This window comes from Corticium candelabrum, chromosome 22 (genome assembly GCF_963422355.1).
Source record: "Corticium candelabrum chromosome 22, ooCorCand1.1, whole genome shotgun sequence".
NCBI lineage: Eukaryota > Metazoa > Porifera > Homoscleromorpha > Homosclerophorida > Plakinidae > Corticium > Corticium candelabrum.
In genome coordinates this window covers 5,570,630-5,713,953 of record NC_085106.1, presented here as the reverse complement: position 1 = coordinate 5,713,953, position 143,324 = coordinate 5,570,630, and the positions used below count along the sequence as shown (strand labels likewise).

Sequence of the window (143,324 nt, the reverse complement as noted above, 5' to 3'; positions counted from 1 at the left end):
CACAAACGAGTCCATTTTAATTGACGTTATGAAGAAGTGCACGCCTTCCTGTCCACGTTCAAACTGGAGCACCTCTTTCTGAACCAGAAGCAACAACGGAGTTCAGACAACGATTGAGGGAGAACAAAGCTCTCACAAAAAAATTCGTAGAGACGCAAATCGTGTCAGCACAACGTCGTCAGAAAGAGAACTACAACCAGAAGACATCTCCGCATAATCATTACACGGCAGGTGATCTAGTTTGGTTGTTTACTCCAGTTGTAAATATAGGAATGTCCAGCAAACTAGCCAAACCTTGGAAATATCCGTTCCGCGTATTGGCAGTTGTACAGGGACTATTTGGTTCTGTGGACTATTTGGTCGCAGGCAATTATCTCGCTCCTATTTGGTTCCAGAAACCGTTTAACTAGGGCTTATTTGGTTTCGGCCACCTGCAGGAATAATTTGGTCGCGTGGACTATTTGGTTTCGCATTTATTGCGCCTCGAATCGGCACTCTCCAACTCTTACAGCTGTACGAGACGGATGCGAATGACGTGACGATGGCCATGATAATTTTCACGCCTCTCCAAGACGTTTCGATGAGCCGAAATCGAGTGCGACCTGCTTCTTCTTATTTGTATTTGGCTTAATGTAAATACCGAAGTCATCACGACATTGTCGATCGCAATTTCGCGTGTCTGACGTTTTCTTTTGAAGCGAATCTTGGCTCGTCTGGTAACGGGCGTGTTGAAAGTAGGCGGAGTAAGAATGTTTTGTGCGTTACAAGGTAAACAAACATGATCCGATTACCGAGTGTAAAGATGTGCCGCGGTTAGCTAATTAGTTGTCTGGTCTGTTGTCTGCATGCTGTACTCGGCTTCCTGCGATGATGGATATGCAATCTGCAAAACAGCCTGTCTGTCTGTCTGTCTGTCTGTCTGTCTAATTGTTATTAATAGAGTAAGAGTTCAAATATAATCTGTCGATCAAATGCTAGAGTGATTGACAGAAAAATAAAGAAGATTGTTTCAAGAGACAGCAACATAAACATAAATGGTTGTAGGTAAAACCAAGCTCTATTAGCTTGGGTAGTATTTAGTTGTTTTGCTTAGATGGTGTATAATAGTTCAATGTTTGAAAATATGTGTATTGACAGACAGACAGACAGACAAACAGACAGACAGACAAACAGACAGACAGACAGACAGACAAACAGACAAACAGACAGACAGATAGACAGACAAACAGATAGATAGACAGACAGACAGACAGACAAACAGATAGATAGACAGACAGACAGACAGTCAGACAGACAGACAGTCAGACAGACAGACAGTCAGACAAACAGTCAGACAAACAGACAGTCAGACAAACAGACAGACAGACTTAGACACTTTTCCACTGATCACTCTTGCATTGCATCTCATACACACTCATATTTGCATTCATGCGCATAGCTGAATGCTGATTAGTATAGTTCTTGTCTTCATTTTCTTGTCTGCATATCCTGATTATACTGCAGCACATTTGCTGTGTCACAATTCAAAGAAAAAATAGACAGACGGACAGACTAAATGGCAGAAAGACACACAATGCATGTATACAAAAAAAAAGATTTCACTAAACAAACGGATAGTTTTATAGTGTACAACAACGCAGACAAACAACCATCAATACCCATCTGAGAGACCAAGTGCAAATAAGTGATTTTACATCAGATACATTTAATTAGTTGTTTCTCGAACTACATATATTTACATATTTTCTCTTCTGTTCTGAAAGTCATCACCGATCTTTCGTCGTGCGCAACCAATTTCAGAGACGTTGATCGTCTTCCTTGCGTAAACAGTAGGTATACGTCACTGTGCACCTAAGTATCGATCAATGCCATGCAGGATCGATGCATAAATCTGCAGCTAACCGCAGCATTCTACGCACTAAAACATTCTTAGGCACATCACCATGTCTCTACACTCGGTGATCGGATCATGTTTGTTTACCTTGTAACGCACAAGACATTCTTACTCCGCCTACTTTCAACACGCCCGCTACCAGACGAGCCGAGATTCGCCTCAAAAGAAAACGTCAGACACGCGAAATTGCGATCGACAATGTCGTGATGACTTCGGTATTCACATTAAGCCAAATACAAACGAAGAAGAAGCAGGTCGCACTCGATTTCGGCTCATCGAGACGTCTGGGAGAGGCATAAAAATTATCATGGCCATCGTCACGTCATTCGCATCCGTCTCGTACAGCTGTAAGAGTTGGAGAGTGCCGATTCGAGGCGCAATAAATGCGAAACCAAATAGTCCACGCGACCAAATAGTCCCTGTAGGAAGCCGAAACCAGATAAGCCCTAGTTAAACGGTTTCGAGAACCAAATAGGAGCGAGATAATTGCACGCGACCAAATAGTCCACGGAACCAAATAGTCCCTGTACAGCAGTGTACGACAATGGCACCATGGACGTCATTCCTGCAGAATGTAGAAGACGACGACGGAAGCGAGTACACTATAACCGAGTGAAGCCATGTTACAGACATCCTGTACATGACAGCTGTCAGGAAGATCGAGAACAACAAGTGATGAAACCAAGTGAAGAGAACGAGCAACAAGCAGAGAAGGCCAGTCCAACAGAGCGCGTCACAAGTACGAAAGTGTGTGAGAGCTGGACTGCGAGAACTGCCGGCTCTAGAAGGACTCCGTTGACGGGATCGTGCAGTGAGAGAGGCGACCAGGTCAGCTAGACGCGTTACCTCCTCGTGGAGTTGTTTGACTTCAGATGCCGAATCATGATCAGAACAGGTGCTAGACAGGGCTGAGACAGTGGGCGGAGCTACCTCCATAATTTTGTCTGCCATGTCTGCGAGTTTGTTGATGTCCATGGTAGTGTCTGCAGATGCAAGAACAACTCTGACGTTGGCGGGGAGCCGTTGGAGAAAGAGCTCATGAAGGAAGGAGCCGGCAGTGTCATCCGACGATCCGAGTTTGTCACCTAGCAGCTGTTGCATGCGGCGGAGTAGCTGCGTAGGCTTTCGATCGCCGAGTTCTTCCCCGCAGATTAGCTGTTGGAGTTTCCGTTGCTCTGACGCAGTAGTACGTTTGATGAGTTCGGCCTTGAGAATGTCGTAAGGATTCTCAGTAGGCGGCTTCAAAAGAAGGTCTCTCACCTCCATTGCGAACTCCGGGCTCAAAGACGTGATGACATAGTCGAATTTAGTCCGTTGAGCTGTAATGTTCAGGATGGTAAATTGTGCTTCCACCTGTGCAAACCATACTTCTGGGTTGGTAGACCAAAAAAGAAAGTTTCACGCTCACAGCGGCAAGAGTTGTAGCAGCAGTAGTGGTGAGAGCAGTTGCAGCTGCGTCGGCCATGTATCACGTCAGGTTCACCAAATGTCGTGTGCCTATATCGTTAGCAGACGCGAGGATGATGAACAAGCGGCCGAGAGAGACGTCGTGATAGACAGGACAACGTGACGTCCAGAACTCAACGTGTTACTACTAAAAGAATCTGGCTTCCCCAATTGTTATCAATCATGCAGCTAACATGCAACATGCGTACAGTATGTAGAACCTGTACAGTTTACTACACGTTCAATTATCTGATTCAGGCAATCAATTATCCGAATTGGGTGTTCAGTTATCCAATTCGGGCATTCAATTATCCGACTAAGACATTCTATTATTCGATGTTTTGTCTTAGAAGTATCAAATTTATAGAAATAATTGTTTCAGTGTGATACGTAAAGTCAAAAAGGCGCACAGTTCTCTCATGACGTCTTTCTAGGATGCTCACTCACGTTGCAGTTGAGCAATAAATGATTGATTCAAGAAAGGTGGGAAGGCGAAGTAGTGAAATTCGAGCTCTTCATTAGCTATAAAACAGCTACGACGCATGATGGACTGTTGCATGGTATCACGCAAGACGCGCGATTTACAAAGTATGCGGACTAAACCACGATTGAGGGAGCAAGGCGTTGTTGTAGGCTTCCTAGATATGTAGATTTAGTTCGCTGACAACAGCTTAGTTAGACCGCCGTGGAAAAGTGGGCTATCAAGATTAGTGCAAAGGAAATTATCCTGCAACACACACGCTAAAAATTCACGCTAAAGTCAATATTAATTACAAATTATTAAGTCTAGACAGCTGATGAATGATGATGTTCGAGCAGCTGCCCAACCGCAGACTATGTAAGTTATTGTAATGTATGTCGTAGTGTACATGTAGCGCGCGTTACGGCATACGCGCAGACTCGATTTAGTGTAGAGTAGACGCGCCAGCTTGTGTTCTTAGTTCGCTCTATCTGGTAGCCAATACATATCGTTGAGTTGTTGCTGCACGTAACCAAGTACATTACATGGTGTCAGGCGAGACAGGACCTATCAAACGCTCGGATACACAGTGAAAACGATGTCAACAGGAGGATTCACGTTCGATCATCCATCCATGGACTGGAATGCCACAGACACATACCAAGAGTTCAAACGCTTCAAGGAACACGTGTCGTTTGTCTTCGCTGGCCCTCTTAGCAAAGCCACGAACGCGGAAAGAGCCGGGTGGCTAGGAATGTGGGTCGGTCAACAAGGCAGAGAACTGCACAAGACCTTCAGCTGGGCTGAAGGAGAAAAGGAGGACCCCGGAAAGGTTCTAGGGAAGTACGAGGAGTACGTAAGCCCTAGGAAGAACAAGAGAGTATCACGCTTCCGATTTCACCAACGCATACAAAAGGAGGACGAAAGTTTCGACACGTTCCTCAAAGACCTACGCCTTCTAGCCATGGACTGTCAGTTCCACGACACAGAAGACATCCTAATTGATGGCATCATCAATGGCTCACGTCACAAGAAAGTACAGGAACGCCTACTCTATGAGGGCCAAGAACTTACACTTGCCAAGTCCATACAAATAGCTCGACAGTTCGAGCTGTCACAACAGCAACTGCGAGAAATGAGAGGCGAAGACTCTGGAATAGCCGCTGTCAAACCACAGAAGGCGATCTACAAGCCAAAGAAAGCACAACTCTATCCAGCTGTTGAACAGCAGGCACGCGACAAACCGCAGAATTTGCACACATGTGGCAGATGCGGCAACGACCAGACACACAAAAAGACAAGAGGAAAATGCCCAGCACTAGGATCAACCTGCACATACTGCAAGAAGAGAAACCACTGGCAGACCGTATGTCGAGCTAGAAAGACCAACAGGGTCTACGCAATGGAGCCTCGGAGTCCAGAGGTCAGCTATACAGCACAAGACAGCGACTCTACAGAGGACGAGGAAGACAGATCCTACATAAACGCTGTGGAACCCTCACATCGAGCCAAGCAAGACAGATGGTTAGTACGACTGGAAGTAGGAAGAAGCACCAAAACGTTCCGTATTGACACTGGAGCAAAGTGTAATGTCATAGTTGCCAGCAAATACAAGAAACTACGCAATAAGGGTGTCCTGAGGAGGTCACGGATAAATCTCTACTCTTACAGCAACCACAAGATCAACTCCCTTGGCGTGGCAACAATTCCCATCAGATACAATAGCATTGACCTGGAAACTGACTTCGAAATAGTTGACCTAGAGCAAGACAACATCATATCAGGCGATCTAGCAGAACAGCTAGGCCTCATACAGAGAGTGAGCAAAGTGAACACGCGCGTGGAAACACAGACCCAACTTCCACCCATAGAAACACAGACACAACTTCCACACGAATTTCAGGATTTCCCTGACTTGGCAAATGTAACTGGAACGTTGCCCGGCACCTACACCATCAAAATCGACCCCAGTGCCAAAGGAGTAGTGCATCCAACAAGAAGACAACCTGTCATGCTACGGGACAAGGTCATAGAGAAATTGAAAGAAATGGAGAACGATGGCTTTATCACCAGAGTAGAAGAACCCACAGAGTGGGTTAGCTCCATGGTAGTGTCCCTCAGGAAGGACAAAGTGAGGATCTGTATCGATCCTCGAGACCTAAACAAGGCAATTAGGCGGGAACATCATCCCATGAAGACAATTGAGGAAATCGTCAGCAACATTCCAAACGCAAAAGTCTTCTCAGTCCTAGACGCGAAGTCTGGATTCCTGCAAATCAAATTGGACCACGAGTCATCAATGCTAACTACATTCAACACCCCCATGGGGAGGTACCGGTGGCTACGTTTGCCTTTTGGACTAAAGTGTGCTCCCGAAATTTACCAGAGAATCATGGACCAGATGCTGGAAGGTATCGCAGGGGCAACCGCCATCATGGATGACATATTGATAGCTGGCCGGGATATGAAACATCATGACCAGATACTCCACCAAGTAATCGAACGAGCCACCAGCTACAATTTACGCCTCAACTACGAGAAATGTCACATACGACAACCATCAGTTCGATACATCGGACATCTCATCACAGCCGAAGGGCTAAAGCCAGATCCAGAAAAGATAAAGGCAGTAGCTGAGATGCCGGATCCCCAGGATCAAAGTGACGTCAAAAGGTTTCTAGGCTTCGTCACTTACTTGGCAAAATTCATTCCAAAGCTAAGCGATGTGGACAAGCCGCTGAGATTACTTCTGAAGACAGATGTGAAGTTCGAATGGCAACATGAACACAAAGCAAGCTTTCAGAAGCTGAAGGAGCTGTGTACCCATGCACCAGTGTTAGCTTACTATGATACTCGGAAAGCAGTAGAGATACAATGCGATGCGAGCAGCACAGGCGTAGGGGGGGTATTACTCCAAGACGGCAGGCCAGTAGCTTACTCATCAAGATCAATGACGGCTACTGAGTCGAGGTATGCTCAAATTGAGAAGGAAATGCTCTCGATTGTCCATGCAACCACAAAGTTTCATCACTATGTCTTCGGAAGACACGTACAAGTATACAATGATCACAAACCTCTGGAAAGCATTTTCCTGAAGCCCATACTGTCGGCACCAATGAGACTGCAGAGGATGATGCTCAAGCTTCAATGGTATGACTTGACTGTCACCTACCGAAAAGGGAAAGACATGCAACTAGCAGACACCCTCTCGAGAGCTTACATCCCAGGTGAAGAACCCGGAAACAATGACGACCTCGAATACATCAACACACTCAAATTTGTGCCAATCACGGGTACCAAACATTCGGAGATCCAACAAGCGACGTCTACAGAACTGAAGAACCTCCACTTTGTTATCCTCTCAGGCTGGCCAGAACGGCGGGAGGACGTCCACATTACAGCACGGCCGTACTGGGACTCACGAGACCAATTAGTAGTACAAGATGGCATCATCTTCAAGGGTACAAGGATAGTAATCCCGCCGAGCCTTCGTTCCCAAATGCTGAAACTACTTCATGAGTCACACCTTGGAGTAGTAAAATGCAAACAACGCGCCAGAGAGGTAATGTACTGGCCAGCCATGAACGCCCAGATAGAAGACACTGTACGGAGATGTGACCGCTGCGCGGAGTACCAAAACAGACTACCACCAGAACCTCTCATGCCAACACCAGTCCCAGACCTGCCATTTATTGAAGTGGGAATTGACCTTTTCCATTTTGAGTCCAAACACTATCTCATACTGGTAGATTACTACTCAAAATTCATTGAAGTGGATGAGCTGCAAGACCAGACCACGTCCTCCACAATCCAAGCGCTGAAGAACCAGTTTTGTAGACACGGCATTCCAGAGAAATGCAGGAGTGACAATGGTCCGCAATTCAGCTCATCAGACTTCCAACAATTCTGCAAGGAATACGGTGTCGACCACATAACTAGCAGTCCTCACTTCCCGCAGAGCAATGGTGAGGCGGAGAGAGGAATACAGACAGTGAAACGCCTCTGGAAGAAAGTCAAAGACAAGCAGAAAGCCCTTTTGGACTATAGAACAACCCCGTTAGAAGGCATCAACCTGTCACCTGCTCAACTGCTCATGGGAAGACGTCCTCGTAACACACTTCCCTCATCCAGAAAGCTACTAGAACATACCTCCTACAACAGAGAGTCTGTTCAGAGACACTTCCAGATGGAGAAGGTGAAACAAAAGCATTACTATGATTCCAGACCAGGAGTGAAACCATTACCATCTCTACGACCCGAAGACGCAGTAAGGATGGCACCACTGCCGGAATCAAACGCTTGGCTCCCAGCCAAGGTCGACCAACAACACAAGTCACCACGATCTTTTGTTGTAGAATGTCCGAAGAGTGGAAGAAAGTACAGACGGAATCGAAGACATCTTCGACCGTACCCAGAAGCCAGTTCTCTTGTCAATGACACGTCCATGCTCGATTTTACAACCGGATACAACAGTCTAAACTCGGACAATATAGCCTCACCTCTACCGGATACACCCAAAGCAGCAGTCAGCGAAATGGAGGAGAGCTCTGACCGAAATACAACTCCAGTGACTCGTTCTGGCAGAAATATCCGAAAGCCTAAGAAGCTGGACCTGTGACTGTACAACTCTAGTAAAGGAAGAGAGATGTAATGTATGTCGTAGTGTACATGTAGCGCGCGTTACGGCATACGCGCAGACTCGATTTAGTGTAGAGTAGACGCGCCAGCTTGTGTTCTTAGTTCGCTCTATCTGGTAGCCAATACATATCGTTGAGTTGTTGCTGCACGTAACCAAGTACATTACAGTTATCTAGTTGCACAACAGTCGTAAGCAACGGATAATTGAACGCCTGAATCGGATAATTGAACGCAAAATACTAGAGAAGAGCAACTGAAAGTCTATTTCCGGAGTTCTCACGTTTGTTTGACAGAAGCTATTGCTACGTAACGCAACCATTGTTACGTGAATAGGCAAAGACAGAACACCATCGCTCGCCAAACACAATGCTCACCGAGCATTTACTAGTTACAAATTATTGCGTCTAGACAGCTGATGAATGATGCTATTTGAGCGGCTGCCCAAACGCAGACTTTGTAAGTTATTCAGTTTTCTATGATATTGCAGAACAGTCGTAAGCAACGGATATTTAAACACCGAGTTCGAATAATTGATCGCAAAATACTGTAGAAGAGCAACTGAAAGTCTGTTTGCTGAGTTCCCGCGTTTGTTTGACAAAAACTATTGCTACGTAGTGCAACCATTGTTATGTGAATGGGTAAAGACAGAACACTATCGCTCGCCAAAAACAATGCTAACCGAGCATTTACTACTTACATAATGTAGTCTTCCCAGTCCCATACAGTTGTGTAGTAGCTGCATGCGTAATCTGCGTTAATCTCATATTGATGCAGTCTCATATTGCAATCTCATATTACAGTCTTATATTACAGTCTCCTCGCCTCATCGCCTCATCGCACGGTCTCATCGCACGGTCTCATCGCACGGTCTCATTGTCTCATCGCATGATCTCATCGCCTCATCTCATTGTCTAATTTTGACACAAATGGCACGCCACACAATAGTCTCACAAAAATCATTTCTAAAATGACTCTAAGACTAAGGCTGTGTCTCCACTTGTTGCCCTTTAAACATGTTTAACATTAAACATGTTTAAACTCTAAACATGTTTAGTAGACAGCGTCTCCACTTGTCCATTTATTCCGGGCTATTAAAAGAATTATCCGGGCCTTTGTTGTACCGCGCGAATTCGTTTCTTGTGCACCAGACAGTCGGAGATCGTCTTCTTGTCGTCTGAAGAACAATGACAGACACAAGTCTCTGTCTTCGCCAAAATGGCTCTCTCCTGACACTCTGCATCAGTCTAAGCACTCTGACATTGCCTAGTTTTGTCTTCTTCCAATAGTCTCCAAAGAAAGAGAAAGAACAGCGTGAAAGAACTAACATCCACCGTTTTGGAACGCGCGTTTATATCACGTGACTGTTAAACCTAAACCACTTTCGTTAAACTACCTCTGAAACATGTTTAGCAAAAGCTGTTTAGGTTTAGAGTTAAACAGGTTTAACGCCAGTGGAGACGCATTATTCTTAAACATGTTTAGACTTAAACAGGTTGTAAACATGTTTAAGCCCTAGTGGAGACGCGCCCTAACACTATTTGAATTCTCTTGTCAAAGTTCACTTTTGGATCACAAAGGCAAAGGTGTTTTTGCGAGACTTCCCCTCCAAACACCAATATAATATACAAGCTTCAATGCCAAATTTTGCCTCGGGGAACAACACATGCCAGGTGCTTCTCCTTTCCACTTCATAGAGCCACAGTTTCTTCAAATTCATTTCAAATTCATTTTCAAATTCATTCAAATTCATTCCGCCGCAAATGTCTTTCGCTTCCAATCGTCGCCCGCAATAAACAACACGCTCAGCGCGTACCGTCCGACGTCGGGAACGGGCAGTCAAAATTCGGTGAAAATACGATACGCCGTTCCAGAGATATTCGCGCGCGAGCGGAAGCGAGTGCGATCGGCAGAAGATCGCGTCGTCGTGGGAGAAGTCAAGAAGACGACCACAATGTCACTTTTGAGCGGAATGAATTCGACGTACGCAATTCAAATTCGAGCGAGATCAGACTCGCCATTTTTGAGAAACGCTTCAACAGACGGACACACAGACACACGGACACTTCTCCTTTATATATCTATTATAGGTAACTAACCTTTCATAAATTTGATGTAATCGTGTAGAAAAATATTTTAATTAGATAAATTTTCAGTTGTTATACTATAAATTTTTTTCGACTACTATTGTTTCAATCTACAATTTTATAAATAAAGCAATTAGCCATGTAATGTTTTTACATTAATGTCATTATTTGTGGTACATTTAGAATCTTGTGATGTTTTCCTTAACTGCTTTAGTTGTTATTGAAATGACTTGAGCCTTCAAATTTAATTTTTGCATATAAATAGTTTTTTGCATATAAATAGTTTTTTGCATATAAATAATATAACAAGACTTCTGTTCAGTACACATCAAATAATTCTTTGCTTTATCTTGACGTAGAACCGATTTCAAGTGGCTTCTTTTCACATAGATATACTCAATCTGTCACTAATCTATATTTCAATTTTGTAACAATGGCGTTCGAGTTATTGAATAACGTATTTATGTTACATATAATATATTATATTGCATTTTAATGTACTTATACTAAATGATTAAAAATAGATGGAAAGCGATCTGTAGAGGAGAACATGTCGGATCCCATTTGCAAGAAATTTCGTGCAAACGGGATCCTTTCTGTAGTAAAGCGAGGAAACAACACAGCGACTCCAAACTTGTTCTGTTGTCTTCTTTTATTTTTTAGAGTTTGCAAAATAGTTGGAAAGAGATCTGTGACATGTTTTGGTGCATTTGGCACAGTAAAAGACATTATGCAAATGGTGACCACTGTATCCCCGTAAAGAGCGCTGCCGTACACAACTGCTAGAGTAAGCGTAGAGCCGTTGCTTTGTTATCAATGAAGAGGTTGAAGCGGTCGGTATCAGCAGGCGGCTCGGATCCCATTTGCAAAAAATCTTTCGGATTCCGTTTGCACGAAGGATCCAGAATAGATGCACAGGTCCTCCTTCCGTTGTTGCAGAAGCACTAGTTCCCTTGCCTTGCTCACCGTCTCATCTTAACCAGCTGGAGAAAGCAGACAGAGTTGATCTCCATTAGACTCTGGCAGTCCAGCAATAAAGCAATCGATCAACTGCTGCTGACGCAACTCCCGTGTCAGACCTGGCTGTGCGGTATCCAACAGTCGCTCCAAATCGCGAAAAAACACGTCCAGATCTTCTCCGGCTGCAGTATGCGACTGGTCAATTGACGAGTAGCTAATCGGCGCCGTTCCTCTGTTCTGGGTTCAAATGCTGCAGGCAGCGCGGCAACCAAATGGGCGTATGTGTCCTTCTGATGATCTTCAAGGCACTCGTATACAGCAAATGCCCTACAGCGCAGCAACGTCGAGAGACGAAGTAGTTTGTCATCAGCTGCCCAACGGTTGGCCTCCGCACACAAGTTAAACCGTCGGAGCCAGGTTTCTACATCGCCATCACCAAACGGCTCTGGGAGACACAGTTGAAAATAGGTTGCTGCTGTACCTGTTCCTGGTTTTGAGCCATGACGCACTTTTGACACCAGAATGTAACAAGACCGAGCGGGTACGTTACTACAGGTTATTGAGCAAGAAGCAACTACTAGCCAACGCAACACCGTAACCGCTACTCAAAGCAAAGAGTGTCTACTTTACACTATCCAATAGGGAAGTAGGCGTATCTACGGCATAATTAACTTATCTACTGCATGTGCACGCTAAGCAACACGCTACACTGTTCACAGACAAACTCGTGCAACTTCTCACCTTCCAAGTTCATCTTTTCTCCTAATTCAATCAGTCGTTCCATCACGTCTCACTTACAATCAATCAACCGTCTTGATTCTGCACTTCAGCTAACTTTCCCGCCTGACCGATGTTGCGCGCGAATGGAAAGTTAGAGACATTTTCCGATTGCACCTTAGAGAATCGTGCGGCGGTCTGACACTCGAAAGAGACAGTGAGAACACAATCTAATCGTCGCTACGCTAGAGAACAGCTTAAAATTTCAGCGCACCTGTAGCGCAAGTAATTAGATGCATGTTTATGTTAGCACTGCGTTAATGCACGTTAGTATGACATCATGACTGTTGCCTATTTAGACCATTGCACTTGCTAGATTATTTAGTCTGCCTTCAGTACAGCTACGCGTTATAGCAATAAGATAGAGTTGTTCTACTGCTGTGTCTGACAACTGCATCTGCTGCAAGCACTAACAGTGACAACTGCTACATTTGGTGACAGGAGTGGGATCCAGATAAATGGCAGAAGCGCCAGACCAGCAGAATGCGGAGCAGGCAGTGCGCGCCCGAGGCAGTAGAATAGTGTCTCTTCTTGATTCGTTCAGTGATGGCGATGTATAGCAATGGCTCAAGAAGTTTACCCTTTGTGATGATGCAAATGGGTGAGAAGACGATGAGAGAAAAAAGAAGATTCTTCCGACATATCTACATGGGAAAACTTGGATTGTTTATGATCGGTTGCCAGAAGACCAGAAGGACACGCATGATCGTTTGTGTACGTCACTTAAGAATGTCTTTTCCCCTGTTACGGCAGAGAGACGCCGTCTGACAACGAGGCAGTTCAGGGAAAGAAAATGAAATACTTATGAACCATTGGAGGTTTATGCAGGAGAGCTAGAACGTCTCTTGTACAAAGCTTACCCAGCACTAGGAGCCGATGATCGGCAACAGCAGCTAGTAGACCAGTTCACTGAAGGAATGCCACCAGCTGTACGTCGGGAATAAGAACTTCATGCACAAGCAACATTCGAGGATACCATACTGCGAGCAACAAAGCTAATGCTCTTGGAAGACAGAAAGAAGGTACGAGCTCAGACTGTCGAAGCTGTCAACGTGGTGAGGCAGATGTTACCCATTCTGATTACACAACTGAGCTGGAACGACGAGTGCAACATCTAGAGGCACAATTGCAGCAACCAACACCCACATGGTCTAAAGAGAAATACTCACAATTACCTCACACACCACGAGGATTGAACAAAAGGGATCTGATTTGCTTTCAATGCAGTCAGCCTGGGCACCTACGCCGCAATTGTCCCTTGTTCTCTGGTCCAAAACAGATTGGGCCTTGCTATCTTTGTGGCCAAATGGGTCATCACCAACGTCATTGTGGACAAAGGCCCATTCAACCCCAAGGTCGTCAAGGAAACAATCAGCCTTTGCACAGTCCAATTAATGGTGGTGCTTATGCAAGACAAGAATTTCATAGTAATAGTAATAGAACATCCAAGCAGTCGAGCAAGCCAACTGATCGCTTCTATCAAAGCAAGCCAACCGATCGCTTTTATCAAATCAACGGGTTGATGCACTCTCTAACAGTAGAGGAAACTGTGGATGGAGTTCCATCCTAGTGTCTTATCGACACAAGAGCATCTGTTTCATTAGTCTCGCCCTCATTTGGGAGTGGCAAGACTGTACATCCTTGTTCTGAATATATTATGTTACGTGCTGTCAATGGCACCCCATTGAAAGTACTGGGCAAGATTGACCTAATTGTGGCTCTAGGTTCTTGGGAGGCCCCACACCGCTTCCTGGTTGTGGAAACCCAGACAGGACCTATCTTGGGGTCATACTTCCTGGCTAGTCATGGGATGATCGTAAATTTGAAAGACAGTAGAATGAACTGGATTGGAGGATCAGTGGAATTAGTTAGGTCTGTGATAGGGGATCAATCTTGCAGTCTTGTTCTAGAAAAACAAGTTTCGACCACAAAAATGGAGTGTGTGGTTGTCATGGCCAAGGTGGTAAATAACAATGGCACTCACCTCACAGGAGCTGCCATGTTAGAACCTGATGAGGAATTGGTGACTAACACAGAAACACTGGTGGCCAGAGTACTAGTAGATGCCTCAAAAGACAGGGTACCAGTACAGTTGATGTTCTCCAAGGCCCCAAGTGTCTCGAAAAGGGAACAGTGTTAGGAGAGTTGAAATGCATAGAACATTCTAATACACCATTAGCATCTAGTGGATGCCCAGTCTATGCAGTAAGACATGAGCAGTCACACTCGGCTTTTCTCAGCCAGTTCAACTGGACAGAAACCAGACTTAGCCCACAGGAGAAAGCAATACAGGAGCAGATGCTTTTGCAAAACAGGCAGTTGTTTTCGAAAGGTCCCAGTGATATGGGCCGAGCAACTATTGTGAAGCATCACATACCTACACCAGGAGGACGCCCTTTCAAGTATCAGCCACATCGAATACATCACCACCTAAAATCTGTGACGGAGAATCAGATTGATGAAATGTTACAAAACAATATAATCAGCCCATCAGCCAGTCCTTGGTCATCACCAATAGTCCTAGTCAAAAAGAAAGACGGAAGTCATCGCTTTTGTGTTGACTACAGAGGCCTGAATGCAATTACAACAAAGGATGCATACCCACTTCCAAGAGTGGATGAGACCGTGCATTCCTTGGGTGGAGCAACATACTTTTCAACATTGGATTTGGCAAGTGGCTATTGGCAGGTAGAGGTCCGTGAAGAGGACAAGGAGAAGACTGCCTTCACGTCTCCGCAGGGTCATTTTGAATTTCAGGTCATGCCCTTCGGACTCTGTAATGCACCGGCCACTTTCCAACGATAAATGGAATATGTTCTTGCCGGTTTACAGTGGGAACACTGCCTTATTTATCTGGATGATATCATTGTGTTTTCCTCTACATTCGAAGAGCACATCGAGAAATTGACAAAAGTCTTTCAGAGACTGAGAGAAGAAGGGCTAAAGCTGAAACCAAAGAAATGCTTCTTTGCTAAATCATCGGTAAAGTACTTGGGACATATTGTGTCTCAAAGAGGATTGGAACCTGACCCTGAGAAGATAAAGGCAGTAACAGAGTACCCAAGACCACAGTCAGCATCCGCTTTACGCAGTTTCCTGGGATTGGCTGGCTATTACCGTCGATTTATATCAGGATTTTCATCTGTAGCAGCCCCATTATTTCAGCTGCAGCAACAAAGCCAGAAGAAGCCCTTCATCTGGACAGAGGACAGTCACCATTCGTTTTGCACACTTCAGCAGAAGTTCATATCAGCACCTATTTTGGCATTTCCTCAGTTTGAGGTCGAATTCATTCTGGCAACAGACGTAAGTGATACAGAGCTGGGAGCAGTTCTCTCCCAAATTCAACACGGCAAAGGCAGAGTGATAGCCTATGCTAGTCGAGTCCTACACAAGAGTGAGAAAAATTATTCTACCATCGAAAAGGAGACACTGGCCGTAGTTTGGGCAGTCAATAATTTCAGGCCATATTTGTATGGACGGCTCTTTACACTCATCACTGACCATTGTCCACTGACATGGCTGAAGTCCATTCGAGAGCCTAGAGGTCGCTTGGCACGTTGGATACTTCTTCTAAGCGAGTATGAGTGGTCTATTTGCCACCGACCTGGCAAACAACACACCAATGCTGATGCATTGTTCAGACATCAACCGCCTTCTGTCAACATGGCCGGTCATCATGCGACACTTGATGAATCCTTTGAAGAGATCATGGCGCCTGTTGGAGCTGTTCAGGACGTCTTAGGTGCTGTGGGAATGACCCCTACTTGGTCATATCGTGAACTGTGTAACATGCAAGCGGCGAACCCAATAATGTCACAAGTATTGGCTCAATTTCCAGAACGTTCCTCCGCTACAAGGCGATGGAGATCTTATCCCAAGTTGATTGTTTATCGCAGGATTTGGCACCAGCTGGCCCTCGATGATGACATTCTATATTGTTTTTGCCCTGCCACCCTTGCTGATGGTGGAGAGGATAAGCAGCTGCTTGTTTTACCAACTTGTCTAATTCCTCCGTTCTAGATCAGCTACATGACAATGAAGGTCATTTTGGAGCCGATAAAACGTTAGGTAGTGTTTCTGACACATGCTGGTGGCCAGGCTATACTAAAGATATACATGAATACATCCAATCTTGCGAAATGTGCAGCCGAAGGAAGCCCATGTCCAAGGCCAAAGCAATGCTACAGAATGTACCTGTAGGAGGTCCTATGGAAATGATAGGGCTAGACTTTATTGGGCCTTTGCCTAGTACTGAAGCAGGCAACAAACATGTCCTAGTGGTGGTGGACTATTTCACTAAATGAGTCGAGGCTTGCCAAACGTTGTTTCTAGACATGGAGTTCCAGTCGTCATACATAGCGACAAGGGAGCAAACTTCGAGGGCAATGTCATGAAGCAGTTGTGTCAATTACTCGGTATAAAGAAGACTAGGACAACTGCTTACCATTTCCAGAGTGATGGATTAGTTGAAAGAATGAATAAGACCCTCATGGAAGCCATCTCAAAGTACGTTTCCAACAACCAGCGTGACTGGGATATGTGGCTGCCTCTTGTATTGTTTGGCTATCGAACTTCAAAACATGCGTCCACTGGAGAGACACCGCACCGACTCATGTTTGGCAGAAAGGCCCCTCTACCTATAGATGTGGAGCTACAGAATCCCCTTCCACAACCTCAACCAACGACTGATTTTAGCAAGCAGTTGAGAAACAGTTACAGATGACGAGAGAATTTGCAGACAATGAGATACTGCAAGCTCAACACAGACACAAAAACTACGACGACCGTAGCCGTGGTCCTGCGTACAAGGTAGATGATTATGTTTGGCTGTATAACCCAGCAGTACCTAAAGGATTATCTCCAAAGCTTGCTAAGCGATAAACTGGACCATTCAAGGTTATAAAGGTTCATGGTAGCACCAATGTCTCTATCAGACGACCCAAAGGAGGACGTGTTCAGCGAATTCATGTCAACAGAGTGAGTCCATGTTACCGGAGAATGCCGAGCCAGACACCAGAATGTTCTGCAAGAAATAACCATGCAACCGGACGAGCTTCTCATAATCAACGTCATCCGTCACCTACATTGCATGAGTTGGATATCCATCATCACATCGAGGAGGAGGAAGCAGGGATCAATGGTACAATACGCAACTCCAGCTAAATGGGGTGCGTATTCTTCTAGCCTCTATGATACAATACGCACCCTAGCTAGCTAGCAAGCGATTTACATACCAGCAAACAAAAGTGATATACAATATATCCTGTACACGCCTACTTTATGAAACATTACACCCTTATCCGAGATAATAAGCAATTCTGCAGATTGTCGCGCAAAATTGCAGGTTGATCAGTAGTCCCTTCAGGTTTATGTAGTAGATCAGCAGTCCAACGAGTTTATGTGGAGGGAGAGGTATGGCAAAACAAGGCAGCAAGCTTTACAAAACAACGTTGCTGACTTAGCAGCGCGATACCCGATACCGCAGTAACCTCACTGACATTCCTAGCATTGTCTCACTTCTTGACTCAGTAGAGGTAGGTAGAGTTTGTAGTTTAGTTGAACCGTTCCAGCATAGCCTAGCTACTTTGTAATTCTGTAAACTTTGCACAACAAGAAATATTCTCATACTCTAGACTCTGCGCGCGGACAAGAGTGTAATGTTTTATAAAGTAGACGTGTGCAGGATATATTGTATATCACTTTTTTTTGCTCGTATGTAAATAGTAGGGCGCTCGTTGTATCATAGAGGCTAGAAGAATACGCACACCATTTAGCTGGGGGGGGGGGGTGTATTGTACCATTGATCCGGAAGCAGTCTTGGTAAGAGCCAACGGCAATGCGGTTAATGTTCAACCTGTTCAAGTCCCTCCAGCACAACCGATGGTTCCACCTGCACCTCCGTCTGTTAGTCGTGTTGGTCGCCAACTCGTTCAGCCTGCCTGGATGAGAGCCGGGGATTACAACGTTGGATATTACTGACTCGAGTGTTGTGATCGATCTACCTGTTCGTCGTACTGATCTTAGAAGACGTGAGGACCCGTTTCATTACAAGAGAGGGAGGAATGTAGCGCGAGTAATTAGATGCATGTTTACGTTAGCACTGCGTTAAAGCACGTTAGTATGACATCATGACTGTTGCCTATTTAGACCATTGCACTTGCTAGATTATTTAGTCTGCCTTCAGTACAGCTACGCGTTATAGCAATAGGATAGAGTTGTTCTACTGCTGTGTCTGACAACTGCATCTGCTGCAAGCACTAACAGTGACAAGTGCTACACACCTATGCGCCTCTACACATCTCACAAAGAATGACTCAAAGCCGTCTGATGACTACGTTTTATATACTACCGGTAAATCGCAATCCAGTCTTTACGTATTGACTCAGTTCGCCAAACGCCGATACAGCTCCTCGACTGACCATATTCGTAACACGACTACTAATAGCACGTGGATTGTGACAATAACACACGCAATGATTACCTCTTTTGACTTGTAAATAAAAATTGAGGCAAACGTCAGTCAACTTACTGCACGATTCTTGTAAGAGGTACAATATCATCTTTTACCGAATCACTCAAATGAACGAAATGGTTGTAACGACTTCCAAATACTGATTGAAGTACATTCGCAGTCATCTGTTGTAAGAGAATATAAACTGAACTGATACAACAACAAAGAAAAGCTGCGTCATCATTAAAAGTATAGAAACAATTACTTGGCAATGTTCTTCCATTTTCGACAACAGAATTTCTAGGAACTCCGTGCAATCACTAAGCTCTCCTATTTGTCTCTGAGGGTTTTTCCAACCGACGCCTACTAACAGCTTGACAAGAGCTCTTCTAGTATTGCACCAGGTAGAAGCTGTACGATGCTTTCGTAACTCAAAAATTTTGAAAAGAGCCGTCATGGTTAAACATTCTCTATTCTCTTCAATTAAACTGACGACCGGTTTTACACACTGTAAAACTGATAATACAGCATTTACTATTTCCAACGTTGATTAAGCCCCCCAGCAGAGCGTTCCATGATTGTGCTGTCTTCTTACTTTGTGCACAAAGAAGAACAAGAGTTGCCATATATCCGTCGCCCAATGCATGGGCATTGAATTACTGCAATACTAACCAGAAATACTGGACCCTTCCTCGCCTATAGTTGATAAATATGCAGCAAACAATAAAGCACATGCAATCGTATAACTTTCTTCAAATAGAAGACACTTACTCGATGTACTGCTTCTGGCTTGCGTGTTCTCTTGGCAGTTTCTTGGAAAGGCATCGATGTCTTCGAAACGCCGAAAGATGCCGCTGCAAACGTTGGTGTAAGGAAAGCAACATTATTCCTTCTTTTCACAATCAATTATCAAGTGGTCATTACAGATTTTTCTTTTGGATCTTGGCTGTATTTTCGTAAAACGCGGTGTTGAATTTAATATCTAAGAACAATCAAGCCCTTTAGATTTGACGTCGATTAGACACACTAGCTCTACAGCATTTGCATGCATTCGTACTAGAGGAATGTACAACACGACTTACCTGTTTTTCAATTGGTTTCTTTGCTCTTGTATTATAACAAAGTCCTAATTTTGAAAAACATTTGCATTGTGCATTGCACGAAACTCTCTTTTTCTGCATCCACAAGTGGAAGCGATACACGGACGAGCTCTGCTACAGTTACACTTGTTTCTAGATGCCGCCATCAACTGTTGCTGTTTGCGTCGGACTTTGCCATAAGATCTCCTTTGTTTTCCGGTAACTTTACGCAGAGCGCCTAACAAGGTAATTTGAACTGTCTATATATCACAAACAAAGACTACATGTTACTAAACTCTCAATATATCATATACAGAACCGCCTCTAGCCAAACACGTTTACTTTCTACTAAATATTTATACAACATTGAATTTGTGAATGTTTCCAAATTTGACATTCTCATTTTCAAATGCCTATTTTAGATGTTGGTTTTTAAATTTCGTATACATAACAAATCTGTCCTTTTATTGTCTAGAATGCATTGTCATTTTATTTCTGTTATGGCTTAAACGCCATATTGCGCCTAGCCCCTTGAGCAACATCTTATGTAACAACCTGCTGCTCAGCTCCTTAGTCGATATTCCTAATTCTTCACGTACGTTTGTAACATGAAAAGCTACAGGCATACTTTTCTGCTAGAAGCTAAAGTCTTTTGTCATCCAAATGCAGGCTACTTTCAATTATAAAACAGAATCATTAGAACAAAAGACATAAACAGACTTTGAAAGCTGGACTAGCCACTTTGGTTCTGATTCTTTCGCGTTATGTACCCTATGAAATGAGCAGTTTAAAGAAGGACCGATAGAATTTTTATTAACATCAGCGTCACTAACTTTTTTCTTCGAAATGTACATGATGTGGACGGCTCGTGGGATGCCGTAGGAAATGGCAAGTAACAAGAGTATAACATTCAAAACACAGAGACTGTCGACAAGAATTTTCCTTGCATTTCCCACTGCAACGATCATTTGTTGCTGGCAGCAGTCGCAATGTGCTGTCAATTTACTATCTAAGACAAACATACAAACTAATTTACTATATTTGCAACTTAGGATCAAACACACACTTCACGACGTCAGAAAACAGTTTAACAACTTTCTTGCACTCCTGAGACGTGAAGACCATCGTGCATAAAAATTCTCGCATTCCAAGTGCCAGTGACGCACGATCCAAGGTCTCCGTCAGTATTTGAACATAATTTGTAAATCGGATTACCAGATCTGTAGTCGATGAGGCCAGATTTGCAAGGAGATGATCGGTCTCCAAGATATCTTTGGAACCTTGCCTTCTTCATTTTGGTCACTCAAGACATACTTAGCTAATAGGTATGCGGCGGCAAGGCAAGCCTCGAGTGCAATGTTAGAGGGTTGCTGGCTCGTGGCATTAATCTAAGATTGGTACAGACTCTCACACAGTAAATTATTTTCGCCAAACAATCTACCTGTTGTAGTACGTGTCAGTTGGCTGATAGTTCCGTTTAATAAAAATAAGATTAATGGGCCGACAGAAACATGTAACCAATTAATTAATTAGCATGCAGTAGTTGCAAACATACACCTTTGTAAAAGAGCAGTGTTTGTCCGCAGTGAATCGGCCAATCAGGTCACCGCAAAACAACCTTGCTTTTACATTCTCTTCTTTCCACTGAGTGATTTAAAGTTGCCGTTTACTTCCACCATCTATTTCACCATCTCTCTCGACCGTTTGATAATTTGTTTTAGATGTATCAAGATTTTAGAGTCGACTGAATTCGGTGCCACTATAGCATTTCCTAAAATTATAATTGGTTTAGCATGAGGAACAGTACTGTGTGTCACCTAACGTAAATATACAGTATATCTAGCTGTTCTTATAGCTTGTAGTCTTTCAATTGTTGGATACCATTGGTCCAATCGATAAACTTTTCCTTCACGTTTGGTATCTTGATGACGGTACCTTTGTTGGGACCAGAGACGCTGTTTCTTCGTTCTTGAATTCATTGATTAACAATGGACCGTCTTTGGCTTAAAACTCAACCTGAAGAAGTGCGAAGTCTGTTGGCCGTCAGGTGATCAATCATTTCCTAAGTTTCCATCACAAATCCGCCGCATCTGCATTGAAGATACTGGAGTTGAGCTGCTTGGGTCACCCGTCTGTGGAACGGATGATTTTTACAGTGAGATTGTAGGCAAAAGGATTGACAGTGTGCTTGAAAATCAAAGGTTTCTGCCAGAATTGAACAACCCCAAAGTCGAGCTTCATCTACTTCGCAGTTGCCTCAGCCTCTGCAAGATCAATAATCTTCTCAGAACAGTTCCTCCGGGCACAACTGATCACCACTGGATACGCTTTGACACCGGGACACGACGTTCTCTAGAACTTATAACTAAGACTTCTCTGCCTGATGCTTCTTGGCAGCAAGCTACTCTACCAATGCGCATGGGAGGCCTGGGGTTGAGACAGGCAGCTACAACTTCGGCTGCCGCTTTCCTTGGTAGCTGTCAAGCTTCTCGGGAGCTTTCAACACGCCTTCTAGTCCAGAACAAGAAGTTGCCTACACATGTGTTAGTTCCAACGTCACCAATGTTTGTCGAATCACCTTCTACGCCGATATCCATCCCAGGTGAAGAAAACGCCCTTGTCCGCTATAGACAAGTTCTGGCTAGTTACGGCGCGGACGGTCATCCTAATAACTCGTCTGGTGAGTCTCAACGTGTATTACAGAAGCAGCTGGATGACGCACTGCTCTCCACCCTTAAAGACACAAGCAGTCTTCGAGACAAGGCACGTCTCAACACAGAGTCGTCAGTTCATGCTGCAGCATGGTTACGGGCCATTCCAAACGTTAAGTTAGGCCTCTCCATGGCTCAGCATGAATTTACAGTTGCTCTGAAGCTATGGCTTGGAATTCCGATTATTTCTCCTTCACAATCAATACGTTGTTCCTGTGGGCGTGTAATTGATTGCTTTGGCGACCATCTTGGATGTGGTCACGGTTCTTTACGTTCTAAACGCCACGATGCACTGAGGGACATCATATATCACGCATTACTGGTGGATAACGAAGACGCTCAGCTCGAGCAACGTTGTGGTCCAGACAGCAATAGCCACCCTGGAGATATCTTTCATCCAGATTTCGCTGATGGACGACCAGGTTATTTCAACGTTTCGATAAGAAACACCATGCATCCGGCCTACTTCGCTAAATCCGCCATTTCTGCTGGAGCCGCTGCAATGGCTGGTGAAGAAGAGAAAGACCATCGACACGACAGCGAAGTCAATGCGGCAGGAGGTTACTTCTACCCAATAATAGTGGAGTCTTTTGGTTTGTGGACGTCTTCCAGTCTTGCCACTTTAAAGGTTATCGCGTCCAAGACCACAGCAAAGAGCAGAATAAGTTTCAGTAGGGCAGTCAGTAACTTACTGCAACAGCTTTCAGTTCGCTTATTTCAGTTTAACGCACGTATGATTTGCACTAGTTTGCGATTTGACACTGAGTTTGACTTTTGGGATTTGCCAACTTTGGCAGGGGACGGGTAGTTGTTATCTGCAATAAGAATATATATATATATATATATATATATATATATATATATATATATACACACATGTATATATGACTTACCTTTTCTCTAAGCAAGTGCGACAGCTTGCTACGTATTGTCGAACGCGGTGAAATTGATGTGCCTTGTGTCGTGTCTTCGTAGCTGTAGAAGTATGTATACGGTATGCATTTCGCTTAAAACTTGTAGTACACATGCATCTCGTGCGCAGTTCCTACTCGCTGTACGTGCCAGCGACACCCGGACGACCACCATCATCGTGATAGTGACGTAGGACTGTCAAAACTCACTCTCTTTGAGCACAATCTTTGTTGTCATACAGGTACCAGTCTCGTCAGTACCTTTCTCACTCATTCCCAAGACATCCTTTTCTATCAGTGGGCACTTGGTAATGTAAAACTTCTGTGCCCTCCGGCTAACAGCGTCTCTAGAGATTGGATCTTGCCAAGATTTTCCCCCTTGAAGGTGACCGCAGGACGATATTCACGGAGATAGGTAACAAATACGTCATCGTCAAACTTTAATAGACTAGATCGGCTATTAAATAGTTTGACTGTAACAGCCACTGCAAGATTGCGGCGTAGGACACGTTGTCGAGCAACATTATGCACGAACTACCCAGTACGCAGCACAGTTACAATCTCCAACCTGCAAATGCAGTCTATCAGGGTACGTTCGAATACTAGTTCTAGTTCTGGAATTGTAGGGGGGAGAGAAAAGTTCTATAGCGTTCGATTGGTAGTTCTGACAGTTCTAGCAGTTCTGCCTAGCGAGCTGAAATTGTTGGAACTGTCACGCCCTACACGCAAAATTCCCGGTGGTTGACTAATCTCGCGTAGCCAGTCTCTACCCTCTTCTATTTTCGGTAGGCGGGGAGGGTCTAGTGCAGTTGTTTTGATGTTGCCGCTTCGCTTGTACGAGAAACGTTCAACTAAAGACCGGATGTGCCTGGCACTGAGTGGGTACTTATCTCCTATGCAAACTGGCTGGAATTTCCTTCTCTTCGTCTTCTTGCGAATTGTGTTGTCATGTGAACGACGCAGTCATGTCTCTGCGAATGTGTAACTTCTATGTGTACTTACACAGCACTCAGGGCGTCGACGACAGCCTAGACGTAACTTACCAGTGTTGATCAGTCGCCCTGTCTCCGTCACCAACCTTTGTATGTACGTATATGTGCCTGAATACTGACGTAACAGTGACAGCAAGAATCGAACGTCTTCACACTGCAACGTCCATTGTTTCCTTTGCCACCGACTACGCAGTGAGCGCGCTCTGCGTGACAAAACATGAGCATAGGAACACATACAACAGCTCGGGCAGACAGGGCAAACAGGGCAACTGAACGGAGACAGGGCGACTGATACACATTCGCAGAGACATGACTCCGTCGCTCACATGACAACACATTCGCAAGAAGACGAAGAGAAGGAAATTCCAGCCAGTTTGCATAAGAGATAAGTACCCACTCAGTGCCAGGCACATCCGGTCTTTACATTAATGTTTATCGTAAAAGCGGCAACACGAAGACATCAAAGCAACTGCACCAGACCCTCCCCGCCTACCAAAAATAGAAAAGGGGAGAAGCTGGCTACGCGAGACTAGAGGTTGACGAAGTGAAATCACGGGTACAGACGCTGAGGCCGTTGTGGACCTTCTTGTTGGTTATAGTGAACATTTGTGGCGACCATGGCCATCGGCTTGTCAAACACCAGAAGAACGACATTTGGGACTGATTACAGTGCCCTTCTTGGCGCAAGCAGCCCCAAAAAACCGAAAGCGAAAGTACTGCTGATGTTCGAACAGACTACAACAAGTGAAGTAGAAACGTCATGCTACTTCGTATTGACACTTACCGGAAGTATGAGCCTTTGCGCATGCTCAACTTGCTGACAGTTCTAAGCGTTCGTTAGGCTCGAGTGTCCAGCCGCTCATCTCCCCCCGCGACGGAAAAAGACCGGCTGGAGACATTCGCCACTCAAACAAACCGCCGACTCTCTATCCTCCAATCAGAGTGCCGTTCAATGTTTGTGCATCCTCGATAGGGACGCACGTCTCTATTGGCTCTTTGCTAATGTAATTTCGCTCTGACGCAAGTACGTGTACTGTCTGTTCTCCGTAAGCGTGAACCCGGAAGTGAGTAATGAAGTAGAGGTCACACCAGGTGTACTCATTAGAGCACTAAGAGCTGCTCCAGTTGGACCATGTTATACCAATTATCTTAAATGGTTCCAGTTGCTGGTCCGTTGGTCTTACAAGATAATTGGATAATAGCCATTGCTCCACCCGTTTGTGTTTGATATGCACAAGTACTATCCTTCCGTTTCGTTTGTAGGAAAGGCTTAGATAATTTGATAAGCAGAAATGCCAGACCTAGCGGTTTCTAACGATACCGAGATCATCCCGAAAGTCCAAAAAACAGCAGAGATATTGATGATTTTCAAAGTTCACACTTATGGTGAACAGACAGTAGTCTCGACACGTGCCATCCAAGTCTACAAACAACAGGTCGGCTCTCTCCAGCTCTTCTCGTTGTCTGTCTCTCGTTGTAAGAGCGTTAGACTCAAAGTTTACCACAGATGCCAACCAAAGGTCGACCGCAATGTACGCAAATCATAGCTCTGCACGTCGCCCTGCGTTGAGTGCAAATACCACGCTTTGTAGATGGTCTACTCGTTCAATGCATGCAACGTACGACACCCTAAGCTACTAGAAGTTGTTTTGCATGCGTTGTCTATTCCTTCAAGTACGAAACGGAAGACAAAAGAAAAGACGACATGCAGGTGTAGCTCACGTGCTAACGAAATGTGATATTAGACGGTAAAAGCAATTGACTACTTAGTTACAAAGCCATTAGTAGAGAGCCAATAGCGACGGGCATTGCTATCAGCAGTTATCGTGAATACACGTGCATGCACAAACACTAACCAAACGTGTAAAATTCTGATTGGAGGATAGAGAAACAGCGGTTTCCTTTAAGTGGCGAATGTCTCCAGCCGGTCTTTCTCCGCCGCGGGGGAGATGACTGGCTGAACACTCGAGCCTAAGCGTTCGTTTGCTAGCAAGAGTTCCAACAGTTCTGACAGTTCTGGCAGTTCCAGTTCTAGAACTGGAACCAGTATTCGAACGTACCCTCAGATAGAGGCAACAGTAGAAGCAACTAAAGAAATGTATAAAAGTTTGCATACGCATGCGTACGCGGATACAAATCAAGTTCTATAGCACGGTAACCATCTGATACAAAACCAGTAATCAGCGTACAGACACGCATCATCCGTCGCTTACTTTTTATCGTAGAAGAAATCTAAGCATAATAGAAATGGTCTAGAGTCTAGTGAGGTGTTGATTCTAAACGAAGCGGCGCAACGCGTTCAAACAAAGCTTTGCTCGTGTTTCAGTGCGCTTCCTAAGCTTCCTAAGGTTTCAGAAGAAGAAAAATTATGCAGCCTGCGTGTGCGTGCAAGACACAATGGAGGCCTAGGATGTCTGCAACTCCTCTTACCTATACTTCGACGCAAACAAAAATTGAAATAGAGAATAAACAAGGTAAAAAGTGCAAACCTTTTATTTGTCACAAAACAGAGCACAATCGTCAAGAATCAGATGCAGTGTTGAATTAGCGTGCGATAGTCCGTCTATATTCCGGCACAACCGTCAAGATAGTGTTGAACTGACGTTGAATACAGTCAAACTGCTCTTTTTTAATTCATATGAATTAATACTATTCGAACAAATTTGTTGCAGATTATAGTCATTTTTCTTTACGTCAGCCTAGAAAGGTTTTATCTAGTACGTAGCGATACCCATAGACGAACTATTTTGAAAAGTTAGAAAGACCTTATTTATGGCGTTCAGATAGAAAACCTACCGTCTTATATCGTAGGGGAAACGAGAATTGTGGTTGTCTCGGAATCTGCCAGAATACAACTAGCTATAACCTTCGTTAGAACGCATAAAATCTGTTTCCTGATCTCGTTTTTATGTTTCGACCACCCCTATCCATAATAGAATTTAATTAAATATTGATGATAGAGCCGTGCATACCCAGTGGCGTGCGCGAGGTGGTATCATTTTGACACTACTGAAGTCGTCAGTTCTATTCCACTAATCACTAACCACCTACAACATGAAAAGCATACCCATCTCGATACACTTTGCTACACCTATTACCTGTCTGTCTACAAAAGTTCCAACTATACAGTATGTAAACCAACTTTAGAAGTTAGAACTTGCTTGTTCCCATAAACAATGTTTCTATCTCCATAGAATAAATGTGAGAAAAATACATGTAACTTATTGCTAGCAATCTACGAAGCTCAACAAGCCGAAAAATTGTAAAGTTTGACAGTCTTGTCATAAGATCCAGAAACAATCATCCAATCATTGAACTGTAGACATGTTACACCATCTGTGTGGCATCGTAGAGTGAGAAAGCGTTGACCTGTTTCTACCGACCATACCTACAAATTAAAATTGCACGACTGCTTACATGCAAACACATACAATTTCCATCATACACACCTTCAAGGTTTTATCATCAGCCGCACTAACAATCCGCCACTTATCTGCTTGTAAGTGTCTGAAACACAGTTAAATAATAATAATAACTAATTACATCAATTCTGGTCTGGAAGATCTCCATATTGCAGATGTTCCAGACAATTGGCAGCACAAAGCGACAGTTCTAACAACTTCAATTTTACTGTGGAGGGCGCAATGCAAGAAAAGAATCTGTTCCATTATAAGTTTTTCACTACCTTCTCTGAACCAACTTTCTAATCTCTCACAAACTGAATCACGAGATTTCATACCCAAACCCTTGCGAATTGCCTTTCTCCATGCAGTATCTAAAGTACGTCTAATCGTTGCTTTGCAAAGATTCCACAGATGAGCCCCGTAAAACCACACTGGAAAAAGTTGTCTATCTAAGATTGTTCAGTAGTCCAGACTATCTCTTCATTGCAAACTCGCCCCAATTTTCCTGCAACTGCATTCACAGCTGCATAAAATTTTCTAGACCAACTGAGGTCCTCATTGTCCCTGATGTTACTCAAATTACACCCTAGATGACACAGACGCCTTGACGGGGAGCATACTCCCCACCACTGTGAATTCAGGATTAAAAGGCTTGGAAGTTTGTTGTCTTCTAAAGACACAAATTGCACTTTTATGTTGAACCTTAGCTGGTTTTGATGAGCAAATTTTCTCACTAGTAATGTCCAATATGGTTTGCAGACCCTTGACCGTTAGGGAAATCAAAGTGAGATCATCTGCGTGTGCTCTACAGCCAACTGGCATTCCACCCAGTTTTGCACCAAATCCAGTAAGTACAATTCACTATGAATTCATTAAATTACTACTCTTAGCACGCACTTCAAGGGTATTGTTGCTTTGCCAGTCTGTCTGTCTGCCATTCTGTCTCATGCTGTTTGAGTTGCTTCACGACTAACAATCTCGATTTATAGCAAAAAATAAATGGTGCACTTCTTTACCTCCTCTGGCTCTTCTGGAAGAGTCTTCTAAGAAAATACAAAACAAACTGGCAGAGCCAAAGGTGTCAGAAGAGATGTTTTCACTGAAACACTCAGAAGAGATCAGAAGAGATCGCGCTTGCGCAGTGAAGTTGCTAGATCGGATGATTGCAAACAGAATAGAAGTTGTTGTATACGAGCCAAATGCTTGTTACTTGAGTGTGCACTACATGCAGACTCTCGATCGTGATCATCCCTTGTCTAATGCGACATAAGAAATTGTCCTAGTGTCTTCCAAATCTAGCTGCATGTTTACGCACCATTGACTTCAGAGTGCGATTAAACCGCTCGAGCATGCCCTCACACTAGGGGTGGTATGCGGTAGAGTTTAGCTTCTTTACCCCCAGCAGCATGTCACAAAGATCACGCATGAGATCTGTACCGCAGTCTGAAAGAAGACTTTCCGAAACTCCAAGGAACAGAGTGATCTCTTCAGTCAGCAGCTTTGCTAGTCGGATCATGTCTGATCGAGGATGGTGTATACCATCGACCACTCAGTAAACATATCATATCTTGAAACACTACCATATGCCTGTTTCCCTGCTCTGCACACGGGAGGTCCATGACATCCACACCTACAATTTGAAAAGGACGTTGCACAGGTATGAGGTGGAAAGTATCGGTCATTGCCTACTACTGCCCATTTCAGTCACACACTCGGCACAACCCTTAGTAAAGTACAATCCATGTACATGCCTTCCCACCACCACCTGAGAGCAAGTGCATTGTAAAGCCGCTGCCCAGAGAAGTGTCCTCCAAATGCGCCATAATGGGCTTACTCCATTATTCATCGTCTAAGATGCTGAGGAACAACAACTCTTTTTCGTCTTCCCTTCTTGTGATCGACAAGTACAGAATACCTCCTAACAGAGCGAAGAGCGGACCTTGTGCTGCTATCTTGCGGGCAACAATCAGATCCTCTGAAAGTATTGTCACTCAGTTAACCCATCAACAACTTGACATTGGGATCACTCTTCTGCTCATCAGCCGTAGCGAATAGTCAAAAAGTTGGTACTCATGCTTGCAAGCTGCATCTCCTGCGCAGGAGCAGGCAGGACCATGGGGACTCCTTGACAGAGCATCGGCATTGAAGATCTCCTTCCCTTCTTGGTACTTGATCTTGATATCTTTCACTCCTCTCCCATAGACTCGCATCCACCACCGTGCGTGTTTTCCTGTAGGATTTGGTGCTTCTAGGACTGCCTATACTGCAGTGTAGTCTGTGTACACCATAAGACTGTTCCGTACACGTAATGATGAAAGTGAGATATACCCCAGACCACGGCAAGAGTTTCAAGCTGATTGAGTAATTCTTTACCTGTTGACTCAATGCTCTGCTGGTGAAGCGACCGGGTGTAGCTTCCCATCACTCTGTTCTTAAAAAGAATGGCTCCCAATCCCTGAATTGACACGTCTGTCTCAAGCCCAAATTCCTTGGTAAACGCTGGATACACCAACACCAGCATGGTAACAAGCTGCACCTTCAGCTCCTCAAACGGTGCTTTGCAATCCTCCAACCTTGAAAAACAGAATCCTAGCAAGTCAGCTGGTGCAGGGGTTGTGCAATTTTTGCAAGTTGCAAATGAAGTTCCTGTAGTAGGATGAGACCATAAAATCGTCGTAATTCAGTCATGTTCTTAGGGATGGGAAACTCTTTGACAGATTCCACTAGCCTGGGATTAACCTTCAGTCCTTTCCGCCCGATAATGTGTCCCAAGTCAATTTCCTTCTGGGCAAATTTGCACTTTGACGGCTTCAGCTTCAAGCCTACCTCTGTCAGACGTCTAATTACTTGTCATAGATGTTGCAGATACTCACCCGTTTTGGAGTAAATTAGGATATCGTCAATGTATGATGCCGCAAAGTCCGGCCTTTCCTCGAGGTTCAGACTTGTCAAGACTTGTGGGTTTTAAACGCTGGAAAACTCCCAGAGCATTAGTAAGGCCAAAAGGCATTACCGTAAATTGGCAAAGCCCTTGCAGTGTTATGAATGCTGTCTTTTCTTTAGCTCATGGTTGCATACGAATTTGCCAGAAACCTGAGGCCAAACCCAAAGTAGAGAAATATCTTGCATCTCCAAGTTGATGCAATAGGTCTTCTATCCAAGGGAGAGGAGATGCGTCCGCCTTTGTAACCTTGTTGAGTCTGCTGCAATCAATGTAGAACCTGTGTGACCTCCCGCGTTTTCTCACGAGCACCACACTGAGCTTGCCCATGGCGACTTTGGTGGTTCAATTACTTTGTTGTCCTGCATTTCACGAAGCTGACGGGCAACTTCCTGTCTGACACTGAAAGGCATCCTGCGTACGATTGGCAAGAAATCCCCAGTGTTGATGTCCATCTCTACCAATTCCGTCTCTCCTCGTTCTCCATCCTCAACACTGAAAACCTCATGATGGTTTGTCAGAAACTGAAAGAGCTTTGTCCTTTCTGATTCTGGCAAGTCTGGGTCACCAAGCAAAGTACTCAGCTTCTTTCCGCGCAATATTGGTAAAATCTCGCTCACATTGGCTGTGGGACCCATAAACTTGAACATTGTCCTCCCGTGGAAACCCGTCTCTTCCACTTCCACCTCGATGGCCTTTCCTAACTCTAAGCCTTCCGTTGCAGCACATGTGAATCCAAGTGGATTAGTACTAACAAGTGTGCCAATCTTCCGCTAGATGATTGCAACAGTGCGTCGTTCACCTTGAGCCTTGTGTCCTTTTCCACTTCAAGATCATTTTCCACACGTACGGTCTCTCCGGTTTGCTTGCTGATAACCGTGACTTAAACCATCGTACTCTCCAGAGGAACAAATGTACAGATTGAGTTAGCTGAACTCTAATCGTTGGCACAGTAGCCCTTTCTCCAATAGATTTGTTCAGTCACTGTGAGTCGGCATTCCTCCTGAAAGTGACATCCAGATGGTACGACAAAATCCTAACTGTCTACAACCTCCTTCAGATAACAGCAAGTCTTGCGTGAGTCCATCTTCAGCTAGACGGGTGTGAGCATGGTCTTTCCACAAAAAGTACCATCCAAATCAAGTCTTCCATTAAGGAAGAAAGGCTTCCAATCAAATGTTCAAGCATTCTTGTCTGGTTTCTTCAGCTCTTTTCTTGAGCTTGGCAACTGCTGCTACCTTCTTGCATAGCTCTTTCCCGTAATGCTGATGTCAGCACCACCGTCCACAATCCCTTGAGCTAGCACTCCTTGGATAAAGACATTAGCTTACTGTGAACGACTTCCCTTGTCACTCACTCTGACTTGGCGTACCTCTTCCTTATCTGGACTAGAGAACATGAATGAAAGTGGGTCGTCCTCATCCTGATCCTTTTCTAGCCGACTTGTGCAGGGCTCCAGAGATTAGAAAGGTTTTGTCGAACCTGGCAACTACGCGAAACATTTTGGTCGCCAGGTCGTGTATGATGCCTAAGAGTGCCAGACCAAAGTTGGCCTTAGAATGCCCAACCACCATTTATTAATAGCTAAGCACATGGTAATGGTGGGGTGGTGATAATTCATTATTGTACAACCTACATCTTTGCGTACGCGTAAACGGTCTAACCTGTAAAAAATTGCGAAATGGTTTTGTGTGCCAAATAATTAGTTATGTGTATTGGAATGTGATCCTGTCTTGTCTGTCTATTTTAATCCCTAAACAATAGATATGACATAAAGTTCTGTTGATGCCCTCTATCAATAACACATCTGATGGAACAACTTACAGTCTTAGTGGCCATAGTTACTAAGCAACAAGTCAGTGAGTTTCTAGTCATCTTTTGCAGATGTTGCCAGAACTATGTCTTCTTACCACAGTTTGTAAAATGGTTTCCGGCTGTTTCCTTTACCTTTCCATCTAGCAACTGCAATTGTTGGGTCAGGACCTTCAGTAGAAATAAGTACCAGGTCAGACTATCTCTTGGTCGAAAGACTGTTTCGAGTCGCAGATTATATTCTCTTCTGGACGCTGAAGGCTCTTTCGCAGTTTGCGGAACTGATGGGCAAAACAAGAAGGACTTCTACAAGATGCAAGATATTTTCAAAGTCACTTCGGTAGGGCTCCTTTTGTAAGAGAATTTCATTAAGCTCAAAGTAAGACTTGCCTATGAAACAATTGGTTACAACTGTCTTCAGTTTCCTCCATTCTGATGGTATTGCTTCAACACGGCAATTTGTTCTACTCTGGACTGGTTAGTACCACAGAATCAGCTCTTTCAGTTGAGAATTTCCATGCAACAGAAGCGTGGCGCGGACTTGCCATTGTGTGGCTACTGGTCGTGATGGAGTATGGAAAATGCATTTACTGCTGCCTGGGCGTCGTCCATTTTGTTTGCGCCGAGAAGGTTGTCAAAGCGCTTGTGTATTTCTGCCTCAGCTATGACCAAGACATCATTGATGACATTGTCTAGTCGTTTCAGAACAGTATTTGCGTCTCCAATCATGTCTAGACCTTGGAATTTCAGAGTGTAAGCAGCTCCTTGCTTTAGCAAGCATTCGTTGATCATTTTCTCTAGCATCGAGCAGTGGCTCTGATTTTATGACCTCTATGCTATACAACATTCTTCAATGGCATTTATAGCGATGGGTAAAATGAGGTCATCCTTCTGAAGCTTGAGGCTTAAGTTTTCCACTACTTTAATAAATTTGCTAAGAAATAAGAAAACACAGCAAAATCAATGTTCTTCATCATTCTTGCTACTTCTTGACCTCTAGCTGCCACGTCAATGTTCCTGCTGCTCTCAGCCAAGCTTTACATAAGCATAGCAACTGCTGAGTACAGTATTGTTCAAAGCCACGCACAAGGTCAGAGCAGCTGCTTCAATTAAAGGGGCCTAGGGCTTGACAAAGATGTGAAATCCATCTGAATCCCTTGACAGGTGCTGGATTCTCAAGCCTTGTTTCCAACTTCTCACAAATCGCTTTGAGCTCCCGCTTACTCTTCGAACTGAAATGATACGTCTTCCATGTTTGATGAAGTATGTCACTAACTCTGTCAACCATAACGACTTTCTTTTGGACTTGAAAGACCAACAGTTCAAGCCTGTGTGCCATGCAATGCACATCAATCAACTGTGCAATATCATTTCTGAGCTTTGCCGCTACACCATTTCGTTGGCCTAGATTGACTGAAGCACCATCCGCACAGAATCCAACTACCTTCTGCTTCCAATCAGGTAACCCAAAATCCTTGAATAAGGTCTCAAGGCACACTAACAAACCATCAGAATGGCCATGGTTAACTGCAGCAATTGACATCATGTGGTTCTTAGGCTTGCCCTGATTAAGTAGTCTAATATAGATGGTCTCCTTCTCAGCGACAGATTGGTCAGTTGCACCATCAATCATCAATGACAAATACCGGCATCTTTGCATGTCAATCAGAGCCAAATGCTGTAGATATGCAGCTATTACTGAAATGAGCTCAGCACATCTAGTATCATTGTTATGCATATGTGGGGGTCACGTCTAGGCCATTCTTTTTTTGCAGACGCATCGAAGGTTTCATCTTGGTAAAACTGAGCTCTTCTTTCACTATAAAATATGCGATATTGATCTTCACTGCAAGTTCATGTGCTTCTCTTTCTTCAGATTGTTTACTCTGTTTCTGGAATCCTTTTGCTACAGCAGAAGTTTCAGCCACATTGACCTTCAGACAAGAGTCGCGACACAGTAAGTGCCGTCTACTTTTCAAATGTAGTACTAGGGTCTTTCGTTTGCAAGAATAACTTCCTGTAACAAAGCCTGTATAGCCAGCAAAGTGAGGGCATAATTGGCAGAACTTGCAAGTGATCTTTTCCTGCAGCGCATCATGCTCTAGCCATTCAAAGTCAATCTGCCCACTTGCTTGAAACCTCTTTCATTTTTTCTGCTGCTTCAGGCCGGTTCAGAACAGTGTGAACTGGTACTTGCTCCAGTATCTACTCCTTGATTCATCTTGCCCTTACCTGGATAATAAAAACGTTCAGGTTAATTATGGGATTAAGGCTGTGTTCACACTCTAGGATTAGCAAGGCCTAGGTTTGCACTACACATCACCATGTTCTACCAAACAAAGGCGTGTTTACATTAATTGACCTAGTTGTGTTATGAGAGGACCTACGAGTGGGACTAATCATGAACTAATTCAAGTGCGTCTGCAACAAATCAATAAAAATCAAGAGGCATGTGTAAAAACAACAATAGCATTTCAGGTGTCAAAAGGTTATTGCAATTCGGCAATTCCTGCTGGAGACTCTCGACAAAAAGGGCAAAAATGTACCGCATAGATTCATCACTGCAAAGACGTCTTAGACTGATAACTCATAATTCTAGCCATGCTCAGATGAAACTGCAGACTGTTTGTTTGATTCAATGTGAACACAGCCATATTACTTATACTTCCACAATCACCTTGGTTTGAATCAATTTTTCAGGCATGTGGAGCCTAAACTTGTCGGTGTTTTAAACAAAGACTGTCCGCATTTGGGTCTCCGTGGTTTCCTAGCAGAAGAACCAACAACCTCCAACTTGGGCTTCTTAGAATTCATGTCTTCTTCACCACTTGTCCTGGTCATTGTCATGGTATCTAAAGTGCGAATGACTTAATTACTGTAGACTAAAATGTGCTATTGTACCTTCTGTTTGTTGATGATGTAACTAATTGGCACGTTATCACAGTCGGGGGGGGGGGGGGGGAAGCACAGCAACAAAGTGGTTTGTGCAAAGCAGATTACTTTGTACAGCCATTCTGGATGTACAAGACCACATGATGCAGCCAGTAGGTAAGGAGTCGTTGGATTGGCGAGAAGGAAAAGTTCTGTCTAGGAAATGGCGATATGCCGAAGACCAAAATCTGGGTAGACCACACGCAAATTTGCACCCTTGACAGTAGCCAAGGCCCAAATCTCAGGTAATCTTGTGTATGTTCCATCTATTCAACACCTCTGGGCCACACTGTGCAAAGCGGTAGCAAACGAGTTGGAAGACGGAAACCCAGCACACTGATATGGCTCTCTTGTAGCAAAGGTCTGCATAGAACTTACTATGTCAAAAAAGTTCGTCTGCAGTAAGTCGCCTCAAATCCACATGTGCTGCACATTCATCACCAGTTGCTATTAGACTAGCTGCATGGAACAAGCAATAGCCGTCTGCTAGAACTTTTACCGGAGTGCAGCTGTGTAGTGCATCGGAGAGATAGAGCAACTTGGCAATTTCATCCAGAGGGAATTCTGTAACAGCAGGATTCACAAGTTGACCATGCAGAAACATGTTAACAATAGAGACTAGATGTGTAGTACTGAACGTAGTAAAATTTCAGCAACATGCCAAACTACAGATGTTGCCTGAGGTCACTCTAAGCAGATGACCAGCGTCACCTCACTAAAAGAGTTGAGTAATTAATTAATGGAGTTTGAGGCACCAACAGATTGTAGGAGACTTTAATAGTCATACCAAAGCCTCTAACTCATGTCGCAAGATTGTACTTTCAAATCAAATACAACCTTGGTCGAAATGATGTCTACAGCAACCATCTGCCAAGATTGACCAATGGGCATACTAATCAACAGCACCCGTGGAGGAACTGGGGGTTTAGTCTGCTGACACTTGACACACACTGGCAATGACGACAGTCTAAGTCTTTTGCCGTATAAACCAAAAAAATCCTTGCAAAGTCTACTAGAAGCCTCATAAGCAAAGATCAGTGCTTGATCCTTAACACTGGAACTGTCACTACATGTATATCCGATGTCAAGTTAGGCTTATACCATTTGCAAATGACGCCATCCACTATGGTCGGTTGTGATCACATCTGCCTAAAACTACGTAACAAGGGTTGTTTAGATATCTCTGATGATGTGAAAAGACTTTTGTATAGTTGACTGAAAACTAGGTCTTATTTCTGCTTTTGTCAAGGTTTATCTGTGAATGGTTGTGACAATAAACAAGTTGTTGAACACTGGACAGTTGTTCTGGATACTGGACAGTTATCCTCAACGGTACGTACCGCTACGAGACAGAGCATCTGCGTTGCCATTCAGTTTGGCTGGTCTATATGTAATCTTGAGGTTGTACTTTTGCAAATTTAAGCCCACCTATGACGAATGCCATGCATCTCCTGAGCTGACAACCACTGTAACGGTTAAGATATGTGTATACTATAAATGGCGGGCCAAGTAATAATCATGTAACTGTTTGATGGTGTAAACCAATGACAAACATTCTCTCTGAATTACACCGTCTCGCTTTTCTGTTTTCATCTACTCTGCTTATGTAGACAATCACTTGACTATTTTGTTCGAGAATTACACCAAGTCCCATATCACTGACTCACATCAGTGTATAATATAAAGGCTTTGCATTGGCTTGAAATTGAGGATGGGCAGGAATTGGTGGGAAAGTTAGCAAGTATTTCAGTTTCTCAAAAGCAAACTGACATTCTGATGTCCAAAGAAATGCCTTGGTATACTAGAATTGTGTAAAGAAAGTACCACTTCAGCAGAATGATGTGTGTACTGCCGGTAATACAATGTCAGTCCCAAAAACGTACTAGTTTTAGTATTTGATGAGAGTTCCCCTAAGTGTGTGAATGACTGGCATCGCTTTGCAAGGTAGAAAGATACACCTGTTACATCTGTAGCTACAGGCCATTCTTTTATTGCCTGAATTTTATCTCGCCTGGTACCATTGGATGAGCTGTAAAGACACGACTAACAAAAGAACAGACGTGCTCGGCTAATTTTACACTTTCTACCTTGCAAAGCAATGCCAGTCATTTGCAACCTTAGGGAACTCTCACCAAATACCAAAAGTTTCTGAAAGAAAGATACAAGGCATAGCACCTACCTGCAGGAAGCTTACGGTCCAGCCATGCAGGCACAGCAGCAGAGAATGGGCCATGAGTTGTCAAAACCATTCCCCGTATGAGTTACTCTCTGTCCTCGTTTGAAAGTAAATACTTAATTAAGGTTTAACTGTACCAAGAGCTCCTAACATACCCAAAATGCAGCGAGATATGATATATGAACTAATCTAAGAAGGGTCTCCTTTAAGGCTCCACGGTTGTATTGTCACAGTCGATACTCTACTTGTGTGATAAGTTTGGGGTCCCAGTTTGCTTTAGTCCATAAATCACAACTTGACACAATATGTCTCATAATCCTTACCTTGAAAGTGCACAGCTATCAGTCTTCCTAGCTAATTAACTAGCAATCAGAGTTACTCATATGGGTACTAAACACGCCCACACAAGTAATTTCAATGCTTTATTTCTCTGTTAAAGTAAATGTCTGCAGCAAACGGTTGCAATGGGTTGTGTCATAAAGTGACAGCTTTCATCTGAGAGATGGTTGATTTTGGTGAGCGTTCTCCTTTAGATACTTCATGTAGATGCTTGATGTCAGTTTGCTCGTCTTTGGAATGATCCAAACCGTCATCAATGGAAGTGTCCGCATGTGGCAGATTATGAAAATTATGTCCATCTTATGTTGAAGTGAACTTAATTGAAGCACCCGTCAAACCAAATGGCATTTGTTTGAACAAAAATAATCATAATCTTGATCTGGGACAAAGTCATTTGGTATCATCTTTCAATGTTTTTTTGTCTAACTCTCGGTAATCAATGCACATTCACAGTTCCGCATTCTTCTTTCTTACCAGCACTGCAAATGCCATCCCAGGGCTACTACTTTCTTCAATAATACCTTGCTTCAATAGCTTATGGATATCTTTTTTCCACTTCTGTTCGATAGCATGCTGAAATACGACCACCTGATAATCTAACAGCCAAACTGGAAGTGGATAATAACATGAAACTCTATTATTGTAGCTCTAGGAATAGTACTAAACAAATCTTTGTTGTCTTAAAGAAGGGTATTCAATCTCGAAGAAGTGTACTTAGGAATCTCATACTGTGGTAAGTCATTATATCGTGGAAGTGTGCATTCCTCAGTCACTTTGTCTGGCTGGTTGTCATCCATTGAAAGAGCTGTCACTAACGCTTCTGTTCTCTGTATTGTGTTGATTATTTGTAGTGACTGTTAACATGAGCGAACGGGGTAATTAATATCAAGTTGTGTCAAACCGTCACTGGAGAGAGGTTGCTGGGTAGGGAAGAACAGCTGGAACACTGACGTGACCAAACCACACTCTTGATACCAATGCAGATCAAAGCACGAAGTCTATAGTGAATTACATCAACAATAACTATTAACACAACGTAACATAGGCTAGCAAATAACAATGGTGTAAGACTACTCAACGTTAGCTGTTCTTCCCTACACCAGCAACTTCTCCTCAGTCTGACACAACTTGATATTAAATTACCCTGTCCTTGCACGTTATAACAGTCATTACAACTTCACAAATAAAATAATCTGTAAAAGTGTAAGTCAAGACCTTTCTCTATCTTCAATTACAAATCTCATTTTGTAACACAACATATGAGAAATAGATAAAACCATAATGACAAACAGCTCTAGTTATGTACATGCTTCGTATAGTCAATGAGCCAGGTATCAAAGATAAAGTACTGTAAAAATCAAGTTCAGCAAGTAACACTGATAAAACTTGTCATGCTATGCAGGAGCGTCCACCAACATCACAAGTGAAGTTGCATACACATGCACACACACACACACACACACACACACACACACGCACACACAGGGCGCTTTCACACACAGGGTTAACTCGAGTTAACTCAGATTAGGATAACTCGAGTAGAGTTATGATAACCCTACTCCACCAAACTTGTGTTCACACGAAGACCACTGGTAATTATATGCAGAAGATCTAGAGTAGAGCGAATACATCGATTACTTGAAGTTTCTGCTTGAGAATAGAAAAGAAGTAATGCCGATAGCAGAACACAAGAATGAGAAGACATTTGTACGTTGATGCGATCGATTCTAGAGCGTGATTTTGCTATATTAAGACGTGTCTTTGCTTAACTCCACTCTAACTCGTTTTAACCCAGCTTAACCCTACTCAGAGACAGGGTTAGCTTAATTTTGCGTTCACACGACTGGGGTAATTGGAGTCTAACCCAAAGTTAACCCATTAACCCTGTGTGTGAAAGCGCACATGCACACACACACACACACACACACACACACACACACACAGAAGGACATTAATACATAAAAGGGAAATATCATGACACAATGCTATTTTATAGATAAAATATGACACGTTAATCAACACCAAAATTGCAGTGTACAGGCAAACAACTGTAGCTACAGTATACCTTATCACACCTGTATGACCTTCTGACCGAATCCAATCAAGAGTTTCCACACACTAACACCACAAGAGAGTTATGACACACACACACACACACACACACACACACACACACACACACACACACACACACACACACACACACACACAACACACACACACACACACACACACACACACACACACACACACACACACACACACACCAACCCGTAGATTCTTGTGGGACTTCTCTATACGCAAACAATAAGGCGTCAATGTATCAATATCATTGTCGGGGTTGCTCCAAACAAAGTCTCTTCAGCATCCGCTTTAGTGTATCGTTAAGTTCTCGACCAGCCCATTACCCATCAGGTGATATGGCATGGTTGTTATCTGTTGAATGCTAAGACGACGGGAAACCTCTTGCATACACTCAGAGACAAACTGGCTCCCCAAGTCGCTACAGATTCCTTCTGTGATTCCGAGGTGACAATAGAGACTAACGAGAGTTTCTGCCACTGCTTCTGTACCGATACCCTTCAAAGATTTTGCTTCTGGATAACGTGTTACAAAGTCCACTAATGTCAAAATGTATCGGTGTCCTTCAGCACTGGCCAGATAGATTGGACCAATGAAGTCGACGGCCACTCTCTTGAATAACGAGTCCATCAATGGCATCCGCTGCAGAGAAGCTCGACGTATTATCCTCTTCCGACCAGTTCCCTGGCACAAGTCGCACGACCGGCAACAGGTCACATGAGCAGAAGTGTAGGAATTTCACAAATAGGTCTTGTACAGCTTTGGGGAGGCTTTGTCGGTGCCCGACAGAGTCATTCATTTGTCTAAATAGCACAACAGTTGTATGACAAATTGTAACGCGGTTTCTTTCTGCTCTGGCCTGACTTTATCGAAGTTCATTCTGTAACCCTCTTTAGTAAGATTATAATGCTTCAACAAAGTGCTCTTCGTCGAGCGTATATATAGCTCCTGGTGTCACCGTCGGAAAGTCTGGAGTAGGTATCCAAAGCCTTTCCCTTCAACAAGGCACTTACTGTATATTACCCCTACTAAAGTCCGTTCACACATTAGATAGACTGAGAAATTCAGCGCGTAGCAGGACTATAGTATGGGTTTCCGAGGTCTAATTGATATCGATGGACAGCTCTTGAAGAGCTTAATTCAATTATAATCATATATTTCTTGCTATGAACAGAAGACAAGCATAAGCAACTTCCGGAATTGTAATGAGTAACAACCCCCAGTAAGATAACTCTTTATCAAATTAAGGTGTGTCACAAAATACTAATGACGCAAACAATTAGAAACTCGTGTGCAGCAAAGTTTGATATGAGCTGTGTCAGACTTCCTGTAGGTCACTGCGAGCTCAATCCCATTGAGCTCGTATGGGCGCAGGTAAAGGGCTACACAGCTAGAAACAACGCAGGAGCCTCTGGATTCACTATGGAAAACATTAGAAGACTCTGTCATACAGTGTGTAACTCCAGATAAGTGGGCAGCATGCATCAGACACGTACGTGAAAGTGTAGAGGGGCTTGCATTTGATCTTCGTCATAGCTCTCTGTGGAATCAGACTCACCAGCATCTGACTCTACATTAGGGTTTACTTCAATCACCATCTGTTCCACTACGTTGTCAATGAGGCCGTCCGTCTTCCAGTAATGGTAGGATTTTGCAGTTTAACTAGAGTCATCAATTCAGCCTTCAACATCTTTTGATCATGTGGAACTCTATGCCTTGTGAGCCAGTCAATCATGTCTTGCTTTTTTTGTAGATTTAGTTGGAATTTTTTCTATGACAGCATTGTGATACTTGGCATTGTCAGTACAATGATTGACTGTCTTGGGCAATTGGGCAAGATTTTTTTCAAACCATTCCATAAAATGAGATATGTTCATCTCTTTGTGGTAATCCCCGGAGTCTTTCTCTCCAACGAAAACCAACTCTGCCTCTGAAATCCATCCTTTTTCCCAACCAGCATGTAAAACAATCAGTCTTTTCCCTTTTCCACTTGGAATTCTCAAACCACCTTGTCCATCATAATCAAGCCAACACTTCTCTAGAGTGTGCCTCTGATTTAGTCAAGTCTCATCAAGATGTATTATAGGTCTTTTTGCTTCTCTACATCGTTTGATTTCCTTGAGGTAGCTAGCCCTTGATGCTATGATTTCATGTTGTTCATAGAGAGCTTTCTTTTATCCATTTTTCTGTACCTAAACCCCATTTCATGCACAGTCTTGTACAAAGTTGTTTTCGAAAATGGATATTCTGCCTCCTCAACAAGAGCTGCATGAAGAGAAAACATAGCTGGATGTATCTTGTCTGTATAGTATTCTTTGTCTGATAACGCCTTCTAAAAAGTTGTCAGTGTATTCCCTGACTTTGCCGCTGTGCTCCTTTCTGCCTCTTTTCTTTGGACTGGTGACATGACCTGTTTCTCTTTTCTCTTTAATAATGTTGTACACTGTTGACCTGCTCAATCCTGTAGCTGCAACTACTCTTTCAACGGGTTGGTCGAGCAACAGTACACCACTTTCTTTTTCTTTTTCAAAAAAATTCACGCAGAGAAAGAACCAGAGACTTCTCTGAACTCCTCAAATGATATCCCTTGCTCTTTGCCATAAGTAATTAAAAGCTAACAGCAGACTGGAACAAATAGACTTGAAAACCAAAATATAGCAATAGCCTACCTAGGAAAGTCAAGGTCTTATATGGTGGGTTGTGTGTCAAAAGGCCATTCTTGGTGTTGGAAATCTCCACACAATGTTCTACGCTGTTCTTGTTTTGGGCTTTCACCTCCGGTCTGGGGAATCTGTTGGGAATCTGGTTCAATTTGGAGAAACCGCAGTGCATGGGCCTCAACAGAATGAAATTCTATGTTATACCCCAAAGCTGTAGGTTTGAGCGTTGCATCTCTCTTTCTGCTCTCAGAGTTGTTTTGATACAGTCTTTATTGGTTTGCGTCTCCTTGTGACAACACACGCCAAGAATGCAATCAGTCTAAGATAGCTTCTTATACAAACATAACATCCGGCTTTCTTGATAATCTGTTTAGCTAAGGTCCAACCCTCAGGCACGAGTCCATCTAATTCGTGAACAGACTTTAGAAGGGCAAGGCCACCTATTAGAACATTTGGTACTATGTCACTTTGTACAGTATGGTTAGGGAATAAGGCAGAAGCCATGGAATTCCCTGGAGGATTGCAAGATGCAAGAAGACATCACTGATAACCATATTTTTGATTCTGATTAGTTGCTTCCTTCACAAGTATTTTCAGTGACAAATCTGTGCATCAGTTAGAAATGCTGCAAACTTTCGTCAGAACTGTCGCTATCAGCAATGTTTTCCTTTGTCTGTGATCCTCCAGGGAATTCCATGGCGTCTACCCTATTCCCTAACCATACTGTACAAAAGCACATAGTTCCATGTCCTAATAAGAGCCCCTGCCCTTCTAGGCAGGATAATACGATAGGTACATTGCCCTTCCGTCCTCTTCCCAAGCACTGCTCGTAAACCGCTCAAAGCGCTGAAGGTAGCTGTCTATACACATGTTTCTACAAGAAACAAGCTTTCTGATCAGGTTAAGCTGACAAGACACAATCGACACACTGCCAGGAATGTTGTGCAACACTTTGTTATTTATGAGAAAGTTCTACACTTTGCAAATATTAAGCTTGCACCTAGCTGTCATTTTATCACAGGTCGTGTTCAAAATGAATAGAAGGCAAAGCATAAGTTATGCAATTTTGTATTTTTAGAATCAAACATTATTTTGACCCCACCTCTTTTCAAAACTAATGTGAATAAGTTCTTGCTAAAAGAAATTAATTCTGTACTCACCGTGACCTGAACTTGCAACTCAAAGGTCTCAGTGCTTGCACTTCAATTGTGACTCCCTCACAATTAAGCTACAATGACCCACACGCATGCGCACACACAAATATGCACACACAAATACGGATAATGGACAAATGTTAAGCCCTCCACGTCATTTGACATCGACCATATGGTCAGTTACAGAGATAGCTCCCCTGCCTCTAGAGACGGCCTCCATGCACTGCAAGGAGGCTTAAGGGCCAGCGCTACAATCCACCTGGAGCTTGGACAGAGTCATCCAGGAGCACTGACTATGGTGCAGCTCTGGGACTAGACCCGTCTGCTGCATGATGTTACTGCTGTCAAGCCAGCGATCTTGTCCGACCCTGTCAATGACCAGGTACTCATTATACTCCTGAGTCAAGAGTAGCAATTGTGTGCAAGTTTCTTGCTTACTAATTAAAGAAAGTATGCCATAGCTCGCTATTACTGTGACTTGAACTTGCAACCTGGATGTTTCCTTTCTCCAAATGCACTCTCTAAGCAATTGAGCTACTGCACGCGTGCACACACACACGTGTTCAAAATTCACAAAATTTTCTACTTACCAAGGTAAAAGCCTTCAAGTCCCAATGCGTGCATAAATTAATATTACTATATCTTAGTAACTGACATATAATTACAATAAAAATTAAATTTTGTTTTCAAACTTGTAAAATTTATATAGATTGTTTTGAGAAGTCCTAGGCCACACCGTTTTTTCTATGTTTTGTTTTGCGCTTAGATTTTCACTCTGACTGGAGGAATAAAAACATCGCTGTGACTATACATTTTAGATGGAGTTTAATGAACCAGTTAAACGTAGTTGAATTCGTCCGCAGATGCGCTGCTGAGAGCACACGCACGACGGACTCACGAGGGTCTTGCAATGAGCGGAGCATGCGCATCGTCAGCGACTATCCCGCCCGCCACAGCGCAGAAAACGTCCCAGAGCGCGTGTGTGTTTGATTTCGTTTCGTTCATGGCAGACGGTGAGCAGTCAAACGGGAGAATATCAACAGAGCAAGTCCGCACTTGCGACGGAGACAGCCAGAGCTGCTGGATTCACCACTGGCAGACCGCCTGCTCAAGAGACAGCAGGTAGATGACTCGGCTTCTTCCGTGGTTGCAAATTATCTCAATTCCGCGTGCTGTTTCTGCCGTCGCGGTGTTTCGCTGTTTTTAGTGCCACGTGATTGCATATATCCCGGAGTGGATATCGTGTGCGAGAGGGTGGCACACAGCACGCAACAGCATACCTAGTTGTAGCAAAGATATTTGTCGCAGTGGTTGCAGCGTATAGGGCGTATACACGGTGGGGCACAGTGCCGGTGGCATTGCAGCGAGAAGCCTGAGTAGAGAGGCATGCTGCAAGCGACTGGGGCAGTCCGTCTGCTTATGCGGCTAGGGATCAAGCACAGAGAGATGTCTGGTGGCACGACTGGCAGCGGTTGCAGGCACCGTCTCGTCACCATGGAGCGGAGTGCTGGCTTGAACACTGGTGTAATGTTGACCATTGTAAACAGTAGCAGTCGCGAGCACCGTCACGACAAGATAAGTAACAGAGCAGGAAGGCAATGGTGGTAAGCATTGCCTCGAGTGGTAGCCGTTGCGGATGCCTTCGCATTGCGTCGAGACGGGGGAGCATGGTTAATCTGTTGATGAGGTGTAATTGCATCCAGGTAGTACGTCTATGATGATAACAGGCAGGCAATCTTGTTGTCGTGCAGCACAAACAGTAGCATTGGTGTGTGTAGGCTTGTAAAGAGGGGTAGCAGTGCCGGTAAGCGAGACTGGACTACGGTGGTCGAGTGTACGGGTGCAGTCAGGGTTAGAGTCAGGCTTGCAAGGCATGATCGGTTTAAGCAATTTGGTTCGACAGGATTGGGCATATTGTCAGAAGCAGAAGCAGTGTCCCACGTACAGTTGCCCGCCGGCGACGAGCCTGCGCGGATAGTGGGTAAGAGTACGCGCATGCTAGGTTGTGCTCTTGCCTTTCGCATATTCCGGCTTATGACTCGACAGTGTTTCTCGGTTTATGCAAGACCAACAGCGACAACCAGCAAGTGGTACCTCCGTGGATGCGCAGGCGGTGGTGTCTCTTCAACAGACCGCCGGGAGAATTCTCGCAGCGGTCGTGGGCCAGCAGTTCAGCAACAGGTCCTGATAGCATAGCTCTAGGTTTCGCAGAGGGGTTGGAGGTCTGTATCTAGCGGTGTTCCTTTTGTGTGCGTACAAGGAGGATTGGAAAGGGTGGAACCATTCGGTTTGCACGTCTACTTGCGTGCAGGAAGCGGTCGCCACCGTGCACGATAAGGGCATGTGATTACGGACATTTTATCTGGGAACAAGCAAGGTCCAGGGAAAAAAGTGCGGGGTATCCGAAACAGGCAAGGTCCCGGAGTGCCTTGAGCGCGGGTATCTGAAATGCAGGTTCCGTTCGTACACCGTATGTAATAAATCGAGCTCTGCAGAGCAGACAGGGTAACGCGGCTGGGCTGGTAGCTTTTGCGGAACCGTCGGCAGACAGGGGCGCAGTGCTAGCAGTGGTCAGAAAAAGGGAAGTGCATACGTAGAGATGGCACCGCCGCTGGTGGCTGTAACAGGCCGTCGGCCAATGGGACAATGCCAGTGGCGGGCAACGCATAAGTGGGGAAGCACATACATGCATATGGCGAGTTTACAAACAGGTAGGTTGTACGTAATCAGCAAAAATAGCCTTAATGACTAACGGGAAATGCAAACGCATGGCGACTATAATGATGGCTACGCCATACTGCGGAGCCATCGGCGGATGGTGGGCGTGGCACCAGAGGTGATTGTGCTGGTGGCGGCACGGGCGGTCTGTGGATGCAAAAGTGGGCGTCCACGTTGAGCATAATGGCGTGAGGGTGGCGGTGGAGGGCACGCGTTGCACAAATGGCTAGTAGCTGGCGGAGAACACTTCGTTGGCTTGTGAGTGTCGAGGCTGGTCTGTGTGTGTTGCCGGTGGCGACGGTGATAGATCACTTGCAACTGCTCACAGACGAGGTGGGAGGAGTGGCCATGTCCAATCGTTGGAGAGACAGTGGCACCTTGCCGGGGCACCGTTCTTTCTAAGCAAGTTGTTTTTCGCCTATACCTGAGAAATTGTTGAAGCAAACCCAAGCGGGAGTGTGTGGAGATGGCGGATCTGCTGCCAGACAGTTTTGCGTGACGACGGCTTGAGCATGGCTCTCCGTGGGGGGGGCGTGCACGTCAGGTGGCATAGGGGCCCGCCAGGGTTCTGTGCTTTGCTGCATGCACTGCCATAATCGCTGAGAAGCATCCCAACAGGGTCAAAATACCTGTTGGCATACCTGCGGGTGATCGTAAGAATTGCAGCTTGCTGGTCGACACCAGACTTAGGAGGTACGTGCAGGAGAAACCTTCTCAGTGTATAAATATTCGTCGGGGTTTGTTGGACCACTTTTGCGGGCTGGGGCTCCTTCATGTGGACTGTGCCTGGAAACTGACCATGTGACCGGAGAGTGTGCTCTGTTGATGCGGCACAATGGCCGAGCTCGCATGTCGCTCTTACACCGGTTCGATTCTCACCGTGTCCTGCGGCGGTGCCCAGGCGGAGTGTTGGTTGCAGCGGAGTGCCGCTGTGTCGTGGGTGGAACCTGTGATCGTGTAATGGGGCACCATCGTGCACTTACAAGCACGTGTGGCACATGCGGAGTGCGTGACAGCGGGGGGGGGGGGGGGGGGGGGCTGGTGGCTGCGTTGCTACTACGATAAAAAGGGGGTTAAAAGTCACAGACCGAAGGTAGACAAATAGTGGCCTGTGGTGGCTGCTGGCATTTGGGGCTGAATTAGCGGCGAGTGGTTGTGGTGTGTTTGCGTGCGGGGGCCTGCTCACTGCTCCAGACTGACGGCAGCCGGCCGCCTTCTCTCCTTAGCAACGCAGTCGGATGCGTCTGGCTCATGGAGCCACTGGGCAGTGCAGAACAATTCATGGGTTCGGCTGCATTGCATGACTCACATCCTGGGTTGGAGTTCTCATTGCGCCTGGGGAGATGGTCCTAGTCGCATTGACCGTGGTTTTTGGGAGCAGGCTCTGTGGCCGTTTACATTCAGTTTGAGTCGGACAGCGCCGCGCAGTCCATGCGAGGCCATGGAACGCAGTCGCTGACGAGGTGTCGCGAAACCTGGTGGACTGGTCATTGATTGTTTGGTTCATTTCTTGACCCGGTTCTGCGTCCAGTGACACCACACGTGGCAGCGTTGATATGCGATACCGACATCGACTGGACATGTGATTACTGGAACAATCGGTTTACTGCTTCTTTGGCGCTGGGCTACCCCCGTTCACATTGCGTGCATACCGGTCAGGGAACTCACAGTATCAACAGTCCGGTATCGCACCAATCTGAATCCTGACATCTGAACAGACTCTATGCTTGTTAGTGGCATTCCTACCAGACAAGGGTATCGCACACTCTACCTGCAAAAATGCCCTGTCAGCGGTGCTCATGTTTGCATTCGGCACGGTTTAGAAACCCCTCTTGCAGTGCTAGCCGCTGTTGATGTGCTGGTCTTACGAGGTGTTAAGCGGTCGATGACAGGTCCCAAATGGTGGCAGCGATTACCAATCACTCCAGATGTGTGCTGCTCAGACTGACAGACCATTGGACCCTAAGAGTGGACAAGCTTGACGTGGTGATGCTTTGGGCGGATGTTGTTTGTCTTTCTTTGGTTTTCTGCACGTGGGCGAAGTTACAGTACTGTACAGTTCATACCGGCCGTTGAATCGGTTCATCTGACAGTTAGTGATATTGCAGTGGACTTCCTTCGAACTCGTCCCTCATCAGAGTTAGGCTCATGCAGTAAAAAACTGACCCATTCCGGCAGAGTGTGGATATCCATCTCGGGAGGATGGGTACCGCTCTAGGTCCTATTACGGCAATGCTAGTATGTATACCTCACCCGGCAAGGTTGAGAGGCGAGCCTGCTGTTTCTGAGCTCTGATGGAAGGCCTCTGTCTAGGCAACAACTTGTCAAAAAAATTCGGGCAAAACTAGAAGCCGGGGTTTGTGTCCGGTTACTCAAGGCACAGCTTTAGGATTGGAGCCGCAGTCACAACTGCAGAACTGACTCCACGATCCAGACACTGGCAAGGTGGAGGAGCGAGGTTTGCAAGCACTACGTAAACTTGTCGCCAAGATTCTAGCGACATACTCTCAGTCGTTAGTAGCTTCCCGCCAGAGAAGGAGCGATGACAAGTTTGCTGAAGACACGGCGGTAGCATGCGTGCTTTCTACCCGGTGACTAGTTGTACAGTGTACTTGCATGCATGGTTGCTTTCGTTCGGGCTTGTTATAGACGCATGCTCACTAGACGGTGACAAGGCACTCACCCCCTGACAACTAGGTGGCGGTACATAGTTGAACGAGTCCTGGAGAGGTAAATCCTGGGAAAGTGGGTCCGGTCCGGCTTGGGTGCGGGACGACCTCTGTTGGGCGTGGTCACCTTCCTTGTGGGCCGGAGTCCGGTCTGAAGTCCCGAATCCATACTGGACGTCGGTTCTCTGGACCATGATGGGCTAGGCCGCGCTCCGCCCACTCTCCACAGCCACGCCTTCCTTTTGCAGGCTGGTTCAGGTAAGTGGTCGTGTCAAGTCGGCAAATGAACATCATCACTGGAAAACTGACGGAGGTAAGAATTCAAATGGAGTTTAATGAACCAGTTAAATGTAGTTGAATTCGTCCGGAGATGCGCTGCTGAGCGCATGCGCACGGCGAACTCACAAGGGTCTTGCGATGAACAAAGCATGAGCATCCCCAGCAACTATCCCGCCCGCCACAGCGCAGCAAGCATCCCAGAGTGAGTGTGTTTTGTTTCCCACCCTCCCATCCCGATGTCTGATAAGCATGTGCTTGGGAGGCCTTTTTCACCTACCTTCTATTCCATTAAATCTCCATGGTTATCCACGTGAAAGGTGAGTTGGGCCGAAGTCTGATCTGAAGTCCCGGATCTGTGCCGGACGTCGGTTCTCCTGAACCATGATGGACTAGGCCGGGCCCCGCCCACTCTCCACAGCCACGCCTTCATTATGCAGGCTGGCTCAGGTAAGTGGTTGTGTCAAGTTGGCAAATGAACATCATCACTGGAAAACTGACCGAGGTAAGAATTCAATTAGAATAGTAGTGCTCTGAAATAGCTAGCAGAGATGGTAAGGTGGCACAGATTCTGAAAGAAAACGGCTATGAAGCTCTCTAATGATTGACGTGCACGGGTAGATTCTCATATTCACACCCCAAGGCAGGTGCGCATACCAGAGAGCACATGGGATACAAAATTAACACGTTGCTGCATGCACAGTGTCAGGGAATGTTTGACTGCATGTTGGTGATGTTGTGCGCTATTAGATGAATTCGTACTGGGCCAATTACAACCTGCTTACCCTGTTTCTTCGGACTTTTTCTTTTTCTTTTTTTTTCTGTGCATGCACACGGTGATTTCTGTTCAATAAGGTGACGAGAAACATAGAAAAAAAACAGTGTGGCCTTAGGATACATAATACAAATTATACCATTTCATTGTCAAATCTATCATAGCTAACATTTCTCCATTTAATGGATTATTTATCAATAAACTAGCAAGCTATGTTCAAAGGTCAGTAATAACTGTGTAACAGCAGAATCTGCTGTAATTAATAGCCTATAATTGACATTGTTGTACAACAAACAACATCCTTGTGCTCGTCATCATTCTTGACTCTTTGTTGTAGATGATTGTTCTTGCCATTAGAGCAATACTGTAAGAACGACTATTAACTTTTTCCAATTCTGACCATATAGAAATAGCCTGAGTAGAATCACAGGTCTCTACATTTGGAACTGATCATAGTATTCATTTACACTTTCATCATAATCTATTAGACTCACCTAACCTAACCATACAGAAGACTCTATCCTACTTTTTTTTATATAGATTCAGGTACAACTACATGTACAATGTTCCTCTTAGATTCTTGAGGCATACTGTAGTAGCTATGTGCATGTGCATGTATTTCAATATAGCTGTGTGCAAGTCCTGGTGTGCTGTTGACTAAGGAGTAGATTCAGAGTAGATTGAATTTGCCACCAACATTTGGCTATGAAACTACATGTACTCACTTACAACTCACTGCGTATTGTAGGAATCTACATGGTTTCTGAAAGGCAGTTACTACAGTATATGATCATGATATTGCAAAAGAAACCAATAGGTGAATTTGAACTTATCATCAAACAGCCAACGTCCCCATACACAACTTTATAGGGCAAGTGCGAAAAGTCCACTTATGCAATTAGCCCTCTAATACATATGTGAAGAAAGTACATGTGACTGATGCCTACCTTTTTTGTTATTCTGGCAAGTGGACAGCTACCTTCCACTCGCCCACTCTGATTACACTCACCATTGATGAGTAGGCGAGTGGGATTTTGAACACTGCACCTTGAACCTTGAAGCTTGAAGCCACCCATAGTAAAAGAAACTATGATGGCGGGCCCTTGGATTGTGCTCCTGGGCAACTGGCAAATTACTAGGACAAAACCGCGTGTGTCTTGTGAGGTCGCCTTGTCATCTAAATGATCTTCTACATTCACATAAGAAACTTTCTCATTGGAATCGTACATTCGCTGCACATCTGCTTTCCCCACGATTTGTGACTACCTTCTCAACACCCCTTTGACAAAGACTGAACCACCCATCCCGGTCTTGGCATCTCTAGTACCAGATGTTTTTGGTATCTAGTAATTGCAGATCTTGACTAACTAGATCTCTCCATCTTTCTTGTTCCATGGCAAGGTCTTGTCTTCCTCAATTCCCCAAACATCAGTTTCTTTGGAAGTCGTTCCTCATTCATTCTACCCACATGACCCAGCCACTTCAATCGCTGCTCCATTATGATGTCAGGGATTGTCCAATGCATGCCAAAATTTTCAGCTAAAACTTGTGTTGTTAACCTCTCCTGCCAATGCTCAAATCTGTTGACTCCAAGTATGGTTCTCACACAACGATTGTGAAAGACATTTAGCCTTTTTGTGTGTTGATCTTTTAGCACCCAAGTTTCAGATCCATACAACAGCACTGCCAAAACCACTGCTCTGTAGACTGCTCTCTTGGTAGCCACTGACAAGTTAGAATTGTTGAAAATAGGACCTCTCAAAGCTCCAAAAGCTTTGGAAGCCTTTTTGATCCTACTGGTAACATCTAGTGTGACATCTCTTGATAAATTAAACCCCAAGTATGTAAAGCAATCCACCATCTCAATTTCCCCCCTCCATCAACTTGTACCGAAGCCATATCCCTGTCATCAATCGCTGTCCCTATTACTATTCCTTTTGTCTTCTGAGTGTTAACTGTCAACCCCCATTTTCTTGCCATATCAACAAACTTTCTAGATGCCATTTCACAGACCAAACGAGAACTGGAATACAGAGCCACATCATCTGCAAACTGTGACTCAGTCACCCTCACTACTTGCAGCCTCGACTTTCCACTTCTATCTCCAACCAGCTTTCTGCCATGTTTGAACAGTACATCAATTCCAGCCTCTGCACACTCATCTCGCCAACATGTTACAATAGCATTGAAGTAGATGTTGAATAAGTAGGAGCCAAAGTGCACCCTTGTCTAAGACCATTTTTCACCTCAAATGCATCAGCACACACACACATATAGACACACACACATACACACACACACACACACACACACACACACACACACACACACACACACACATGTATGCACACATGCAAACACTTTTCCCTCCTTTCACTGCGTTCATTCCAATGGGAAATGGTGCAGGTCAAGGTCACTACAGGCTATGTTAGAAGTATTCTTTGACAGCAAAAACATCCATGGTTGTGGAAGCCTCATTGAAGGAAAGTTCAATGGCAATACCGACATTGATCAGTTAAGGACTGACCGTGTTTCTGCCTTTGATGGTTTACAAAGCCGGCATGATTTACAGCAGTGAAGACATAACCATCAAATCTGCACTGTATATCAAACTTTGATGTCGTTTGCCTTGTTTCACGTCACTGTTTCTGCTCATTAGGCATCGCATCACGAAACTTTGTAGATGATGTACCTAAGGTTCCAGAATTACAGCTGTTTCCAGACCATACAAAAGAAAGGAAAGACCTACAGAAACAAAGACGCTCAGTAGAACGTTCGATCTTTCTCTGGTGCCAAAAAATGCTGTTGAGTGATCTGTATGACAGAGATGCTTTGGTGATCCATGCTGATATTTCAACATCCAAAGTGCAATTGTTGGAGACAGCATTTCCAAGGTACTAAAGAATGGTACCACCCCAATGGGATTACAGTCAGGACAAAGAACAATGAGAGATGGAAGATGGACAAAATCTTCACAACACACACACACACACACACACACACACACACACACACACACACACACAAATGGACAAATGGATATGCCCTTTGAAAAATTCCAAAGATAGCACCCCCTGCCTATTTCTAGGTATGGATGGACCCCGGCACTACTCAGAGTTTTAGACCGTGCTGACAAACCCCTTAAAGCTGGATTTACAATATGCAAACGCTTGAGTGTCGCGTAGTACAAATTCAAATTGTAAATGGTTGAAACGACGCGACGTTTGACGGACGCGACGTAATGCGTCGAAATAGAACCAAGTTCTATTTGAGTGTCAAACTGGAAGCTGTTCACGTCGCGTCGGAAGTAGCACCTTGATCTCGACCAATCACAGCCAACTATAAATGCACGTGCGGCTTTCGTGAGCAATGATTATCGATTTCGGCGCTGTACTCGACATTGAGCGGTCTATAGATTGTGTACGAAGCTGTCCTTGCTTGTGGATGATCAACTGCAAGATGCACAAAGACCTGCGTGCAAGGGAGAATGCGTAGAAATTGATTTTGAGCAAGCTGGGGGTTCTGGCAGAGTTCTGCTAGTAGAAAATCAAAGCACGAGTGGTCAGTTCAATAATTCAGGCGGTGACGTCTATGGTGGCTGAATCGTATTGCGAATGGTACAACGCATGTGATGCGATATGTGCCACTCCCACGCAAGACAACGTGACACAACGCACGCGACATGACGCTCAAGCGTTCCCATATTGTAAATCCAGCTTAATGCGTGGCCAGAGCATCGAAGGGCACTGACTTTGGTGCAGCTGCAAGACTGGACCTCAAGTCCACACATACCCTATATACTGCGTGATGTTCTGCCAAGCCAGCGGTCTAGTAGTCCACCCCAGTCAAAGACCAGGTACTCATTTATATTCCTGAGTCGAAAAAGGCAATTGTGTGTGAATTTCTTGCCCAAGGAATTATACACATAGACCAATGTACACTTACACCACATAAATGCATCAACTACACAAACCTGTCCTGTTGTAATATCCCAGAACTTTAGATCACTGTCTACAGAACCAGAAATGATTCGATTCTCATCAAAATGAAGACATGTAACAGCATCATGATGGCCATGTAGTGTATTGAGACAGTAGCCTTCATTTAAATCCCATACCTTAATAAACTAAACTGTCACTAACAGCTTCTTACTACAGATTATATTACCAGTTAAGACCTTGATAGTACGATCAGCTGATCCGGAGACTATCTTTCTCTCATTAAACTGGACACATAAAACAGCTTCCTCGTGTCCTCTAACAAAATCATACATACAACTTAATGTTCTGACAGTACATGTTATTAAAGATATCAGATACCACAATGTTTGATAGTTCATTATGCAATACAGTACAACCTTGATTATCCAGAACCTCGATTATCCGGACTTTTGGTTCTCCGGACAAATTCTATGTCTCCCAACTTTTTGCATTCCCAGATAATGCGTCCCCGGATATATTTCACTTTGTACTATCGCAATATGCTGTAGGTACAGCCTTTTACAAATGAGTGAATACACAACTGAGAACGTAATAATGTAATAAATAGGCAGCTGTTAATGACTCTTCTAGTGACATGAATGTACAGTAAGTGTGGAAACAGAGTGTGGTCTTGCACAGTAGAGAAAAATTAGTTGATATTATCAACTCTTGATTATCCGGGCAATCAAGGTTGCACTGTAATAACATTATGTGCAAATACCTGAGAGTAAGATGACACTGTCCAGAGCTCAAGTCCCACACTTTAAGTGTTCTGTCATATGAACCACTTACAACTTTGTTCTCATCCACCTGCAACATCCACATTCACAATACAATTTCAGCCTCACTGTACTGATATAGTTCATATGAACTCTCTCTATAGTTTATTAAACCTGCTCTTACAAGGTGTATAACTGGGATGTCATCAAAGTGATATATAGAAAGATATGTCTGAAAAAGGAATACTTCAAATAAGTAAGTTTTTTAAAAGCCAGTTCCTCACCACTAGTGGTTTCAATCTCTCCTGTACCAAGTTTGCTGACATGTTACATAGGTAAAGCCTCAAACTATAATCTATGTTCTGTAGTATATACATCCGGTAACTTGTATTGTGTTTCAGTTAGTCTTTGACAAGCATTCCTGACTAGCCAGTCATTCTCAAAATAAATCGACTTGATTTAACAGCAAGAGCGACTGAGCGCGTGCTAAGGACGCAGTTACTTGTGACATCTGGCGACAGTGGCTCCGTTGAAGCCTAAAGAGAAGTCAGTTGACGAAATACTATGGACGTAGACAGAACATTACGACCCGAAGCTATCAGTAATAGTACAACGATTTAGATTCAACAGCCGATGGCATCAGGAAGGTGAGTTGGTCGCTAAATTCATGACAGACCTGCAGTGACTCAGTAAACATTGAAAATTCAGGGCGGTGCTTAATGATATGCTATGAGACAAACTAGTCGTAGAAATAATGAATGACCGTACAGCGACCGTTGTTGGAAGAAAAAGAGCTAACATTCAAGAGAGCTTATGAACTAGCGATTGCACAATATACATGTACAGCCAAAAAGAATACTGCAGAATTAAAGCAAAAGGAAGCAATGAGTACGCCTGGCAACCCAGAAGGAAAGTCTGCACATCAGTTACAAAAGCAACGAGTACCCAAAGCAGGTAACAGACCGACTGACAAGATATCCAGTTGTTGTTATCGCTGTAGTAAACAGGGACACAAACAATTCGAGTGCTGGTTCAAGGATGTTTAATGTTGTGGTTGTGTCAAAATTGGACATGCGAAGGCTGTTTGTCGCACAGTAAAATAAGGGCTGAGAAAGAGGACCGTGGTAGAGGTACATACAAATTGCCTATGAGGAGGCACGGTCAGACACAAATGAGGATGAGGAAGTTGAGTGGATTAGTGGTAGTATTCACACGTTACATAAAAGCCTATGATGACAACGTTGACTGTACACGGACAGCCACTTGAGATGGAAATAGACATGGGAGTGAGTGTCAGTATTGTGAGCAAAACTACATGGAAGTCAGCCTGGAAGAAAGGTGAAGAACCATTGAAAAATACAAAGAAGACGCTGAAGACATATACTTGTTAACTGGTACCTGTATGTGGAAAGTTGAAAGTGTGGGTAGACACCCTGGATGGATGCCAATTGTCTCTTCCACTAGTTGCAGTGGCAGGCTCTGGCCTGAGTTTACTAGGAAGAGACTGGATTAGACAAGAGCAAATTAATTAGGGAAGAGTTCATCTTTTGGGGCAAACCCTCGTCAAGAAAAAGTGGACGGGTTATTGTTATTACACAGTGAAGTGTTCAGTGGGAAGTTAGGCAGATTACAACGTGTAGAAGCGAAATTACCGGTGACAAAAATAATGAGTCTCAAGTTTTACCAACCAAGACAAGTACCGTATGCTTTAAGAGAGAAGATAGAACAATTGTTCGACCCCACAAAACTATTGAGCCAATACACTATTCAGAGTAGGCGGCTTCTATAGTTCCAGTATTGAAAAGTAGTGGAAAGATCAGAATCTGTGGAGGCTATTGGTTGTGTCAAAATGTGATACTTATCCGATTCCAAGCATCGAGAACTTGTTCGCTCGAATAGCAGGAGGACAGCAGTTTACAACCCTGGATTTGGGTAGAGCATATCAACAGCTTGTACTTGTATCATGTAAATATGTCATCATCAATACTCACCAGGGATTGTATCAGTATAATTGACTACCGTTTGTGTTTCATCGGCTCTCCGGTATCTTTCTAATAATGATTGAAACTCTTTGGAAGCAATTCCAGGAGTAGTGGTCTACTTAGATGACATATTAATAGCAGGGAGAAACGAACAAGAGCATTTGTCTAACTTAGGTAAGGTGTTGACGAAGTTGGAAGAGGCTGGACTAAGGCTGAATAAAGACAAATGCCGATCTGAAGTAGTGTATTTGGGACATGCCACTGACAAGACAGGGTTACTTCCGGACAAGGGACGAAGTCAGGCAATAATGCAAGCACCCACATCACAAAATTAAAAGCGTACCTAAGAATGCTTTCTTATTACGGCAACAGTTCTAGCTCCATTACATAGATTGTTACAAAAAGGAATAAAGTGGAACTGGTCATGTGAACAAGAACGAGCTTATCGCCAATCAAAATAACTATTAGTGTCAGTGTTAGCACATTTTGATCTACAGCAAGAGTCCATTGTAACCTGTGATTCTTCGTCGTTCAGTTTAGGTACTGTATTGGCTCAGAGACGAAAGGACGGAAAAGAACATCCAGTAGCATTTGCATTGAGAACATTGACGAGAGCGAAGAGGAATTACACACAGACGAAAAGACAAGCAGCGGCTATAATTTTTAGTCTACAAAGATTTCACTAATATCTGCTTGGTATAGAGCTTGTGCTAGTCTCAGACCATAAACCACTGGTAGGATTGCTAGGGGAAAGTACGCCTCTTCCACCAATGGCATCAGTGAGAATCCATAGATGGGCCATGATCCTATCGGGTTACAGTTATAAGTTGCAATACAAACCAGGCCGGGACATTGGTAATGCAGATGCCTGCAGTCGATTACCCTTACAACTACCCTTACAACTACTGTTGACAACTGAGGAAAAACAACCAGAGACAATTCAATTTTTACAGCAACAGGAATCGTCACCAGAATTGGCAAAAAGTGTTAAGAGATGGACAGAACAAGACCCTATACTGTCTAGGGTACAATACTATGTCAATCATGGTTGGCCAAATAAACCACGAAAACTACGGTGGAAAAGTTAAGAAAATTTTTCTCAACTCATGGAATTCCTGAAAAACTGGTATCAGACATTGGGTCAGTATTCACCAGTCAAGAGTTTACAAAATCGAATGGAATCGACCACATTTAAAACACCACCGTATCACCCATCAAGAAATGGGTTAACGGAAAGAGCAGCTTAAGTACTAAAGAAAGTATTGAAGAAAGAACTGTCCCTAGCAAAACAACTAACATTGACATATCGCTTGACACGAGTGTTTTTCAGCTACCGATTACACCACATTCCACGAAAGGAATATCGCCTGCGCAATGATTAATGGGTCGTAAATTATGGTCACATTTAGATTTGCTACACTCCAACTTGGAGCAAACGGTACATAAAAACAATGACAACAAACACTTTCTATAGTGCAACCAGAATAATATGATACGCTTTTACAACGGGGTCAGATTCTATGTGCACAGTTACAACAGAGGTTGTCCTTGGGTAGCTGGTGTAGTTCAGTCCAACAGGCCCCCTATCATACACTATCAAACTGGAAGATGGGAGGGTCTGTAGTCAAACATCATTTGGATCAGATTCGGAAACTTCACAATTAGAAAGACAAGAAAGAGATGAATCAGAAGACCTACTAGTGGAACCAACACATCCACCGGATAAACCTTGTTCAAGAGCAAGAGCAATGGGTATCAGTATTGCCAGGAAAACCCAGAGTGGAATGTCGCACCAGACTTACCAGAACAACCACAAGATAAGAGTCAAAAAACAAAGAACAGGACACGATAGTACCATTGCCGGAGATTAGCACAGGACCGGAAGAATTAGAGACACATGTGGAACTAACTGAGGCATCGAATCAAGGTGCCAACAAAGGTGTGACTCCAGTCCGCCGTTCCAGTAGAAAAAGAAAAGCACCAGACAGACTGAATTTGTGGTGGATTAGACTATTATATTGTACTGCATGCCTCTTAATTGTTAATATCATTCACATAAGGAGGGTTAGAAGAATGTAGAATATACATCCGAGAACTTGTATTGTGTTACATCTAGTCACTGATCGGTATTCCTGACTACAGCCATTCCCGAAATAGATCGACTTGAGTTAACAGCAAGACTGGCTGGGTGCGTGCTAATGACGCAGTTACTTGTGGCAGTTAGGGGCATCAAAAATGGAGAGAGCAAAAAGATACAAGGTCTTTCCCCCAATAAGTACTGTTGCTGAATGAGGAATTGCATTCCAGTACATGACACCAAAAAGCACACATCCTTCCAGCTTAAAGAGCATTCTGGAGATATACCATAGGCTGCTGGCTCCGCCTTCACTCGCTAATGAGAAATCCACACTAACCAAGCTGGGTATCTGGGCAAATCCGAAAGATGTAAGTTTCCATTTCCAAAATTTCGTCCGCCAAGTAAAGCATTTTGTGCGCCATCAAATCAGATTACTGACGCAATCACCTTCCCAGAAATGGTCGCTCTGTTGTTTCTGTTGCTCCAAGAATGGTGGAAAAACCGTCGTGCTACTTTCAGACAGTCTAGAGACTGACCTTCTTTCGTGCGATTTATTTCCGTCTGGCAACATTCGAGAGAATAGACATTTTGTGAGATTCTTTGATGTTAAAGGCAATGGATGCTGTCGTCAATCGTGTTCTAACAGTTTACGAGGCACTCATCCCTACGCAGGAACACTTTCTTCAAATTTTGTCGATCACCGAACCTTGCTATTTCGGCTGTGTACTACACTGTCCACTAAATTGCACAGTTCTCCAAAGCGTTCCTCTAAAGCACCACGAGTAGACTCTAAGTACATGGTACCTACTAAATTCACTTCTTATAAAACTACACAACATCAGGCTTCAAATGCAAAGAGGCCACCACTTCTGGCACTCCTGTGGTTCCAAGTCAATGACCTAACAGCAATTACGCCATACTTACCAGTAACATTTACTGCATGTTGAAACAGCAGTAACTTATGTAAAAATGGCAACACATACAAAGACTAAATCCGCTTCCATGTACAGTACATATTGACAAGTCCAGCTTCAGTCATTGGCTATATTCATAAATGGTCATTTGCCAAAGTACTGTTGCTGGTCGTTTACTGATCAAGTCAAATGTCACTATGTGTAAGATGACTGCTTGCCACAGTGTTGAAATGAGCTACAACTGCTTATACATAAAGCAATACCAGTGAAAAACCTTTAAAAAATATAAAATCACACCCAAACCACCAGTAAACCACGGCCATGTATTGTAAAGGCAAATGCTAAAGAACAGCAAGTATAATTTTCATAAATATCAACTATTTTTCATAAATTAAAACAAAAATTCCCACAACGATATAAGTAATTTTCTGATATTATTACTAACTGCCTGATTATGCCTCAACACGCATGTGCAGTAAAATAATACGGTAGTTTGCCAGGGTGCGTGCGTGCGCATGCACGAGTGCGTGCGTGCGCATGCACGAGTGCGCGCGTGTGTGTGTGTGGTGTTATTGCTGTATTAAGTAATATCGTCTTGGATTTTGACTTGTGGACTTGCAAGATAAAGTTTAATTTTTAGTTAAGGGTGATTTCTCAGTGCCCGTGCATTAATGCTGTAGCTTTTAATGACAAAAATGGGCTTCTTCTGGTAAGAAGGGATGTTTTCTTAGACTTACAAATGATGTTTCATTATGTGTTTACAAGATAATGCTTCATTCTTGAGTTATGGGTGATTTTCTTAGAGCCCGTGTGCAGTAGAAGTACGGTAATTCAGCTGCTCCCTGTGTTTGTCCTATTGAACTTTGAATGCCCAGTTGACTAGGCCCTGAGGCACTCCGGCATCGTCACCCCAGTGCTTTCATTCTACTGTAGAAGTAGAAACCGCTTTTTAAATAAAACTTTTGAACAGAAAAATTCACCTTTAAACTTGAGGGTATTGCACGATGACATCAGAGTAGTTGTGACATGCATCATCTGTAATGTCATGGCTCTGCTTCTCTACAGTTTGCACCAAACATGACAATGGTAAGGATAGATCAAGTTTGGAAAATTGTACTAAACTTGATTCAGATGTAGACACATGTTAATATAGACATCCTGCACATTTGTTATTTGGTAATAAACGTTAAGGCCAGTTCAGTTCATGCAACATGCTACGTAGCTGTGAGGCACAAGATGATGCAGATATACATGGTAGACACTTGGCAACTGCGCATCTTTGCAGGTTTGTGTTCAAGGAATACTATAGCCGCGAATCTCCCACTCTATTGTATCAGGGTTCGAAAAATCTGGTCGCCAAGTCGCCATATGGCGACCACTTCTAGATGGTTGCCGACTAAACGAACGGCGTGGTCGCCAATTTGGCGACTAGAAATATTTGGTAGTTTCTACTACTGTCTGTTCCCCATAAGTGTGAACTTTGAAAATCATCAAATATCTCTACTGTTTCTTGGACTTTCGGGATGATCTCGGTATCGTTAGAAACCTCTACGTCTGGCATTTCTGCTTATCAAATTATCTAAGCCTTTCCTACAAACAAAACGGAAGGATAATACTTGTGCATATCAAACACAAATGGGTGGAGCAATGGTTATTATCCAATTATCTTGTAAGACCAACGAATGTGCAACTGGAACCATTTAAGATAATTGGTATAACATGGTCCAACTGGAGCAGCTCTTAGTGCTCTAATAAGCACACCTGGTGTGACCTCTACTTCATTACTCACTTCCGAGTTCACGCTTAAGGAGAATAGACAGTAGTCTTTAGTGGCAGCGGTTCCTGGATGCAAACCACTTGCTCAGCAGATGTTTGCGTTACAAATAACATATGTTGCCGCCTTCTACGTCTAGTTAGCACCTTCGTACATATCCTGTAACAACGTATCACCTAGCAATCTATTGTGAGTTGTTGCTATTCTTTTTTATGGACTCTACTGCCTGTACCGATCTGATTGGTCTCTGCCATCAGGTCCAGACAAACCCAACTAAAGACATGCAGGCGCGTATAATTTTTCAAACAATCGCGGTCACTCCTATAGGATCCTATCCTTCCTAGATATGCTACACCAACAAATCCAATTCAACAGCTCTATCATTGACAAGATGCCATTGCACAGCAGCTTCTCCCGAATAAAACATAAAATCCGCAGCCAATCGTAAGTGAAGGTGACGGCTACTGCCTATCTAGATCCTTTTCTATGCTGTTCAAAGGAAAAACCATCTTGAATTATTGAGACAAATAAAAACTATTATGCAGATCTTTGCAAACAGCGGGCGTAGGAAGTGGCAAAACAAACAGCTTTTTCCGCAGCAAGCTGCCTGAGTGTCTTTCTATCAAAAGAACTACCAGGTACGTCCAGGAGCTCATATGTCTCCTAGTGCTACTAAGAAAGTTTGTTCAGACAATAGTTTCTGCATGTCCAGTTCTGAAATCTAGGTGTTGAATGATGCCACGCGCTACTGAAGTGCTACAATAACAAAGTTTATCAGGTGCATTCCAAAAATTAGCACAGCTAGCCCATAGGAAACCACGTGGGTGTGGGGTTTTCCCTTGAGAGTTACCAGATGTATGTACTGCTCTCAGCAAATCAACAGTGGCACTAAGTCATATAGAGAATTAAGGAACACTCAAAGAATGCTCATGTCTTATTGGATGGATTGCCAGGATGTGGATGTGATGACAAACCACATAATCACATTAATTAACATTACAAAACCACACAAACCACATTTTTGTCTGGTTGTAGCTATACAATTAGTTGAAAGTTCCTATAAAATATTGAATACCCATACTATTACATAAAAAGAATCCCAAATACAATACTATAGATTGGTGTGTTTACTAGCCAGTGTTCATACAATGTTACCGCAAATTCCTAGTTAGGTATTAATTTAATGGCAAACATAATAACCTTGGAAAGGGTCCCAACAGTGATATTAATGACTTGTTTACTTCTGGAATCACTGACCTAGAAACTAGTGAAAGTTTGGCGACCAACCGTTCCTCTAGGTGGCCAAATGGCGACCAGATTCAAACACATTTTTCGAACCCTGATTGTATTCAAATTTAAATGTCCTAGGCAACCTGTTGATATTGATAAAATAGACTACTGAGAATGCTGAAGGTAAAATATTGATGTACAGAGTCAATAAGTGCCTCAGACACGGATCTTGCTTCGTCTGTCTGCATGCATGATACAAGTATATGTGTGTGTGCACTGTAGGCAATTGGTTAAACACACTTAAGCAAGCCCACAAACAAATTCTTGGAGATTTCGTGGTGCTGCTTAAATAGGACTAATCCTATTGGGGCTGCACCGCATCATGTTCATGGAACACACCGCGCCAAGCTGTAAGCTGTGTACATTCCACACCACATCCCACAGCACAGCAACACGTGTTTCATGAACAAGCCTTTAGACTGGGTATGACAGGAGGATCCTGCAATCAACATGTCATCAGCTGCTCTTTGGTAAAACTTAGTTTAAAAGGCACTTGATAAATGTACACACGTTTGCAATCACCGTTTCTATTGGTAGAACCAAATGCTATAATTTATTGCAAGATCTGCAAAAAAGGAAGCTATTCCTTGCTCCATGCAAAATGTCCCCACATTGAACATTCATTTTGACATTCAGAGACACATTAATTAAAAAAGCAGTGGTAGAATCAATAAACTTAGTATTATTATTAGAACGTAAAATAAAATTTCCCTATAAATTTTGTAGCAATATAGCAAGCACAAACAAAGCAAATTTAAGAACTAAACACTTGGACTGTTGTGTGCAATTAGCTCACCTGCAGACATCTAACTGTGTGCATGTGACCAATCATTGTCACTCTGCAGGCAGCACTACTCCAATCCTTTCCGGTGTTTTTCAAATCCCATACCTGCAACAGAAAGAATGTCAACACCAGTTATCATACTACTCAACAAATTAATAGTCACAGTTTATAAACACTAATAATTTAACTTTCATAAACATAAATAACACTACAATTGACCTTGATAGTTCTGTCAGCCGATCCACTTACCAACCGGTCACCACTCAGATGCAAACATCTAACTGTAGCTGAGTGACCAGCAAGTGTTAGAGCTGACCAAGGTTTGTTAGTTCGAATATCCCATACCTAGAACAAATATGCATAATATGACATGTACGCCACTAAAATGTAAAGTTCTTGGCCATTTGCCAGCACTAATAACTCACTTTAATTGTTTTATCCGACGATCCACTCACAATGCGCTGCTCATCAAACTGCACACAAGATATGCCTGCAACAACAAATCCCTACATTAACCTCAATTACATGCACCATTTACTACTACCTAATGATAAAGTATTCGTAGTGTGATGAACAAGATCTGACTGCATGCATATGCAAGCTCGTATAAAATACTTAATAGCTGTGCTACATATGCGCTGTTACGCACTGTTGCTGAGCCAAATGCAAGTGAATCACGCGAGGAAGAGAAGCTTTCCCCGGAATTGCTCTTCCTGTGCTGGAGCAATTCTGACAAAAGCTCCTCCTCGTCCCCCTCCTCGTGTGATTCACATGCGTTTAGCTCAGTGACAGTGCGGAAGAGCCTGGCTTGCGAGACTAAATGTCAACTACGTACTTTGTGCAAACCAGCAAGAGCATGAAGCACTGCTGCATCGTGTTACTCAACTTTCATACCTACAGGCTTAGCTAATCGAATTACCCTTATCCAAGCTATAAAACCGAATCCAGGATCCCATGTGACTATGACGTTCTCAAAAGCAACCAGGCTCTTCTCGTGCTAGAGCAATTCCGGCAAAAGCTCCTCCACCTTGTGTAATTCACGTGCATTTAGCTCAGCGACTGCACAGAAAAGGCTCGCTTGCGAGGCTACAGTTGAAATGTGGTTGACCTACACCTGATTAACATTCTGTTCTTGATGACACACAGAAGCAATGAAAACCATGCAGCCAGGGTATTACTATATGTACATCAAACAGCTTGCAGAAGATAAAGATAAAGAAAATACCAAGTTACAGTAGTTGAAATCATACCAAACAGTGTTGTTGTTTAGCTAGTGAAAGAGAAACGACCAATGGAGAGCTACAAGATGTCTATACGATAAAGGTGACATTTAGTAATTCTATTGCCAGGTAACTTATAGCAACAACCAGCTACTCTACATGATCCTTACAGCTTCATTCTAACAAAAAGCCAAGATTGTCATTCCATATGTCAATCTGAGATCAGGTATAACTCATAAAATGTATCTCAATGATGTCAACCTTCCTGTTTACAACCATATATTTCCAAAGTTCCACAGCTATGAGCCTAGTCTCGCGAAGCCAGACCCCTTTCCCGCCACGTCATACTTCCGGGCAAAATGGGGTCTGATGAACAGCCTTTGATGTCGCTAAGTGCCGTGTAGCCAGACATTGGCTATCTAAACCCCGGATTTGGTTTCTTAAACACTTCACTAAAGACCAAACTGGTATGCAAGCAGTGCAATCCTATCTCAATTAGCTTATCTTGTTTTGTAGAGAACAACTCAAAGACTACAGCTACAGTTGTTGCTGTTTGTGAAATCTGCATGTCTACAGCAATAATTAAACGCGGCCGTGGGAATGTTGACGTCGACAGTCTTCCATCTCTTAGTCAATCTGCCATGTCATGATGATCAACCTCGTATGTGGCATTGTGCGCTCGTGTCACAACGGAGACTGAATGAGAACGTATTCGATGTAAAGCAATGCACAAAACACATAAGATCATTACCCAAACACAGAAAGACGACTCATCTTGTTTTTCAATGATGTCAGCTCTAAGCCCTTTAATTCCAGGACCAAATATTGCTCACTCTGGACTGTTTGCGGTCGCTCTAGATGTCAAAACAGCAAACAGCATGGAGTACGTTCGCATCCATTCAGTGCGTTCGCATTCAGTCTCTGTTGTGACCCGAGCTCACAACACTAGACGTAAGATGTCAGCAGGCTCAACATCAACGTTCCCGTGGTCAATTCTAATTGTTGCTGTAGACATGCGGATTTCACAAACAGCAACAACTCTAGCTGTTCTCTACAAAACAAGAGAAGCTAATTGAGATAGGATTGCACTGCTTGCATACCAGTCTGATCTTTAGTGAAGTGTTTAAGAAACCAAATCCAGTCTTTAGATAAGCGATTTCTGGCTACACGGCACACAAGTGACATCGAAGGCTGTTCACCAGACCCCATTTTACTCGGAAGTATGATGCAGCGGAAAGGGGTCTGGCTATGCAAGACTACTACGAGCCCTCTGACAAAGAGATTGATTTGTTACAAAAGGTATTATAAAGTTAAATGCCATTTGCTTCCAAGCATGCTACTGGAACATATAACACTGCTGAGATTTGTCTGTTACCGTAAAGCAGCAACATTCAAGATATACCCCAAAGAAAGTCGTCCAGGTTATCCTAATGTTAAGTTTCCATGTAATTTTAGTGCATCAGAAAAGCAATTGCTTTCGCATTGACTGTTGCAGATAGATGTGTTTCAATAGTGCATTTCAACACCCCGTGATTTGCAGCATGACTAGACTGTTCAGATGAAAAGCTCTCTCATAAATGTCGGCAGTTTGTGATTGGCTGTTGGTCCATAATCTGTGGTTGCCACATATGACCAACCGTGAATACTGCCTATACTTCGACTATTTTGACTGCACCGGAAGCAAGACACATTCCTACACGTGACACAGAGTCACATAGATGCACAAATAGACATGTAGACCAACATGTTTGAGCCCAGTTCACAAAGTAAAGTTTTCTTATGGATTATAGCTAAAATAATTTACTTAGAATGATGACAAAAGTGCTCTTTAATCTTAGCATATAATTACACTAAACGACACAGTTTTATTGCATACTTCTTGGCACCAAATTCCAATGAGGATATCCACTATTGCCATAGACTTTGTTGTCTGTGATGCACGTGACCATTATTAAAACAACACATGAATATACAGAGTATACTTCCAGTGAGTAGATTTTACTAAGCTACTCAAAGAAGTCCTTTCCTGCTGAATGTATGCTTATTCACTACTCTAACTTTAACCTTACAAGTCAGGGGTTTCCCTATAGCGCGGCGCTGAGGCGCTGCGCCGCGCTGTGGTGATGGTGCTATGGTGATGACTGTATCTCAAATGATGTGATGACTGTATCTCAAATGATGGTTGATAGGGAATGTCAAAAGTTACTCAACGGCACAGCACGTAATTTTATCTGCCCAAAGCGTAATTACTTGAAGGCAGAGCAGCATCCAATTATCTACAGGGTTACAAGTCTGTCGCGCCGCATAGACCTGACATTAGTTCCAGCTCACCGCACCCACAGCTTTGTAATTGGCATTTCCTCAACGCGACCTTGTACACATAATCCTGTAGATAACTAGGTGCTTGTCTGCCGTCAAGTAGATGTGGCCAGATAATTACGTGTTGTGTAGTCAAGTAACTTTCGCTTTCATTGTCAATCCTCATTTGAGGTAACTGTTTTACTGTGTGTGAGGTCTTTATCATTCTTGTTTAGTGTACCCTAACAAATCGATTTACAGAGTGTAACCAATCAACTAGAATAACAATATAAAATTTCACAGTATTTACTCACTGGACTACTAAATAGTATGCATAGTAAGCTGTACAAGTTCAGTTAAATGTCAGCTAACATTACCTGTAGTCTATATGATCTAACAGTTGTGTTGATGATAAGACAGTAATGCATATCACCTTGACCTAGTGACTATCCATGTGGCATGTGTTCCTACCACGCTATCATGACATTTATGTCAGTGGCTACACCAATAAGTCTGACAATCATTAATCAATTAAAGTTACTTTTCTGTTTAAGATAAGATCTTGGTGGCTAATGCCGCGCTGTTATTAATTCCTGGGGAAACCCCTGCAAGTACACAGTTATTGCTTCTATAAGTACATGTAAGAATTTAACGATTAATACAATCCATTTAAGGCTAGTTTACAGTAAACGTAGGTTAACATCAGAAGTAGAAGATTAGAGGTTAGCTGAACCTTTGCAATGTTATTAATAGCTAGAGGTTGAACTATGTATTCATACAAATGACTGTGAGAACATTGCATTGTTCAGTTAGCATTGTAGAGCTAGTAGCTTTCTTGATATGAGTAAGCGCACTAGTCGTTCACCCCGACGAGCATTGTCCCTCACTCTTCCTCAATCTCCAGAAGAAATTGCTTTCTGTCAGATGTGTCAATTCGCTTGCTCCTAGAGCAATATCACCTTGGCATCAGACCCAAACGGATCAAGCAACTGTCTACTCTTTTTCTACTGAGGGAGTGACTACAACATCTGCAGAGCCGGCAGCAGCTTTATCCACGACGACGGCGATGGAAACGCCTACCATGGCCATGCAAATCGACAGCACATCACTAGAGACTGTGATCCAGTCAGCAGTACAAGCATCGGTAGCTGCCACGTCTGAAGCTATATTCGTCCCATGCTCAGTCGTTCGAGATCCAGGTCAGGCTCTTCCCGCCACACCACAAGGGAGGGCCGTACCCGGACACAAAGTCGCAATCGTGGAAACCAGAACAACAACAGCAGCTGAAGCTCTCGCTTATCATCAAGGTCTCAATCACCACACAAATGATGGTCTAGATCGCCCAGTCGCCGTTCCCACACAACATCAAAATCACGTCGTTCCAGCACTTGCACATATCTCGGCCACTTGGACGGCAGCGTGATCTAGCAATCAACCGCCATCCTGGATGCTATCCAGGAGGACAAAGAGGAAGATACTAGCAGGTGAATATGTTGGCTTTGACACCATACTTACTGAAGCAACAACGTGGGTGGGGTCCCTATGGCAATGAAAGCCTCGGTATCCGGTCCAAAGTGCAGACATGTCCACGACATTGGCTCGTGGTTTCAGTCTTGGTCGGCACACGCGGCTACAATCTTACTAGCGGATCTGACACGAGGTTACAAACTTATTGGCTACCAGTCTATAGTCACTCAAGCTAGCTCGAAATACCAACCTCAGCTAGACTGATACGATACAGCCTTTTGTTATTTTGCCAGCAGGACCATGGGCATAAGATGAAACACAATCAACCATCACCTGTGGGCTCAGTGCTTCAGAGGTCCCACAGAAAACTCGATTACCTGCTGTACATGCGGCCAACCAGGTCACATGGCAACAGACTATGCACACACCGACCAGTCCTTTTGTCCCCAGGCGAGCAAACGCATCTTCCGGTAACATCTCCAACCCCCTTTAGGCTAACCCGAAATCTGGCGTCTCTTCAATGCTGGTAGATGCAAGAACCAAACTTCACCTAGCCTGTGCAAATACCGACATGAATGTTTCATCTGCCATGACGATCACCCTGAGGCCACGTGTTCACACAAGGGCACCAATAAACAAGCATAAACCAGACACTCCACTTCAGGCTGAGGTTTTTGCAATGTCACTACACAATCACCCTGATCGTACGTTTGTTGAATTACTGCTTTTTTGGTCACTACATCACAGTTTCAATCTTGGCTACACTGGTGCACGTTACTTTCGTTTGTTTTCCAACCTAAAGTCCGCAATCAAGTACAAGGTTACTGTTCAGCAAGGGCTTGATTTAGAATGCAAACGTGGTCACATGGCTGGCCCATTCAATGAACCACCTCTGCCAACTCTCCAATGCTCTGGCATAGGTGTGGTTCCCAAAAAAATGGTAGCTGGAGACTGATTATGCACCTCTCCGCTCCTCGTAGACTTAGTATTAACGACGGTATTGACCTGGAGGAGAATCACTTGCGATACAAGAAAATTGACAACGCCATTGTCTTCGTGAAACAGACCAGTCAGGGATGCTGCATGGCAAAGATGGACTTGAAACATGCCTTTCGTTTGTGCCCTATTGGGGGTTTATTGGGACGATCAATACTACGTCGACAAGTGCTTGCCTTTCGATCTATGCTCATTACCAGCACCATTTAATCAAGTAGCAAACGCATTTTTTTTTGAATGGATCTTAGTAAACAAGTGCCACATTAATTAATCATGTTCTACACTACCTCGACGATTTCTTCTTTGTTGAACCTGACAACTCCACTTGCTGTGCAGCCATGACATGGGTGAAGGACAAAGCCCATCAGCTGGGCGTACTGATGGAGCTAAGCAAAGAGACAGGCCCGACTACAACCATAACTGTCCTACCCTCTGCTCGCGTTGACTTTGCGCTTTGAAAATCTGTAATAACTTCTGTGCAATAAGGCAAACAGTGATGATCTTGGTATCGTTCAAAACCACAAGTTCCTGGATTTTCTATAGTTATGGTAACGCCGCCGTATGTATTACACAAGCTGTGTTCACACTAGGGTCTAAAACTGGGTTTGCTACTGCTTAGCATAACCAATTACAATAATCAGGTCACTTTACAACAGAAATGTGCGTTAGAGTAGGGCTAGCCTAGCCCTTCTGAAATGTATGGTTAAGCGCTGGGTTTAGCTGGGGTTAGCGCTTGTCAAAACATTCCAGTGTATTCATATTGCATATCACAGCAATGAATCAAAGTAGATTGCTCTACTTTGTGTTGGTCTGGCAGTTTTTTCTTGAGCAAATTGAATCCGCAGCTTGACTTGCAGAATTCTGTAGTGAAAAAACATTGTCGCATCCATAGATTCAGGCAGCTGTTGCCGTTCTATCACACGCATGTGAACCCTACACCTGAAGAAGGCACTCGGAGATGAAAAGCGGCCGGAATACATTTCAATTCTTGCACGAAAGTTGAGTAGCGTAGCTCGAGTACATAATACAATCAGTTGCAGTCTGCTAGAGTACACACAACTATTATGACTAATTAGAGGAAACGGGACAAGCTCAACATGCGACAACACCCTTTGCTCATGATAGCACAGCGGGGTGTTATGATTAATTAGCGCAAACCCAGGTTTTCTAACCCTAGTGTGAACATGGCCACAGGCGGTTTAATAAGGCTTTGCATAACAAGAGTTGTTAGGGTTCTTAACTCATTAAAAAGGTATGGTCTTACAACAAGAATGCTGCTAATACAGGAAGTAGCCAAATAGCAAGGTCACTAAAGGTCCGTTGCCTTGACATTAGCTCACAGTTGCTCTTGTTTCGCGAGTAGCTGCTTGGTATTTCTGACTCCTCTTCTTGTTCTGTTTTGTCTTGATAACCTGTGACTTCCTCTACTATTACCTAACATCTTTGTATTATAATATGACCTCTAAAATTGTACAGTTAATAGGATATCACTTAACATCTGAGTGAGGTAAACAAATCCAGCTGTATCATTAGTTACTTCCCAATGCAAATAGAGAGTAGACATTGAACTTGACTCAGAGATGCTGGTTGCCAGGTTACCTCTTGAAAAACTGAGGGATCTTATGGATGAAATTCCCCAATGGCTGTCACGCCATAAGGTGACCAAGCGCGACTTACAATTCATAATCGGTAAGCTTAGTTTCGCATGCAAAGTTATTCCGGTCGGCCAATTTTTTCTACGACGACTCATCGACCGGACAACCTTCGTCCAATTGAGTCATCAAAATGTATACATTAACAGCGAAACTAGGACGGATTTCCAATGGTGGTTTCACTTTCTCCTGTCCTGAAATTGAATGGCAATGATGTTGGATGTCCATCTCTCTGCCGCTGCCGACATGGAGCTCTGCACAGATGGGTCCGGTTCACACGGTTTTGACGCATACTATAGTTAGAAGTCTATAGCATGGCAAGAATTGTTCGCCGTCGTCGTCGTCGCTTGTTTGACGTGGGGTAAGCATTGGTCTGGCAAGCAGGTTTTATACCACTGTGACAACCAGAGCGTAGTCGACTTATGGCAACACGGCTCATCCCGCTGCCCTAATCTCATGGCACTCATCCGTTGCTTGATTTTATGGCGGCAAACAATAACTATACTGTCGTTATTAGACATATTCTGGATGATTCTAACATAATTGCTGACGCATTGTCTTGTGCACAGATGCCCAAGTTCCATGCATTGGCATCTCGGGCAGTACCACGGCCAACTCCACTGCCTGCGGAAGCTCTCACCAATGGTCTCCCAAACGAGCAACCACATTCTTCCTACCATATTCTTCCTAAACGAAAGCATCACCGCCTTATCTATAACAGAGGCGTGTCATGATATATGGAGTTCTGCAGACAAAGGAAGTGGTCACTGTTCCCAGCCTCTGAAGGTATACCTGGCTGGCATCAAACACCATCATCAACTCGCACGCATGCCAAACCCCGTATCAACTTCTATTTGCCTTCCCCTCGTCCTCCAAGGCATCAGACGCCGCAGACTTCGGTTACCTCCAAAACCTCTCCTTCAGACTGCTATCAACGATAAATCCAACGAAATGGCAAGGCCCTCTCTTCTGTGGCAAACGCTCTCGCTAAGGCCCACATTCCTACTAACTTTAATCGTGGTCCGCTGACTAACATCTATTTTCTTTCACACTTACTCACAATAAAGACGGCTATATGCTGAATTTAATGGTCTCAGGCTGTATTCCAGCGCTCTGGTACACACACAGTCCCCTGGCTCTCTTTGGCCCAATGGGGTAGCGTGCTACTTGGGAGAGGAGCCTTGTTCAGGCCAGTCTTGGCCCAACATTACGAGTGTACTGTACCTCCACTCAGGTTGCAACGTCAAAGCGACTAACATCTTCGACGCAAGTCAATTGTCTCATACACGTCATTAAACGAAAGAAGTTCTGTAATGGTGTGTTAAGCCTCCAACGTCAATTCCACTGACCTCTTGGGCTCAGCGGAGTGGGACAGTCTGCAACATCAGCTGGACTGACCTCTTGGGCTTGAGTACATAGTGGTTCTAACGGGAATGATCCTCCAACGTCACCCTGAGTGACCTCTTGGATTCACACCACTTGCTGGAGCTCAGCGTGTAAGCCTACCTCTGGGTAACCAATTGTTCACAATTCCTCACAACCTGGCACGTTGCCCCATTGAAGCCCACACTGTTTCGTGTCTACGTGGTATTGCTAGTGGACATGTTGCTTACAACACAGTAGTGTGTTACGAATGATGTTAAACTGCAATAATGAAAGTACGTAAGTGCCAACCTTGGATGCTAGCGTAAGTTACAGAACAGCTGCTGGCACCTGCTATTTAATGAGAAGGGTGAGAAAGAGCTGGACGCATTCACTACCATGTGGAATTGTTGACCTTCAATGGCTCTTGAAAGCATAGGAAGACATCATCACATAGACCGGCGTGCTAATTAACACCAGCAATAACATTGAGCGCATGTGCTGCATTCCAATTAGCCATCCGTTTGTCTGGCCGTTCCATGAATGAATGAATCACTGGTCCCCAACCCACACTATTGTATGTAACCCTAACACATCAGCACCTCGGGTTAATAACAGATGCTTAACTTAATGAACAAGGCCATGTCTTCATTTGCTGTGCTTTAAACTCACTTAATGTAATGCTATTGAAGATCTCAACACTATTATCTGGGACTGCTTTGCACCACAAGAATTCTTTCTACCACTCTGTCAAAAGATGCATGGGTGAGAGCATCAGCCGATGCATTGAAGTGCACAGCATTAGTGAGGGGGATTTGGTGGCTAGAGATATCAAAGAAATTGCTCTTTTTTCGCTCTCTGCAACATCTTCCGCTGTCTATGAGACTGCCTGACTTTGTCTTCTTGAAATATCCTCCAGAGTAACAGAACAATGCGAAGGCACCAAAAATTACGATCCATCTTCATGCAATGTGCATCACCATCACATGACCATTAATCCAAAACCACTTGAGCTAGTTACCTATAAATCATGTTTAGCAAAAGTCAGATTTAAACAGATTTAATGCTAGTGAAGGCGTGCTGGATGTTACGCTTAAACAATTTTAAATCATGTTTAGGCAGTAATAGAGATGTAACACCAATGTGTTAAAATAAAAAGTGACTAAAATCCTGCAATTAAAACCACAGGACTTCTATAACAGACTAACCTTGTGAATGACCTTCAAATGTTCGTACAGTGTATCGTCCTTGCAGCCAATTCCTTCTCACTCGAAATCTCTCAGCAAACATTTCTTTCCACTAACACAACACAAAGGTATATTCTGTTGCATCTCACACTACTTCATCAATTCACATATACTCGTCTTGTTCCATCTCTAACACCAAATTCTCTCCGCTGTTTCCTCTCTCCCATGTCTGACAGCTGCCACTCTTTCATCCTGCCATATGAAACTCCAAATGCCATAACACCAAACAATAGAATGTTCAAACAAACTTGCATAAACCCATCCATAAACGAGGTTCTGCAGCCATGTAACTCCAACCTGTACTCACTTGACTTGCTTGACATAAACTCACTAAAAGCACCGCTATATGATACAACTTCCTCTATTTGTGAAACTAAAAACTACATACTAAAATATCTGAAATGCACTAAGACTGCCTGTGGTGTAATGTGTGTGTGTGTGTGTGTGTGTGTGTGTGTGTGTGTGTGTGTGTGTGTGTGTGTGTGTGTGTGCACGTGGCATTCAGCAGCACCATACGATCAAAACATGGTACGATTCCAGGGTGTGTGCATGTGCATACAAGAACCTGGATCAAGAAGAGACAAGATACGAAATGATATAGCTGGTGGTAGCCACGATAACAAGTCTTGGCAGTTATGAGGACACGTCTTGTGGAGATTGTCTTCCATTTCAACTGACAGCAAGTGAAGTTGAGCACAGTCACACACATCCTACCAGCGCAGACATACTAAACAGATCCAACAGGTAACACTACAAAAACAAGTCACCAGCATCTTGTGAAGAAACACATTTCTCTGTTGGTCATTGAATTCTGAGAACCATCGTAACATTGTCTGTAATAGCAGTACATATAAAATTGTGTTAGAACCAACTTTCAAGTAAGAATCTCATTTTAATGTAATAATTACAATTGCACCAATTTTCTGTTTTGTAGTGTGTTTCAAGTCACTTCACGCCCAGCTAAAAGTCTTAGTACAACACACACACTGCAAAAAGTTATTAGAGGTGCAGATGTTGCAGAGTAACTAACAAACACATTTCCATGTTTATGTTAAAACTGGTTGTAGACCTTTGCATATAAAAAATAAACATAAATATAATACGTTCTGGTTGTAGCTACAATAACCTGTTTGTTGTCAGTTACAAGACACTGAATTCGGTAAATCTTTTATGTAGTGTGTCCTTTGTTAGCTTGTTTGCTTGTCTGTTTGTTGACTGCCCTCCATGGGAACTGCACCAGAACCTGGTGTGTAAAAAATAGACTACTATTGTGTTGTTATGCCCCTCCATGATGAGCATGTGGGGTTTTTACCTCAATCATATTCACATGGCAATCAATGACTAGCCAATTCGATATAGATTGCAGGCATTATGGTGACTGCGAACTCGGTACAGCACGCCTAGTGGATATTAATGACAACAGGTAAGCACTGAACGTCATCGTCAATGAAACATTCGCCAGCCCAAAGAGCTCCCACCGACTGAAACGAGTCATAGTCTTATTGACAAAGCTAGAGAAACATGAAAAAGAAAGACAGACAAGTTTCATAATTTACTGATGTATAATCATCCTTCTGAACAACCTCATATCTGTATTGGTTCAGACATCGTTTCTGCAACAACAACTAAGTAGTATCTTGGTGTCAATTTGACTGTGACCTTTTTTGGAAACATCATGTTTCAGCTATTATTGATCAAAGCTCTAGAAATATTGGAGTTCTTTGGCGATATAGAAACAACACGACCGAAAAGGAAAGATTATTATTCCGTAAAGCTGTGATACACAGCCTAACATTGACTATGCTGCTGTTGCATGGTCATCGTTGAATAAAACACAGAATCAACAACTCCATCAGTTGGAGAAGAAAGCTGTACGTGTTATAACAAATAGTTCATTCATGGAATCCAGCAAACCAATGTTTCAGCACTTGAGATTTGCTGATTTTGAATGCAGACACAGAATACAGCTGGCGAAATTCACATACAAAGCTACTAGTGGTTCTCTGGCCAAGTCAATAACAGACAAGTTTAAGACAACCAAAGAGATAACTGAAAGATGCACTTGTGCTAGTACTACCAACTCTTTCTATATCCCTCAACCTAAAACAGACGCACTGAAGAGGACGCTTGAATATAGAGGAACAACTCTGTGGAATTCATTACCATGTAGTTTACGATCTATAGTCATTTTCAAATTTTAGAAAATATATCAATAGAGAGTATTACCTTACATAGAAATTTTTTGCATAGATATGTTAGTTTATATGTTAGTGTACTGTAGTCTTTCTGTCTGCATATATTTTATGTTGCTAGTTTGTATCTGTATATACTATTCTAGGGTACCTGGAAGATCAGCATTGCCGAAGGTTTTCCTTAGTAAAATGAAACTCTACTACTACTACTACTGAAGAAACCTGGTGTATTTCAATAAATCGTACTACATATATACATACGACAACGAAGCTAGTTACTGTTACTAATAAGTGTGTACTAAGGCAGTTATCTAAAGTGTCCTTCTGCTGTTGCCAGCAGAATGTTGCTGTCATTTGTTGAGCTTCTGAACTTCACCCTAGATCCTCTGAGAGACATGATGCATGCTCGTAGAAGGGCAAAGCTAGGGCGGCAGCGAATCCAGTTGAGTGTTTGACTGTACGGTGTGTTTTCTTATGAGATAGTAAGGAAGCTAATCTCTTCAGCAATGTTGTGTTGATCTTGCTATATCCACCTGTGTATGATTGGTGCGAAAGAAGCTAGTTCCACTGCTGAAACCTGTTCCTCGTATTTCCGTTTTTTCTCTTGTTCCTGATTTCTGTAACAAGATGCAATTTTGTTCGTGCTGTAAGAGCCTGCGTTTGGATTGAAAATCCTCATGTCATAATATTGTTCGTTGGAATCGTCCACCTCAGAATCTGTTCGCAGCAATGTCCAGCCGAGCTTCATCATCTGTTGTACAAGTCTTTCTTGTAAATTCTCACCGTTGAGAGGCTGTAGTAACGATTCTCATTGAATATCACAGCACACATCAGTCAACAGGTCATGGAACAAATCCCGAACTTCATTATGTCAAATTGTTGGATGCGCTCCAGTAGGACACGACAGAGAATAATCAACTGTGAAGGGAGCTCCACAAAGGCATTGATCAGGTAGATTCATTGGTCACCAACCATATCTCTAGCATAGGGCGTCTCTAAACACCGATTTCTGCAAACAAACTCCGTGTTGTTGTAAGAGAGGTGTTGTCAGCCAGCTTGAACTCCTTTTTTCTTTTGCAAGTTCAACTGGACGGCGAAGTTGCTTTGGTAATTCATTAGAAATCTGATCCACATGCTGATTCAAATTTTCTCTTTTGTTTATGAATCATTTCTTTCAACATACACTGTTGCTGAGGCAAGTTACCCAATTCTACCTGTTGCTGGATAATCAAGTTGACGAGTGGTGTAGAAACTGTTTTAGAATGCATGTATTCAGACTTCATGTTGAGTGGGTTGACTATTCCAAGTCCTCCATGTCAAAGTGGTAGTTCTAAAAGCCTTCTTTCCACTTCTCCTAGCGGATGCCTTCCAGTGATAGCAGGAATCAATTTGTTTTGGATCTGCATTTCTAGAGAGAGCAGAGATCCAGTTGTATATTCGTTGGTCCTCATGGCACAAACCCATGTTCCGATCATGCCATGTGTCAAAGCAGAGTACACAGCTTGCGGTTGAGATTGTGTGACCTTAGCCAATGTTTCAATCTCTGAATTCCATTCTAACCTTTTGTTTGAGAAATCCTTTGCAAAATTCTTTGTTTTTCAACGCTGCTCCAAAGTATTCTCTGTCTTCTGTTGTAATATTGATGTTTGTGTTATCAAAGAGAGGTTTTGCTGTGTCCAAGAATCCAGGATTCACTATTAGCCATGATTTATTCGCATTTAGAAAGTATCCAAATATGGAGCCTAAGTCATTAAGTTTGTTTCACCATTGCATCAATGATATGAGTGGACCTCCTGCAGCATCATCATCAGCATACCAAACTTGCTTCGCATCCCTTGTTTGTACTTTTGGGAGAAGAGGCCTGGTAGCTAAAGCATACACGGGCATCGCTAGAGAATCTCCTTGCGTTGTTCCTTCCATAGATAGCAAATCTTCTCTTCCAACGAACAATTTGGTGGGCAGTCTGTATGTGTTGACAAGAGTTGGGAAAATTGCAGGGCAATTCATGGATATATTTCTCAATGCCACGTGACGATTACGGTTGTTAAATAAATGCATTCACTGCATCAACAAACAGGACAGCTTCCGTTTTGAGATCATCAAATATGACATGCATAGAGTGAACAGCAGCCTTACATCTTGACCTGCACAAAATTGTAGTGCTCCAGCCACAGTCAAGATATCATTCTTCACAACACTACGTAAGCCTTGCTACTGATTCTGGCCTGACTCCAGAATTTTGTCAAATTAATTAATCGACAAACAGCCAAAGGAGTAATCCCACTGGGGTCAATAAATTCAGTAGAGATTCTGCGAGCACTGAAGCTAAAGAGTTACATAAGTCCAACGGTTTATTCTGAAACCCAGTACATAGTCTCCTCCAATCAGAAGCATCAAGTCCTGATGGTCCTGCAGCTCCACTGCATTTCAGAGCCATCTCTCGTATTAGTAAACCATCTATCGTATTAGTAAACCATCTATCTTCTCAAACAGAATGGAATGGACTTCAGAAGGTTGACATTTCAGGTCCAGAATAGCTTCTTCATAGCAAGAGGCTCGGTCAGGGTGTTTCTCTTTCAATATGTCTCTAACTGATTTGTGAGATACATCACCGTCACTGATGTATTCATCAAGTGATAGCAAGCCGTAGTTGTTCTCACCAGACAAAATTCGTTGTGCAGCCTTTACATTACCGTTGTTCATGCATTGAGCAAATTGTCTTGACAGGTCACTCTCTAATGAAGCTCTCTTGAAACACAATCGTTGCTAAATAGCAGACAAGCGACGTGAAAGGCACTGTGATTTCTTCTGCACATTCAATTTCCCATCAGGTTTTTGTAGTAATAAGTGAGGCATAATCATGGTGGATGTAATGGCAATACTTTCTAGATTTGAAGCGTCAGCATATCCTTCAAATAGACTGGCCATTTCAGATACACTTTGCCTTCCCACAGGACCATAAAGCAGCTTGAAAAGATTTCGTTTCCAGTGTACCACCTCAGAGTATGCTCTATCTACCATTCGCTTGAAATTATGCCCAGATTGAGATCTCCAACAAAAGTCAAAACTGTCAATCTGTTTGTAGGGAGGAAGACGGTTACCAACATTGCTGGATGTTAAATTGTGATAGGTTTGCATGATAGATGACTCTGGATGTGACACTTCATTTGGTAGCTTAGTAAATTACTGAGTAGTTGCATTTTCCTGCACAGTGACGTCACTACTAAGCGTAATTCCATACTCATCGGCCTTGGGTGTCATTCTGTGTGCTGTATGATTATACAGGGACAACGACGAATTCGACAATGATGAGCGGGCTGACGAAGGATTACTACGGAGAGCTTCAGCGTATGACTTCCTTGTGTTTCATTTCCATTGAGGTGTTGTGAATTCCATAACTGAGCTGTCTGAATGATTCAACGACTTCTCGTTTCATGACTGTTGCTGTGACAAGGCTTCCTTCGACATCTCTCTTGATACACAAATGGAGCCATCAATTGGAGTTGATTGTTGACTTGATCATGTCACTTTCAAATTTTGACACTGGTCGTGGTTCTTGGGGTTGCAGTTTGTGCATGCAACTCCATTCTTCACACAGCGGCATTTCTTGCAGCATCCACTGCTGTTGCACCAGCAGCACTAGGTCATACTTCTAAAAACCTAGATGAGACGTTAACCTGCTTGCCGTGTGTAGAAACAAAGAGCCAAGTTCAAATCAGCGACTGTTAAAGTTCAAAATTTGCCACCTGAGAACTGAGAAAAGCAAATCAAATGAGAGGAACAACAGAAGGTGTATCCGCTCAAAGAAAATTCTGAAATCTCATCAAAGATGAAGAGATGGTATTTATTGTACTAGGCAGCCATCAACATCCGAAACTATGGAGTGGTAGTCATTTTCGTTAACCACTAAGCCACGACAGTGACCTTATCTCTATATACATTGTAATTGCGCTAGCGCCGCTTCTGTCTGTCCGTCCCGTCTGTAAGCGGAAGTTGCATCATGCTATTTTTCACTGCCTACCGTGTGAGTCAGATAATGCCGTAGAGAGTCAGATAATGCCGTAGTGAGTCAGCTGAGCCATCGAGAGTCAGCTGAAGCCATGGAGAGTCAGCTGAGCCATGGAGAGTCAGCTGAAGCCATGGAGAGTCAGCTGATGTCGTCAATTGGAAGTTGTGTCATTCTCTAGACATGCCATCTCGCAATGTGGCGGAAGGGATGAACGGATCAGCACACCAACCATGCCGGACAGGTGCGATTTCGACAGGCTCGTGCCTGCGCTCGTGCTTGACTTGCTGGGGACCCCTCTCGGGGACTCGACTCGGGTGGGCTTTGACAAAAGTTGCATCATGCTATAGACAGGAAGTAGACTCAGCGCAAGGCGGATTTGATTCCCACTGCCTTCCGCGTGCACTCAGATTACCGGGAGTAGGCTAGTTATTATTGTGTCGTACTCAACCAAATCAATCTAGTTCGTGAGGTCTCTTGTAAGCACTGGAGGCAAACCCTGCTTCAGAGGTGCTTAGACCATCATTGCTGTCTAGACAGAAGACATAACTTTATGTAGTATCCTTATTTATGTCGTCATCACCCTTTAGGGCAAGTGGGGTCTTTACCCTCAACTGGGCACCCACCAACCTAGCAAGAAATTCCCAGAGAGGTACATGTTTCCGTTTAATCCATATGGCACTACTAACTGGCTTATCGATTGATTGATTGCACTACAGAGATTTTGCCAGCTCTAAACAGCACATCCAGTAGATATCAATGACTACCAGGAAAGCACTGATCCTCATTGCCAACAGTCCCCACACGAGATCACAGAAACTCCTCATTGACAGAAACAAGTCTACTCTCACAGACATAGCCAAATAGACAGTGAGAAAGAACCAACAGACTCGTTTCATTATATTGCTGTCACCACCCAGGATTGAAACCAGGCCATCATGTCAGACAACCAGAACTCTAACCACTAGGCTATAGTTATTATGTCATCATCACCCTCTAGGTAGGGTAAGTGGGGTCTTTACCTCAACTGGGCACCCACTCACTCGGTAGGTAAGTCCCAGAGAGTACATGTTTCCGTGTATTCCATATGGCGCTAGTAACTGGCTTATCGATTATTAATTGCATGAGCTACGAGGATTTTGCCATCCCTGAACAGCAAACCCAGTAGATATCAATGGCTATCAAGGAAAGCACTGATCTTCATTGCAAATGGTCCCCACGCCAGATCACAGAAACTCCCCATCGATAGAAACAAATCTACTCTCACAGACATAGCCAAAATAGACAGCTTGTTCTTTTTTTCTCCAAGACTCTTATTATTGTCATATGTCGTTAGCCCCTTCATGATCAGCAAGTGGGGTCTTTACCCCATCTGGGCGCCCACCAACCCGGCACGTGAGCCCAGCGTGGTACATGTTTCTGCATCGCGTCAACACAAAGATCAATGACTAGCCAATCCAATATTTATTATTTGTCGTCATCACCCTCTAAGTGTAGGGTAAGTAGGGTCTTTACCCTCAACTGGGCACCCACCACCCCGGCAGGTAAGTCCCAGAGAGTACATTATTATGTTGCGCTCAACCAGATCAGTCTGGTTTGTAAAGTATATTACCAGTACCGGAAGCAAACCCTGCTTCAGAAGTACTTAGACCATCACGGCTGTCTAGAAAGAAGACGTGACTTTACGAAGGATCCAAGTAGATCCCAGAAGCACTGTTTTCTGTAAATACTGCAGGTTGTGATGACCTGGAATAATGTCCAGCCACCGTGCAATACCTGCGTGACCTGTGTCTACAGCTCCCAAGACCACCGGAACTACCATTGTTTAACAATGCCACTTGCGGCTTATCTCCACTTGCAAGCCGCTGTACTTCGCCAACTTCTCAGCATGTTTCTTGCCAATGTTGCCATCAGCAGGACAGCTGATATCAAGAAGAAGACAAGTGTTTGTCTTCTTATTTCTGACAGATGTCTGGACGATTGGCCTTGATCTTCTTGGCAGTGGGGATGGTGGTATCTCACATCATAGTAGTGTCATCCGTCTCCACAAGCCTATCAGGATGATGCCGGTACCATCTGCTCTCCACTGGAACCCCAAAATGGCAACAAACATCCCAGTGAATGATGGAGGCCACCTGATTGTGTCGATCAGTGTAGCCCATCAGTGCCAAAGCACTACAGTCTGCCACGTGGTCAACTGTTTCCAGGCCTACACTGCACATGCGGCAAGTAGGACTGACATCACGAGGCTTCTAATCCGGGTCGCACAACAGAAATGGGTGTGGTCCTATATGGGTCTCCATCGAGCTTTTGGTGTGTGTGTGTGTGTGTGTGTGTGTGTGTGTGTGTGTGTGTGTGTGTGTGTGTGTGTGTGTGTACATAACTCTCAAACTTCTCCTCCCCATGACCACGTTTCATGCTAGGACCTACCTTAAAAAATCATTTCCATGTCCGACTACAGATGAGTCTAAGAACAATTTGTCTAAGTGACTGAACGACGGAGAAAATGCTTCCTGAACTTTCGTCGCCCCATCCCTTTGTATTGTAGCTAGGGACTGTGTGTACTTGACAACCAAGAAACACCTTCAGGAGTTGAATGCCACCTACAGTCAACTATTCACACGTCAGTACGATCAATCTTTTACTACACTGTGCTGCATCTAACACTGTTGATAGTCAATGTTTGCCAATATCAATTTCTATGTCAGTAAAATACCATACCACTGTCGTTACAACGGAACTGAGTGCATAGCTAGACTGTACATTTCAATTGTCTTGATCACGATCGCAAAACGACGACTACCTATACCAGGCCTGTATGCGTATTGTCTAGCTAGGACTCGGCATTTCAGTAGACGGTCTGAAAGCTCCGTTGGAAGTGTTACTCACGCACGCGTGGTGCCTACAGATACCGTACAACTAGTTATTATTATTATTATATTATCTTCTTGTTGTTGTTGTTGTTGTTGTTGCTCAACCCGATCAGTCTGTTTGGTAAGATCTCTTGTAAGCACTGGAGACAAACCCTGCCTCAGACGTGCTTAGACCATCATGACTGTCTAAACAGAAGACATGACTTTATGAGGATATGACAGGATTCAAGAAGCACTGCTTTCTGTAAGTGCTGCAGGTTGTGGTGACCTGCAATATTGTCCAGCCACCGTGCAATACCTGTGTGCACGTGCCCAATACTTCCAAAACCACTGGAACAACCAGTGTCCAACACTGGCACATGCGGTTTACCTCCACCCGCAAGTCACTGTATTTTGTCAACTTCTCAGTCTGCTTCCTGGCAATGTTGCCATCAGTAGGACAGCTGATATCAATAAGAAGACAACTATCTGTCTTCTTATTCCTGAAACAGATGTCAGGACAATCGGAACAGATCTTCCTAGCAATAGAGATGGCTGTATTCCACATCATAGTGATGTAGTCCGTCTCCAGAAGCCTATCAGGATGATGCCGGAACCATCTTCTCTCCACTGGAACCCCAAAATGACAAAAAATGTCCCAGTGGATAATTGAGGCCACCTGATTGTGTCGATCAGTGTAGTCCTATGGTGCCAAGGCACTACAGCCTGCCACAATGCGGTGAACTGTTTCCAGGCCTACACTGCACAAGCGCCAAGTGGGACTGACATCTTGATGCAGGATGTTGCACTCATAATACCGATTCTGAAGAGCTTGGTCTTAAGCAGCAACAACAAGTCTCTCAGTTGCAGCAAGAAGATTCGATGACTTCAGCCATCTGTATATCTCTTTCATGTCTACAGGTGGTTTCTCAGTGAGATGGCGAGACTGACCATGCATAGGTTTTCTGCCCCAGAACTGTACACGCAGAGAGAACTGCCGCACGTACGGAAATGTTTCGCATCTATCTGAGTCACTTGCTTAAAGAATGAGAGGACCTGTTCATCTTTTTTACTGGGATTCTTTCGTTCGAATGAAACTGGGAATTATTTTTCATCTCAATGGGATTTTAATGTTTTCCGTCTTCGACTGAGACGTTGAACTTCTGAATGGAATCAATACACATTTCACTCACTTTTACACACTCTGCAAAGTCTATAGTCATTTTCACAAACGACTTCGATTGTGGACAACCCAAGACGAACTCGCCTTGGTAAAATTTTGATGTTAGGCATCATCTACTAAACTAAGAATTGCCCCGAAGGAGTTCCACTTGCAGTACAAGAAAATTGACGATGCCATTGCCTTCGTGAAACAGACCGGTCAAGGTTGCTGCATGGCAAGATGGCCTTGAAACATGCCTTTTGTTTGTGCGCTGTCTGCCGAGAGGATTGGGACCTACTGGGAGTTTATTGGGATGGCCAATACTACGTCGACAAGCGCTTGCAATAAGGTCTACGCTCCTCACCAGCACTATTTAATCGAGTAGCGGACACATTTGAATGGATCCTAGTAAACGAGTGCCATGTTCATTGTGTTCTACACTACCTCGACGTTTTCTTCTTCTTGTCGAACCTGACAACTCCACTTGCCGTGCATCCATGACACGGGTGAAAGACAAAGCCCATCAGCTGGGCATAATGATGGAACTGAGCAAAGAAAAAGGCCCGACTACAACCATAACTTTCCTAGGCATTGAACTTGACTCAGAGGCGCTGGTTGCCAGGTTACCTCCTGAAAAACTGAGGGATCTGATGAATGAATTTCCCCAATGGCTGTCACGCCGTAAGGCGACCAAGCACGATCTAGACCGTTGTTTTGATAATCGAGACCTTGATGATGAGCAAGAGCTTCCAGTTCCCACAATTGGGACTCCGCATCTGAGTACGGCCTTCCCTTGTGGTATGGCGGGAAGAGCCTGACCTGGATCTCGAACGACTGAGCATGGGACGAATAGCTTCAGACATGGCAGATACTGATGCTTGCTGACTGGATCAGTCTCTAGCGATGCTGTCGATTTGTGTGGCCATGGTAGGCGTTTCTGTCATCACCGCCGTGGATAAAGCTGCTGCTGACTCTGTAGTTGTTGTAGTAGCTCCATCAGTAGGAAAGAGAGCAGCAAACAGTCACTTGATCTGTTCCAGTCTGGAGCCAGTAGAGACTAGATTATATTGCTGTAGGAGCAAGCGAATTGAATTGACACGTCTAAAAGCAAAGCAATTTCTTCAGGAGACTGAGGAAGAGTGAGGAACGATGCTCGTCGGGTTGAACGACTGTTGCGTTTACTCATATCAAGAAAGCAACTAGACAAAGATAACCGAACAATGCTAACCAAACAATGCAACGTTCTGACAGTCATTTGTATTAATACATACTTCAAAAGCTAGCTATTAACATTACAAAGGTTCGGCTAACCTCTGTAATCTTCTACTCCTGATGTTAACCTACGTTTACTATGTAAACTAACCATTACAATCCATAATCGGTAAGTCCAGTTTCGCATGTAAGGACATTCCGACCGACCGAATTCTTCTACTATGACTCATCGATCTGGCAACTTCCGTCCGATTGAGTCATCACCATGTCTGCATTAACAGCGAAACTAGAAAGGATTTCCAATGGTGGAATCGCATTCTCCCGTCCTGGAATGGGGTTGCAATGATGCTGGATGCCTGTCCATCTCTCTGCCGCCGCAGACATGGATCTCCACACAGATGTGTCCGGTTCACGCAGTTTTGGCACATACTACAGTGGAGCCTGGTTCCGCTGTGACTGGCAGTCGCACCAGACACTGGAATTGGGGAAGTCCATAGCATGGCAAGAATTGTTCGCCGTCGTTGTAGCCTGTTTGATGTGGGGTAAGCATTGGTCTGGCAAGCGGGTTTTATTCCACTGTGACAACATGAGCATAGTCAACTTATGACAACAGAGCTCATCCCACTGCCCCAATCTCACGGCACTTGTCCGTTGCTTGTTTTTAAGGCGGCAAACAATAACTATACTGCCATTATTAGACATATTCCGGGCGCTTCTAACGTAATTGCTGACGCATTGTCTCGCACACAGATGCCCAAATGCACTGGCACCTCAAGCAGCACCACGACCAACTCCACTGCCTGCGGAAGCTCTCACCATTGGTCTCCCGGACCTGCAGCCACATTCTTCCTACATGAAAGCATCGCCGCCTCATCACAATGCACCTATAACACAGACGTGTCACGGTATACGGAGTTCTGCAGACAAAGGAAGTGGTCACCGTTCCCAGCCTCAGAGTCATCTCTCGTCGAGTTTGTCGCGTCAGCAGCTTCAGAAGTGCAGTACCAGATGCTGAAAGTATATCTGGCTAGCATCAAACACCATCATCAACTCGCAGGCATGCCAGACCCCGTAGCAACTTCTATTTGCCTTCCCTTGTCCTCCGAGGCATCAGATGCCGCACACTTCGGTGACCTCCAAAACCTTGCCTTCCAATCACTATAAAGATCATGGGTCAAATAAAATCGGCACTGCGAGAACGTCTTGACCTACCAACCAACAACCGTTAGATGTACTGGGCCACATTTGCACACGCAGACAGGTCCTTTTCCACTCTTCTGCGTCTTATCTCTATGCTTCGGTCTTTGCTACATAAATTGGGGTACAACTAAGACCACTACACAGGTCACAGCTTCCAGATCGGAGCAGCAACACCTGCAGCCGCAGCTGGCCTGCCAGATTGGCTAATCAAAACTCTCCGTCGTTGGTCTTCAAACTGCTACCAACAATACATGCAACTGAATAGCAAGACCACAGAAACTCCCCGACTGAAATGATAAAGATAGAGAAACACGAGAAAGAAGACAGACAAGTTTCATAATTTACTGTCATCACTGGGTTCAAACCCTCAAACTGTGAAGTGGTAGCCATTGTCGCTAACCACTAAGCCATGGCGATTTATTACATCGTCATCACCCTCTACGTATGGTACAAGGGGTCTTTACCCTCAACTGGGTGCCCACCAACCCGGCAGGTAAGTGCCAGAAAGGTACATGTTTTCGTGTAATCCATATGGCGATAGTAACTGGCCTATTGATCATTGATTACGTGTACTACGAGGATTTCAATGACTATCAAGAAAGAACTGATCCTCATTGCCAACAATCTCCACGCCAGATCACAGAAACTCCCCATCGATGCAAACAAAGTCTACTCTCACAGACACAGACAAATAGACAGTGAGAAAGAACCAACACTCATTTCATCATATTGCTGTCACCACCCAGCATTGAACCCAGGCCATCATGGTCAGAGAACAAGAACTCTAACCACTAGGCTATAGTGGCATAGTTGTGTCATTATGCCCCTCTGTGATGGGCAAGTGGGGTCTTTACCCCATCTGGGCGCCCACCAACCTGGCAGGTGAGCCCAGCAGGGTAAAAATTTCTGTGTAGTCCACACGGCGATCAATGACTAGCCAATTCGATATAGATTGCAGGCATTACGATGACCGCAAACTCGATACAGCACACCTAGTGGATATCAATGACCACCAGGAAAGCACTGAACGTCATCGTCAACGGACCCTTCGCCAGACCACAGAAACTTCCCAACGACTGAAACGAGTCATAGTCTCATGGATAAAGCTAGAGAAACATGAGAAAGAAAGACAGACAATGTGTCACTATGCCCCTCCATAATGGGCAAGTGGGGTCTTTACCCCATCTGGGTGCCCACCAACCTGGAAGGTTATTATTATTATGTGTCGTTATGCCCCTATTATATTATGTGTCGTCATGCCCCTCCATAATGGGCAAGTGGGGTCTTCACCCCCATCTGGGCGCCCACCAACCCGGTAGGTGAGCCCAGCGGGGTACATGTTTCCGTGTAGTCCATACGGCGATCAATGACTAGCCAATTCAATATAGATTGCAGGCATTACGGTGACCGCGTACTCGATACAGCACGCCTAGTGGATATCAACGACCACCAGGAAAGCACCGGACGTCATCGTCAACGGACCGTTCGCCAGACCACAGAAACTCCCCAACAACTGAAACGAGTCATAGTCTCATGGATAAAGCTAGAGAAACATGAGAAAGAAAGACAGACAAGTTTCACAATTTACTGTCGTCACTGGGGTTTGAACCCCCAAACCATGGAGTGGTAGCCATTGTCGCTAACCACTAAGCCACGGCGGTGACTTATTATTATTATTATTATTATTATTATTATTATTATTATTATAACTGAACATCAACAGAGTGGTTAGGTCTCTATGTCCAACACATTTACACGAGCATCACCTGCATGCGATACTTGACTTCTGTTGCATCAATATCCGGTTTTTGGTGTTTAGGACTCAAGTCGATCTCTGATATACCACTATCACTCTCTCCAGTTCGTTTAGACTCATCACTGCCACTTAGTGGAGATGTGTCTCTCTTTAGCTGCTGCAACTGTTTTCGAAGGGGACAGTCCCTTCTGGGCCAACTGTTCAATCTTTGTCCTAGTGAGTTCTCTTGAAATAAACCAGATGTCTTGCTGTTTAGTTCTAAAGTTGACTGATGACGGCAGCCACAGCAAGCTGGACAATGACAGACTTCTTTGTCAGAAAACGGATCAGCCTCCTTTGCAACAGCATAGGGAAGAAAAGGAAGACTTGAAAACAAACTTTGACTCCGTGTAGACACAGCAGTTGCTCGAGCATTCTTCAATACCCTTGGAACTGTGTTAAGACTTGCAGTCGATGAAAGAAGGTTACTATGATTAGTATAATTACTGCCAGCAGACAATGCTCCTAGTCTGTTCCACGAAGGTAACGCATTAGCATCTTCAGACAGTCGACGAACAAGAGGACCAAACACAGCTGCCCTGGCACGTACGGATGGACTTCCTTCGGTCACATGAGATACTATTGGAACGTATGATTGCTGTCCTTCAAACGAGTTACTAGTATTCTCAATATGTACATGTTCTTCCTCTTCATACAACCAACTGTCATCGTGCACCAACTCACCATTACTAGAACTGTCAGACGAGGAATCGTTCTGTTGCAATTCTTTTCGTTTAACCGACTCCCTTTTGTGTTTCGTTTTTGATGAACTCTCGCCGCTCTTCCTTGTAAACCACGCCACTTTATCGAGAACTTTCGACTTTCCTTTCCGTCGTTTGCCTCGTAAAAGAGCGTCATTGCCGTCGACCAGACGAACACCATTTGGAAGAGGTGCTGACGACGGCACGTAAGAGAACGGCACTCCGACGTCTTCAGTCATGAAATTACGCCTCTGTCATCTACTAAGCGTGCGCAGTAGAGTCAATCTCAGACGACTATTTTTAGTTACAATGGCAGCATGCAAAAACATTACATCGTGGAAAAATGACCACAAACATTGGTTCATTTAGGAGGCCTCAATTGTTTATATACTCAAACTATGACGTCATTTGGAAACAGCCAATGAGACTTGCGTATCGCAAAGAGGGCGTTTACAATAAATGTCATCAAATGCGCATGTGTACAGTCGAATAACGAAAAGGTCGTACTCCACCCATCGTTGAACCGCTCATACTTCAATTTGTCAGTGTCTTGGTAAGTCAGTGCCGTGTGTGTTTGCTAATAGCGTATTGTGGTAGGTGTCGGTACGTGTTGTCGTTGAGCTTGTTCGTTGTGTTACGATCGTATAGGGAAGTTTTCAGTTGAAATGCACAGATTGTATCTACGGATCTACGTTGCGTGTATCTCGCGTTGTGATAGTGTAGTTCAGATCCAGTTCATATTCATGTGCTTGTTATTTCTGTTTGTAGAGCTTCTGCAATGCGCGAATACAAACTCGTGGTTTTGGGATCAGGAGGAGTTGGAAAATCAGCTCTGGTGAGTTTACACATGTCATACGGTCACAGTGACTGAAATCCATACGAGTATTACTGATGTGGAAATCTGTTGTGCGAGGGTCCCCATACAAGGTGTCAATTTGACTAGTGTGTGTGTGTTGTTATTGTTGTAGACTGTCCAGTTTGTGCAAGGGATATTTGTAGAGAAGTACGACCCGACGATAGAGGACTCGTATCGTAAGGTGAGCGTCAGCAGACAGCGTAATGACTAGCTTCCGGATGCCTTTATTACGGATTCCGAGTTGTGGCTAATCGTTTGCTTGTTGTCGTGTTTGTGGGTGTTCAGCAAGTAGAAGTAGACGGACAGCAGTGCATGTTGGAGATTCTGGACACTGCGGGAACGGTGAGTGGTGGTCGAAATGTCGCACGTAAGAGATAGATCGAACGTCTCTTGTAGGAACAATTTACGGCCATGCGCGACTTGTACATGAAGAATGGACAAGGATTTGTACTCGTTTATTCTATTACGTCGCAGTCGACGTTCAACGACCTTCAAGATTTGCGCGAACAAATTTTGCGGGTGAAAGACACCGAAGACGTAGGTCGTTACGTCATGTCTAGGGAGGGATGTGATTGACACATTGGGTTTAGGTTCCCATGATTCTTGTTGGTAATAAGTGTGATCTGGAGGATGAACGTGTTGTGGGGAAGGACCAAGGACAGCAACTAGCAAGAAGCTGGAATTGTGAATTCCTGGAAACCTCAGCAAAGCAGAAGATCAATGTCAATGAGGTGCTAAGAATTAGATTACAATGTAATAATATTTAATTAATATCTAGGTAAGGTGTGGTTGCACCTAAAAGTTGTGTTTTTATTGTTAATGTCATGCATCTTATTGCTTATGTACTGCAAATATGCATTTTTGTATGAAAACTGTCCCTGAAATTTGTCTTTTAGACCACATTTAACCACAAGTTGTTTTGTAGTCTTCTTAGTTGGTGGTATTTATCTTATTCATCAAGTTGGCCAGCTACCCTACAAGTTTACGTTCTCTTATTACCAATTTCTGGAACTGGTAGCACATTCTTTTAAAAATCCTTATTTATGAAGCACTTAAATTAGTGTATATTGGTTATTTGTGGTTCAGAAGTATTGGGAGGGACACTTGACATTCTAATGTCAACACCTGAGAGTAATGTGGCACCTGACCTACCTGTTACAACTTTCTAAATATACACATGTAGTTGTGTAATCAATCACTGGCTAGGGGGAGGGGGGAGCTTGTGTGGGTATTGATTAACCTCACAAGCCAGGCTCTTGAGAGGAGGAGGAGCTTCTGCCTGAATTGCGCCAGCATCATTATGACCTAGAACCCCAGATCCAGTTTCAAAGCTTGGATAAGGCTAATTTGATTAGCTAAGCATCTAGGTATGAAATTTGAGTGACCAATGCAGCTGCCCTTTACGAACTTGCTTGTTTTGCACGAAGTATGTAGTCGACATTATTGTTTCCTTCTAGTACGTACATATACAGCCCAGCCATTTATTCTGGTGTCACGACTCGTTATCAGCAGTACACTGCCGAGTCATAGACTATCAGTCAGCATCGCGGTAGTTTGAGAACTGAGCTCATGTATTCTACGCTATTAGTGTATGTACAGTGTAGCTCTCAGAGTCTGTGCATAGTACACAAACATGCAACTATGAGTCAACTCTGCCCTTCGTGTACATGGTCTACTGCACTGTGGTTTTCCCTGCGCCTGAGATCTACAGCCAATATCTTCAAAAGAGCTGCTTGCTAAGTCAAAAGTACTCTCACACGTTCATGTCTGTCAGTGCTCAGAGCTGTCAGAAAGACTGCGCCATCTGATCATGACGTGGCCTCAGTTCCCGTCTGGAGAGTCAACAAGCTGTATACCACTGCTTTGATGAACCATTGAGTGAAACAGGGCTGGCAGTTCTCACACGATTTCCGCCACAGACAAGCTGCCAGAGTAGACGTGCAAGAGTGGGCCACTGGTGAACACTGCTACGTCGGTTTCTAACCTGCAGATGAGTTTGACTTCAGCAGAAAGAAACGCTGCTGAAGAGCTAGTGTAGGTTCACCAGACCAGTCTCATGTAAGCCATTCCCAGGCCCATTATTCACCAGCACTTTTGCTGAACAACAACTTTACTTTTGGGTATAAGCTCTCAGCAGAGGGCTGCTCTGCCTTTAGGTATTAAATGCAATTACTCTAAAGAGGTTATTAAGCAATTGAATTAGCCTTATCCAAGCTATGAAACGGATCCAGGTCCTATGTCATAGTGACGTTCTTGAAAGCGACCAGGCTCTTCTCGTGCTGGAGTAATTCCGACAAAACTCTCCTCCTCCTCCTCCTCCTCCTCCTCCTCCTCCTTGCATGATTCACATGTGTTTAGATCAGTGGCTGCGCGGAAGAGCTTGGCTTGTGAGGCGAGGAATGGCTGGGGTGTCAATACATAAGCTCGTTTACGCCCCCTTTCTATCTTTGCTCAGAAGCACTACTACAAAAAACAAATAGCAATCCTGAAGTCTCCTGCTTTTTTCTCTATGTGTGCTAAGTTTCAACCGCTAAAACCGTTTGGTTTATTTTTAAATGTATTTGCAATATACCGTAATTTCGTCTGACTGACTAACTAACTTTCTTCAGATCAGTTTTCTCATTCCACACGCTTTCTCCAACTGATCTGGTTGCGTTTCTTTGTTGCAAACTATCCTGGGCAAAAGTGGGTGCTGCGCGTGCTCTGATATTTTGGCACTAGAAGGCTGATACAAAATTTGGCACGTCTGCTGATACAAGAACATTATAAATGTATTTTAGTAGGAATGGCTACACGAATCAGCAAACAGCGAACAAACAAGTGTGGATAGTTTGATACTGTACCAAATTGACGATGCCATGAGTAACTCACACTGTTACAATTTTCTGTAATGTTGAGTTAGTCATGGCACCATCAATTTGGTACAGTATTAAACCATCCACTTATTTGTTCGCTTTTTGCTGATTTGTGTAGCCATTCCTACTAAAATGCATTTATAACATTTTGTATCTTTAGTACCAAGTGTGACAAGTGAGAAGTTCAATGATACCTTATTCGCTAGCCAAAGTGACTCCGTTAGGGAGAAATCACATTTCGAATGCTCTCAGACAACGGGTGCTTGTAGCTTTTTAAAGCAAGGTTATAATGGAGGACAAGAATGTACGAGAAAATATGAAAACTAAAATTACATACAGGCTGAATGTTATTGGAGTATACAGTAAACATGGGTGTTTGTATGCAGCTAGTCAAGGCACCTTGTGTTTATGCACATGTGTGAACAGTTCTTGCAAGAGCTAGAGAAGATGGTGAATGGTTTGGTAGTCCTTGCAGGAAATGGGGTTAATTGACATGTAGGAGATAGAAAATGTTGATTAATTTAAGAATGTTTCAGGGTGATTTTGGTTTTCCTAATTATAGGGGCATATTTTAGAAAATGGGAACCCCTTACTTAAAGTACTTCTACACAGCTCAGTAGAGGGTAGTTGCCAAAGAAAATAAATCCAGAAATAGAACAGTGACGTCTTCAGTAATCATGCCTTTGACAACATGACTGAATTGGGAATGTTTAAATCAGCTGTGACACTAAAGGCACACTCCTGCTCAGCATAGTGTGCAACTGAAATAGTGAGGTCTGGTGATCGAGGGCATTCATGAAAGTGTTCCTGCGTAGAGATAAGTGCCTCGTAAACTGTTAGAAAACGATTGACGGCATTGTCCATTGCCTTAACACCAACTAGTCTCTCAAAATACCAATTCTCTCGAATGTTGCCAGACGCAGATAAATTGCACGGAAAGGAACTTATGAAACAACCTTAATGAACATACATCTGTCAGGTTTGCTTTGAGAGAGTGCCCAGATACCCAACTTGGCTCAGTATTTTCCATTAGCCAGCAAAGGTGGAGCCAGTAGCCTGGCATGCATTTCTGGAGTGTGACTTTAAAGGTACACTCCATCATTTAGCGCTACGCCCCCGTAAACTTGATTGCATATACTACTTGATTGCATAGTATATGCAATCAAGTTGGAAGGTTGGGCTGAACACAGTCAAAGCTGGATATTAGAGCGTAGTCACCATTACAAATAAGGAAAACGTATGGGAACGATTTTGTAATCTCGTTGAAGCAGAGTTCGGGTCGTGCGCAAACCAACTTGTCATCTTTCCTCAGGTCGAAGACACCAAGTAGGTTACACAAAACCAGGTTTGAACATGCAAGCGCTACATATCAGAGTGCATACGGTGATCACGTGGTAGCAATGAGTAGGTCACGTTATAAGTGCAAGCACACAAATGCTGTGCAGTTGGTTCCTTCAACCATTCATGTGCATCCACACCCGTTTCGTAACCCATGAGCACATTTCTCAATGTCTTGCGAGTGACTTCTAGCATTTTGACGTTAGCGAGGCTCTTAGCCTAGCACGCGTCGATGGAATGTTCCACACACCATCCTATGCGCTCTGTTTTCATGCTATTTTCGGCTAATATCAAGTACTCTCATATCCAGCTTACCTGTAGTTCAGACCAACCTTCTATCTTGCAAGTTTGTGGGGGTGTAAGTGCTAAAAACAATGGAATATACCTTTAAGTTTGTTGTGTATGGCGAAACAGTTTCCATATAACGTATGTTTGAGTGGTTTGAAAATTTCAACTGTAAAGATAGATTAGATCCAATATTTAGAACGTGTGGAGGTAGCTGATGAAGAGGTTATTGAAGTACCAAATGGTAATGGTTATACTGGTACATAAGGTGATAATTATACCATGTGGACAGTTACCCATACAGTACCAGTGACTCACAATACACCTAATTACTAGCCTCGTCCCAGGCATTCGCCTGACTCCTCTGCAGCGCTCTTATCACTGACATGAGACTTTGACCATAGAGCAATGTCAGCATAACCTAAAGTCCTACTTGTGGTGTAGTGTCATGTTTGGGCTTGGTATGTGTTTATTCAGTTCAAAATAGTGACAACTTATTTGTCAAGTAATTTTGTGTAGCCCATATGTATGTCATATGGCAGGTCAGGTGTTATTAGAACTGCTAATTGTTGAACCAACATGTTAGTTATGTAGTGGACTCAGACAGTTTCACTGTTTTGTAGATATTCCATGACTTGGTTCGTCAAATCAATCGAAAGACTCCAGAGAACCCAAAGAAGAAAAAGAAGTCAAAGGGCTGCACTCTGTTGTAAACCTTGTAATCTGGTTTCCTATGCAGAATTGCATACATAAGACTGATGATTTGATAAGAGGTAGCATGAATACATGCCATCCAACAAGACAGTATGCTTATATAATACAAGTTGGATGCAGGTTTGTCTGTTGAGTATTTACACTTGGGATTGAAAATGAACAAAGGGCACATAATAGTTATTTACACAGTCTCTCTAGCCTTTCCAGTGTTCTTTTGATGTCATATCTGATAAACAGTGAAGGAACACTCTGAGATTGAAACAACTTAATTATTAATGCTTCAAATAGGATTGTAGGATACACTTGCTGTGCCAGCTGTTCAACTGGTTCCATGCTGTTAGCAATAGCTTCACATTTGGCAATTAATGCGTACATTGTCTGCAAACACAATACAGTTATTACATGGCTCTACCATGTGGATTGTCAACGTACTTTGATGCTAACATCAACTGTTTGACCAAGTTCGGTGGCTGCTTGTTGATACGAGTCCATGCAATGCATGGTTATTGCTGACATCTACTGACAGGAAACAGGAATGAAGAGCCTGGTGCTTGATGGGTATGTGTTTTCTCTTACATAATGCAAGGCATTTGTCAGGTGGCCTGTCATTAGACCTAAGCTGTCTGCGACTCGTTTGGCATGCTGCTCCAAGTCATAAAGAACATCTTGGTCCAATAATGGAATATCTGTTTCAATGTTGTGAGGAAGACCTAGAAAAGACAGTGGCTTCTCAAATGTCATAACAGCACATTACCAGTATTCTGCAGTTCAGTGGATGGTAATGCAAACTCTATGTACAAGGAATGCATGCCCTTTAAGGCTTGTGTACTTGGTAATGACAAGTTATGCATGTGTTTCTTCCTATCAGTCTGTTTCCAACACGGATCATCCATAAATCCAGGATGTAAATACATTAGAATGTGTTCACACTGGGCCTATATATAGTTCTGTGTTAAGCCTGGTTCACAATACACCTCGCATCATGTTGCGTCAAAGGAGGCCGTTTGGCTGGAATAGGAAAATCCAACACGTCGCGTCGGAAACGGCCTCCTTTCAGGCGACGTGAGGTGTATTGTGAACCAGGCTTAAGTGCACTAACACCACTGTTCACACTGGTCTTTAACTTATAATCATGATTAGTGTAATACCATTCGAACGCGGTAAAAAAATTAGAACCGTGTTTGGCGTTACTGTAGTGGTTGCAGGAGAGGTAGTATACAAAAGATCACGCCGCCGATGTTTCTGATATGGTGTTATATGTTCGGATGCTGCTATAAATGCAGCAACGTGCTGACGAATACGGAAGAGCAGCCCCTTGTGCCAACTTCCTGTTGTCTCGAAGCTGTCAGAGAAAGCAAACAAAATGTCTCCCTCTTCAAACCCAAGCACTGGATTCGTCAAGACATTTACGGATTCTTGAGGTATATGACGGATAAAACTGTGGAGGCTAATTGCACTCACGTGCCAATATGACTTAATAATTATAATGAATAGCGAAGCAATACAGTGCTAAACCCTTGGCGGGTGTACATGCACACCACATGCTAACACATGTGTACAGTGTAGCTAGGGCAGTCAAGAGGAATGAACACTCATTGAAATCCCATCATGTGGTGGTTACGCTTACCGTATTTACACAGCTATCACCGCCTAACCGCAATCATTTAGGCCCACAACTAAATAGGCACAGGTTGTTGTCAGAGGAGGTACAGAAGCTAGCGCAGCGCTACCTGGGCAGTCTTACTATTCAGCCAATAAGCACCTTCTAAGCTCGTATTCACCACATATCTGCCTTGAGCCACTGTGAGTGCAACATCTGGCTACACACACTGATAGCTCTGAGAGGTCGTGACTCTTTTTATTGTAAACTTTCATGCTTTCCCGTGGTGGAAGTAATGCTTACATGCATTTTCCTGGTACAAATCAGCCCAAGTAGGAAGGTAGAGGCGGGCGGCATTCGACTGATTCCTTCGACCATACCTACTTCATGGATTAACATTGCTGCAGGTTGTAACTCCTAAGATTTCATTCAATGTCAGGTCAAACAGAAGACATGAAAGTTGTGTTATCCTGTACTGTAGCTACGCACTACCCGTTGGAGACGTTCGACTAGTTACCGTTACATTTTGACTGCCTTGAGAGGTCCACCAAATTTGCCTGTGGGTGTTCCTTTAAAGCACGCTAGCTTTCAACATTCCACAGAGTTACGGTCGCTACTCACCGAAAACAGTGGGATAACTTGGATAACTCATAAACATCATTCTAGAACAACATGTCTCGTCGCACACAGACAAAAGAGACCAAAGGTCCTGGAACCACGGAAAGACGAAAGACGGAACATTCTAAACCACTGACAGCGTAACCATGTGAAGTCTACATGTAAACATCAATTTACAAAGCAGCACATAAACAAAGCAAACAAGATCAAAGAAGACAAAATTCGCCTATGGGCGTGCCTATAAAGCACACTCATCTGGGTACAGAGCCTAAACAAACCATTAATGTGGGAAAACATGCACATGCAAATGTACATTAGGCATCTCTGTTTGCTGACTTTGAATACCATAACAAAAATGAATAGAGACGCACTAGCGTACTTATTACAGGTCAGTCACTTCGTCCGACAAACAGACACGCTGTCGTGGACAACACACATTCCCCTTCACAAATTACCGTGGAGCACCAAAAGATGATACTAGTGACTCTTGCAATAACACCGCGGCCACTCAGCCACGCATGCAGAAAATTCAAGCTGTCAGACTGCAGATCCACTATGCAGAAACACTGGAACAAGCAAGACGTTATAAGTCAGGTCCAGCTACTGGTACGGCATGCATGGCACCTGAATCAGCATCATACTTTTGCTCTCCCGATGCCTGGTTGTTGGTGGGAAAACATGCACATGCAAATGTACACTATAGGCATTGTTTCTATGTGTTAAACACGTAAAGCAAAGGATTATATAAACACCACGTACAGGACGGACGCCCAATGGCCGAATTTTTGTAAGCACAGCTACCAAACAAAGAGAGGTGGAGCCTGATGACATCACGTTCGTCTACTGGTTGGTAATAGCACCATTTCTTGTCTATTGGTCAGAATAGCTTCATTTGCATCTGCGCTAATTGAGCATAATAACGGTCGCACATCAGCCGCCTACTATACCCTTAGCCAGGATATCCGGGCCTCAGGTAATTAGCGGTGTGAACGCGCTTATGTTGGCCTAATCACAGTTAGATGTCGGTCTTATATACAGTTCTAGGAACGGACCTAACCAAGCAAAGACCATGTATTATTGCTCATGTCTTGGCATGTATGATGGCATGAATACATAATGTTGACATTTCCTGCATTTGAGTAATACAATGTTACATGTCCAGTTAATATACAGACTTGGACAAAATTATAGGGACACCCCACTGTGGGTACATGTATGTAGTAACACAATAATTAGGTCACAATTTACCAACTATCAATATTGTTAAGAACTTAATAGTTACCGCGTTGATTGTTAGGTTTCTTGAAAATACTGTAGACCCTAAATTGCTTCCTTTACATTTCGCATTGCAGAAAACGAGACCTAAAAGTGTATGACATCATGACTGCGTAAGCGTTGTAAGTTAGACTCTCTCTGATTTGTCTAGTGGCTTTTAAAAAAAGCCGGTTTTAATAACGCGAAGGAAAATTGAAGCCCTTCACCAGTTCCTCAGTACCGAGTGTTCCCGCCTCTTGCCCTCCTGATTGCGTCCAGACGTCGCGGAACACTTTCTGCCAAGTTCCAGACACGCACGGTTGGAATCTGCTGCCACGCCTCTTGTCAAGCATTCCAGAGCTCAGCTGCAGTTCTCGGTTCGCGACGGTTGGCACCAGTTTTGAGTTCATGCCACAAGTTCTCGATTGGATTCACATCAGGCGAGTTTGGCGGCCAGTCCAACAGTGTGACGTCATGCTGGCGTAGCCATTGTCTTGTTGACCGAGACGTGTGGATTGGTGCGTTGTCCTACTGGAAGACAAAGTCGTCTCCTATCAGTGCCGCTGCGTCTGTAAGCATATGCTCCTCCAGAACCTGTTGGTACACCGTGCTGTCCAAACGACCTTCCAGTTTCACCAGAGACCCCAAACCATGCCAACACATCGATCCTCACACCATCACACTAGCCGCATGCTGGACCGTACGGTCACAACATTCAGGGAGAAATTCCTCACCTTTGCGACGCCAAACATACAGAGCACCATCGTATCCTATGCTGACTTTTGACTCATCTGTAAAAAGAACAGATTTCCAGTCATCCAAAGTCCATTGTGTGAGAGTGGTTGCCCATCCCAGTCGCAAACACCGATTGTTTTCTGTTAGCAGTGGTTTTTTTCTAGGCCTCCAAGCGTTTACTCTTGTCTCACTGAGACGACGGCGGACTGTTCTACTTGACACCTGCTTGCCGGTTTCATCAGCCAGCTGCTACAAGAGCAGTCGTGATGGTGCTCTGCAGTTCTGCAGTGCCAGTCTCTTCAGTCGATGATCTTCCCGGATTGTCGTTGCCTTCCCACGTCCAGGTCATTTTTCATAATCGTTGCTGCCATGGGAAAGCCGTTGCAGGCACTGATGAACCGAATTCCTGGAGCGGCGGACAAAAGCTGCGATCTGACGCACAGAATGGCCAACTGAGTGAAGGGCTTCAATTTTCCCTCGCATTTTTGGACACGACTGTTTGCCTCGAGGCATCGCTGCAACTCGTGAAATATCGCATGGAACAAGACTCTGCAACTGCGTGCAGCTGAGCATTCAGGCTAACTTATCGCCTAAGTTTGGCGGTCTCAACGGCAGCGGTTTTAGTGCAGCTGACATTTTGGCGGTAGCAGTTTGAGATTTTGCTACGTCAAACGTGGACCGAAAGTGGCATGTCAATGTTCTTTTGTTGCTATAACTTTTTTAGTTTTGTCTTAGCAGAATTTTTTGTAATTAATTAGTGTCGCATGATTTTTGAATACGTTGAAGTTTGTTTATTGATTAAAATGGCAAAACAATTCAAATTGTGATGACATGCGCGAAATCAATGCGCAAAAACAGATGATTCGCCTTTTTTTCATAATGTTAATAAGAGGACCCACAAAATTGCTTTCACTCTCTACTATGAAAAAAGAAATTCGAAAAACATTTGGTTTTGCTAGAGAAAAATTCAGTGCCAAAGTTAGACTAGACACAAAAATGTCAGGTGTCCCTATAATTTTGTCCAAGTCTATATGTGTACAGTATGTCTCATTAGCAGCTGTGTTTCCACTAGCTCCATTGTTAATGGCTTAATTAAACAAGTTCATAAACTAAACCAGTTCAGGAAGATGACTGTTTCTGCTATGGACTTCCCATCTGGGATGTGCGAGGTATCTGGAAAAATCCATTTCGCAATGGTGCAGCATTCCTCAAAATATGCTTGCTATCATACATTGGGCTGCTTTGTTGCCGAGTCAGAGCAACTTTCCATTGTCACTGACACTGCAAATTCAGCATCTAGGCACATGCAGTAGCTGCTGATTTCTTTCCTATATTTGATGATACTTTCTTCTTTTCAAGGCAATCCCATACCACCAAATAATTTTAGATACTATTGAAATGGCATCAGCAGCCATCTTCAAGTACACATGACAGATAAACTTAAACCATATACTAAATTTACTACAAAACAGTTTCGGAAAATCAGTTTAGGTTTACAATATAACTGGTTTAGTGCAAGTCTTATAGAGTCTTAGTTTCCATATCAATGTCAAAAGTCGATGTTGATCATGTGATGCAACAAATCAGGTGCACGATGTCCTACCTAGCCCATTGTGCAATATGGTGGATAATTGACCCGCAAGAAACAATTTTTTAACATGCCCTGTGATCTTTCCAGAATGTTTGAAATCTCCAAATGCAATTCTCTGACAGTTGAGCTACAGACACCACACATGCATGTACACCTGTCCTGTCCTGTCCTGCTAAAAGCTACCTAACACAGTCCAGGCTTGCCTCCAAAAGTGTGCGCGTGCACACACACACACACACACACACACACACACACACACACACACACACACACACTACACAAATAACAACTACCACCATGGCTGGATGCTAATGGTTCCTGCATTCTTGCAAAGGAACAACGAACAGTTGTTGCACTACCTTTTGGAAACAAAAGCACATGCTGCATTGCATTGCATTGTCATTAACTTAATTTCTGGTGTTAGTGCATCAAATTTACAAACATATGTGGCTAAATTGCTCCTCTTCGTTACTTACCTTCTCCATAGACTTCAATAGGTTCATCATCATCTAGAAAGATGTTCTGGTCTAAGTCCTCACTTCCATCCTCAATACTTTTCTTTTCTTCAATATTCAAATCTTCACCACTTTCTAGGGAACAGAAGTGCAACTGATGTGCCGAGCATGCTTGAGCTCTACACATGCTAGAATACCACTACGTACGTATACATGCATGAATTGTCATGAATGTGCAAGTGGGAACAGCGAAACAACTGCTTACACGTGCAGAATACGTACAGACATACAGACAAACGTACCACAAGAAAACAGAGAAAGCATCAAGAGATATATAGAGTAACGCCCAACCATGCCAGACAGAGCAAAAGCGAAGTTTCTTTACCATCTATAAGGGCGCACTCGTTTTCTCCGTCTTGCGAACTGCTAGAATGCATTAGATCTACATATTCTTTCTGTGTATCTTTGTCTTCGTCACTTTTCTGCACCGTTCTCGTATCAGTCATTACCCGAGGCCCGGATATCCGGGCTAGAGGTGTAGATGTTTTGAGCTAACGCGCTAAACCACACCTACGCAAAACAGTTTTCGATTAGGCGCTATTCCAGATGAGAGTTACTCCTTTGTGGGTAGAGAAGGTAAAAGACAAAGATGATCAAGAACAAACGTGAGTGTTTCTAGAGTCTAGGCTTTCTGAATGCTAAGGAAATGCACTACGTCGGTCGAGCGCCCTATTTATATTACGTTTGTGCCTCGTAGGATCTATGATGTATGTTTCAATGCAGATGGATCGCAACTAGTGGTTGCAGCAGGCAGTCGTGTTCTAGTGAGGCGAATAGGCAGTTTGGATTGTGAATGGGCGTGACGTAAATGTCGTTGCTAAGGTGTACAATACATTAGATGGCTCTCTCATTCAGTCATTGAAGGGACACAAAGACTTGGTTTACTGTTTGGCTTACGCTAAAGATGGACAACGATTTGCTTCGGGAGGACCAGATAAATGTGTAGTGATATGGAAGAATACGCTGGAAGGGCTGCTCAAATACACGTAGGATGAATGCATATATGAGGATCGACGGACACGACACACACACACACACACACACACACACACACACACACACACACACACACACACACACACACACACACACACACACACACACGCGCACACACACACACACACACACACACACACACACACACAAACACACACACACACACACACTTGGTGTTGAATTGGTTCTTCCTTGGTAGATTTCAAGTTGGTGGTATTTCAATATTCTTATCTTGTTCAGTCTTGTTCAGTCTTGTTACACTGAGATAGATCTAATTCAGGGCATATGAAAAGTGGTCAGTCTTTGAATATCTGCTTGAGTGATTGCCCAACTGTTAATCGTATAATAAACCTGGCACTACTAGAGTAGTTATCTAAAGGCTCACAGTTTGTGTTCTTGCTAAATGCTCAGTTTGTGAAAACTCTATGTTTCCAAGAAAAAATGTCCTGCTAGCTTTCTGAATTCGTTCAACAATCTCTGCATAACAATCTCCAGATGTAGTCACAATGCTGCTCAGATAGCAATATTCAGAAACATTTTCCAGAACACGACTAGCTATCAAGATGTTTACTTGTTCAGCACTAATGCTCAAGATTTAGTTTTTTTCAGTGTTGATCCTCATACCCTAATTCATACAAGCATCATGGAAAGCATTCACAATCTGTTGCAACTCACTATTTGAAGTACCTATTAGAGCCAAATCATGAGCATACACGGGAGCTTTGATCTTATTAGTCCCTTCAGGTTTTACTCGATAGTTCATGAATATAGGCCACCATCTGTTCTGTAAGCAATCAATGCCACCACCCTTAAAGAGACATTTTAGAGATTTGAGTTAATGCAACATTTCAGAGACGAGCGCTACTAAAGTACATTTGCTACAAAAAAGCAATGGCTGCATGCGCTTATGGAAGTGACAAGAACTGCAATGCAAAGTTACAGTTGACACCAGTTTTTACGACAGGGCCTCCTTCGGGGTCTGGTAAAACAGTTATTCATACGTGGTCTGTTGTGCATGAACACTAATAAAAGGATGAGGAGACGAGCGGTATCAGCGTTCAGATCTACTTTGCTGTCCGGATCTGTTTTGGCTTCCACCGCACTTCTGCGGAATCACGGACATGCTGTCGATGTCATGATGTTACACGTGATGGCGAGAAAACTCTTCAGCGTCGCGATAGAAGTGTTGCCCGCCTGATAAGTATGAGTAAGTTTTGCATAAGTGTTTCAGCTACTGAACCAAACAGCACGCTTTGCAAACTACGATCTAGGGTAGATATTCTAGAAGTTGGAGCCTCGATCGAAAGAGTTACCAATGCGTTCGATAAAATTTATCATTTAATCAGTTGAAAGTATACGTAAGCATATCTTGTTCTGCAAATGTGTCAAATGTCTTAATTTGATTGTTGGTAACCACTCATAATTCTGTTCATAAACAAATTGAACAAGATTGGAGACAACACAGACCCTTGATGGACACCTGTGGTTACTTCAAGCTTTGATGAGATTCTCCCTATTTTGTACAATGCAGCCTGTACCATTGTGCATGTCAACAATCTAATCACTTCAACTTCTATACCAGAATCTTTGAGAATGTTAGTGAGAGCATGTCTTGGTACAGAGTCAAATTCTTTGCAGAGGTCAACAGAACAAATATGTAAGTTGGATCTGTGCCTTATAGCCTTCTCAATGACTTGTAGCAATACCCTAATCTGGTCAATTGTTCCAGTTTGAGGTCGAAAACCGCATTGCTCTTCCAAAGGAGAATGTTCTATCACTGGTCTTAGCCGACCTAACAAAACATTGGCAAGGACTTTCCCAGGAATACTGAGTTATGATATTCCACGATATTTAACACATACCAGACTGTTGTTCTTTTTTGATAATGGAATCAGAATCGAATCTTTCCATTCTTGAGGAACTTTACTAGTCTTCCAGATCAATTGACTAATCTCAATTAGTCAGTCAACAAGTTCAGGTGGTCCAGCTTTGAGAAACTCTGCCGCTATAGCCGTCCTGACCAGTTACCTTACCATTCTTTACCATTCTTCAACTTTCTAATGGCCCTCTATAATTTCTTCATCATTGATTGGAGTGCCAAGAACCAAACAAGGAGAAACACCGGTGCCCAAGGTCACAGGATGTGTCACTTTCAACACTGACTCAAAGTGGCATTGCCAACAAACTAATTGAACTTTAGTTCTCAACAATTTACGACCATGTTCATCTAAGGTCACATCAGGGGTCTGCACAGACACCTCAAACTTCCTGAGTTTCCTAAAGAACTCACCATGCTTGTGTTGTTTACAATCACTTTCTAAATTTCTCATTTCTCGATTAGCCACTCCTGTGTGTCCTTTCTTACAGAATTTTTTTTACCAATGAGTCTTTGAAATTTAGTATATTTAGCAAGTGATTTTTGTTTATCCTGAGAACGCATCCAATGGATGTGAGCGACGCGTTTCTTATCAATCAAATCCAAGTTTACTCAGAAATCCAATTGTTCTTTGCCATTCTTGGTGCTACAAGATGTTCTCTTGCTGAATCCGTAACTGCTTTGCTAAATTGAGACGATCTGTCTGCGACGGTGTTGCTAGATCTGTGTAAGAATTTGGTTTCCAATTATACTAGCCCTGTATTCACTTAAGGGTTTGGGTCTCCCCGGACATCTCTCCTTACTCTATTTGCTTGTTTTGTCACCAGATTCAATACCAGCTTGATGACAACTAACTTGTGATCCCTTTCAAATCAGGACCTTGTTTTACTCTGCAGGCATACACCATAGACCACACACACACACACACACACACACACACACACACACACACACACACACACACACACACACACACACACACACACACACCCTCAACCTTCAACTGCCCATCCACATGGATGATGGCGAAATGTGAAATGCATAAGAAAATGAAAGTCACTATCTGGTAAATACGTCACAAATCTAAATACATTGATGACATTTATGTCTTTTCTTGTGGGTGATTTTGTCCTCTGTTGCAATTGTGTCTTTTTTCCCTGTTTGTGACTTAAACAGTCGCTTGCAGGTAGTGCACAGCAGAGGCTGTTGGTCTTGACATCTGCTGGGATCGGCTCTGTCACGAGCCTTCTGACTACTTTGGGCATTTTCTAGTTCGACTCTTGAAGTGACGATTGAGTTAATTTTGCTAGCACAGACGTTCTTCCACTTCTGCCTGTCCTGCGTAAGCTGGGACCAGGTGCTTGTTAGGCCAACCATTTGAGGTCATACAATTCTGTCTTTCCACCTTAGTCTGATCCCATGCGCTGGACAAGTTGATGGTAGCCACGCATGAAGCAGCTGCTTGGGCAGACTATGATCTTCCATACGTTCTAGATGACCAAGCCATCTAAGCCCCTGAGCCATCAAAGAGTGTTCTGCAGTTTCAAGATTGCCAAGCTTGTGTCTGATGTCATTTGATATGATTCGTTCCAATTGTTGTTTGAACTTGTCTATGCCCAGCATGGAACATTGACATTGATTTGTAAATGTGATAAGCCTTGTGATATCTCTTCTAGTCACGGCCCAAGAAGATGACCCATACAGTAGAACTGATAAGAAAGTTGACTGGAACAGCACATTTTGTTTCAGATGTTACATGGGGAGACTGAAAGACAGCTTCTTTTAGTGCTCCAAAGCACTTTACTGCTTGTGCAATTCTTTCTGTTATGTCCAGGTCTAAGCTCAAATTATCTGATACGATAGAACCGAGATATTTGAACTGTTTTACATGTTGCACACTGTGACCGGGAATCCCTATATCAATATCCCCAGCATCTTCAACACACAGTTTGGGACCATAAGTCATCAACTTTGTCTTTTCATAACTCACCGTCAACCCATAGCTTGCAGCAATTGAGGCAAAGTTTTGGATTGCTGCCTCTGCACTCTCTCGTGTTTCTGTTAGTAATGCTGAGTCATCAGCAAACTGCAATTCCATTACCATCCCGTCAGGAACGTTCTTTTTTTATATCTTCCAGCCAAAGACTTGGTCATGTCATACTTGAATGTAATGCTTGTATCTTTCACTTTCTCTCTCCACTCTCTCGTCACACAGTTGATGTATATATTGAATAAAATTGGTGCCAAACACATCCCTGCTGTAGATCATTTCGTACTTGAATTTCCTCTCCAAGGTTACTTTCATACTTGACTACCGCTGACATCTGGTCATGAAAGGATCGAACAACTGTAATCAGTGACGATGGAATACCTGCTTTCTTTAGAACTGAATAGAGAGCCTCTCTAGGTACAAAGTCATACGCTTTTGATGTTCACAAATACTGCAAAACCTTTGGTGTTGTGCTCTCTTGTTTTCTCCATTACCTGTCGTAAGCAGAAGATCATGTCTTCACAGCCTCTCCATTGCGAAAACCGCATTGTGACTCTAAAAGACGAGTTTCTGCAAAGTCAGCTAGGCGACATTTGAGAATTCCAGCGACAGTCTTCCCAACAACATCTACAAGACTTATTCCTCTCCAATTGTCACAGTGTTGGAGAGACCCCTTTTTAGGAATGGTAACTATGATTGCAATCTGCCCATTCCTTTACCACACGTCCTTTCCACACATCATGCACCAAGTCAAGAAGAGCTTGCTTGAAATTAAGACCAGGGCATTTTACCATTTCTGGTAATATACCATTAGTACCAGCCGCTTTGTTTGGTTTTAACATCTCAATGGCTGACGTTAGCTCTTTCAGGTCGGGAAGGCAAGTCAGGTCAATGAGTTCCTCTTGTTGTTTCAGGTTCTCTATATGAGGCAGATCAAAGGTAGCCTCAACGTTTAACACTCCAGTGAAGTGTTTAGTCACAGGCATGCCCCTGCCAGGTGGCTGGGTTCCTGTAGCTATGGGTCGCACTCAGCAATCTACTGGAGCCGGTCAGGTACTCGCTATGCTGGAGTATGCAGCCGGTCAACTCGCCACCAGGAGGAGAAAGACTGGCTGGAGATGTTCGCCACTCAAACAAACTGCCGACACTGTATATCCTCCAATCAGAGTGTCGTTTAATATTTATGCATCCTCGATAGGGATGCACGTTGCTTTTAGCTCTTTGCTAATGTAATTTTGCTCTGACACAAGTGCCTGTAGTTTTGACACGTGCATCCAAGTCTACGAACAACAGGTCAACTCTTTCCAGCTCTTCTCGTTGTCTTTCTCTCGTTCAAAGAGCACGAGACTCAAAGCTTACCAGAGAGGCCAACCAATGGTTGACTGCAACGCACACAAATCATACCTTTGCGTGTTGCCTTGTGTCTACTCGTTCAATGCATGCAACATACAACACCCTCAGCAAGTAGAAGCTGCCTATTGATCGAAGTAAGAAAACGAAGACAAAAGAAGACAACATGCAGGTGTAGCTCAAACGGTAACAAAATGTGATATCAGACGGCATGATGGATTTACAACTCACTTACAAATCGCATTAGCAGAGAGCCAATAGCGATGTGCATTGCTTTCATCAGTTTCGTGGATGCATAAACACTAACCAAACGTGTAAAATCCTTATTGGAGGATAGAGAGTCGGCGGTTTCCTTTGAGTGGCGAATGTCTCCAGCCGGTCTTTGTCCTTCTGGGGGGAGACATCCGGTTGGACACTCTAGCCTTGGTACTCGCAGGAGCAGCGACTGCGACGCCAACTGTGGTGTGGTCACCTGAAGTCTCATCAGACCCGAGTGGCTGATAGACAGGGGGCTTTGTCATCCCCAGTCAAAGACCTGGTACTCATATATATACTTCTGAGAGGAGAGAGGCAATTCAGTGGCGTACGCAGGGTCACTCACAGGGGTATTGATGATGTGATCAATTGTTTAATGATATAAACTAATAATGTTATTCAATTCCATTGTAATGATTGTACTTAAGAGAACACTTCACTGGTGGTGCACATCTCTGACTCCGCCCTCGGTGCTAACGTTTCTGGTCACACATCAAGTTGGGAAGTTTGGCGCTATCTCAGAGCAAACTTGATAGCGGAGCATTATGCTAAGGTTAGAAAACAATTGTACGAGGCGGTTTTCCAAATAACGTCCACTAGGTGTAGGTTTTGTTTTCCTGCTTCGTCTAGACATTGATACTTGCTTAGGCAGAAGTAAAATGTGCGTTAGCATCACTGACTTGCCTTCAATTGGCAGCGAAAAGCACACATACGGCGATGGTTCGGCTGTAGGATGAAGGCACGTTGTGTCACGTGATTATGTGCGGTGAACCACGTTTCTGTGTGCTTTTCGCATCACGCAAGTCCTTTTGTACTGTAGCATGGCCTCCATTTGTAGAAAGAAACATGGAGGAAAGTGCGAAAGACTGAGCAATTGCAAGTTGTTCAAGATGATCATGTGGAGTCTACTTGGCACGTCATTCAATGTACATCCAGATCTGTAGCAGCAAATATCAAGAAGCAATTATTGCATACCAAGTACGAGACACATATGAGCTATTTATTGTCACTTGTTGCAGTGCATGCTAAGTGCATTGATCAATGTACTATAGAGTCATTCAGTGAGTATTATCTCTAATATGGTATTACCAGATGGACTGTTCAAGTGGACAATACAATTTCTATTCATGATACTATGCTTTGCCTAGTGCGACGATAACCTTGTGTTATGGAAAAAGATTGTCTCCATGCAGTTGACAGTTATGTTACAGCCTCAATCACTTGGCACATTCTTAATGCATTGGAACTGGTTGTGGTTTGAATCTGTACAAATGTAGGCACGACAAGGTTCTTTCTCTAATTAGCCGTGTCCAGGATGAGGCAGCGGACGCCTTTGCCTCCTCTGATTTTTGGGGCGTGTCACAAGAAATCAAGCTGCGGCCTTAGGGATATCGTCTATCGATGTAGACGCTCTGGTGTGTACAACGTACGAACGACTGAGTTGCTTATGAACTGTAACTTGTTCTCTTTCACTGTCAGAGTTGCCTGAAGTATCTAGATCCGTCTCGTGTGTGCTCTAGTAGTTGGCCTCGGAAAGCAAGACCAAAACAATGCGCCGCGCAACACAGCAAGCGTTTGGTCCACAGCCCAAGGCCTTAACGTACGTTAATGTCTGCTGCGCGTGCATCAATCAGTGAACTGTTCTTTAAGATAGTGCAACAATAGTATTGCAGAGTAAAACAGAAACACTTACACACTTTTAAGAATAGCTACACTATGTCATAGGCTTTTCAACTAATTATAGCCATGAGCTGTGAGAAATGTATGGTCATGCGACGAAGATTCCTCTTGACAAACAAGTCAGCCACAACAGCCACAATGTTGTGGAATCTGCCAATCTGCTTATGTACAAACAATAGCACCAGTGATGTCATCCTGTCACTGGTCAATGAACACAGATAGGTTTTGAGCAGTTTTGTAGCTATAGCTTGCTATACTCACAACTATTTGTAGCGACAGGGAGAGTGCACAAAATCTGCGTGAGTGTCATCATGTTTGGATAGCTTTGGGAAAAGTTGTCGAAGTACTGATTGGTGTTTGGAGATCACATGAGTTCTTTAGGTCTGGGCTGTTAGTCTCTGAATGAGGTAGATCACCAGCATTAACAGTTACACTGTTCATGAAACATTGTCTCACTACTAGTAGCCTTAGGTTTAGCTTGGCCAAATTAATGCGGGGAAAGACCCTAGTAGAGAAATCAAGTCCCAACATTTATCAGTCTTCCCATGTTAAGCTATCTGCTATTTTACTATGAATTTTTTGCTGCAGGCTCACTCTTTCGTGTACACATGAATGTGACAACTAGATCAGACACAAGGTAAGATGTGTAACACCAGAAAGAAGCTCAAGACACATAGAACTGCTGCGGATGTCAAGAATGAATGTATCTTTTCCATCTGTGTACGAGTTTGATGTTCCAAATCAAATATTTTCTGGAGGCATCATGTTCATGTCTTGAGACAAAGAGTCATAGTGTATTGCTAGCAATAGAGAAAAGCTCTTGTATATGCCACTGCAATTGTGTGTTTCTTGTCCAAGGAAATTGTCTTGCTATCTCTGTGACTTGTAACCCTGATGGATTCCAGATGTAATCACTCCATAAGATTACTCTCTAACCAACTGAGCTGTAACACCGCTTGTCCTACCCTGTCGTGTTAAAAGGTTACTGTAACACAATCATGCTTACCTCCACAAGGCAACAGGTCCGAATGGTGGAATATTGCAATTTTTGGGATTCAAACAATCAAAGATCTGTGAATCATCAACCCTCCTTTTTGCAGTGTTTCTGATAGCACTACACACACACACACACACACACACACACACACACACACACACACACACACACACACACACACACACACACACACACACACACACACACACACACACACACACACACACAACTAAAAATATTAGGAGTTGCCAATTACTAGTTACGTCTCTCCGCTAACAGCTGGGCTCTTGTGCATTACTCAGGACCTGTGCTAGCAATTTTCTAGAGCACCGGCATTTGAAGCCAACTGTGGGTGTGAGCTCTCGAAGTCTCACCTGAATTCCAGTGGCTGATGTATGTATGTCATAGCCTATGGTTGCTTGGATCTCCAGTGATAGTCCAGGTACTCATTTATGTTCTTGAGTCAAGAGAGGCAATTGTGTGTGAGTTTCTTGCCCAAGGAAACTATGCCATAGCTCGCTATTACTGTAATATTGCAACCCTAATGGGTTTCAGATGTACACACTTTATGGAACAACTCTAACAAACTGATAGCACCACACACGCGTGTGTGCACGCATGCGCACACACATACACACACACACACACACACACACACACACACACACACACACACACACACACACACACCTTCCTTCAACCTTCAACAGCCCATCTATACAGATGATGGCATTACAACTGAAAAAGCACTTATCAGCAGAGTAGGAGATTCTGTTTGGGATTATGATCGACATTTATTTCTTCTGTAGGACGAAACTTTCCTCTATCACAGTTGTGTCTGAGCTTTCCAGATTGCGATTTGAAGATTTGTTTGCAGTTAATACATTGTAATGGTTGCTTTTTAATAACCTGAAATGCAATCCCTCTCAATTTTTGAATTTTCTCTACTCTGCTTATCTTCAGCCGTCACTCTTGCTTCAATAATCGTTTGTTGTAGAGTTGGGGAATATTTGTTATTGCTATCACATGCTAAACAAATTTGAAGGACAAGAGTTTTATTAATCTAACTCCTGTGGTACAAATGTCCCTCCATTGTTGTCTATTTGGGTGAGTTGAGACCAATTTATCACTTATTGCAATCTAGTATTATTATTATGATCTCCATGGGGTGGACGAGGAAAACATAACCATCCATGCATGATCTTCCATACTTTCGAGATGGCCTAACCAGCTTTGCCTACTTGCAATTAGTGACTCTGCAGGTGTTTCCAGACATCCCAGCATCTGACGAATATATCATTTGACATTCTTCTTTCCAACTGTTGTTGTAATTTATAATCCCTAACAGTACTCTTTGACATTGATTTACAAAGGTCACTAGTCTTAAGGTGTCACGTTTAGTCACTGCCCATGAAGAAGAACCATACAACAAGGTTGAAAGCACTGTCGCCCTGAATAAAGCATTTTTTTGTTTCAACTCTTATGACGAGAATGAAAAATATTTTCTTTTAAAGCTCCAAAGCATCAGCCCGCCAACGATAGTCTCTCTGATAAGTCCATGTGGAGCTTCATGTCATTTGATACTATTGATCCCAGGTATTGAAAGATGTCACATGTTGCATTTTGTCACCAGCACATTCTATATCACTAGTTTCTTCATTCCATGAGGTTGGATCAAAACCCTTTAGTTTTGTTTTGTCAAAATCTGCAGTCAAACCATACTTTGAAGCAATGTTAGCAAATTTATTGACTGCAGTTTCGACGTCTGATTTTGTCTAACACCAGACCCACATCACCAGCAAACTGTAGCTTTAATTCCTCTATTGCCCATTTCCTCTCTCCATTCTTTTATTACACAATCTGCATAAATGTTGAATAATGTAGGAGACAACACAGCCCTGTCTCAACCCATTTTGCACTTTAATTTCTTTGCCAAGTTCACCTTCATATCTCACCATTGCTGACATTTGATCGTGAAATGATGTACTAATGCTAATCAGTACAGATGGCACACCTTTCTTTTGTAAGACCATATAAACTGCTTCTCGAGGCACAGTCATAAGCCTTTTTTGAGGTCAATGAAAGCAACAAAGCCTTTACTGTTGTTGTGCTGTTGAGTCTTCCATTACCTGACAAAAAAGCACGTCTTCACAGCGTTGATCTGACCTGAAACCGCACTGTGATTCTAAGAAATCATTTTCAGCAAAACTGGCTAAACGATATTATTAGTTTATAGTATTTTTGCAACATCTTTGCCTACCACACCTAGGAGGCTAATCCCACCCCAGTTGTCACAATATTCAAGATGTCCTTTCTTTGGTATGGGGAAGATAACTGAGTCTGTCCATTCTTTGATTACTCGTCCTTCCCGCCAGATGTCACTTAACAAATCAAACAGAGCTTGCCTAAAGCCTGAACTAGCAAACTTACCAAGCAAAATACCAGTAGTAACGCCAGCTTTGTGTAGCTTTAAAGCTTCCACAGCCTTTTCTACTTCATCCAAACACGGACGCTTGGCAAGTTCAGTTGTCTCCTCTCGCTGTGGCAAGTTCTCTATGTGCACTGGGGTGACCATATCAAAATGGTTTCTAATATTCGGGACTCCAGTAAAGTGTGCAGTCCACTTATTCAATTGTTCTTCAGTGGTCTCACATAATGTGCTATCTTGCTATCTGATTTTGTTTACTTGTCAAGGCTGCAAGCCATTTTTACCTCATTAGATATGCTTCACTTTTTTTCATATACCTTTAGGTGATCGAAACATGTGATCTCCCAAATGCCCATACCACCTATACTTCAGAGGTTCGAAGTCAGGCAGACTACCAGACGATAGCATATAGTGACCCAAGACTTATGTACAATGACCCACTGCCATGTCACATCTGACACACAAACACAAAATATAGATCATTGGACAAATGTTAAGCCCTCCACGTCATTCGACATCGACCTAAGGTCAGTTGCGGCGATAGCTCCCCTTACCTTTAGAGACACGGCCTCCGTACGTTACATGGAGGCTTAGGGTCAGCTCTACGATCCACCTGGAGCTTGCCCGGAGTCATCCAGGTGCACTGACAATGGTGCAGCTCTGGGACTGGCCCATAAGTAACCCGTCTGCTGCATGATGTTACTGCCAAGCCAGCGGTCATGTCCGCCCCAGTCAATGACCAGGTACTCATTTATACTCTTGAGTCGAGACAAGCAATTGTGTGTAAGTTTCTTGCTTAATTAAGGAAATTATGCCATAGCTCGCCATCACTGACTTGAACCTGCAACCCTGCTGCAAGGTCTCGGATGTTTTCATTCTCTGAATGCACTCTAACCAATTGAGCTACAGCACCACACATCCGACACACACACACACACACACACACACACACACACACACACACACACACACACACACACACACACACACACGTGTTCTAGCCAGGATTTTGAAATATTTGTAATATGATGTCATCAAATATAATTACGTCAAACAATGACATCATTAAATGTTTAATGTTGACATATTTGGTGATACCATCATAATTTTACTTTATCTTTTCTTTAGTAATACGTAGAATCTGATGCATGTATATTAGTTATTGCATGATTGTTAGGCTATTCAATACAATTGCCACTTAGAACTTGTCGAATAAACCTCATTGGACATAGCCTTGTTAAACATAACACAGACAGACAGATAATACACTAGATTATTACAATGACAAGGTGACTTAACTTAATTAAGAGTAAGTTGTGCATATACATTGCCTTCAAACTTAAGAAATGAATAGTATTTAATGAATAGTATAGGGATACTAAGGCATAGCTATGCCTTCTGACCATTTATCCTTTTTGACCATAACTAAGACGCTACGTTTCTAGTAGTCTAGCGTAATCATGTGTAAAATCCTTACAAAAGCTCTGAGAATTTGTATAACTGCAAGTGTGCTTTGTGAGAGAGGATGAGCGTGCTTTGTGAGAGAGGATCACTATGTTTTTATAACCATAACGGTTTAGTGAATTGATACATTCAGCTGTCAAGAGTTCTGCAAAGGTGTATGTGGCAATTGAATGCATGGGATTAAAGATAAACAGTAATTTAGTAGAACACCTGCTGCAACCACAAATCTTGTGTGAAAGGTCAATGGGAATTGTCCTCAAACACTAACAAAGAGGCCACGCTCAAAGAAGTTACGTCATGAGATTGCTCTTTAAGTAATGTTGGGACCAACAAAACCAATAGAGGTGAATGTCTTAGATGTAAATCCACAATGGATCTTGTAGGAAGACATCCCGCACTACATGTGTTAAAGCTGTTCAATTTTGTTCCCAACTGTCAATAATAATGCTGTTTTTTCCTCCCCCAACGTCCCTTTCTTGTCCCAATCCTTAAAATGATGGTACTGGCGAGAACACTGACACACACACACACACACACACACACACACACACACACACACACACACACACACACACACACACTGACAAATGTCAATGGACAAATGTCAAGCTCTCCACGTCATTCATGAATGATTTCAACCTTATGGTCAGTTGCAACGATAGCTCCCCCTGCCTCTAGAGACAGGGCCTCCATGCGCTACGTGGAGGCTTAGGGCCAGCGCTACAATCCACCTGGAGCTTGGTCAGAGTCATCCAGGGGCACTGACTATGGCGTAGCTTTGGGACTGGACACCAAGGCCCACAAGTACCCGTCTGCTCTATGATGTTACTGCCAAGCCAGCGGTCATGTTCACCCCAGTCAATGACCAGGTACTCATTTATACTCCTGAGTCGAGAGAAGCAATTGTGTGTGAGTTTCTTGCTTAAGGAAATTATGCCATAGCTCGCCATCGCTGTGACTTGAAGCTGCAACCCTGCAAGGTCCTGGATGTTTTCATTCTCCAAATGCACTCTCTAACCAATTGAGCTACAGCACCACTCTCTCTCTCTCTCACACACACACGCACACACACACACACACACACACACACACACACACACACACACACACACACACACACACACATTTTGAGTATATTTAAGAATTATACGTATTATTGTAGTTAGCATGCTGTCATCACGACTGTATCTAGTGACTTTGATAAAGTTTAATAGTGAATTTTTCATTTAGTCATGGAGAAGGTATACAATGTTTAGCATTTAACCCAGCTTCCAATGGTTTAGCCAGCTGTACTACAACTGATTTTGGTTAGTCACTGTTTGCATACTTGTTGAACTTTGTACATGCACTCTATGCTTCTGGAATTTTGTTGTTATAGGGCTGTGGAATTCTGAACAAAAAGCTGTTGCCAAACACAAAGTGTCATCTCGAATTACTTGTTGTAGCTGGACAAACGATGGTCAATATCTTGCTGTAGGCATGTTCAACGGCACAGTTAGCATCAGAAATAAGGTTAGTTGGAAACCTGTTAATGTTTGATGTTGCATGTTTTAGACTAGTGTAGATAAAGCTTTATTGTATCTTTTGTCAGCTGCTGGTAAGTGGTTAGGTCTTGTTTTCAATCTATGTACTTCTCTGAGTCTGTCTTTCTGTCGTCTGTCTGTTGTCTGTCTGTCTGTTGTCTGTGTGTTGTCTGTCTGTCATATGTCTGTCTGTCTGTCTTTCTGTCGTCTGTCTGTCGTCTGTCTGTCTGTCTGTCTGTTGTCTGTCTGTCATGTCTGTCGTCTGTCTGTTGTCTGTCTGGCTGTCGTCTGGCTGTCATCTGTCTGTCTGTTGTCTGTCTGTTGTCTGTCTGTCTGTCTGTCTGTCTGTCTGCCATCTGTTTGTCTGTCTGTCTGTCATTTGTTTTTTCTGTCTGTCTGTCTGTCTGTCTGTCTGTCTGTCTGTCTGTCTGTCAAAGGTATTATATTCTTCAAATGATTGAACATTACAACGATGACAAGCTAACAAACATATACCAGGACTTAAAACAACTAAAACTAGAAACAGTCACAGTTCCAAATATAGCACTACTGCAAACAACAAGAACAAAACAAAACAAACGCTAAGGCTAAACTACACTAAGACGAACAACAGTATGTCAAGCAATTTTCCAGCACTACGATGACATCTTGCACTGAATTACGCGGCCACAACACCGTTCCAATTTGTACACTGAATCTCTTTCTCCAATAGTCTAGGAACTCAGCAGTGTTGCACTGACCAGGTCCATCTCGTGAACGCAAAGCGAGTGACTGAAGAAATTTTCCCCCCTTCTCGCTCCATCAACTGAAATGTCTGAGTACAAGCGGCTTCAAGATAACTTGCTTACCATCTGGAAGCCTCTGACCCTTGTATTTTAATTTCTTCTTCTCCTCTCTGCATTTTGCCGCTGCACCGTCAATGTTAGCAGATGATGGGAAGATCTCGCCACTCCATGGGTGTGCCAGCGAGATATGCAGATCAATTCCCAGGCCAGATGATGGATTCAATGACACAATATCAGGCCTATCTTCAGAGTTGGAATACCGATGCCTAGGTTCCCTTCTGCATGGTAAGTGAAGCTTCCTGAGACAATCTGCCCAAACCTCTGTATCATCCAAAGCAGCTCCACATTCACATGATCTTAACCATTCGGATGAATAAACCGGAAAACCTAGCCTCAGCTTGCACACCAAGCGATATACGCAAGAGTCAATTACGAAGCATACAGAGGAAGGAACTGCACTAATCCAGGCACCCGCACCTTTACCAGTTAGAGAACAAAAACGAGCAGCATCCCTCATCGAAACAGGCACTTTCAGAACGTTGTTGAGTGAAGATTCAGCTAACTCAGAAGATAACTTCTTTTGGAGCTTGTTGTTTTCTGGAAAGTAATCCGACAACTTACTGGCAGCAGGAATGAGGCTTCTTAACACAATACTTGTAGGAAATTCTGATGGACTTGCAAGAAAGGAGTCTATAAATGACTTCAAATTGGAGAATCGTATAGGCAAGCAAACAAAAGCCTGGACCCTCGAAGCCAAGAAGGCACAAGGTGAAACAGACTTAACTGAGGACAGACCGAAACCTCCCAGACGGATGGGCAAAGAAAGCCTGCCACCACACAGAATCACTGAGATGACTATAGGATAGCAAATTGGAGAAGACTGAGCGAGTTTGCAGATTGTGAATTTCAGCTGCCTCTGAAAGCAGACTAGGACAAACAGTTCTGGCTAAATAGTTCAGGCAAGGCACATGACAGTACCGAAGCAGCAAAGAAGCACTTTGTACATCATTCAAGGCAACCAATTGATCACACAGACAGTTACCAGAATCGGCAAATGAAGAGCAATAGCTAGAGACAAATCTGCTGTACCAATTGGCAATTCCAAAATAGCAATGCCTTTGAACTTGACAGGGACTGGACAGTCTGGGATAGAGATGTTCAAGGCCAGCTCCTGGAAGCAAACAGACAGAGTTGAATGCATTGATCACATCAGCGGGAGCGCCCATCAAGAAGACATCGTCCAAGTATGCAAGAACTTGGATTTCGGGATAGATATTCTGCAGGTTGACAAGAAATGGATGGATGGTCAGCGCAAACAAAGCCGGACCTAAAGGGTCACCTTGGTGGACATCAACTTCTGATTGTAATAAAACTGAATAGCCTCTTGCATGGTAACTAGGGCACTGACGTCATAGTACATCTGGAACACATGTTTTGCAACTGATGGGAAAACAGAATTGGTTTGATGTAACATATGTTATCTGCTGAGGGAATTAAACACATTCTTCACATCTGCATTCGAAACAACCCATTCCGAGTTCTTCTCCAGCAGCAATGAGATCTGTCTGTCTGTCTGTCTGTCTGTCAAATAACATTTATTTCAAACATACATCTATAATACAATGCTAGCAAGGTAACTATATAAAGTTCTGTAACTACGAGAGTTTACTAGGACTAGATTTTTAAAACAAACAAACACGTAACACTTAAAAGAGAACAATGCAGACTACCCGGAGCCAACTTAGTGGCTGAAAAACTCGGTAGAGCAATCTACAGTACAGGCAATGTCATTTGTCAGTCTGTCTGTCTGTCTGTGTCTGTGTCTGGTGTCTATGTCTGTGTCTGTGTCTGTCTGTCTGTGTCTGTCTTTGTCTGTGTCTGTCTGTCTGTCTGTGTCTGTTTGTCTGTCTGTCAAATACATATATTTCAAATCCAAAGAAATTTCCATCAAAAGCTTAAAAAAGCTAGTCTTTAAGTAGAGTTTCTCTAAATCAACAGCAAACGCTTAAGGCTACAACAGATGACACAGACAGACAGACAGACAGACAGACAGACAGACAGACAGACAGACAAACAGACAGACAGAGTTATTATTAGTTTCTTCAAGTTTTGTTTTGAATTTAGCTTAGTTCACGAACATTGATAGTAGTTGGACAGCATATATAGTTATTTGCATTGCGGAAATATATCATAGATAAAATGTTCAAATAAATGTGTTTGACAGACAGACAGACACTGTCTGTGTGTGTGTGTGTGTGTGTGTGTGTGTGTGTGTGTGTGTGTGTGTGTGTGTATGTGTGTGTGTATCTGTCTGTCTGTCTGTCTGCCTGTCTGTCTGTGTCTGTGTCTGTGTCTGTGCACACAACGATAAATTAATTTACTAACAACTAATAATCTAATCTGCCCGTGTGGAGAACGGGATGATATGCTAGTATGTTTATAATTTGTGAGTTTTTATTGGTTGCACTAGCATAAGTTCAATTTTTATGTATAATTAGAATGGAGATGAGAAAGTAAAGATTGAGCGTTCATCCAGTCCTATATGGACACTCAGTTGGAATCCATCAAAGTCAGTTAAACATTTGCTTAATTTTAGTTTGCCTGAGTTCTTTGTTCTTGGTTTCATGTAGAGATGAACCAAATGATATATTAGCAGTTGGTGATTGGGGACAGAAGTTGTCTTTCTATCAGTTGGGTGGAAGACAGGTTGTCTCGCTTTCCTGATTGTCTCATCTATTTAACTGAAAGAAATTGTATTTTGCTGATGTTTTTGTCGGTAGATTGGAAAGGACAAGGCTCTGGGGTTTGATCCATGTTGTCTTTCATTTTTTCCTGGTGGGGAATACTTGTTGATTGGAGGCTCAGACAAGAAGGTGAGTGTTTTTAGTGAGATGACAAGGTGATGTAGTTTGTTGATTGTGAGTTGTGTTGTGTCAGGTTTCATTGTTTAGCAAAGAAGGTGTACGATTGTGTGCAATTGGAGACATGGAATCGTGGGTGTGGGCATGTCGAGTTCATGTGCGACTCGATGGCAACAGAGTGCCACATTACTTTGCTGTAAGTGCGTTGCACACATGGCAAGAACGTTTTTATATTTGACTGAACTAAGTCAATCGAGTTTCTGTTCTGTCATCATTTTATGTCAACTGGCTATTAGCTCCTGAAGGTTTGTGTGTGTGTGTGTGTGTGTGTGTGTGTGTGTGTGTGTGTGTGTGTGTGTGTGTGTGTGTGTGTGTGTGTGTGTGTGTGTGTGTGTGTGTGTGTGTGTGTGTGTGTGTGTGTGTGTGTGTGTGTGTGTGTGTGTGTGTGCAGTGTACGACAAATCGTCTCTTCTCTAAGTTGTCCCCGGGTAAGCATACGTGAAATTTTTAGTGGCCCAGTCATTACTCTGGTATCCCATACACTAAATCCATGACCGCTATTGCTATGGTGCTAGAGTTGATTTATGAAAATATATGTTTTTACAGACAGGCAATACAGCTAACAAACAGACAGACAAACAGTGGACACAAATCTTTTACAATTTATCACATGTATTAGCATTGATGTGTTAACATTTAATGTATAAAAGACGCATTGACAGACAGACAGACAGACATTTAGACAGACAGACAGACAGACAGACAGACAGACAGCACTTTGCACAACTTGTAGTTAAGTAGCTTTTTCTATGTTTTATCCCATATGGGGCTAATGTATTATGTAGTAATTATTATGTAGTAATTATTATGTAGTGGACATTAGTTTTGCTTTTAGAGTTTGATGGAAACTTCATTGTAATGGAAATATATGTATTGACAGACAGACAGACAGACAGACAGACAAAAATGCAGACAGGCTGACAGACAGACAGACAACTGAGTGCAGACAAGACAAGTTCAAAAATTACTGGACGACTCGATTGTATGATGCAATGCATTGCAAGAGTATTACTGTAGAAAATGAGCAGAGTGCAGTGTAGTGGTGACTCAGTTGGTGCCATTCGTAACTCTGTTAGCTTATTGTCAGCTGTTTGACTCTTAATCATAGTTAGGGACCTCTTGGGTCCAATTTGCCTATCCTCGCAAGCCAGGCTCTTCCGCGCAGTCACTGAGCTAAACACACGTGAATCACATGAGGAGCCGGAGCTTTTTCCGGAATTGCTCCAGTGTGAGAAGAGCCTGGTCACTTTCGAGAACATCATAGTGACGTGAGACCCTGGATCCGGTTTTATAGCTTGGATAAGGCTAATTCGATTAGTTAAGTATGTAGGTATGAGAGTTGAGTAACACGCGACATCGCTTCACGCACTTACTTTTGCGCGAAGTACGTAGTTGTCATCATCGTTCACTTCTAGTACGTATCTAGACAGCTCAGCCATGTAATATTCTGCAGTGTCGCGACTCCTTTCAGCATTGAGTTTTGCCAACAGTACACCGACAAATCTAGATCTGCAGTGTGGCAGTTTGAGAAATGTACTCATTGTATGCGGTTAGTGTATATATGTAGCAATCAGAGACCGTGCATTGAAACAAGTCGTACGTAGTACATAACGCATGTAACTACAAGTCGACTCTACACTTCCTGAACATGGTAGGTCTACTGCACTGCTGTTTTTCCACGCCTAGATGTTTCAGTTCACCATGAGGAGAGCCAATATTGTACAAAAGAGCTGCTTGCTGAGTCGAAATTACTGTCAGATAGACTGCGTTAGCAATAGACGCCAATCTGATCATGACGTGGACTCTGTTCCCGTCTGGAGAGGTCAACAAGCTGTATGCCGCTGCTTTGATGAACCGTTGAGTGAAACAGGGTCGGCAGTTCTCACACCATTTCCCCCAGAGGCTGTAGATGTCAGAGTAGACACGCAAGAGTGGTGAACACTACTACGTCGGTTTCAATTTGAGCAAACCTGCACGAAACACAGGGAATATGGGTGTTTAGCTAGAATCCCGTATTTCCTGTGTTTCGTATAAGCGTAGGTATATACGCGGTCTACAGAGCTCCACTAAATAGTACTTAGACTAGGCGAGTACAAACTACAAATGTCTACGAATTGTAGCTGTTCTGTCTGTCTCATGCAGCAATAACCAGCTGCGCATGCGTCGACTAAAACCCATGTTATGTGTTTGGAATGTTTCATGTTGTGTTTTCTATGGGTTTTACAAACTCGATCCACAAAACCCATGCATAACACATGTTGGGTTAGATGGGTTTTGTGTCACATTCCCTGCACAGATGAGTTGAGTAGAAAGAAACGTTGCTGGAGAGTATAGGTTCAGCGGACCAGTCCCATGTAGGCCATTCCTGTGCTCATTATTCACCTGCACTTTGTCCATCAACAGCTTCAGTGGCTTTCGTGTTCAAGCGCTCTCTGTGGAGGCTTTTTCTTTGCTTCATGTATCAAACGCAATTACATTAACGAGCTCTTTAGGAAATCGAATTAGCCTTATCCAAGCTATGAAACTGGATCCGGGGTCCCGTGTCACTATGACGTTCTCGAAGTGACCAGGCTCTTCTCGTGCTGGAGCAATTCTGGAAAAATCTCCTCCTTCTCGTGTGAGTCACATACGTTTAGCTTAGAGACTGCACGGAAGAGCCTGGCTTGTGAGGCTACAATTTGCCTTAGAACTTGCTGGTTTTTAGTGTATTGTAGACTGTAATAATCATATTAGTCTTGTATAAGAAATATGTGTATTGCCAGACAGACAGACAGACAGACAACCTGTGAGAAGCAGACTTGCCGCTCTAAACTGGCAGTTTTCATCTCATTGGACACAGAGGGGCAAATGATTTGCAGGGCCATCAGAAGGGTGAAGATAAACAGGACTCTGCAACAATAGCTGAAATCCTGTCCATCATGATTTAGGATTTGCAGCCATTGTCTTAATTAAAGAATAGAGTAACCCGGATAAAGATAGGATGCTTGTGTGCAGTTTTAGTTTTGGATATTTCTATGTTACAAGCAAGCGTGCCCAAGCGTAAATGCATGAAGTAGCATGTCCAATCTGGCAGTAATTAATTAGGAAAAGACTCACAGATATTCTGATCTGTCATCTATGACACCTAGATGCTGTCAGTAGATCTGCAAAACGGTAGACTTATCTATAAGTAAGTTTACTAACCATGGTCCCTTTACTTTAATTAAAGTACCTCTCTACAGTGAGCTGCTAATTAACATCAGTGATATAACAATGACAGCATGCTTGCTCAGGAAGGAAAAGTCAAGCTGGTAGGTAGGGTAGCTGTCAGCTAGTTGTCTCTGGACAACCATAGTTTGCCGTTTCAGTTGCCCGGACATATTTTTGGTTGTCTTGAGTCCCGGGCAACCGATTTGTCATACTCTGGTGTGTGTGTGTGTGTGTGTGTGTGTGTGTGTGTGTGTGTGTGTGTGTGTGTGTGTGTGTGTGTGTCCGGATGTAAATTGCGGCACCCGGAGTTTGAATTGCTTCGTGGTTGCCTACCATTTCCCGATTCTCTATGGTTTCATTGCTTATCATATTTCTATCTTTTGAGTAACTCGCCACACCAGCAAGTGAAAAAGCTTGGCTGCAAGATTGGGGATGTCGTAGGATGGCGTCACTTGTGCTGTCTCTCACTTGTTTACCTGCGGAGAACTTGCAGGTCTCTCAGGGTTGATTTCCTGCACAAAGAACATTGATGAAGTAACGAAAGAGGATTCTCTTTTGGTATGTTCCTTCATGGAATATCAGGTTGCTCGTTGGCGTTGACAGGCCCCGGAAACTGTGTGTGTGCTAAAACAACTGTTGTTGAGGAGAGGAAAATAGACCTTGTAGTAAGAGAATTAGACAGATACAATATTAACGTTGCGGCTTTGCAGGAGACATGGTGGTTTGGGAGTGCCGCTTACAGGATAAACAAAGGATTGTTTTGACAGCTGGCAGGCCAACACAGGATGTTAATCACATTGGAGACGTGAAGGTGTTGCACTGGTAATTTCTGGTCCAGATGTAGATGCCTGGAAATTAGGGGGAGAGCAATGGAAAGGTTGTGGTTCAAGTTTGGTGAAGGCACTTCTAGTTACAGGCAAGTGAGTATCTGATCGTATCCATGTTATTTCATGCTATGCACCAACGTTTTCTAAATCTGAAGCTTATAAAAGTACATCTTCTGAAGCTGATGAAAGTAATCCTACGATAACCTCCAGCATGCTCTCAATGAAGTGCCATCTAGAGAGCCATACCTATTGTTAGGTGACTTCAATGCACGTGTTGGATCCAGATGCTTAGATCAATGGTATGGTGTACTGGGCCCTTATGGGCTTGGTAAGGGAAATGACGCAGGAAAAGATCTGCTCTCTTCTTTCTTTCCTTAAATTCAGCAACAATTTGTAACACTTGGTTTCAGTAGCGTGACATCTACTAACAAACTTGGCAACATTCTGGGACAAAACAATGGCATTGCATTGATTTTGCAATAACCAGACAAACAGATCCAAAGGGCTGTTTGAATGCAACAGGTAGACAAGGCGCAAATGTGGCTCTGATCACCAACTTCTTTAAATATAGTTCAAAATGCTAAAAAGGAAGGCTAACCATCGTTCTAGACCAAGAGTACAACACCAGCACAGATTTGCAGCCTAGACTGCGTACAAGTCGAACAGATGACGAAGGTCAAAATTCAGTCAGAGATGATTTTCAAAATCAAGCTTGTGCTAGACTCAGCCAAGACTGGGCAAACACTGAGACTGTGGAAGGAAAATGATCACTAATGAAATCTGCACTAGTTGAAACAGCCACGTCTGTTCTTGGTAATGAACAGAGGAAACACCCTGACTGGTTTAGAGACAACACGGAAGTTCTTGAGCCCTTACTTCAAAAGAGAAACAATTTGCACATTAGATGGCTTGGTACAAGCAATGCTTTGGATCATTGCATGTTTGCAGAGGCTCATAGAAAGGCACAGTTGGCAATTCGAACAGCAAAGAACAAATGGTTTGTAGCAAAAGCTGTGGAGGCCCCAAAACGAAGTTTGATGGAAACATGTGGAAATGCATAAGAGAAATGCAGCGTGGTCGTAGTGGCCTTGCTCCAATGAAAACTGCAGTAGTTGCAGATGATGACGGTAGTCCATGTGTCACGACCAGTGCACAGCAGCAGCAGCAGTGGAGACACCATTTTACAAAGTATTGAATGTCGTAAGTAGCTTTGACGCTGCCGAATTGGAAAAAATTGAACAGAGACCATATTGATCTGAATTTGATGACCTGCCATCTAGTGAAGATCTGAAATCGGCAGTGAATAGTCTAAAAATGGAAAGTCGGCAGGAAGTTCAGGAATTCTGCCAGAAATGATGAATGTTGCTTGTGCTGATGACTTTTTCTTGACTCATTTACTTGATTTAGTTTACTCAGTGTGGAAAAAGAAATCTGTTCGTAAAGATTGGGCAAATGCTGTGTTGGTTCCTATACCAAAGAGAGGCAATCTCACAAGCTGTGACAATTGGAGAGGCATTGCCCTGCTGGACATGGCTGGAAAAGTTGTAGCCTCCATCATTTGAACAAGATTACAAAATCTTGCTGATGAGGTACTACCAGAGTCACAGTGTGGTTTCAGAGGCTCAAGGAGCTGCACAGATATGATTTTCACAGTGTGTCAACTTCTTGAAAGTTGTGGGAACATAACGCAAAATCATTCTTCAGTTTTTTGCAGATCTACTAAAAGGCGTATGACTCTGTTCCACGCTCAGCCATGTGGTTAACATAAAGAAGCTCAGAGTTCCAGACTACACCATTGACATCATCAGATCATTCCATGACGGAATGACGGCTCAATTCAAACTAAATGGAACCTTGCTAGAGCCAATCAGTGACAGCAAGGCTAATACATGGCTCCTGTGCTTTTAATATATGCACGTGTTTTGTAATGGAATGCGGGAGTACAAGTGTACAGGCTCCTAGTGTAGGTGTCACAGGGTTGCCACACCTACGAATAAATTTGTAGCCTACGAATTTTTGGTGCAAAAAACCGACTATGAAATTTACAGGTTGGCCTACGAATTAATAGATTGTCGACTAGGTCCTGACTATCTCACGAACACAGCACCTCCAAACTTTGTGTAGGTGTTGTTATTCCTTGCAGAATGTTTTCTGATCATAGTTTTGTGATCGAGCATCATGTTCACCACATTCTGATGGTCTTTTGTCATACGCGTCTCAAACTAAACCCGGATGCGTTCACAAATCCAGATGCTTTTACAAACCCGGATGCGCTAACAAACCCGGATGTGTGAAGACTAGCATTAGCTTCTTTTGTGGACGATCATACAGTACTGAGCAATGGGGAAAGTGACTCAAGATCCTGAACCTTTAGCAAAGAGGTATCGCTGGACTCAAAAATACAGGAAAGAGTGGGAGTCAAACGCAGACTGTGTCGGGTGGCTTAGACAATCGAGACGTCAGCCTTCCATGGCGACATGCACTCTATGCAACAAGGAGCTTAGGTATGAAAGTGGTGGCCTACGGCAATTACGTAATCATGCACTATCTTCAGAACACATATCGTGTAAAAGGCAGAGAGAGGGCGGTATTTGCCGTGACCTTCAAGAGTCATTTCTTCCCAAGAAGCAGTCTTTTCTGTCAGTTGCAGCCACAAATGGAAATTTTTTAAGCTATCATTTTCTTGGCTGAACACAATGTGCCAGTGGCGACTGCTGATCATATAATTCCTCTTCTGCGTAGCATTGCACCTTATTCAAAAATCTTGTCAAAGATGCAGGCAGCAAGGACAAGATGACAGCTGGTATCTATTCTGTTGCAGACGCAATGCGATACCAACTTGTTTCTCTCACGCAAAGCAGCTGTTTTTTCTTAGTTCTAGATGAAGCAATGGATATTAGTGTTCGTGAACAAGTAGCCATATCAGTTAGAGTGTGAGATACTGTGTCAGGAGAGGTTTGGTCTATGCTGCTGAGAGTAGAGGAGGTGAACTCACTGACTGCAGAACGTATATTTTCTGTTGTGTATGCAAAGTTGGAACAAGACGGTATTCCTTGGGAAAACCTAATTTGATACGCTTCAAACCGCGCAAATGTCATTTGTGGTAAGAAAAATTCTGTGCTGACAAGACTGCTTGAAAAGAAACCCTATCTGTTTTTTTTGCACTGTATTTGCCACCAACTTCATCTGTGTGCATCCGCAGCTTGCAAAGTCTTTTCAGATAGCGTCAGACTGCATATTTTTAACACAGGTCAAAACAGTGTGCTGCCTTAAGGCAAGTACAAGTTTCTCTCGGTGTGCCTCTGCATAAGTTCATAAGCCTGCGTTGACTTGCTGGCTCAGTTTCCATCAGTGCGTTTTGTGTACCATTGAGTAGTGGGATGCAATTTTGATGTGCTTTTCTGCAGACGCTAATGTATGCCATCTTGACAACGTCAAACACTCAGTTGAGCTCATGAACGAGAAAACTACTAAACTGTTTCTACAATTTCTGAAGAAGGTGTTAGAACATTTCACAAAACTGAACACAGAATTTCAGTCAGATAATGTTTTGATTCACAAGTTGCATGACTGCCTAATTGAGTTTCTGAGATTATGTTATTAAATTGTCTCAAGTTGTCTTTTCTAGCAGAGGCTAGTTTAGAAGTCAGCTTAGCCATTGACTTAGACGATTCCAAAAACTGGATAGCAGCTGAGAATATTGTCCTCAGTGCTGACTGCCGTGCAGCCATTGATCGACTACGATCTACGCCAAGAAAGCTTGAGTTTCTGAACGGATATCGCTGGTTTTATTTAGAAGCCTCGCGTCAGTTGCGTTCTCGACTGTCGTTGAGTTGTCCAGTTTTGCAATGGTTGAACATGCTTAATCCCAGATCTGGAAAATGCCAAACTGCCTCCAATATCTACGCAGTAGCGTCAAGATTTCGATCAGTTGTTCCGACATCACAGCTGACAAAGATTCAAAGGGAGTGGCAGATTTATCAGATAGCTTCTGATCACACAAATTTTGAGGGATTTGATGGTCGAAGAATATTGGTATAAAGTAAGCCAAATGTCTGGTCACAACGGTCAAACTCTACCCAGTGTTGGCAACGTTGGCTAAAGCTCTGCTTGTATTCCACATGCAGGAGTAGTCGTAGAGAGCCACTTTTCTGCGCTTCAGGGAGAGAGAAAAATAAGAATATTGAAGTTGAATGGCCGCTACGCTGTTAAGTAGCCTTTTAACCATAAAGTGTAATAAAGGGAGCACAACTAATTTGGACTTTTGTCCAACTGCAGAAATGAGGCGATTGCTAGGCTAGAACACTGCAAGAGTAGCCGGCAAATTTACAAGAAAATATAAGAAAATTCTCTGAAAGGGAATCTCTTGGTGGCTTTGGCTCTATAACACAACACCTATAAGCTATTCCAATGCTTCATAGAAATTCGAGCATTCTCAGAATCTCAAGCAGGACTCTACTAGACATCCAACAGCTGACGTCTGACGCAATTCTGGAGTGTGCGTGATCTCAACAGGATCAGGTGGACGTGCCACTATCAGCATTTGGCTACGAATTTTCAGCAAAAGAACTGTGGCAACCCTGGCGTCATGATCAATTACAAGTATGACAAAAAGCTATTTCAGAGATACACACGCAATTCTACTGAAATGCTGCTAACTGACTGTCAATATGCGGATGCTGCTGCCCTGCTGTCAATTACGAGATCAAGGGCGATGAGAGCAGTGACTGAATATATTGAAACAAGTCAAGATTTTGGTTTATCACCGAGTATTCTGAAAACTAACTAAGGTGATGGCTGCAGGTAGGGAGGCATGTTCCAAAGATTGCAGTCCCATACATACTGAACATGGTGACATTGAATCTGTGCGAGGTTTCATATATCTTGGATCCACAATTGAAGCTTCAGGGAAATTAGACTTGGATGTCGATTACAGAATTATGAAAGCATCCAAGACATTTGGAGCTTTACGTAAAGCTGTGTTTGAGGATAAAAATCTGACTACATTAAAAACGCAAAGTATACACTGCTTGTGTGCTCTCTACACTATTATATGGCTGTGAATCGTGGACCCCTTTGAAGAAACATTTTCAGAAATTGAACTCTTTTCATAATAGATGTCTTCAGGTGTGTCTTGGAATCTCTATCACAACACAGTGGTAAAATCATATCTCAAATAAAACAATAAGACAAAGATGGGGAGATCCTGACACTATAAACATCAAACTTATAAGACGACGTATGCAATGGTTAGGGCATTTGACTCGAACGCCCAGCCATCGAATTCCCAAGATGTGCTTCTTTGGGTGGTTGTCAGAAAAACGTCCACAAGGTGGCCCTAAGAAATGCTAGAAAGACATAATTAGGAAAGACGTAAATGATCTGAAGATTCCAGAAAGCTGTTGGTATGACGTAGCAAATAGATCAAGATCTGCCTGGAAAGACCATTACCATGCCTGTCTAGAGTCTAGTCAAGTGTCATCTGGCAATGTTGATTTACAAACTGTTGTCTGTCATGACTGCCTCAGAGGCTTCAGATGCATTAGTGACTTGAAGAGACACAAATACATTGCTGAAAGAGAAAAACCTATACATCAGCAAAAAGGAGCCATTGAATGCCAGACCTGCAAGAAGTATTTTCGAAGCAAAAGAGGCCATGCAGTACACAACTGCATTGATATGCATGGGGAAACTTTTTTGTGACTTGTGTTTGTCCCCTGAAGGGGTAGCATGCTCATTTAGACGGAAGCAATACAGGAGGAGGAGTGTGTGTGTGTGTGTGTGTGTGTGTGTGTGTGTGTGTGCGCGTGTGTGTGTGTGTGTGTGTGTGTGAGAGAGAGAGAGAGGAGAGTTGGTGACCGGTAGAGACGTTAGAGATGATGTCAGAATGCCCGTTCTTTTGGAGAACAGCGTGATTGAATCGGTAAAGAATTTTCGATATCTTGGTTCCACCATCTTTTCATGTGGGAGGTTAGACCTTGAAGTGGAAAAATGAATTGCACAACATCTGGAGCGTTTGGAGCTTTGCACAAAGCTTTTTTTGGTTGACCGAAATCCGACTGTTAAAACCAAAGTACTTATATACCAAGCTTGTGTATATTGGCTGTACTCGTGTGTGAATCAGAGACTTGGGTTTCTCATAAGTGTCATCTACAGAAGCTGAATACATTTCATCATAGATGCATGCAAATTTCACTTGGAATCTCCACCAAAGAGCAATGGTCCAAACATCTGTCATTGATTGAAGCTACAGTACTAATCAGACAGCGATGGGGAGACCTTGAAACTATAACACAAAAAGTGACTTAAGGCCTGTCCACACTGGCAACTGGATTGTGATCCGATTGCAATCTGATAGCGATAAATCCAACCCACATCGCAAGGTGGTTTCAATCGCGATCGGTTGAATCCAATTAGAAATAGTTGGCGTTACCTTCACATACGCTATGCGTGTAGTCGGAACATCTAACACTCCTCACTCATCTTTGTTCTCACTCACGTTACGTCGCTGTATCAAAGCTTTCCACAAGCAAAGAAGCTACACATACACGTCAGTCGTCAGTCAAGTGATATTGAAAATGAGGCAGAGGTAGCGTTTTCAAAGTGCAGTGTGGACACTTGCTATCTCAATCCGATCGCGATTCATTCTGGTCTAGTGTGGACAGGGCTTAAATGCCGATTAGAGTGGCTTGGCCATCTTGCCAGAACGCCAAATCAGCAGTTCCCAAAGATATGCCTTTTCAGCTGGCTACCTCAACAGTGACCACAGGGTGGGCCAAGAAAGAGTTGGAAAGATGTCATTCGGGAAGACCTAACGAATTTGGGGATTCCTGAGGACAAATGGTTTGATGTAGCAAACAGTTCCAGAACTGCATGGCATCATGCTTACTGTACAGCTCTTGAGTCGGCAAGATCAGAACAACCTACTCTGCGAATACAATGTCAACAGTGCTTATGCTCCGACAAGACAGTGATAGAAATGTCACAAAAATGTAATGCAGAACACACCAACAGCGAGGTGCAATACGATGTACTCTTTGAAACGATGGTTTTGAGCCGAGGCAGATATACAGTTCACAAGTGTCTTTCTGACTAATACAAGCTAGGTTTAGTTCTTGTTCCCATTCGAGAGGTAGTGTGACCTTTCTTTATTACAGCAGCGATGCAGGAGGAGGAGGAAGGGAGGTGTTAGTCAGATTATAATTAACATGTAACTTGTTGTTTGCTGTGTGATGTGATGTGATGTAATGTCTGCAGGTAGCCGCCTGTCAAGATGGCACGATGACATTGTACGAGCTTTCAGCCAATACGGTTCACGGGTTGTACAAAGACAGGTGCAGCATGTCCTTCATAGCAATGCTCAACACCCTAGTAGTAGTATTGTATAGGATGAAATATTGATGGGAATTTAGTTTGGCTCTTTACTTGACTTTCATATCCTGAATGTTTGATATTTGCCATTTATCTCACTCATGCGTGAGAAGAGCTAGCACACATAGGCCTGTTTCAGCATACTTTCCAATTTGGCTTTGTCTGTCTTCAAGTAGCTGTTATATTTTTTATGTGTATGGTTTTCTTGTAGGATAGTCTACGTTCATTGGAAGTAATTCTGAGTCTTTGTCTGAGCTTGAGGTACATGTACATGTATATCACCATGATAGCACCTACTCATAAAGCTGCCACTTTGCCAAAATGAATTTCTTCCCAATATTTCATCTTGTATGATATCAACACACCTTTGTTTGTGTGTGTGTGTGTTATTGTTGTTGTTGTTTTGTTGTCAGATATGCATTCCGTGACAGTCTAACTGATGTTGTGGTACAACACTTAACCACTCAAGGTCGAGGTGAGTAACTTTACATCCATTGTGTCTTTCCAACATTTACACATTGACAAGTTTGCACATATTGTAATATCCAGGGCTCAAAAAATAGGTCGTCAAGTCGTCAACTGACGACTAGCGTTGTAATCTAGGTCGTCAAATGACAACTATAGCAGACCAATGCTAGTTTGTAATGGCTTTTCAGTATGCAGGAGGATAGCTGTACTGTGCTGAAACATGGGCATTGCGGTTGACGCTCGCATTGGGACATTTGTCGTACAATGATCTGTACGCGTAGTAAATTATTACGCCAAGCATACGTTGACAAACTGCTCATATCCCGGATAATGAAATGGGGAATGCAAGAACCATCTCAGGATTCCAGGCATGAAGTTTATGACCAAAGAGCATGTGAGGAAGTGGTATAGGTTGAAATAGGTAGATATGATTTTATTAGCAAGAAACAGACAACTTCCGCAATGTGATATGTGGTTGAAACCCTGCCTTGTTTTGACAAAGAGAAGTGGTATGCGTTTAGTCACTAATTCAATTAGCTATCACTATTCCCCGAAGGTGTGTCCTAGCTCTGTTTAGTGTAACATGCCGTATCCATTGGTTCAGCGGTAATGTGTTGGATACTCTTGGTTGCATGTCATTGTGAAGTATGGAATACTGCGCTGTATGCTTGCACTAAACTTGTACCCAGTCCTCTCCTCTTGTGCGCTCCAAAATGGCGGTATATTATACCACTAAACACCATGATTGATATCAATATAACATCCTAAAACTAAAATTTTCGAGGACCTAAAATTTTTGGAAACTCGTCAAATGACAACAACTAGTTGGACTGATATCTTACAACTTACGGCCTCCTATGTTATGGAGATGTTTAACAGATTGGTGTTATACTGCAGAGGTTAAGTTAATAGTATTTCATTGCAGTCAGAATAGTTATGTGTATTATACAACTTTAGAAATTCTTAGTCACCAACGTTTAAATAGGTTAACACTTGGGTTTAGAACAAAACTGTCTATGAGAGGAGATGCTCTCTTTCACATGCACATGTTGGTAGTTAAAACTGTTTGAGCCACTGCCAAAGGCAACCTATCTGTACTGCATTTCTTGCAGTCTTTGAAACATGCTCACTGAAATCGTATTATTGCTATCACTGGTAATCTCTCTCAACAGAATAGGTTCCAGCCTTGTTTAGCTACTGCAAGCAACTGGATTGTTTGGAATTTGCTTGATTGTCTCCACACATTTATGCTTTGCTACGTCTACTTTTCGGCAGCTATGTTTGTCTAAAACTTAGCAATTGATAGCATTTTTTTCCTGGGGTCTCATCCTATAACAGTGTGTTGATTTAGTCACAGGGTTGTCGTATTGCTCTATTTGTTAGCATCTTGAACTAAGACTTCTACGCTAATTTTTGTATGAGTTTTTGTTGCATCTGTTTTACTTGTTAAGATCTTTCTAGTTCGTATTCATTGTCGTGAAATGATCAAGAAAGTTGCTATCTGCAAAGATCGTCTTGCCGTGAGTCAGAAATTTTAGAAAATTAATTGTACTTGCAGTTATGATGCAACTTGTTTGTGATCATGAAGGTTCAGCTTCCTGATAAGATTATAATTTATGAACTGGCAGATCAGATAGAAAATCCTGAAACAAGACATTACAAAGTGAAAGTAGGAAAGTGTAGATTGTGACATGCATTAAACAAATGGAGACGATACATTGTGTCTAGGAGAAGATCTTCAGAAAAACAGATTGCAGTCTTCTTGTTGTTTGTTCGCGCCATGTTGTGCTCTGTCAGGTGGGGACTTTATATAAGAAGTACAGTTATTGGGTGCTACTAATGCTAATGATTAAGTCAATTATTGTTTAGCATGCGGTAACAGCTGTTGGTTTAAACAGGTTTGAGATGTTTTGTAACTTTTTGGTTGTTTACTTTGTGAAGGAGCGGGTGTTGCAGTGTTTGACATTTGCTGGTGTTAAAGAGAGGTGTCTTGACTTGAGTTGATTTTTGACATTTGTCTTCTGTTATTGTTGTATTACTGTTATGTAGAGAATGGAATTTAGAGGCTCCAATCAAATACATCAAAGTGACTGGTGGACCACCAGGAAGAGAAGGGTTACTTGTTGGTTTGAAGAGTGGACAGGTGAGTTGTGAGTGTACTGTTAATGCTTGGCTAGATAATGTAGCATGCTCTGTTTGCAAGAGTTGTTTTACTGAGTAACTGAATGTTGTAGTTTATAATGGAACTAGCTCATCATCCTGTTCTCTGCATGGGCAGATTAGAACATATTATCTAAATCTTGTTTCTATTACTTTTTATACAATCCCTACATCTTCAGAGAAAAAAATTTTAAATTTCTAGTTTGGTAAGTTTTTAGGAGTGTGAAAGCACAGCCTACTTTATTAATTAAACAAAGATTCTATAGCGTAACGAAAATACACATTTCCTAAATCATACTTGGTATACATGTATAGTCTCATATCTCGAGCTTGTGGATCTTAGGTTTACAGTGTACTTGCAAAATATGCTAAGAGCTATGCAGTGTTTGTGTATAGGTGGTTTGAATCAGACGTTACATTTAGTTGCAATAATACCACTAGTAAGTATGAAACTGTGTTCTACTCGCTTCAAAGCTACCAGCATTCGTGCATGTTGTGTGTGTGTGTGTGTGTGTGTGTGTGTGTGTGTGTGTGTGTGTGTGTGTGTGTGTGTGTGTGGTGTTATAACTCAACTGGTTAGAGAGTGCGTTTGGAGAATGAAAACATCCGGGACCTTGCATGATTGCAGGTTCAAGTCACAGTGATGGCGAGCTATTGCATAACTTCCTTAAGCAAGAAACTGACACACATTTGCTTCTCTCGACTCAGGAGTATAAATGAGTACCTGGTCATTGACTGGGGTCCTAAGCGGCCATCGGCTGTGACGTGACATCAGCCACTGGGGTCCTTGTGAGACTTCGGGTGCTCACACCACAGTCGGCTTCACAAGTCAGTGCTCCTGCGAGTGCCTGGCCCAGCTCCAGGAATTTGCTAGTGCCGGCCCAGAGTTCCCTGAGTAGTGCACAGGGCCCAGCTTAACAGCTGGGGGGCATGATCTCTGAGAGGCAGCTCCTGACATTTAGGGATTTTTATGTGTGTCTGTGTCTGTGTCTGTGTGTGTGTGTGTGTGTGTGTGTGTGTGCCTGTGTGTGTGTGTGTGTGTGTGTGTGCCTGTGTGTGTGTGTGTGTGTGTGTGTGTGTGTGTGTGTGTGTGTGTGTGTGTGTGTGTGTGTGTGAGTGTGTGTCTGTGTGTCTGTGTGTGTGTGTGTGTGTCTGTGTGTGCGTGTGTGTGTTTGGTGATGACATCGGGGATCTTGTATTCCGTGATGAGGGTTGAAGGTTTGATCCTGGTGGAGGCAATACTGTCGCAGTTTCCTTGAGCAAGAAACTCACCCACACTTGCTTGTCTTGACTCAGGAGTATAAATGAGTACCTGGTCATTGACTGGGGTGGACATGACCGCTGGCTTGGCAGCAACATCATGCAGCAGACGGGTACTTGTAGGCCTTGGTGTCCAGTCCCAGAGCTGTGCCATTCTCAGTGCCCCTAGATGACTCTGGCCAAGCTCCAGGTGGATTGTAGCGCTGGCCCCAAGACTCCACGTAGCGCATGGAGGCCCTGTCTCTAGAGGCAGGGGGAGCTATCTCCGCAACTGACCTCAAGGTTGACGTCGAAAGACGTGGAGGGCTTAACATTTGTCCATTTTGTGTGTGTGTGTGTGTGTGTGTGTGTGTGTGTGTGTGTGTGTGTGTGTGTGTGTGTGTGTGTGTGTGTGTGTGTGTGTGTACTGCAAAATATTTCGATCTCATGCAAAAAGTCGAGATTGGAGAAGGAATTTATGCAGATGATTAACTGCTTGATCTCCTGGTTGTCTACAACAATTTCTAAATGCATGATTGCATAATTTTGAAATTTGTGTCCAGTGGGGCATGATTATTATCATTTAAACAACTAAAGTTCTTGGTGTGGGCAACAAAGCAAGCTCACATTTTCGTTGATGGTCATGCATCACGTTACAGAATGTTAAAGAGTTTGTTATTTAGACCACTTAAATTGAAAACTCAAGATTCGTTAAGTTAGATAGACTACTATGAGAATCAAAATGCTTGTTTCAGCAGCGTCGGTCTTTTCTTTGTTGGCCAGGTGTCATTGAACGCTACACACAGACACACACACACACACACACACACACACACACACACACACACACACACACACACACACGCCAACATTTACGCAACTTGCACGTGACTGAGCGTGTGTATGCGTGTGCCTCTTGAACAAAAGCTCGACTTCTACACGCAGCCGCCTTGTACACAGTACGAGGTTTTCGATATGCGGGAGTTCGGTCTTAAATATAATCCGTTAGCATTAGACAACTGCAAAATTTTTATCGTAGGCCACACCTCTAAGCTCATAACAAACATTACATTCTGAACGCTGCAAAGTCAACATTTGTGATGGAAGCGAGCCAAATTTATTTGCTTTTGCCATAATTCAAATACTTGAAGACGTTGGTGTTCCAACTACGGCAAGGAGAGGTATATTGCGTTTTCAATTGTGTTGACTTTCAACGTCACTTCTAATTAATTACGTGCACCTTTTGCGTTTGCTTGTGCGGTTCAAGAGCGTGATTCTTTGTCTAATTAGCTAACTGTAGGCTTTCAGGTTTTTCAACCACGAAACGTGTCAAGAATTCTTTTCGCCTGTTTGTACACGTGTACCCTAGACTGCTTCTTGTAGCGTAGCAAGAGCTTGTGATTGGCTGCCTGGTTATTGTTTGCTAACAATTGCTTACAGCAATTGCTGTTGAACGTAAGTAGGGTAGCAGGTTCAAATCCATTCTAGAAATCTTTTTTCTTAGGTGTTTCTTTTCTATCATCAAAAAGAATACAGGTCGGCTTATTCTACGTTGTTTCCCAAAGTTTTAGCTTTAGATATGCCTTAGTCAAGGAGTTATACGTGACGAAGGAGAAGAAGAAGAAGAAGAAGAAGAAGAAGAAGAAGAAGAAGAAGAAGAAAGAAGACAAAATCCGGCAAAAACTCCAAAATTGACGAGCGTTTTTCTAGTTCTGAAGACAAGCTGAGATCAATTCAGAAGTAGTCAAGCGTAGTTGAACTTGTAAGGTTTTCTATGTGTCGTTTTGAAGATATTTAGCATCGTTTTAACTTAAGGTGATTTCGGGAGGTTTAAAATATGACCACGCCCACACAACCTGGTCAATCCCTACATACGATATGCAAGATATCTATATATACAAGAATACAAAATATTTATGTAATAAATAAAAATCAAAGCAGGGATGGCTGCGTACTTTAAGCTAGTGCTTGAAGAAATAGGGGTCGAAACTTTTCGCAGACAAGTAACTACTCATACTTTACATCTGAAACCAATCTCCCACAATTAAATCCCTACTTCACTCTGTTTGCTTTCAAGGTGGCTGCTTGGATAGGAGTGAAGTAGGAATTCAATCATGGGAGATTGGTTTCAGATGTAAAGTATGAGTACTTGTCTGAGAAAGTTTCAACCCCTATTTTTATTTTTTCACCTAGCTATACTTGCTTTGTTTTTATTTATTGCATAAATATTTTTGTATTCTTGTTCATGTTCTTTTTTGTATAGAAACACATGCATTGTTACAACTCATAGTATATTTGAGAATTAATTCCTTAGACTGTTGTGTTAATGCTGCTACTCAACAATGGGAAAGCGAAGATCCTGTGAGCGACACGAAAATCCCGTAAGCAAAACGAATGTACAAACTGGCAAGTCGATCGACACTCAAGTTTCATGAATAGGCTAGATCGTCGAGTGTTTCAAGTCGTATGGAATGAATGAAGAAGCTCAGATCCTGTGAGCGGCTTCGAGAACGACGAAGATCCCACGAAACTGGCAAGTTGGCAGTATGTCACACGCAGAGAAGGGTATAGCAAATGGCGTGTCAGATTTCGTAGTAAGAACGTCGTCCCAACGTGGTAGTGCCAAAGGAATAGTCAAAGGCCATGGCCACTGCATAGCCACGCAAGATAATATAAGAATTGTGGCATTTATGTAAGCATTTCAGAGCTATGCTGTCCCAAAGTGAAAATCAGGATTAATATTAACTATCGGTGCCATCCCTCTGTGTGTGTGTGTGCACGCACGTGTGTGTGTGTGTGTGTGTGTGTGTGTGTGTGTGTGTGTGTGTGTGTGTGTGTGTGTGTGTGTGTGTGTGTGTGTGTGTGTGTGTGTGTGGTGCGATAGCTCAGTTAGTTAGAGAGTTATCTTATGCAGTGTATACATCTGGGACCAGTGTATACATGCAGGTTTAAGTCACAGTGATGGCGAGTTATGGCATAATTTCCTTGGCACGGAACTCACATACAATTGCCTCTCTTGACTCAGGAGTATAAATGAGTACCTGGTCATTGACTGGGGTGGCAAAGGCTCCCGATTGCGACAAAGTCCATCAGCCACTGGGGTTCTGGTGGGACTTTGGGCGCCCACGCCACAGATGGCGACACAGTCGGTGCTCCTGCGAGTACCTGACCAGGCTCCAGGAGATTACTTAGCACTGCCCATAGCTCCTGCGTAGTGCTCAGGAACCCATCCATCTGGCTGGGGGCATAACCGTAACGAACGGCAGCTCCTTATCCATTTGCCGTGTGTGTGTGTGTGTGTGTGTGTGTGTGTGTGTGTGTGTGTGTGTGTGTGTGTGTGTGTGTGTGTGTGTGTGTGTGTGTGTGTGTGTGTGTGTGTGTGTGTGTGTGTGTGTGTGTGTGTGTGTGTGTGTGTGTGTGTGTGTGTGTGTGTGTGTGTGTGTGTGTGTGTGTGTGTGTGTGTGTGTGTGTGTGTGTGTGTGTGTGTGTGTGTGTGTGTGTGTGTGTGTGTGTGTGTGGTGTGTGTGTGTGTGTGTGTGTGGTGTGTGTGTGTGTGTGTGTGTGGTGTGTGTGTGTGTGTGTGTGTAAAGCAGGATCTTCAAGAAAGGCGAGTCTGATCTCCACCAAATTTGGGTCGTGCATGCCGAATCCATCCATGTCAAAAGTGAGATTGTCGTTGTCTTCCGTACTTCTCCCGTGAAGACGCGATTTCCTACCCATCGAATCCGCCTCAAACCCGTCTCTGCTTGCATGTGAATATCTCAGATATCCGCCAAATTTAAACTGCCCTTTCCCCACATCGGACAGTATGCGTTGAACATGTCGTTTATTGCGAGCATGTCGGGGAAGGAAAGATTTTTTTGCGTACATCTGTGTCTTGACAAACACCTACCCTTCATTTGACCTTGTAGGCGAATTGAACTTCTGCCACGTTTTTTATGCCTGTTCCCCGCAATGCCAGCAACGTCTTTGAAGTGATGCCGCCCAACGGGACAGTCGAAAGGGCGAGAGTCAGATGAGTTGTGACTTGGTCTAGAGACAGGGAACGGATTGTTTGGGTGAGTACATAACTGCGCATGACTTCCAAGTTCCTGCTGCTTGGACATATGTTCTAACTGCATTCGCGTAGAACGAATGCCAGGTTTAATACACCTGTTCCCCGCAACGGCAGCAACGTCTTTATAGTAATGCTGCTAGCATCCGACGGGACTATCGAAATGGTTTCAACGGGATAATTAACAATCATGGTCAATAATCCAATCAACGGGATTTTTGAAATAGGACACTCGGTTACAGATACACTTCATGCTAGATTAGAACGGGACTCAACAAATACATATGCAGACATTGGGATACTCGATCTTTGCTAATTTCTCAGAATGGGATATCATTGAATGGGATATAACTCTGGACGAAGTTCTTTGTGAGAATTCTGTCCAGCTGCTAATTAATTCTTTAGAACGGAGTAAAGAGGCATATGAACGAGATCTACATACTTTAGTAAATTTTCAGAATGGGATACTCATGCAACAACATAAATTTCCATACAGAGTTAAATTAATTGACTTTATGAGAATTCTGTCTGTGGCTGTCAATGCTGTGAATGAGATACACTTCATGAATGCATACAAAATATATTTATTACTAACAACTAATAATCTAATCTGCCCATGCAGAGAACGGGATAGTGTGCTAGTGATAGGATAAGGTATATGATATGATGCAATACGATACGCAATAGGATACAGTACGATAAAAATGTTAGGTTACTTATTGCCGGTATCTCGTTCACATGCATTTTTACTCCATTCTGAAGAATTAATTAGCAGCCGGACAAGAATTTCATTCAGAGTTATATCCAGATTCCCAGATATCCTGTTCTGAGAGCGATTATCTTAAAGTAGAAGATATGCTGTTACAGATTCCATTCTTTGATTGCGTTATTGATTGTTGGATAATATCTTGTTGAAGAAGACAAATTAAAATTTAAAGACTGCAATATATACAAAAATATCTTTCCTTATTTGACGTCTCGGCAATAAACAACACGCTTCGTGCATACCGTCCAATTCAGAAACAGGCAGTTTAAATGTGGTGGAGATCCTATAGAAATTCGTGCGTGATTGGAGGCAGGTTTGATCGGCCTAAAGACGTCACAGATCACAATCTGTTAAGATAGAGTCTAGTGCACGTTCCCAATGACTCACATTTACTCTAGACACCGAAAGAAACTCGCCATGCATAGTTCTATGCATATAATGTAGCACTATATGTCTTTTATACATACAATGGTAATATTATGACACTTTGAAAACAATGCAGTCACCCACTACTAGGACAGACAGACAAATTGCTTAATTTTGACTCAAAATGTAAAAGTAAAGTATTACTCATGAATTAAGACTAGACTAAGCAGTTGTGTTCATGGATTCATGGATGTGTTGCTACATGTCCACACCAAAAAGGTAGTTTTTAACTTTGCTAAGAAAATGGCTTATAATCTTCTGATTACTTACCTTACCGTTATACTTTGTAGTGTGTGGTAGAAAATTGTTTGTGGCATCTACCATAAAACCAGAAATCGTACGGTACATTCTATTGTGCGTTTTTGCGGTTAAACTGAGATCGCACGAATAGCATCCGAAGAACATAAACCTATTGCGCATGCATGATTCTTTAGAACCTGTTACCGAACAGCATCCGTTTCTTCCATGTCAATTCGCAATTTCTTTCAGCGTATTTAGCCTGGTTTACAATACACCTTGCATCGGGTCTCGTCATCCTATTCCAGTGTGTCGCGTCATAAATGGCCTCCTTTGACGTGAGTTGACACGACGCATGGTGTATTGTGAACCAGGCTAAATACTCTGAAAGAAATTGCGGATTGACATGGAAGAAACGGATGCTGTTCGGTAACAGGTGCTAAATAATCATGCATGCGCAATAGGTTTATGTTGTGCGGATGCAATTTGTGCGATGTCAGTTTGACCGCACAAAACGCACGATATAATGTACCGCACGATTTTCTGGTTTTACGGTAGATGCCACAAACAATTTTCTGCCACACACTACAACGTATAATGGTAGGTGTGCGTGAATAAGCCCTTGAAAGACCACATGAAGGAGAGTTTTGTGGCATGGTATTCTGACAAAGTTTTGTGTCACTTATCCAGTGGAGGCACAGTGGATACAGTGGTAGTTGGTTTGCAAATCAGTGTTTTGAAATCATTAGCTGCTCAATGGTTATTGAATGCATTTGATTATTGTGCACATCATTTTGACATTGCCAACGCATTTAGATCAGTTGGAATTGATTGCAGTCTGTGACCTGGTGTTATGTTTGCTGTTTTACTAGAAATTAACAATCTGTGATAAACAGTTGTATGGGTGTACATGGCTACCAATCGCACAATTTAAAACCGCACAATAGAGTTGAAGGAGTGATTTCGGACGAAATTGCACAATATTATGTATGCACAATTTTCTGGTTTTACGGTATTTCTAAATCTGCCTTACTTCTTTGACCTTTAGCACCTATTGACTTCTTTGGAAGGTCCAAGGAGGTAGAGGCATTCATCACTTTGTGCCCGTTAGACTCCAAAATGTTTGAACCTTTAACTCGCATTTCTCCACTACATATGCCGCCACATCAGCAGCTCTGCAAGAGTGTCTCTCTCCAATTGTGAGCCATACTGACATCTAACTCAGTGTTTGACCCATTGGGTGCATCATAGATGACAATACATCTGCCGTACTGTCTGTCTCTAAATATAGGTTTCTGGATTTCTTGTGATGGTACATTTGGAGTTTGTTCAGGCTGTTACTCCCAAGTGTTTACCATTAGCATTATGGTGTGTTACCAGACTGGCCATTCCCAAATGACACGTCAGTAAGTAGTAACCAGTTCCCTCCAGTTGATATCTGCAATTGCATTTTATGCATGGGTTGAATCGCCTAGACTGAAACGCATGGGCTGTTTGATTTCAAAAACGATGCTGAACAAAACTCATTTGAACAAAAGGCATATCTCTTTGAGGACTTGATTCCAACTGTAGTTCAACATCTCTACTTTGTTGATCTAGGTCTTGCAGCATTTTTTGCAGTAGGTGCAGATGTCAAGCAGTCTGCTGCTTGCAATGCCTGAACTTAGACTGTGTTGTGGTTGTCTTTTGTAGGTGGGGTATTAAAGAGACAAATGACTAGTCGGATGGTACATTGTCTTCCTGAACTTGAGTTAGGGAGGCTGCTGCAGCATGTACATGATAAGTGATTGAACCTCACAGAATAGTTCTTTCCTAAATTCTGCATGTTGTCTGACATCTGCTAGTGGGAAAGTGGTTGGGCAATTCACTGACTGCTTAAAAGCCTGAGGTGTTAAAAAGCAGCAGATTTGATGCCATTGATTTGAGTCAGACACACCAACAGAAAAAATTGTTTACTTTGAGCATAATTAAAATTTCCTCATCAGTCTATGAAACTGTTTATCTGGATGATGTAATGGATTGCAAACCTAACAATTATATCCGTATGTATCTCTAAATTGGTTCACTCCTAGTTTAAGGTGAGATATGAGCTATGTGTTCTCAATTCTTACTTTAACATTTTAATGGAATATAGGGTCATTGTCCCTGGTATGTGCGAAGTGTCTGATAAATTTTAAAGGAGACATTTCACTGATTGACATATTGATTAACCTGCCTGAAGACAACATTAGTGACATTAGGTTTTAAGCTACAAATCGAACCTTACAGCTTTTCTCACTTTTTGGTACACCTTAGCTATTCACTTATCTGGCTTGTTTGATAGTTGTAGTGTCTAGGCTTTAAGGGTGCACCAACAAAGTGTCAAGATTAACTTAATTCTTGTGCAGACTCTTCGTTGCAGAACATGTGAACTTCAACTTTGGATTTTGTCTATTTGTTTTTGTGGTGGAATATCAACAGTTTCTTTAGGTATTCACTCCAACTGGATGGATAATTGCTTTATTGCATCTGCTGTAGACTTTGAGTCTCACCCTTGGTAATGTCAAGCATGTGTATTTGGATTCATTGCAGACTTGTGTGATGTGAAAATTGTCTTTCAACAAACAGAAATGGACAATGTACTTTGGAGTAGTGGATCTACTACAGAGATTGTTTTGGTCTTTACTGTTTTAGTCACTATCCAAGACAAATATTTATACTATTCATACTGTAGAAACAATGATGTGTTTTGTTGGT

The 143,324-nt window shown here is 43.2% G+C and overlaps 11 protein-coding genes and 1 pseudogene across 18 annotated transcripts; 5 read left to right on the top strand and 7 right to left on the bottom strand.

Moving 5' to 3' along the window:
• Positions 1-3,359, bottom strand: part of LOC134197077 (uncharacterized) — a 3,526-nt pseudogene extending 167 nt beyond the window's left edge.
• A 21-nt stretch (positions 3,360-3,380) lies between these two features.
• On the top strand, positions 3,381-6,520 carry LOC134197076 (uncharacterized protein K02A2.6-like). Its single transcript, XM_062666317.1, has 3 exons — positions 3,381-3,460; positions 4,356-6,473; positions 6,517-6,520. The coding sequence occupies exons 1-3, from the start codon at positions 3,381-3,383 to the stop codon at positions 6,518-6,520; spliced, it is 2,202 nt and encodes a 733-aa protein (XP_062522301.1).
• A 12,609-nt stretch (positions 6,521-19,129) lies between these two features.
• Positions 19,130-20,011, bottom strand: LOC134197766 (uncharacterized). Its single transcript, XM_062667116.1, has 5 exons — positions 19,796-20,011; positions 19,638-19,695; positions 19,485-19,567; positions 19,386-19,409; positions 19,130-19,309 (listed from the first exon to the last, which is right to left on the bottom strand). The coding sequence occupies exons 1-5, from the start codon at positions 19,892-19,894 to the stop codon at positions 19,193-19,195; spliced, it is 381 nt and encodes a 126-aa protein (XP_062523100.1). The 5' UTR covers positions 19,895-20,011; the 3' UTR covers positions 19,130-19,192.
• Positions 20,012-33,071: 13,060 nt separating this feature from the next.
• On the bottom strand, positions 33,072-34,550 carry LOC134197560 (zinc finger protein 862-like). The gene has a single exon (XM_062666907.1). The coding sequence runs from the start codon at positions 34,299-34,301 to the stop codon at positions 33,669-33,671; it is 633 nt and encodes a 210-aa protein (XP_062522891.1). The 5' UTR covers positions 34,302-34,550; the 3' UTR covers positions 33,072-33,668.
• A 17,650-nt stretch (positions 34,551-52,200) lies between these two features.
• LOC134196990 (uncharacterized) lies at positions 52,201-75,894 on the bottom strand. 3 transcript variants are annotated; one of them, XM_062666220.1, is made up of 13 exons: positions 75,418-75,894; positions 74,873-75,348; positions 74,671-74,815; positions 74,354-74,435; positions 74,219-74,297; positions 74,067-74,157; positions 64,289-64,353; positions 64,083-64,208; positions 63,876-63,968; positions 55,045-55,133; positions 54,521-54,599; positions 54,317-54,460; positions 52,201-53,088 (listed from the first exon to the last, which is right to left on the bottom strand). In XM_062666220.1, the coding sequence occupies exons 2-13, from the start codon at positions 74,933-74,935 to the stop codon at positions 53,050-53,052; spliced, it is 1,095 nt and encodes a 364-aa protein (XP_062522204.1). In that variant the 5' UTR covers positions 74,936-75,348; positions 75,418-75,894; the 3' UTR covers positions 52,201-53,049. The 3 variants fall into 3 exon arrangements, with proteins under 3 accessions (XP_062522204.1, XP_062522203.1, XP_062522205.1); XM_062666219.1 differs by having other exon boundaries at positions 74,873-75,894; XM_062666221.1 differs by lacking the exon at positions 52,201-53,088 and having other exon boundaries at positions 54,321-54,460; positions 54,511-54,599; positions 74,873-75,894.
• A 9,528-nt stretch (positions 75,895-85,422) lies between these two features.
• LOC134197597 (uncharacterized) lies at positions 85,423-89,574 on the bottom strand. Of its 6 annotated transcripts, XR_009972680.1 has the most exons (4): positions 88,496-89,574; positions 86,904-86,967; positions 86,742-86,836; positions 85,423-86,687 (listed from the first exon to the last, which is right to left on the bottom strand). XR_009972680.1 is itself a non-coding variant. In XM_062666944.1 (3 exons), the coding sequence occupies exons 1-3, from the start codon at positions 89,462-89,464 to the stop codon at positions 86,820-86,822; spliced, it is 1,050 nt and encodes a 349-aa protein (XP_062522928.1). In that variant the 5' UTR covers positions 89,465-89,574; the 3' UTR covers positions 85,423-86,819. The 6 variants fall into 6 exon arrangements, 2 of the variants coding, with proteins under 2 accessions (XP_062522928.1, XP_062522927.1); XR_009972677.1 differs by having other exon boundaries at positions 85,423-86,413; positions 86,470-86,967; XR_009972678.1 differs by having other exon boundaries at positions 86,742-86,967.
• A 119-nt stretch (positions 89,575-89,693) lies between these two features.
• LOC134196955 (ras-related protein Rap-1b) lies at positions 89,694-95,457 on the top strand. Its single transcript, XM_062666181.1, has 7 exons — positions 89,694-89,778; positions 89,994-90,060; positions 90,194-90,262; positions 90,367-90,423; positions 90,478-90,618; positions 90,672-90,812; positions 95,183-95,457. Exons 2-7 carry the CDS (start codon positions 90,004-90,006, stop codon positions 95,270-95,272), a joined length of 555 nt encoding a protein of 184 aa, XP_062522165.1. The 5' UTR covers positions 89,694-89,778; positions 89,994-90,003; the 3' UTR covers positions 95,273-95,457.
• LOC134196954 (BLOC-1-related complex subunit 6-like) lies at positions 95,282-102,042 on the bottom strand. The gene is made up of 6 exons (XM_062666180.1): positions 101,912-102,042; positions 101,548-101,661; positions 95,850-95,983; positions 95,706-95,789; positions 95,575-95,651; positions 95,282-95,499 (listed from the first exon to the last, which is right to left on the bottom strand). Exons 1-6 carry the CDS (start codon positions 102,030-102,032, stop codon positions 95,451-95,453), a joined length of 579 nt encoding a protein of 192 aa, XP_062522164.1. The 5' UTR covers positions 102,033-102,042; the 3' UTR covers positions 95,282-95,450.
• A 12-nt stretch (positions 102,043-102,054) lies between these two features.
• LOC134196956 (intraflagellar transport protein 122 homolog) lies at positions 102,055-105,364 on the top strand. Its single transcript, XM_062666182.1, has 4 exons — positions 102,055-102,191; positions 102,284-102,350; positions 102,409-102,572; positions 102,782-105,364. The coding sequence occupies exons 1-4, from the start codon at positions 102,133-102,135 to the stop codon at positions 102,849-102,851; spliced, it is 360 nt and encodes a 119-aa protein (XP_062522166.1). The 5' UTR covers positions 102,055-102,132; the 3' UTR covers positions 102,852-105,364.
• Positions 105,365-105,931: 567 nt separating this feature from the next.
• Positions 105,932-106,702, bottom strand: LOC134197632 (uncharacterized). Its single transcript, XM_062666976.1, has one exon. It carries the CDS (start codon positions 106,560-106,562, stop codon positions 106,131-106,133), a length of 432 nt encoding a protein of 143 aa, XP_062522960.1. The 5' UTR covers positions 106,563-106,702; the 3' UTR covers positions 105,932-106,130.
• A 7,108-nt stretch (positions 106,703-113,810) lies between these two features.
• On the top strand, positions 113,811-120,081 carry LOC134197382 (intraflagellar transport protein 122 homolog). The gene is made up of 8 exons (XM_062666697.1): positions 113,811-115,491; positions 115,550-115,602; positions 115,853-115,929; positions 116,001-116,134; positions 119,429-119,499; positions 119,561-119,636; positions 119,711-119,803; positions 119,868-120,081. Exons 4-8 carry the CDS (start codon positions 116,102-116,104, stop codon positions 120,027-120,029), a joined length of 435 nt encoding a protein of 144 aa, XP_062522681.1. The 5' UTR covers positions 113,811-115,491; positions 115,550-115,602; positions 115,853-115,929; positions 116,001-116,101; the 3' UTR covers positions 120,030-120,081.
• A 10,823-nt stretch (positions 120,082-130,904) lies between these two features.
• Positions 130,905-141,535, top strand: LOC134197074 (intraflagellar transport protein 122 homolog). The gene is made up of 8 exons (XM_062666316.1): positions 130,905-131,201; positions 131,652-131,713; positions 133,168-133,226; positions 133,295-133,375; positions 133,435-133,503; positions 133,648-133,691; positions 133,756-133,849; positions 141,461-141,535. The coding sequence occupies exons 1-8, from the start codon at positions 131,149-131,151 to the stop codon at positions 141,533-141,535; spliced, it is 537 nt and encodes a 178-aa protein (XP_062522300.1). The 5' UTR covers positions 130,905-131,148.
• The last annotated feature ends 1,789 nt before the right edge of the window (positions 141,536-143,324 follow it).

Bases quoted from the DNA above. Each gene is read 5' to 3' on its own strand.
- LOC134197074 (XM_062666316.1), top strand. From the start codon at position 131,149: ATGACATTGTACGAGCTTTCAGCCAATACGGTTCACGGGTTGTACAAA. The intron at 133,227-133,294 runs GTGAGTCAGAAA...GTGATCATGAAG, and splicing joins TCTGCAAAGATCGTCTTGCC to GTTCAGCTTCCTGATAAGAT. The intron at 133,376-133,434 runs GTAGGAAAGTGT...CATTGTGTCTAG, and splicing joins CAAGACATTACAAAGTGAAA to GAGAAGATCTTCAGAAAAAC.
- LOC134196955 (XM_062666181.1), top strand. From the start codon at position 90,004: ATGCGCGAATACAAACTCGTGGTTTTGGGATCAGGAGGAGTTGGAAAA. The intron at 90,424-90,477 runs GTGAGTGGTGGT...CGTCTCTTGTAG, and splicing joins TTCTGGACACTGCGGGAACG to GAACAATTTACGGCCATGCG. The intron at 90,813-95,182 runs GTGCTAAGAATT...ACTGTTTTGTAG, and splicing joins AGAAGATCAATGTCAATGAG to ATATTCCATGACTTGGTTCG.
- LOC134197076 (XM_062666317.1), top strand. From the start codon at position 3,381: ATGTCGTGTGCCTATATCGTTAGCAGACGCGAGGATGATGAACAAGCG. The intron at 3,461-4,355 runs GTGACGTCCAGA...ACATGGTGTCAG, and splicing joins GTCGTGATAGACAGGACAAC to GCGAGACAGGACCTATCAAA.
- LOC134196990 (XM_062666219.1), bottom strand. From the start codon at position 74,935: ATGTTACGATGGTTCTCAGAATTCAATGACCAACAGAGAAATGTGTTT. The intron at 64,209-64,288 runs GTGAGTTATTAG...TATTTGTTCTAG, and splicing joins CGTCGGATAAAACAATTAAA to GTATGGGATATTCGAACTAA. The intron at 55,134-63,875 runs GTGAGCTAATTG...TGGATGTTGCAG, and splicing joins ACACAGTTAGATGTCTGCAG to GTGGATGAGAACAAAGTTGT.
- LOC134197766 (XM_062667116.1), bottom strand. From the start codon at position 19,894: ATGCAGAAAAAGAGAGTTTCGTGCAATGCACAATGCAAATGTTTTTCA. The intron at 19,696-19,795 runs GTAAGTCGTGTT...GATTGTTCTTAG, and splicing joins AGAAACCAATTGAAAAACAG to ATATTAAATTCAACACCGCG. The intron at 19,568-19,637 runs GTAATGACCACT...CAACGTTTGCAG, and splicing joins AAGATCCAAAAGAAAAATCT to CGGCATCTTTCGGCGTTTCG.
- LOC134196954 (XM_062666180.1), bottom strand. From the start codon at position 102,032: ATGACTGATACGAGAACGGTGCAGAAAAGTGACGAAGACAAAGATACA. The intron at 95,790-95,849 runs GTAAGAGAAAAC...TCCTGTCAGTAG, and splicing joins TGACAAATGCCTTGCATTAT to ATGTCAGCAATAACCATGCA. The intron at 95,652-95,705 runs GTACGTTGACAA...TTGTGTTTGCAG, and splicing joins CAGTTGATGTTAGCATCAAA to ACAATGTACGCATTAATTGC.
- LOC134197597 (XM_062666943.1), bottom strand. From the start codon at position 89,464: ATGACTGAAGACGTCGGAGTGCCGTTCTCTTACGTGCCGTCGTCAGCA. The intron at 86,968-88,495 runs GTGATGCTCGTG...TATTGTTGGTAG, and splicing joins AAGTCAAGTATCGCATGCAG to CAGTTTGAAGACCAACGACG.
- LOC134197560 (XM_062666907.1), bottom strand. From the start codon at position 34,301: ATGCATAACAATGATACTAGATGTGCTGAGCTCATTTCAGTAATAGCT.
- LOC134197632 (XM_062666976.1), bottom strand. From the start codon at position 106,562: ATGGTAATGGAATTGCAGTTTGCTGATGACTCAGCATTACTAACAGAA.
- LOC134197382 (XM_062666697.1), top strand. From the start codon at position 116,102: ATGTTCAACGGCACAGTTAGCATCAGAAATAAG. The intron at 116,135-119,428 runs GTTAGTTGGAAA...ATGTATAATTAG, and splicing joins CAGTTAGCATCAGAAATAAG to AATGGAGATGAGAAAGTAAA. The intron at 119,500-119,560 runs GTCAGTTAAACA...GGTTTCATGTAG, and splicing joins CTCAGTTGGAATCCATCAAA to AGATGAACCAAATGATATAT.
- LOC134196956 (XM_062666182.1), top strand. From the start codon at position 102,133: ATGAGAGTTACTCCTTTGTGGGTAGAGAAGGTAAAAGACAAAGATGAT. The intron at 102,351-102,408 runs GTGAGGCGAATA...GTCGTTGCTAAG, and splicing joins CAGCAGGCAGTCGTGTTCTA to GTGTACAATACATTAGATGG. The intron at 102,573-102,781 runs GTAGGATGAATG...CTTCCTTGGTAG, and splicing joins GAAGGGCTGCTCAAATACAC to ATTTCAAGTTGGTGGTATTT.